The sequence below is a fragment of the Electrophorus electricus genome, chromosome 21, assembly GCF_041902795.1.
Source record: "Electrophorus electricus isolate QZ-2024a chromosome 21, ASM4190279v1, whole genome shotgun sequence".
Taxonomy (NCBI): domain Eukaryota; kingdom Metazoa; phylum Chordata; class Actinopteri; order Gymnotiformes; family Gymnotidae; genus Electrophorus; species Electrophorus electricus.
In genome coordinates this window covers 16754088-16890363 of record NC_137517.1, presented here as the reverse complement: position 1 = coordinate 16890363, position 136276 = coordinate 16754088, and the positions used below count along the sequence as shown (strand labels likewise).

Sequence of the window (136276 nt, the reverse complement as noted above, 5' to 3'; positions counted from 1 at the left end):
TTACTTGCTATGTCTCAGCCACTCATATTGGCTTTAGTGAATTACCTCGTCAAATTTGGGCTTATTATTTTTAATGATTGTATAAAAATCTTAATGTACATCCCCAACTCCTGCTTAAATGTGTCGTTAGTTCTGGATTCCCGGCAGAAAGCAGCAGGCTGAAACTGGACAGACGCATGAATCCCACCCGGTGAAAACGTGTTTTATTGAACCCGCTGCTGTTTTAAACTGACGCGCGCGCACACACCGGTGTAAAGCCCAGGGTCTCTCAGGCCCGTCCTGCAGGGTTTAGTGTCTGCCCTGCTTCAGACAGACGGCAGGCTGAACCAGGCAGCCACTGCAGGAGAAACACTAAACAGTGTGTTTCAGGACCCACAGCTCTAAAACACTGATAACGTTTGTGTTATCCATCCATTCATCCATCCACCCACGCACGTGTTATCCATCCATCCATCCATCCATCCATCCAACACACACACACACACACACACACACACACACACACACACACAAAATCCCAAGTTCCAAAGTATCCCAACTCAGGTCCAGGAGTGCAGGGCTTCCGTATGCTGGATGGGAATGCCGATATTCTGTGTGGTCTGGCCCAAGGCTGTGATCAGTACATTAGGTGGTGCAGAGTTCTGTTATACCAGCAGCACTGCGTTAATACAGCCATCGTTCTCCGGGTTGTTTGTCACCTGGGCGTATTTCCCTGGAACAGGCACAAAGGTACACCAGCATGTTACCAGCACACACTCTGTATGTCTTTCTGAATACTTTTTCATTGTTTTTTTTAAAAACATATTTGCTGTACTATTTAGGTTGTTACTTGTTTTATGTCAGTCCAAACATGAAGCCCCGCTGACATCCGGCACTGACACCCAGACGACTGAAATCCAGCTGACTGATGCCCATGGTTAGCCAGATTTACTTTTTTGAGCCAAACTAGTTTTTTAATATTTTAATTCCAGTGGTATTCAAACGCGGACCTCAAATCCAAATTCAGTCCTGGATTCTGTAATCCCTTGTAATTGATCAACGTATGTGTTTGGGCACTTTGTTGAAACACTGACTCCTAGGGAGGGTGGAAACCCTATAGGTCCTGGACCTTGAGGACGGGGAGCTATTGAACACCTCTGATCTACACCATCAGTAACTCTCAATGCAACATCACAGGACACTGCCCCTGGACTGACATCATCTCAGTGAAAAAAAGTTCAATGAAAAGCTCAGGTGATCCTCAACACTCCAGCCAATCAGACGAAACATACTTTGCATATGAGACTTTTGACACAATTACTACTTTACTTTGTAGTTTTTGCTACACCCTTCTACTTCTGGGTAGCACTCAACAACATTACTAGCCCTTCCCTTGGGGTTCATCCAGATCAACATGGTCTTCTGACAGGACTAAACATTTAGCTCAGATCAGGGCTGGAACTAAACTCTGCAGAGACTGCATTACTGCTCCTTCGCTCAGAGACCTTCAGAAGTCAAGCCTGGTCCCTGAATCCGAATCCACTCAGCAGTTGACTCCTCTGACTGTCCATTTTGTCATCACACCTGACCAAGTCAGCATGGAAAACCAGGAACATTTGAGCCCGTGTGTGTGTTCGTGTGTGTGCGTAACAAGTCACTCACTCACCCCAGATGACTTTGCCGCCCTGGGTGACCAGGCCAAGCTCGCTGACGTTGACCTCGATGACCGTTCCCTTGGTGATGACCCCGAGGGTGGTGTAGAGAGGGGAGGAGGGGTTCTTTTTCACGCCCAGAATGGGCAGGCAGAATGTGGCCTTCAGCTCAGGGTGAGTGACGTGTGCCTTCTTGAACCTCAAACCCTAAAGGCCGAGAGAGGAGGCGAGCAGCAGCACATTAAATCCCTACTACTCCCTTACAGATGCTGAACAGGTTAACCCTAAACCCTAAACGCAAATCCCTAACCCCTAAAACCTAACCCCTGACCCCTTAGTTCAGCACACGCAATTTTAAGTGGAGAAGAGTGCCGATGAGAAAAAGCATGTGCGCTAGAGCAGAAAACCCTCCTCAGCGGGAACCACTCTGGTTTAAGTGAAGCTGTGTTAGACATTTTAAGTCGAATAGATTCCCCCCCCCCCATCCCGTGAGCATGCTCTGCCTCACCATGGGTCTGATGAAGCGCTCGTATTTGGGCGGTTTGCGCGTGAAGCCATCTCCGACGAAGCAGACTTTGGTGACCATCCTCTTCCAGGCCTTCTTCTGCCTCTTCCCCGTGCGAACCACCTTCAGCACCTCCGTCTCGCCCTGAGCACGCACCTTTGGTACGGGCACCTCCCACTTCCCCTAATACCCAATCAAAAGCAAGCACTCTAATTGTTAGATGAAGAGGAAGGAATAGCTTTCAAATCAGGTGAAGGGGCACAACGAGCCTTCTCTTTTAAAAGTGGATTCATGAAGGACTGTGCGTGCCTAACTCCTTCTTTTTAAGGAGGATCCAGGTGCAGTAAGTAATTGCAGGTAGTGTGAAACAGTTAAAAATACATTAGTTATTTTTAATGACCTTGAGAAATGAATGGTCATGCAGAGATGATGACCAGATTGTCTTTTTGTTGCTGCTGTTAAACATTTCATCGGTGTTAGCAGAATTTGTGTCTAAATAGAAAATACAACACAATGCCATATAGTGTCAAATATACATGCCAACTTGGGATGACCTTTTTAATTTTTTTAGAAATCTTTTTATAATTTTATGAACCAGGGCTCTGAGTCATCACCTCAACAGATACGTTGTCATGTGATTCCAACCAATGATCATTAAATGAAGATCAACCATGGACCAAATGATGGAGACTCACCTACATCACTTTTTGTTTTCTGGTAGCACTGCAAAAGAATCTAGTAAAAGTTGCCTGCATGGCGTTTTCCCATGCAGAGACGATGCTCAAATCACTGCAGAGTTTGTAATGATCGTTTTTTGTTGTATGAAAGTGATATATAACTGTCAAAAACAGGTTTTATGAAAATGCTTTTGATTCATTTAGGGTGGACTGGTGAAATCTACTCACACTAAACACTGATATTTATGGGCAACTCCAAGCATTTAAATCAGATCTCCATTTAATCCCCAAAACATTTATGGACTTCCTGTAGATGTAACTGCCAACCTTTTTAAAGGAGTGGTTCACAAAAAATCCAATGTAAACAATTTTCTTTTTGTGTTTATGGATTAGTGAGGCCACGTTTACTATCCAATGTTTCCTTTGTTTGGGACTGGATTTATGAAGTTAATCTAAGCAATTCTCCCAAATCTGATGTGTCCTGTTAAGTAATGTCACACAGACTTAACATTGTGATTTAGGACACAGTCTGACTTTGTATGATTTTCTGTAAAAATACACAACTACACAGAAGAGGTGAAAGCTATAATCATATCAGTAATGGACATCTAGAATCAATTTTATTAAGTTCCTGGTATCTTACAAAATTATTTTAAAATGAAATCACAGTTTTATAATATCAATGGAAATAAATATAGGGAGTTTTGATTAAAATGATTTACACCACTTGCTAGCTACACTAGCCTAGTAGCCCCAGCCTCAAGCTAAGGAAGGAAACATCGGACACCAAACAAGTGCATTTGGTGTACAGTTGATAAAGCCCAAATTAAACTAGCAAGTAAAAAATTATTAAATTGTGTGAGCAGCACTGTGGGTTGGACTGACGAGGTCAACTGAAGTATGAAGAGACCAAGAATCGCAGCTGTAGAATAAAAGATTTAATTTATGCGCAGTTTGCTGGCTCATGCTTTGAAAATCATAGACTGAAAATTAATGTTTCTTGGGGTACATGAATAGAGAAACTACAGAAAACTATCATAATACACTAACATTAGAAATGGTTGCTTGACAACAGCTTCAGGCGAAACATTACATTTTTCTGATAACGGAACCAAAAAAGCAGGTAGTCCTTTTGGTGTCATCACATACTCATGGAAATTCTGCTGAGAAGCTCATCAAAAAGGGGTCGTAACAGGAGATGTAAATGTGCTGGTAGATGTACCACAAAGGACAGATGGGGGTGTTGGACTTTCCATTGAATACTGTGGCTGCCCTTGTGGATTTTCTGAGGAATATGATTTCTCTGATTTGGTCAGGTTGTTTAGCCACACTAGTTTCAGTAGAGCACTTTTTACGAGTGTTGGTGTGTGTCACTAGTTTCACTATAACACGTCCTACTTGTGTTACTGTGGGTCACTAGTTTGTTGTAAAAACAAGTTAATTGCAAAAAGTCTTTCAGAGGGATGCAGCACTCTTAAAATTGCTATGATATTGTGGTATGATCACAAAACCATCAAGTGCTTTGTTGCAAATAGTCAACAGGGTCACAAGAAACATGTTGAGAAAAAAAGATGCAAATTAACTGTCAAAGATTTGAGAAGAATCAAACGTGAAGTGACCATGAACCCATTAAGCTCCAGTGCTATCATATTCCAGAACTGCAACCTACTTGGAGTGCCCAAAAATACAAGTTGTTCAGTACTCAGAGACATGGCCATGGTAAGGAAGGCTAAACCTGACCACCAGTGAACAAGACGAATAAGGTGAAATGTCAAAACTGGGCCAAGAAATATCTAAAGACAGATTTTTCAAAGGTTTTATGGACCAATAAGACAAGAGTGACTCTTGATGGATCAGCTGCATGGGCACAGAGCTCCACTTCGACTCAGACACCAGCAAGGTGGAGGTGGAGTATTGCTATGGACTGGTATTATTAAAGATGAACTAGGTGGACCTTTTCGGGTTGAAGATGGACTCAAAATCAACTCCCAAACCTATTGCCAGTTTTAGAGGGCTTTTTTTAAAAAGCAGTGGTACAGGGAAAAGTCTGCATCTTTCAAAAAGACCATGATTTTATGCAGGACAATGTTCCAATGCATGCATCAAAGAAAAACAACTTTGTAGCCCGATCACTGTAGTCTAGCCTACGTATTGAAAGCCTGTCGGCCTTTATCCTTTTAGATTTCGCTAACCACTGCGTATTTTAACGTTACATGTTTACCCAAACGTTGGAACATTTTACTTGCGGTTAGATCAGCTAAGCGCTGCTGGCGTTGAAGAATGTTTAGGGCTAAAGTGATCGGGGTTAGATGGCATGATTTGGGTATTTATGGTCTAATGAAGGTTCTGGATTTAGAGATGTTGTGGCTTGAATTTATTGGGCATTCCGGGCACACGAACTGGACATTTAAACAATTCATATAACTGTTGTTCAACTCTGAAACATTGATCCCACCCCGGTTCTTGTTTCTGCGCGTCGCAGGAAACTCGCGTCACTCTCTAGCGAGATCTTCAGGAAGTGCCGGTAGTTGAAGCCACTCACTGTTGTTTATATGGTTTCATTAAATGTAAACATACACCTGTGACTTAAGTTTAAAATGAAAGAAACGTTCTCAGCGTTGTTCCATTTTATACTGATATCGAGTGTTGTCGTGCATGCTTTTGAACCAATTTCTACAACCATTGTTGCCGGACTTGGCACATCCGCCTTAGGAAAGAAATTGTACAATTATTTATTTGAAACGTGTGATGACAACTGGATCGGTTTTAACGCAACCGGTGAGCGAATCCTCCAAGTCGGGGATTATGAATGCGAACACGTTGGTGTCGATTAGTGAGCTTTACGTCTGGGAGCCAGTGGCTGCACTTGCCTGAACTACTCAGTTTACTTTCGTTTCAGGTTCCTCTGGATTTCAGCTAGCTAACGCTCCCGATGCTGCACAGCCATTAAACTAAACAGCATTGTAGAGGTTTCGGTTCATCACTGCTTTATTTGTAGCTGCTGCTTCGCCTTTTAAGGATACATTTTGTGAAAGCGAAGGTATTAGGTGGATTTGCCTGTTATTAAGGCCTCTTGTTATGTGTATGTGAATATGCATTATTACACCGTTCATAACAAAATGCGAACAATTTAGCGCCTCGCATGACAATCTCAAGATTTCCAGCGAATCATTGGTGCCCTAAAATCAGTTTTCTGTCTTATCCATTTATTGTCTTCAGCGCGACTTGTTTGTGCAGAAATTCTATGTGCTTGTCCCACGCGACCTGTTTGTGCAGTAATTCTCTGCTTCTCTTGCAGGTCTCCAGGAGGACCTGGAGGAAAAGCTGTTCGGCCAGCACGTGGCTTCGCGGGTCATCCTCAAAGCAGTGACTGGGTTTATGAACAGCGAGAACCCCAAGAAACCGCTAGTTCTATCCCTGCACGGCTGGACTGGCACGGGGAAAAACTTTGTGAGTCAACTGATTGCGGAGAATATTTACCAGAAAGGAATGGCCAGTGGGTTCGTGCATCTCTTCACAGCTACGGCACACTCTCCCCATAAGGTGCATTTAGAAACATACAAGGTAGGCGGTGCCATCAAAGTTAATCCTCAAACTGCTTTGTCAAAAAGAATTCATTGCCACACATAAAACTCATAACTGTTCTGCTTTCTGTGAGTGCAGATGCTAATGCCCCTGTCTACGTGCGCTGTCTTTCTCAGGCACAATTGCAGCAATGGATAAAAGGCAATGTGACAAATTGCCCACGTTCCATGTTCATATTTGATGAGATGGATAAGATGCACCCCGGCCTGATTGATGGCATAAAACCATATCTGGACTTCTATGAGAGACTGGACGGAGTGTCCTACAGACAGGCCATCTTCATCTTCCTCAGGTGTGTAGTGTCACTGGGAAATACATTAATGCAGGGTAGGTTAAATTAGGAAACATTCCAGACCTGTGTTGACATTGAGATTAGTGGTATGCTGTACTGTCATTTGCATGTTGTTTGTTTTTCAGAAAAATCTTGAATATTTTATATTGGCATTTAGAAGGATAAGAGGGTTTCACATGTGCAGTTGTATGATCAGGTGTTTCCTAACCTGTTCCTCATGCTAATCTGTACAGCATATCTGTTTATAACTGAGTGGTCCCTCATGTTCAGCATTCCCATTTAAAGTCCCACCCCTTTATACACACACACACACACACACACACACACACACACACACACTCTCAAAGGTATCGATCTACACTCTTGGAACTGTAGAATCCCATGGAATGAATGTTTAGGGGGGCAGTGATAGCTCAGTGGTTACGGTACTTGACTAGCGATCAGAAGGTTGCCGGTCCAAGCCCAACCAAGTTGTCACCATTGGGCCCCAGAGCAAGGTCCTTAACCCTCAGTTGCTCAAACTGTGTTCATTTGGGAAAAAATGTTGGCTAAATGCTGTAAATTTAGCATATATTTGGGTATCACCTTTCTACTGAACTAGGGATGAGGTCATCAGCCTTACAAATCACCAACACACTGGTAGTGTGTCTCAGTCTCTTACTCTGTGTGTTCGTGCGTGTTTCACCATAGTAATGCCGGAGCTGAGGAGATTGTGCATGTGGCTCTGGATTTCTGGACGTCGGGAAGAGAACGAGAGGAGATCGAGCTGAAGGATCTGGAGATGGCTCTGTCCCTGTCTGTCTTCAACAACAAGAACAGTGAGTATCAGGCACATGTAATGGTCAGTAAGGACAGTGAGTAGCAGGCGTGTGTAACGGTCATCAGCCCCTTCTCCATCTCCAAAGGAACTTGTCTTATGAGAGAAATTCCTGTGATGTTGACTGTGGAAATTCTCTGGGTGTACTTTGTGTATAATGTGAAAGAGTTCAAAGTTAAAACTGTATCACAATAGAAGTGTACGATGCATGTGAATCTATAAGCGTCTTACACTCTTTCCTTTCCCCTTCTATTAAGCCATTTTTCTCCATTTATTGCTCATCTATCTATCTATCTATCTATCTATCTATCTATCTATCTATCTATCTATCTATCTATCTATCTATCTATCTATCTATCTATCTATCTATCTATCTATCTATCTATCTATCTATCTATGTGGTCTCTGGCACTCCAATTTAATAGATAAGAACTTGGTGGACTTCTTTGTGCCTTTCCTGCCGCTGGACTTCAAGCACGTGGTTCAGTGTGGCATGGCAGAGATGGCTGCCAAAGGCCTCACCCCCGACGCTGCCGTGGTGGACCACATGGCGCGGGACATGAACTACTTCCCCAAGGACGAGCGTGTCTTCTCCCTGCACGGCTGCAAGGTGATCTCCATCCGGCTGGACTTCTACATCGACTGAGATGCGCCACTTTCCCCTAAAATGCAGCCCCCAAATATACTTCTAACACTACTGCTGTCCTCGAGGGGTTGTGGACTATTTTGACGGAGTCACTTGTGTTTATATGGAGTGGCAGGAATAGCTTTCAAATCAGGTGAAAGGGCACAACGAGCCTTCTCTTTTAAAAGTGGATTCACTGGGCGTGCCTAACTCCTTGTTTTTAAGGAGGATCTTTACTTTTTATAAATCTTTATATAATTTTATGAACCAGGGTTCTGAGTCATCACCTCAGCAGATACATTGTTATGTGATTTCAACCAATGATCATTAAATGAAGATCAACCATGGACCAAATGATGGAAACTCACTGACATTTGTTTTCTGGTAGCACTGCAAAAGAATCTAGTAAAAGTTGCCTGCATGGCATTTTCCCATGCAGAGGTGATGCTCAAATCACTGCAGTTTGTAATGATCATTTTTCTTTTATGAAAGTTGTCAAAAACTGGTTTTATGAAAATGATTTTAAATTATTTAGGGTGGACTCACACTACTCGTACTAAACACTGATTTATATGGGCAACTCCAAGCATTTAAGTCAAGTGTCCATTTAATCCCAAAAACATTTATGGTCTTCCTGTAAATTTAAGTGCCAACCTTTTTAAAGGAATGGTTCGCAAAAAAAAAAAAAAAAAAAAAAAAATCCAATTTGCACAATTTTCTTTTTGTGGATTAGTGAAGCCACGTTTACTGTCCAATTTGTTTGGGACTGGATTTATGAGGTTAATCTAAGCAATTCTCCCAAATCTGATGTGTCCTGTTAAGTAATGTTACACAGACTTAACATTGTGGTTTAGGACACAATCTGACTTTGTATGATTTTCTGTAAAAATGCACAACTACACAGAAGAGGTGAAAGCTATAATCTTAGCTGTAATGGACATGTAACAGGACTCACGCTCGTTCCATGCTGACAAACAGCACAGTGATAATGCAGCCAGTACATGTAGTTGTCTTACATTTTTCAGGGTGGCCATCTATAGAGGGAATTGCTAAATTAATGAATATGTGTGTATATATGTTTATTGTAATAAGGTAAAGGGAGTTTGAGTCCAAAGAGTACAACTACCTGTTTTATCCAGCTGTCGTAAGGGTGATGAGGGGATTTTCCAAGTAAAAAGGGGAGGACAAAATCCTCTGTGTTTGGATATGTTTTTTTATTTTAATAAGGACATTTTGGATAATGGGAAACTGTTTTAAATAAGCTTTTATTTTGAACAATAGGGAGGAAATGTTATGAACTTCATAATTTAAGTACCAGAAATGGTCTGGTCCATGGGACGAACAGTATATATAAGAAGTGGGCTTAGGCAGAGGTGTGGAGGTAGCCAGTAGATACGTGCTGATATACTGGTGCAATTGGAATGCACATGGAGTTGCATTTATTTGTTTTGTTGTTGTTGTTGTTGACTGATTTTATTTCCTTCCTTTGGTAGTTTTCTTTGAAATGCTATTTATTCTTTGTCTGCTTATGGTATCATGTGCCTGTCACTGGACTTTTGGGAAAATAAATCACCATCATTTGCAAATCTACTACCTGTATTGCTCTGTTTGATCTCCCCGCACTGTCCTGTTACAGGAATCACTTTCTTTGAGTTCCTGGTATCTTACAAAATTATTAAAAAATTTAATTACAGTTTTATATCAATGGAAGGAAGTATATGGAGTTTTGATTGTAATGATTTACACTACTTGTTAGCTACACTAGCCTAGTAGCCCTAACACCAAGCTAATAAAGGAAATGTTGGACACCAAACAGATGGATTTGGTGTACGGTTGATAAAGCCCAAATTAGCAGCACTGTGGGTTGGACTGACGAGGTCAACTGAAGCATGAAGAGACCAAGAGAAGAGACCAAGAATCGCAGCTGTAGAATAACAGTTTGTTGGCTCGTGCTTTGAAAATCAGTGATCGATGAGGATCACTAGTTTCACTATAACACATCCTACTAGTGTTGGTGTGGGTCACTAGTTTCACTATAACACATCCTACTAGTGTTGGTGTGGGTCACCAGTTTCACTATAACACATCCTACTTGTGTTGGTGTGGGTCACTAGTTTCACTTATGTAACTCATGATGTCATTTAATCCCAAATGTGTGTTCATTTTCTTACCTCCACTAAATATGTGAAGGTTACAGTCCAGCCACCTAAATCCTCTGCCCAGCTCCACTTATACTACATAACATGTATTGGCCTTAAATGGAGATTTATTGAAGATTCCATGCGGTCAGAACTTTACAGAGCACGGTTGCCAGCTCTCGCTAACCATGCATAATTGTTTTCTCTCTACTTCTCAGCCTTTTATTTTTATTTTCACCATTTGCTGGGTGATATTTATACTTTTTCATTCTTTCGTTTTACATCTTTGCTGGATTATTTGGGTTGTTACACAAATTAAAGGGAGTGAAAACATCAAAGGCCCAAAAATGGGCAGCGATGAAAGAAGCCCCACCGATGCCCAGACGACTGACGGGCAGCACTGACGTCCAGACGACTGACGGGCAGCACTGATGCATACGACTGACAGGCAGCACAGACGTCCAGACGACTGACAGGCAGCACTGACGTCCAGCACTGACACATACGACTGACAGGCAGCACTGACGTCCAGCACCAACATCCTTTAATATCTTTGCCAGTGGAAAATAATCAACTTGGTGTTTATTTTATGTATTTAAGATTTATGAACGAAGATTCAACCTAAAGATCTAAAGGCTTTTATATTTATTATATTGCTGTTTTCATATTACATTGTTTCATAAGTGATCATTAATGAAACCTTGAAAACATTAAACGAATATTATAATATTAAATTATAACATCGTAAATTCTCTACATCGTAATTACTTGCTATGTCTCAGCCACTCATATTGGCTTTAGTGAATTACCTCGTCAAATTTGGGCTTATTATTTTTAATGATTGTATAAAAATCTTAATGTACATCCCCAACTTCTGCTTAAATGTGTCGTTAGTTCTGGATTCCCGGCAGAAAGCAGCAGGCTGAAACTGGACAGACGCATGAATCCCACCCGGTGAAAACGTGTTTTATTGAACCCGCTGCTGTTTTAAACTGACGCGCGCGCACACACCGGTGTAAAGCCCAGGGTCTCTCAGGCCCGTCCTGCAGGGTTTAGTGTCTGCCCTGCTTCAGACAGACGGCAGGCTGAACCAGGCAGCCACTGCAGGAGAAACACTAAACAGTGTGTTTCAGGACCCACAGCTCTAAAACACTGATAACGTTTGTGTTATCCATCCATTCATCCATCCACCCACGCACGTGTTATCCATCCATCCATCCATCCATCCATCCATCCAACACACACACACACACACACACACACACACACACACACACACACAAAATCCCAAGTTCCAAAGTATCCCAACTCAGGTCCAGGAGTGCAGGGCTTCCGTATGCTGGATGGGAATGCCGATATTCTGTGTGGTCTGGCCCAAGGCTGTGATCAGTACATTAGGTGGTGCAGAGTTCTGTTATACCAGCAGCACTGTGTTAATACAGCCATCGTTCTCCGGGTTGTTTGTCACCTGGGCGTATTTCCCTGGAACAGGCACAAAGGTACACCAGCATGTTACCAGCACACACTCTGTATGTCTTTCTGAATACTTTTTCATTGTTTTTTTTAAAAACATATTTGCTGTACTATTTAGGTTGTTACTTGTTTTATGTCAGTCCAAACATGAAGCCCCGCTGACATCCGGCACTGACACCCAGACGACTGAAATCCAGCTGACTGATGCCCATGGTTAGCCAGATTTACTTTTTTGAGCCAAACTAGTTTTTTAATATTTTAATTCCAGTGGTATTCAAACGCGGACCTCAAATCCAAATTCAGTCCTGGATTCTGTAATCCCTTGTAATTGATCAACGTATGTGTTTGGGCACTTTGTTGAAACACTGACTCCTAGGGAGGGTGGAAACCCTATAGGTCCTGGACCTTGAGGACGGGGAGCTATTGAACACCTCTGATCTACACCATCAGTAACTCTCAATGCAACATCACAGGACACTGCCCCTGGACTGACATCATCTCAGTGAAAAAAAGTTCAATGAAAAGCTCAGGTGATCCTCAACACTCCAGCCAATCAGACGAAACATACTTTGCATATGAGACTTTTGACACAATTACTACTTTACTTTGTAGTTTTTGCTACACCCTTCTACTTCTGGGTAGCACTCAACAACATTACTAGCCCTTCCTTTGGGGTTCATCCAGATCAACATGGTCTTCTGACAGGACTAAACGTTTAGCTCAGATCAGGGCTGGAACTAAACTCTGCAGAGACTGCATTACTGCTCCTTTGCTCAGAGACCTTCAGAAGTCAAGCCTGGTCCCTGAATCCGAATCCACTCAGCAGTTGACTCCTCTGACTGTCCATTTTGTCATCACACCTGACCAAGTCAGCATGGAAAACCAGGAACATTTGAGCCCGTGTGTGTGTTCGTGTGTGTGCGTAACAAGTCACTCACTCACCCCAGATGACTTTGCCGCCCTGGGTGACCAGGCCAAGCTCGCTGACGTTGACCTCGATGACCGTTCCCTTGGTGATGACCCCGAGGGTGGTGTAGAGAGGGGAGGAGGGGTTCTTTTTCACGCCCAGAATGGGCAGGCAGAATGTGGCCTTCAGCTCAGGGTGAGTGACGTGTGCCTTCTTGAACCTCAAACCCTAAAGGCCGAGAGAGGAGGCGAGCAGCAGCACATTAAATCCCTACTACTCCCTTACAGATGCTGAACAGGTTAACCCTAAACCCTAAACGCAAATCCCTAACCCCTAAAACCTAACCCCTGACCCCTTAGTTCAGCACACGCAATTTTAAGTGGAGAAGAGTGCGGATGAGAAAAAGCATGTGCGCTAGAGCAGAAAACCCTCCTCAGCGGGAACCACTCTGGTTTAAGTGAAGCTGTGTTAGACATTTTAAGTCGAATAGATTCCCCCCCCCCCATCCCGTGAGCATGCTCTGCCTCACCATGGGTCTGATGAAGCGCTCGTATTTGGGCGGTTTGCGCGTGAAGCCATCTCCGACGAAGCAGACTTTGGTGACCATCCTCTTCCAGGCCTTCTTCTGCCTCTTCCCCGTGCGAACCACCTTCAGCACCTCCGTCTCGCCCTGAGCACGCACCTTTGGTACGGGCACCTCCCACTTCCCCTAATACCCAATCAAAAGCAAGCACTCTAATTGTTAGATGGAGAGGAAGGAATAGCTTTCAAATCAGGTGAAGGGGCACAACGAGCCTTCTCTTTTAAAAGTGGATTCATGAAGGACTGTGCGTGCCTAACTCCTTCTTTTTAAGGAGGATCCAGGTGCAGTAAGTAATTGCAGGTAGTGTGAAACAGTTAAAAATACATTAGTTATTTTTAATGACCTTGAGAAATGAATGGTCATGCAGAGATGATGACCAGATTGTCTTTTTGTTGCTGCTGTTAAACATTTCATCGGTGTTAGCAGAATTTGTGTCTAAATAGAAAATACAACACAATGCCATATAGTGTCAAATATACATGCCAACTTGGGATGACCTTTTTAATTTTTTTAGAAATCTTTTTATAATTTTATGAACCAGGGCTCTGAGTCATCACCTCAACAGATACGTTGTCATGTGATTCCAACCAATGATCATTAAATGAAGATCAACCATGGACCAAATGATGGAGACTCACCTACATCACTTTTTGTTTTCTGGTAGCACTGCAAAAGAATCTAGTAAAAGTTGCCTGCATGGCGTTTTCCCATGCAGAGACGATGCTCAAATCACTGCAGAGTTTGTAATGATCGTTTTTTGTTGTATGAAAGTGATATATAACTGTCAAAAACAGGTTTTATGAAAATGCTTTTGATTCATTTAGGGTGGACTGGTGAAATCTACTCACACTAAACACTGATATTTATGGGCAACTCCAAGCATTTAAATCAGATCTCCATTTAATCCCCAAAACATTTATGGACTTCCTGTAGATGTAACTGCCAACCTTTTTAAAGGAGTGGTTCACAAAAAATCCAATGTAAACAATTTTCTTTTTGTGTTTATGGATTAGTGAGGCCACGTTTACTATCCAATGTTTCCTTTGTTTGGGACTGGATTTATGAAGTTAATCTAAGCAATTCTCCCAAATCTGATGTGTCCTGTTAAGTAATGTCACACAGACTTAACATTGTGATTTAGGACACAGTCTGACTTTGTATGATTTTCTGTAAAAATACACAACTACACAGAAGAGGTGAAAGCTATAATCATATCAGTAATGGACATCTAGAATCAATTTTATTAAGTTCCTGGTATCTTACAAAATTATTTTAAAATGAAATCACAGTTTTATAATATCAATGGAAATAAATATAGGGAGTTTTGATTAAAATGATTTACACCACTTGCTAGCTACACTAGCCTAGTAGCCCCAGCCTCAAGCTAAGGAAGGAAACATCGGACACCAAACAAGTGCATTTGGTGTACAGTTGATAAAGCCCAAATTAAACTAGCAAGTAAAAAATTATTAAATTGTGTGAGCAGCACTGTGGGTTGGACTGACGAGGTCAACTGAAGTATGAAGAGACCAAGAATCGCAGCTGTAGAATAAAAGATTTAATTTATGCGCAGTTTGCTGGCTCATGCTTTGAAAATCATAGACTGAAAATTAATGTTTCTTGGGGTACATGAATAGAGAAACTACAGAAAACTATCATAATACACTAACATTAGAAATGGTTGCTTGACAACAGCTTCAGGCGAAACATTACATTTTTCTGATAACGGAACCAAAAAAGCAGGTAGTCCTTTTGGTGTCATCACATACTCATGGAAATTCTGCTGAGAAGCTCATCAAAAAGGGGTCGTAACAGGAGATGTAAATGTGCTGGTAGATGTACCACAAAGGACAGATGGGGGTGTTGGACTTTCCATTGAATACTGTGGCTGCCCTTGTGGATTTTCTGAGGAATATGATTTCTCTGATTTGGTCAGGTTGTTTAGCCACACTAGTTTCAGTAGAGCACTTTTTACGAGTGTTGGTGTGTGTCACTAGTTTCACTATAACACGTCCTACTTGTGTTACTGTGGGTCACTAGTTTGTTGTAAAAACAAGTTAATTGCAAAAAGTCTTTCAGAGGGATGCAGCACTCTTAAAATTGCTATGATATTGTGGTATGATCACAAAACCATCAAGTGCTTTGTTGCAAATAGTCAACAGGGTCACAAGAAACATGTTGAGAAAAAAAGATGCAAATTAACTGTCAAAGATTTGAGAAGAATCAAACGTGAAGTGACCATGAACCCATTAAGCTCCAGTGCTATCATATTCCAGAACTGCAACCTACTTGGAGTGCCCAAAAATACAAGTTGTTCAGTACTCAGAGACATGGCCATGGTAAGGAAGGCTAAACCTGACCACCAGTGAACAAGACAAATAAGGTGAAATGTCAAAACTGGGCCAAGAAATATCTAAAGACAGATTTTTCAAAGGTTTTATGGACCAATAAGACAAGAGTGACTCTTGATGGATCAGCTGCATGGGCACAGAGCTCCACTTCGACTCAGACACCAGCAAGGTGGAGGTGGAGTATTGCTATGGACTGGTATTATTAAAGATGAACTAGGTGGACCTTTTCGGGTTGAAGATGGACTCAAAATCAACTCCCAAACCTATTGCCAGTTTTAGAGGGCTTTTTTTTAAAAGCAGTGGTACAGGGAAAAGTCTGCATCTTTCAAAAAGACCATGATTTTATGCAGGACAATGTTCCAATGCATGCATCAAAGAAAAACAACTTTGTAGCCCGATCACTGTAGACTAGCCTACGTATTGAAAGCCTGTCGGCCTTTATCCTTTTAGATTTCGCTAACCACTGCGTATTTTAACGTTACATGTTTACCCAAACGTTGGAACATTTTACTTGCGGTTAGATCAGCTAAGCGCTGCTGGCGTTGAAGAATGTTTAGGGCTAAAGTGATCGGGGTTAGATGGCATGATTTGGGTATTTATGGTCTAATGAAGGTTCTGGATTTAGAGATGTTGTGGCTTGAATTTATTGGGCATTCCGGGCACACGAACTGGACATTTAAACAATTCATATAACTGTTGTTCAACTCTGAAACATTGATCCCACCCCGGTTCTTGTTTCTGCGCGTCGCAGGAAACTCGCGTCACTCTCTAGCGAGATCTTCAGGAAGTGCCGGTAGTTGAAGCCACTCACTGTTGTTTATATGGTTTCATTAAATGTAAACATACACCTGTGACTTAAGTTTAAAATGAAAGAAACGTTCTCAGCGTTGTTCCATTTTATACTGATATCGAGTGTTGTCGTGCATGCTTTTGAACCAATTTCTACAACCATTGTTGCCGGACTTGGCACATCCGCCTTAGGAAAGAAATTGTACAATTATTTATTTGAAACGTGTGATGACAACTGGATCGGTTTTAACGCAACCGGTGAGCGAATCCTCCAAGTCGGGGATTATGAATGCGAACACGTTGGTGTCGATTAGTGAGCTTTACGTCTGGGAGCCAGTGGCTGCACTTGCCTGAACTACTCAGTTTACTTTCGTTTCAGGTTCCTCTGGATTTCAGCTAGCTAACGCTCCCGATGCTGCACAGCCATTAAACTAAACAGCATTGTAGAGGTTTCGGTTCATCACTGCTTTATTTGTAGCTGCTGCTTCGCCTTTTAAGGATACATTTTGTGAAAGCGAAGGTATTAGGTGGATTTGCCTGTTATTAAGGCCTCTTGTTATGTGTATGTGAATATGCATTATTACACCGTTCATAACAAAATGCGAACAATTTAGCGCCTCGCATGACAATCTCAAGATTTCCAGCGAATCATTGGTGCCCTAAAATCAGTTTTCTGTCTTATCCATTTATTGTCTTCAGCGCGACTTGTTTGTGCAGAAATTTTATGTGCTTGTCCCACGCGACCTGTTTGTGCAGTAATTCTCTGCTTCTCTTGCAGGTCTCCAGGAGGACCTGGAGGAAAAGCTGTTCGGCCAGCACGTGGCTTCGCGGGTCATCCTCAAAGCAGTGACTGGGTTTATGAACAGCGAGAACCCCAAGAAACCGCTAGTTCTATCCCTGCACGGCTGGACTGGCACGGGGAAAAACTTTGTGAGTCAACTGATTGCGGAGAATATTTACCAGAAAGGAATGGCCAGTGGGTTCGTGCATCTCTTCACAGCTACGGCACACTCTCCCCATAAGGTGCATTTAGAAACATACAAGGTAGGCGGTGCCATCAAAGTTAATCCTCAAACTGCTTTGTCAAAAAGAATTCATTGCCACACATAAAACTCATAACTGTTCTGCTTTCTGTGAGTGCAGATGCTAATGCCCCTGTCTACGTGCGCTGTCTTTCTCAGGCACAATTGCAGCAATGGATAAAAGGCAATGTGACAAATTGCCCACGTTCCATGTTCATATTTGATGAGATGGATAAGATGCACCCCGGCCTGATTGATGGCATAAAACCATATCTGGACTTCTATGAGAGACTGGACGGAGTGTCCTACAGACAGGCCATCTTCATCTTCCTCAGGTGTGTAGTGTCACTGGGAAATACATTAATGCAGGGTAGGTTAAATTAGGAAACATTCCAGACCTGTGTTGACATTGAGATTAGTGGTATGCTATACTGTCATTTGCATGTTGTTTGTTTTTCAGAAAAATCTTGAATATTTTATATTGGCATTTAGAAGGATAAGAGGGTTTCACATGTGCAGTTGTATGATCAGGTGTTTCCTAACCTGTTCCTCATGCTAATCTGTACAGCATATCTGTTTATAACTGAGTGGTCCCTCATGTTCAGCATTCCCATTTAAAGTCCCACCCCTTTATACACACACACACACACACACACACACACACTCTCAAAGGTATCGATCTACACTCTTGGAACTGTAGAACCCCATGGAATGAATGTTTAGGGGGGCAGTGATAGCTCAGTGGTTACGGTACTTGACTAGCGATCAGAAGGTTGCCGGTCCAAGCCCAACCAAGTTGTCACCATTGGGCCCCAGAGCAAGGTCCTTAACCCTCAGTTGCTCAAACTGTGTTCATTTGGGAAAAAATGTTGGCTAAATGCTGTAAATTTAGCATATATTTGGGTATCACCTTTCTACTGAACTAGGGATGAGGTCATCAGCCTTACAAATCACCAACACACTGGTAGTGTGTCTCAGTCTCTTACTCTGTGTGTTCATGCGTGTTTCACCATAGTAATGCCGGAGCTGAGGAGATTGTGCATGTGGCTCTGGATTTCTGGACGTCGGGAAGAGAACGAGAGGAGATCGAGCTGAAGGATCTGGAGATGGCTCTGTCCCTGTCTGTCTTCAACAACAAGAACAGTGAGTATCAGGCACATGTAATGGTCAGTAAGGACAGTGAGTAGCAGGCGTGTGTAACGGTCATCAGCCCCTTCTCCATCTCCAATGGAACTTGTCTTATGAGAGAAATTCCTGTGATGTTGACTGTGGAAATTCTCTGGGTGTACTTTGTGTATAATGTGAAAGAGTTCAAAGTTAAAACTGTATCACAATAGAAGTGTACGATGCATGTGAATCTATAAGCGTCTTACACTCTTTCCTTTCCCCTTCTATTAAGCCATTTTTCTCCATTTATTGCTCATCTATCTATCTATCTATCTATCTATCTATCTATCTATCTATCTATCTATGTGGTCTCTGGCACTCCAATTTAATAGATAAGAACTTGGTGGACTTCTTTGTGCCTTTCCTGCCGCTGGAGTTCAAGCACGTGGTTCAGTGTGGCATGGCAGAGATGGCTGCCAAAGGCCTCACCCCCGACGCTGCCGTGGTGGACCACATGGCGCGGGACATGAACTACTTCCCCAAGGACGAGCGTGTCTTCTCCCTGCACGGCTGCAAGGTGATCTCCATCCGGCTGGACTTCTACATCGACTGAGATGCGCCACTTTCCCCTAAAATGCAGCCCCCAAATATACTTCTAACACTACTGCTGTCCTCGAGGGGTTGTGGACTATTTTGACGGAGTCACTTGTGTTTATATGGAGTGGCAGGAATAGCTTTCAAATCAGGTGAAAGGGCACAACGAGCCTTCTCTTTTAAAAGTGGATTCACTGGGCGTGCCTAACTCCTTGTTTTTAAGGAGGATCTTTACTTTTTATAAATCTTTATATAATTTTATGAACCAGGGTTCTGAGTCATCACCTCAGCAGATACATTGTTATGTGATTCCAACCAATGATCATTAAATGAAGATCAACCATGGACCAAATGATGGAAACTCACTGACATTTGTTTTCTGGTAGCACTGCAAAAGAATCTAGTAAAAGTTGCCTGCATGGCATTTTCCCATGCAGAGGTGATGCTCAAATCACTGCAGTTTGTAATGATCATTTTTCTTTTATGAAAGTTGTCAAAAACTGGTTTTATGAAAATGATTTTAAATTATTTAGGGTGGACTCACACTACTCGTACTAAACACTGATTTATATGGGCAACTCCAAGCATTTAAGTCAAGTGTCCATTTAATCCCAAAAACATTTATGGTCTTCCTGTAAATTTAAGTGCCAACCTTTTTAAAGGAATGGTTCGCAAAAAAAAAAAAATAAAATAAAAAAAAAATCCAATTTGCACAATTTTCTTTTTGTGGATTAGTGAAGCCACGTTTACTGTCCAATTTGTTTGGGACTGGATTTATGAGGTTAATCTAAGCAATTCTCCCAAATCTGATGTGTCCTGTTAAGTAATGTTACACAGACTTAACATTGTGGTTTAGGACACAATCTGACTTTGTATGATTTTCTGTAAAAATGCACAACTACACAGAAGAGGTGAAAGCTATAATCTTAGCTGTAATGGACATGTAACAGGACTCACGCTCGTTCCATGCTGACAAACAGCACAGTGATAATGCAGCCAGTACATGTAGTTGTCTTACATTTTTCAGGGTGGCCATCTATAGAGGGAATTGCTAAATTAATGAATATGTGTGTATATATGTTTATTGTAATAAGGTAAAGGGAGTTTGAGTCCAAAGAGTACAACTACCTGTTTTATCCAGCTGTCGTAAGGGTGATGAGGGGATTTTCCAAGTAAAAAGGGGAGGACAAAATCCTCTGTGTTTGGATATGTTTTTTTATTTTAATAAGGACATTTTGGATAATGGGAAACTGTTTTAAATAAGCTTTTATTTTGAACAATAGGGAGGAAATGTTATGAACTTCATAATTTAAGTACCAGAAATGGTCTGGTCCATGGGACGAACAGTATATATAAGAAGTGGGTTTAGGCAGAGGTGTGGAGGTAGCCAGTAGATACGTGCTGATATACTGGTGCAATTGGAATGCACATGGAGTTACATTTATTTGTTTTGTTGTTGTTGTTGACTGATTTTATTTCCTTCCTTTGGTAGTTTTCTTTGAAATGCTATTTATTCTTTGTCTGCTTATGGTATCATGTGCCTGTCACTGGACTTTTGGGAAAATAAATCACCATCATTTGCAAATCTACTACCTGTATTGCTCTGTTTGATCTCCCCGCACTGTCCTGTTACAGGAATCACTTTCTTTGAGTTCCTGGTATCTTACAAAATTATTAAAAAATTTAATTACAGTTTTATATCAATGGAAGGAAGTATATGGAGTTTTGATTGTAATGATTTACACTACTTGTTAGCTACACTAGCCTAGTAGCCCTAGCACCAAGCTAATAAAGGAAATGTTGGACACCAAACAGATGGATTTGGTGTACGGTTGATAAAGCCCAAATTAGCAGCACTGTGGGTTGGACTGACGAGGTCAACTGAAGCATGAAGAGACCAAGAGAAGAGACCAAGAATCGCAGCTGTAGAATAACAGTTTGTTGGCTCGTGCTTTGAAAATCAGTGATCGATGAGGATCACTAGTTTCACTATAACACATCCTACTAGTGTTGGTGTGGGTCACTAGTTTCACTATAACACATCCTACTAGTGTTGGTGTGGGTCACCAGTTTCACTATAACACATCCTACTTGTGTTGGTGTGGGTCACTAGTTTCACTTATGTAACTCATGATGTGTCATTTAATCCCAAATGTGTGTTCATTTTCTTACCTCCACTAAATATGTGAAGGTTACAGTCCAGCCACCTAAATCCTCTGCCCAGCTCCACTTATACTACATAACATGTATTGGCCTTAAATGGAGATTTATTGAAGATTCCATGCGGTCAGAACTTTACAGAGCACGGTTGCCAGCTGTCGCTAACCATGCATAATTGTTTTCTCTCTACTTCTCAGCCTTTTATTTTTATTTTCACCATTTGCTGGGTGATATTTATACTTTTTCATTCTTTCGTTTTACATCTTTGCTGGATTATTTGGGTTGTTACACAAATTAAAGGGAGTGAAAACATCAAAGGCCCAAAAATGGGCAGCGATGAAAGAAGCCCCACCGATGCCCAGACGACTGACGGGCAGCACTGACGTCCAGACGACTGACGGGCAGCACTGATGCATACGACTGACAGGCAGCACAGACGACTGACAGGCAGCACTGACGTCCAGCACTGACACATACGACTGACAGGCAGCACTGACGTCCAGCACCAACATCCTTTAATATCTTTGCCAGTGGAAAATAATCAACTTGGTGTTTATTTTATGTATTTAAGATTTATGAACGAAGATTCAACCTAAAGATCTAAAGGCTTTTATATTTATTATATTGCTGTTTTCATATTACATTGTTTCATAAGTGATCATTAATGAAACCTTGAAAACATTAAACGAATATTATAATATTAAATTATAACATCGTAAATTCTCTACATCGTAATTACTTGCTATGTCTCAGCCACTCATATTGGCTTTAGTGAATTACCTCGTCAAATTTGGGCTTATTATTTTTAATGATTGTATAAAAATCTTAATGTACATCCCCAACTCCTGCTTAAATGTGTCGTTAGTTCTGGATTCCCGGCAGAAAGCAGCAGGCTGAAACTGGACAGACGCATGAATCCCACCCGGTGAAAACGTGTTTTATTGAACCCGCTGCTGTTTTAAACTGACGCGCGCGCACACACCGGTGTAAAGCCCAGGGTCTCTCAGGCCCGTCCTGCAGGGTTTAGTGTCTGCCCTGCTTCAGACAGACGGCAGGCTGAACCAGGCAGCCACTGCAGGAGAAACACTAAACAGTGTGTTTCAGGACCCACAGCTCTAAAACACTGATAACGTTTGTGTTATCCATCCATTCATCCATCCACCCACGGACGTGTTATCCATCCATCCATCCATCCATCCATCCATCCATCCAACACACACACACACACACACACACACACACACACACACACACACAAAATCCCAAGTTCCAAAGTATCCCAACTCAGGTCCAGGAGTGCAGGGCTTCCGTATGCTGGATGGGAATGCCGATATTCTGTGTGGTCTGGCCCAAGGCTGTGATCAGTACATTAGGTGGTGCAGAGTTCTGTTATACCAGCAGCACTGCGTTAATACAGCCATCGTTCTCCGGGTTGTTTGTCACCTGGGCGTATTTCCCTGGAACAGGCACAAAGGTACACCAGCATGTTACCAGCACACACTCTGTATGTCTTTCTGAATACTTTTTCATTGTTTTTTTTAAAAACATATTTGCTGTACTATTTAGGTTGTTACTTGTTTTATGTCAGTCCAAACATGAAGCCCCGCTGACATCCGGCACTGACACCCAGACGACTGAAATCCAGCTGACTGATGCCCATGGTTAGCCAGATTTACTTTTTTGAGCCAAACTAGTTTTTTAATATTTTAATTCCAGTGGTATTCAAACGCGGACCTCAAATCCAAATTCAGTCCTGGATTCTGTAATCCCTTGTAATTGATCAACGTATGTGTTTGGGCACTTTGTTGAAACACTGACTCCTAGGGAGGGTGGAAACCCTATAGGTCCTGGACCTTGAGGACGGGGAGCTATTGAACACCTCTGATCTACACCATCAGTAACTCTCAATGCAACATCACAGGACACTGCCCCTGGACTGACATCATCTCAGTGAAAAAAAGTTCAATGAAAAGCTCAGGTGATCCTCAACACTCCAGCCAATCAGACGAAACATACTTTGCATATGAGACTTTTGACACAATTACTACTTTACTTTGTAGTTTTTGCTACACCCTTCTACTTCTGGGTAGCACTCAACAACATTACTAGCCCTTCCCTTGGGGTTCATCCAGATCAACATGGTCTTCTGACAGGACTAAACGTTTAGCTCAGATCAGGGCTGGAACTAAACTCTGCAGAGACTGCATTACTGCTCCTTCGCTCAGAGACCTTCAGAAGTCAAGCCTGGTCCCTGAATCCGAATCCACTCAGCAGTTGACTCCTCTGACTGTCCATTTTGTCATCACACCTGACCAAGTCAGCATGGAAAACCAGGAACATTTGAGCCCGTGTGTGTGTTCGTGTGTGTGCGTAACAAGTCACTCACTCACCCCAGATGACTTTGCCGCCCTGGGTGACCAGGCCAAGCTCGCTGACGTTGACCTCGATGACCGTTCCCTTGGTGATGACCCCGAGGGTGGTGTAGAGAGGGGAGGAGGGGTTCTTTTTCACGCCCAGAATGGGCAGGCAGAATGTGGCCTTCAGCTCAGGGTGAGTGACGTGTGCCTTCTTGAACCTCAAACCCTAAAGGCCGAGAGAGGAGGAGAGCAGCAGCACATTAAATCCCTACTACTCCCTTACAGATGCTGAACAGGTTAACCCTAAACCCTAAACGCAAATCCCTAACCCCTAAAACCTAACCCCTGACCCCTTAGTTCAGCACACGCAATTTTAAGTGGAGAAGAGTGCCGATGAGAAAAAGCATGTGCGCTAGAGCAGAAAACCCTCCTCAGCGGGAACCACTCTGGTTTAAGTGAAGCTGTGTTAGACATTTTAAGTCGAATAGATTCCCCCCCCCCCCCCCATCCCGTGAGCATGCTCTGCCTCACCATGGGTCTGATGAAGCGCTCGTATTTGGGCGGTTTGCGCGTGAAGCCATCTCCGACGAAGCAGACTTTGGTGACCATCCTCTTCCAGGCCTTCTTCTGCCTCTTCCCCGTGCGAACCACCTTCAGCACCTCCGTCTCGCCCTGAGCACGCACCTTTGGTACGGGCACCTCCCACTTCCCCTAATACCCAATCAAAAGCAAGCACTCTAATTGTTAGATGGAGAGGAAGGAATAGCTTTCAAATCAGGTGAAGGGGCACAACGAGCCTTCTCTTTTAAAAGTGGATTCATGAAGGACTGTGCGTGCCTAACTCCTTCTTTTTAAGGAGGATCCAGGTGCAGTAAGTAATTGCAGGTAGTGTGAAACAGTTAAAAATACATTAGTTATTTTTAATGACCTTGAGAAATGAATGGTCATGCAGAGATGATGACCAGATTGTCTTTTTGTTGCTGCTGTTAAACATTTCATCGGTGTTAGCAGAATTTGTGTCTAAATAGAAAATACAACACAATGCCATATAGTGTCAAATATACATGCCAACTTGGGATGACCTTTTTAATTTTTTTAGAAATCTTTTTATAATTTTATGAACCAGGGCTCTGAGTCATCACCTCAACAGATACGTTGTCATGTGATTCCAACCAATGATCATTAAATGAAGATCAACCATGGACCAAATGATGGAGACTCACCTACATCACTTTTTGTTTTCTGGTAGCACTGCAAAAGAATCTAGTAAAAGTTGCCTGCATGGCGTTTTCCCATGCAGAGACGATGCTCAAATCACTGCAGAGTTTGTAATGATCGTTTTTTGTTGTATGAAAGTGATATATAACTGTCAAAAACAGGTTTTATGAAAATGCTTTTGATTCATTTAGGGTGGACTGGTGAAATCTACTCACACTAAACACTGATATATATGGGCAACTCCAAGCATTTAAATCAGATCTCCATTTAATCCCCAAAACATTTATGGACTTCCTGTAGATGTAACTGCCAACCTTTTTAAAGGAGTGGTTCACAAAAAATCCAATGTAAACAATTTTCTTTTTGTGTTTATGGATTAGTGAGGCCACGTTTACTATCCAATGTTTCCTTTGTTTGGGACTGGATTTATGAAGTTAATCTAAGCAATTCTCCCAAATCTGATGTGTCCTGTTAAGTAATGTCACACAGACTTAACATTGTGATTTAGGACACAGTCTGACTTTGTATGATTTTCTGTAAAAATACACAACTACACAGAAGAGGTGAAAGCTATAATCATATCAGTAATGGACATCTAGAATCAATTTTATTAAGTTCCTGGTATCTTACAAAATTATTTTAAAATGAAATCACAGTTTTATAATATCAATGGAAATAAATATAGGGAGTTTTGATTAAAATGATTTACACCACTTGCTAGCTACACTAGCCTAGTAGCCCCAGCCTCAAGCTAAGGAAGGAAACATCGGACACCAAACAAGTGCATTTGGTGTACAGTTGATAAAGCCCAAATTAAACTAGCAAGTAAAAAATTATTAAATTGTGTGAGCAGCACTGTGGGTTGGACTGACGAGGTCAACTGAAGTATGAAGAGACCAAGAATCGCAGCTGTAGAATAAAAGATTTAATTTATGCGCAGTTTGCTGGCTCATGCTTTGAAAATCATAGACTGAAAATTAATGTTTCTTGGGGTACATGAATAGAGAAACTACAGAAAACTATCATAATACACTAACATTAGAAATGGTTGCTTGACAACAGCTTCAGGCGAAACATTACATTTTTCTGATAACGGAACCAAAAAAGCAGGTAGTCCTTTTGGTGTCATCACATACTCATGGAAATTCTGCTGAGAAGCTCATCAAAAAGGGGTCGTAACAGGAGATGTAAATGTGCTGGTAGATGTACCACAAAGGACAGATGGGGGTGTTGGACTTTCCATTGAATACTGTGGCTGCCCTTGTGGATTTTCTGAGGAATATGATTTCTCTGATTTGGTCAGGTTGTTTAGCCACACTAGTTTCAGTAGAGCACTTTTTACGAGTGTTGGTGTGTGTCACTAGTTTCACTATAACACGTCCTACTTGTGTTACTGTGGGTCACTAGTTTGTTGTAAAAACAAGTTAATTGCAAAAAGTCTTTCAGAGGGATGCAGCACTCTTAAAATTGCTATGATATTGTGGTATGATCACAAAACCATCAAGTGCTTTGTTGCAAATAGTCAACAGGGTCACAAGAAACATGTTGAGAAAAAAAGATGCAAATTAACTGTCAAAGATTTGAGAAGAATCAAACGTGAAGTGACCATGAACCCATTAAGCTCCAGTGCTATCATATTCCAGAACTGCAACCTACTTGGAGTGCCCAAAAATACAAGTTGTTCAGTACTCAGAGACATGGCCATGGTAAGGAAGGCTAAACCTGACCACCAGTGAACAAGACAAATAAGGTGAAATGTCAAAACTGGGCCAAGAAATATCTAAAGACAGATTTTTCAAAGGTTTTATGGACCAATAAGACAAGAGTGACTCTTGATGGATCAGCTGCATGGGCACAGAGCTCCACTTCGACTCAGACACCAGCAAGGTGGAGGTGGAGTATTGCTATGGACTGGTATTATTAAAGATGAACTAGGTGGACCTTTTCGGGTTGAAGATGGACTCAAAATCAACTCCCAAACCTATTGCCAGTTTTAGAGGGCTTTTTTTTAAAAGCAGTGGTACAGGGAAAAGTCTGCATCTTTCAAAAAGACCATGATTTTATGCAGGACAATGTTCCAATGCATGCATCAAAGAAAAACAACTTTGTAGCCCGATCACTGTAGACTAGCCTACGTATTGAAAGCCTGTCGGCCTTTATCCTTTTAGATTTCGCTAACCACTGCGTATTTTAACGTTACATGTTTACCCAAACGTTGGAACATTTTACTTGCGGTTAGATCAGCTAAGCGCTGCTGGCGTTGAAGAATGTTTAGGGCTAAAGTGATCGGGGTTAGATGGCATGATTTGGGTATTTATGGTCTAATGAAGGTTCTGGATTTAGAGATGTTGTGGCTTGAATTTATTGGGCATTCCGGGCACACGAACTGGACATTTAAACAATTCATATAACTGTTGTTCAACTCTGAAACATTGATCCCACCCCGGTTCTTGTTTCTGCGCGTCGCAGGAAACTCGCGTCACTCTCTAGCGAGATCTTCAGGAAGTGCCGGTAGTTGAAGCCACTCACTGTTGTTTATATGGTTTCATTAAATGTAAACATACACCTGTGACTTAAGTTTAAAATGAAAGAAACGTTCTCAGCGTTGTTCCATTTTATACTGATATCGAGTGTTGTCGTGCATGCTTTTGAACCAATTTCTACAACCATTGTTGCCGGACTTGGCACATCCGCCTTAGGAAAGAAATTGTACAATTATTTATTTGAAACGTGTGATGACAACTGGATCGGTTTTAACGCAACCGGTGAGCGAATCCTCCAAGTCGGGGATTATGAATGCGAACACGTTGGTGTCGATTAGTGAGCTTTACGTCTGGGAGCCAGTGGCTGCACTTGCCTGAACTACTCAGTTTACTTTCGTTTCAGGTTCCTCTGGATTTCAGCTAGCTAACGCTCCCGATGCTGCACAGCCATTAAACTAAACAGCATTGTAGAGGTTTCGGTTCATCACTGCTTTATTTGTAGCTGCTGCTTCGCCTTTTAAGGATACATTTTGTGAAAGCGAAGGTATTAGGTGGATTTGCCTGTTATTAAGGCCTCTTGTTATGTGTATGTGAATATGCATTATTACACCGTTCATAACAAAATGCGAACAATTTAGCGCCTCGCATGACAATCTCAAGATTTCCAGCGAATCATTGGTGCCCTAAAATCAGTTTTCTGTCTTATCCATTTATTGTCTTCAGCGCGACTTGTTTGTGCAGAAATTCTATGTGCTTGTCCCACGCGACCTGTTTGTGCAGTAATTCTCTGCTTCTCTTGCAGGTCTCCAGGAGGACCTGGAGGAAAAGCTGTTCGGCCAGCACGTGGCTTCGCGGGTCATCCTCAAAGCAGTGACTGGGTTTATGAACAGCGAGAACCCCAAGAAACCGCTAGTTCTATCCCTGCACGGCTGGACTGGCACGGGGAAAAACTTTGTGAGTCAACTGATTGCGGAGAATATTTACCAGAAAGGAATGGCCAGTGGGTTCGTGCATCTCTTCACAGCTACGGCACACTTTCCCCATGAGGTGCATTTAGAAACATACAAGGTAGGCGGTGCCATCAAAGTTAATCCTCAAACTGCTTTGTCAAAAATAATTCATTGCCACACATAAAACTCATAACTGTTCTGCTTTCTGTGAGTGCAGATGCTAATGCCCCTGTCTACGTGCGCTGTCTTTCTCAGGCACAATTGCAGCAATGGATAAAAGGCAATGTGACAAATTGCCCACGTTCCATGTTCATATTTGATGGGATGGATAAGATGCGCCCCGGCCTGATTGATGGCATAAAACCATATCTGGACTTCTATGAGAGACTGGACGGAGTGTCCTACAGACAGGCCATCTTCATCTTCCTCAGGTGTGTAGTGTCACTGGGAAATACATTAATGCAGGGTAGGTTAAATTAGGAAACATTCCAGACCTGTGTTGACATTGAGATTAGTGGTATGCTGTACTGTCATTTGCATGTTGTTTGTTTTTCAGAAAAATCTTGAATATTTTATATTGGCATTTAGAAGGATAAGAGGGTTTCACATGTGCAGTTGTATGATCAGGTGTTTCCTAACCTGTTCCTCATGCTAATCTGTACAGCATATCTGTTTATAACTGAGTGGTCCCTCATGTTCAGCATTTCCATTTAAAGTCCCACCCCTTTATACACACACACACACACACACACACACACACACACACACACACACACACACACTCTCAAAGGTATCGATCTACACTCTTGGAACTGTAGAACCCCATGGAATGAATGTTTAGGGGGGCAGTGATAGCTCAGTGGTTACGGTACTTGACTAGCGATCAGAAGGTTGCCGGTCCAAGCCCAACCAAGTTGTCACCATTGGGCCCCAGAGCAAGGTCCTTAACCCTCAGTTGCTCAAACTGTGTTCATTTGGGAAAAAATGTTGGCTAAATGCTGTAAATTTAGCATATATTTGGGTATCACCTTTCTACTGAACTAGGGATGAGGTCATCAGCCTTACAAATCACCAACACACTGGTAGTGTGTCTCAGTCTCTTACTCTGTGTGTTCGTGCGTGTTTCACCATAGTAATGCCGGAGCTGAGGAGATTGTGCATGTGGCTCTGGATTTCTGGACGTCGGGAAGAGAACGAGAGGAGATCGAGCTGAAGGATCTGGAGATGGCTCTGTCCCTGTCTGTCTTCAACAACAAGAACAGTGAGTATCAGGCACATGTAATGGTCAGTAAGGACAGTGAGTAGCAGGCGTGTGTAACGGTCATCAGCCCCTTCTCCATCTCCAAAGGAACTTGTCTTATGAGAGAAATTCCTGTGATGTTGACTGTGGAAATTCTCTGGGTGTACTTTGTGTATAATGTGAAAGAGTTCAAAGTTAAAACTGTATCACAATAGAAGTGTACGATGCATGTGAATCTATAAGCGTCTTACACTCTTTCCTTTCCCCTTCTATTAAGCCATTTTTCTCCATTTATTGCTCATCTATCTATCTATCTATCTATCTATCTATCTATCTATCTATCTATCTATCTATCTATCTATCTATCTATCTATCTATCTATCTATCTATCTATCTATCTATGTGGTCTCTGGCACTCCAATTTAATAGATAAGAACTTGGTGGACTTCTTTGTGCCTTTCCTGCCGCTGGACTTCAAGCACGTGGTTCAGTGTGGCATGGCAGAGATGGCTGCCAAAGGCCTCACCCCCGACGCTGCCGTGGTGGACCACATGGCGCGGGACATGAACTACTTCCCCAAGGACGAGCGTGTCTTCTCCCTGCACGGCTGCAAGGTGATCTCCATCCGGCTGGACTTCTACATCGACTGAGATGCGCCACTTTCCCCTAAAATGCAGCCCCCAAATATACTTCTAACACTACTGCTGTCCTCGAGGGGTTGTGGACTATTTTGACGGAGTCACTTGTGTTTATATGGAGTGGCAGGAATAGCTTTCAAATCAGGTGAAAGGGCACAACGAGCCTTCTCTTTTAAAAGTGGATTCACTGGGCGTGCCTAACTCCTTGTTTTTAAGGAGGATCTTTACTTTTTATAAATCTTTATATAATTTTATGAACCAGGGTTCTGAGTCATCACCTCAGCAGATACATTGTTATGTGATTTCAACCAATGATCATTAAATGAAGATCAACCATGGACCAAATGATGGAAACTCACTGACATTTGTTTTCTGGTAGCACTGCAAAAGAATCTAGTAAAAGTTGCCTGCATGGCATTTTCCCATGCAGAGGTGATGCTCAAATCACTGCAGTTTGTAATGATCATTTTTCTTTTATGAAAGTTGTCAAAAACTGGTTTTATGAAAATGATTTTAAATTATTTAGGGTGGACTCACACTACTCGTACTAAACACTGATTTATATGGGCAACTCCAAGCATTTAAGTCAAGTGTCCATTTAATCCCAAAAACATTTATGGTCTTCCTGTAAATTTAAGTGCCAACCTTTTTAAAGGAATGGTTCGCAAAAAAAAAAAAAAAAAAAAAAAAAAAATCCAATTTGCACAATTTTCTTTTTGTGGATTAGTGAAGCCACGTTTACTGTCCAATTTGTTTGGGACTGGATTTATGAGGTTAATCTAAGCAATTCTCCCAAATCTGATGTGTCCTGTTAAGTAATGTTACACAGACTTAACATTGTGGTTTAGGACACAATCTGACTTTGTATGATTTTCTGTAAAAATGCACAACTACACAGAAGAGGTGAAAGCTATAATCTTAGCTGTAATGGACATGTAACAGGACTCACGCTCGTTCCATGCTGACAAACAGCACAGTGATAATGCAGCCAGTACATGTAGTTGTCTTACATTTTTCAGGGTGGCCATCTATAGAGGGAATTGCTAAATTAATGAATATGTGTGTATATATGTTTATTGTAATAAGGTAAAGGGAGTTTGAGTCCAAAGAGTACAACTACCTGTTTTATCCAGCTGTCGTAAGGGTGATGAGGGGATTTTCCAAGTAAAAAGGGGAGGACAAAATCCTCTGTGTTTGGATATGTTTTTTTATTTTAATAAGGACATTTTGGATAATGGGAAACTGTTTTAAATAAGCTTTTATTTTGAACAATAGGGAGGAAATGTTATGAACTTCATAATTTAAGTACCAGAAATGGTCTGGTCCATGGGACGAACAGTATATATAAGAAGTGGGTTTAGGCAGAGGTGTGGAGGTAGCCAGTAGATACGTGCTGATATACTGGTGCAATTGGAATGCACATGGAGTTACATTTATTTGTTTTGTTGTTGTTGTTGACTGATTTTATTTCCTTCCTTTGGTAGTTTTCTTTGAAATGCTATTTATTCTTTGTCTGCTTATGGTATCATGTGCCTGTCACTGGACTTTTGGGAAAATAAATCACCATCATTTGCAAATCTACTACCTGTATTGCTCTGTTTGATCTCCCCGCACTGTCCTGTTACAGGAATCACTTTCTTTGAGTTCCTGGTATCTTACAAAATTATTAAAAAATTTAATTACAGTTTTATATCAATGGAAGGAAGTATATGGAGTTTTGATTGTAATGATTTACACTACTTGTTAGCTACACTAGCCTAGTAGCCCTAGCACCAAGCTAATAAAGGAAATGTTGGACACCAAACAGATGGATTTGGTGTACGGTTGATAAAGCCCAAATTAGCAGCACTGTGGGTTGGACTGACGAGGTCAACTGAAGCATGAAGAGACCAAGAGAAGAGACCAAGAATCGCAGCTGTAGAATAACAGTTTGTTGGCTCGTGCTTTGAAAATCAGTGATCGATGAGGATCACTAGTTTCACTATAACACATCCTACTAGTGTTGGTGTGGGTCACTAGTTTCACTATAACACATCCTACTAGTGTTGGTGTGGGTCACCAGTTTCACTATAACACATCCTACTTGTGTTGGTGTGGGTCACTAGTTTCACTTATGTAACTCATGATGTGTCATTTAATCCCAAATGTGTGTTCATTTTCTTACCTCCACTAAATATGTGAAGGTTACAGTCCAGCCACCTAAATCCTCTGCCCAGCTCCACTTATACTACATAACATGTATTGGCCTTAAATGGAGATTTATTGAAGATTCCATGCGGTCAGAACTTTACAGAGCACGGTTGCCAGCTGTCGCTAACCATGCATAATTGTTTTCTCTCTACTTCTCAGCCTTTTATTTTTATTTTCACCATTTGCTGGGTGATATTTATACTTTTTCATTCTTTCGTTTTACATCTTTGCTGGATTATTTGGGTTGTTACACAAATTAAAGGGAGTGAAAACATCAAAGGCCCAAAAATGGGCAGCGATGAAAGAAGCCCCACCGATGCCCAGACGACTGACGGGCAGCACTGACGTCCAGACGACTGACGGGCAGCACTGATGCATACGACTGACAGGCAGCACAGACGACTGACAGGCAGCACTGACGTCCAGCACTGACACATACGACTGACAGGCAGCACTGACGTCCAGCACCAACATCCTTTAATATCTTTGCCAGTGGAAAATAATCAACTTGGTGTTTATTTTATGTATTTAAGATTTATGAACGAAGATTCAACCTAAAGATCTAAAGGCTTTTATATTTATTATATTGCTGTTTTCATATTACATTGTTTCATAAGTGATCATTAATGAAACCTTGAAAACATTAAACGAATATTATAATATTAAATTATAACATCGTAAATTCTCTACATCGTAATTACTTGCTATGTCTCAGCCACTCATATTGGCTTTAGTGAATTACCTCGTCAAATTTGGGCTTATTATTTTTAATGATTGTATAAAAATCTTAATGTACATCCCCAACTCCTGCTTAAATGTGTCGTTAGTTCTGGATTCCCGGCAGAAAGCAGCAGGCTGAAACTGGACAGACGCATGAATCCCACCCGGTGAAAACGTGTTTTATTGAACCCGCTGCTGTTTTAAACTGACGCGCGCGCACACACCGGTGTAAAGCCCAGGGTCTCTCAGGCCCGTCCTGCAGGGTTTAGTGTCTGCCCTGCTTCAGACAGACGGCAGGCTGAACCAGGCAGCCACTGCAGGAGAAACACTAAACAGTGTGTTTCAGGACCCACAGCTCTAAAACACTGATAACGTTTGTGTTATCCATCCATTCATCCATCCACCCACGGACGTGTTATCCATCCATCCATCCATCCATCCATCCATCCAACACACACACACACACACACACACACACACACACACACACACACACACACACACACAAAATCCAAAGTTCCAAAGTATCCCAACTCAGGTCCAGGAGTGCAGGGCTTCCGTATGCTGGATGGGAATGCCGATATTCTGTGTGGTCTGGCCCAAGGCTGTGATCAGTACATTAGGTGGTGCAGAGTTCTGTTATACCAGCAGCACTGCGTTAATACAGCCATCGTTCTCCGGGTTGTTTGTCACCTGGGCGTATTTCCCTGGAACAGGCACAAAGGTACACCAGCATGTTACCAGCACACACTCTGTATGTCTTTCTGAATACTTTTTCATTGTTTTTTTTAAAAACATATTTGCTGTACTATTTAGGTTGTTACTTGTTTTATGTCAGTCCAAACATGAAGCCCCGCTGACATCCGGCACTGACACCCAGACGACTGAAATCCAGCTGACTGATGCCCATGGTTAGCCAGATTTACTTTTTTGAGCCAAACTAGTTTTTTAATATTTTAATTCCAGTGGTATTCAAACGCGGACCTCAAATCCAAATTCAGTCCTGGATTCTGTAATCCCTTGTAATTGATCAACGTATGTGTTTGGGCACTTTGTTGAAACACTGACTCCTAGGGAGGGTGGAAACCCTATAGGTCCTGGACCTTGAGGACGGGGAGCTATTGAACACCTCTGATCTACACCATCAGTAACTCTCAATGCAACATCACAGGACACTGCCCCTGGACTGACATCATCTCAGTGAAAAAAAGTTCAATGAAAAGCTCAGGTGATCCTCAACACTCCAGCCAATCAGACGAAACATACTTTGCATATGAGACTTTTGACACAATTACTACTTTACTTTGTAGTTTTTGCTACACCCTTCTACTTCTGGGTAGCACTCAACAACATTACTAGCCCTTCCCTTGGGGTTCATCCAGATCAACATGGTCTTCTGACAGGACTAAACGTTTAGCTCAGATCAGGGCTGGAACTAAACTCTGCAGAGACTGCATTACTGCTCCTTCGCTCAGAGACCTTCAGAAGTCAAGCCTGGTCCCTGAATCCGAATCCACTCAGCAGTTGACTCCTCTGACTGTCCATTTTGTCATCACACCTGACCAAGTCAGCATGGAAAACCAGGAACATTTGAGCCCGTGTGTGTGTTCGTGTGTGTGCGTAACAAGTCACTCACTCACCCCAGATGACTTTGCCGCCCTGGGTGACCAGGCCAAGCTCGCTGACGTTGACCTCGATGACCGTTCCCTTGGTGATGACCCCGAGGGTGGTGTAGAGAGGGGAGGAGGGGTTCTTTTTCACGCCCAGAATGGGCAGGCAGAATGTGGCCTTCAGCTCAGGGTGAGTGACGTGTGCCTTCTTGAACCTCAAACCCTAAAGGCCGAGAGAGGAGGCGAGCAGCAGCACATTAAATCCCTACTACTCCCTTACAGATGCTGAACAGGTTAACCCTAAACCCTAAACGCAAATCCCTAACCCCTAAAACCTAACCCCTGACCCCTTAGTTCAGCACACGCAATTTTAAGTGGAGAAGAGTGCCGATGAGAAAAAGCATGTGCGCTAGAGCAGAAAACCCTCCTCAGCGGGAACCACTCTGGTTTAAGTGAAGCTGTGTTAGACATTTTAAGTCGAATAGATTCCCCCCCCCCCATCCCGTGAGCATGCTCTGCCTCACCATGGGTCTGATGAAGCGCTCGTATTTGGGCGGTTTGCGCGTGAAGCCATCTCCGACGAAGCAGACTTTGGTGACCATCCTCTTCCAGGCCTTCTTCTGCCTCTTCCCCGTGCGAACCACCTTCAGCACCTCCGTCTCGCCCTGAGCACGCACCTTTGGTACGGGCACCTCCCACTTCCCCTAATACCCAATCAAAAGCAAGCACTCTAATTGTTAGATGGAGAGGAAGGAATAGCTTTCAAATCAGGTGAAGGGGCACAACGAGCCTTCTCTTTTAAAAGTGGATTCATGAAGGACTGTGCGTGCCTAACTCCTTCTTTTTAAGGAGGATCCAGGTGCAGTAAGTAATTGCAGGTAGTGTGAAACAGTTAAAAATACATTAGTTATTTTTAATGACCTTGAGAAATGAATGGTCATGCAGAGATGATGACCAGATTGTCTTTTTGTTGCTGCTGTTAAACATTTCATCGGTGTTAGCAGAATTTGTGTCTAAATAGAAAATACAACACAATGCCATATAGTGTCAAATATACATGCCAACTTGGGATGACCTTTTTAATTTTTTTAGAAATCTTTTTATAATTTTATGAACCAGGGCTCTGAGTCATCACCTCAACAGATACGTTGTCATGTGATTCCAACCAATGATCATTAAATGAAGATCAACCATGGACCAAATGATGGAGACTCACCTACATCACTTTTTGTTTTCTGGTAGCACTGCAAAAGAATCTAGTAAAAGTTGCCTGCATGGCGTTTTCCCATGCAGAGACGATGCTCAAATCACTGCAGAGTTTGTAATGATCGTTTTTTGTTGTATGAAAGTGATATATAACTGTCAAAAACAGGTTTTATGAAAATGCTTTTGATTCATTTAGGGTGGACTGGTGAAATCTACTCACACTAAACACTGATATATATGGGCAACTCCAAGCATTTAAATCAGATCTCCATTTAATCCCCAAAACATTTATGGACTTCCTGTAGATGTAACTGCCAACCTTTTTAAAGGAGTGGTTCACAAAAAATCCAATGTAAACAATTTTCTTTTTGTGTTTATGGATTAGTGAGGCCACGTTTACTATCCAATGTTTCCTTTGTTTGGGACTGGATTTATGAAGTTAATCTAAGCAATTCTCCCAAATCTGATGTGTCCTGTTAAGTAATGTCACACAGACTTAACATTGTGATTTAGGACACAGTCTGACTTTGTATAATTTTCTGTAAAAATACACAACTACACAGAAGAGGTGAAAGCTATAATCATATCAGTAATGGACATCTAGAATCAATTTTATTAAGTTCCTGGTATCTTACAAAATTATTTTAAAATGAAATCACAGTTTTATAATATCAATGGAAATAAATATAGGGAGTTTTGATTAAAATGATTTACACCACTTGCTAGCTACACTAGCCTAGTAGCCCCAGCCTCAAGCTAAGGAAGGAAACATCGGACACCAAACAAGTGCATTTGGTGTACAGTTGATAAAGCCCAAATTAAACTAGCAAGTAAAAAATTATTAAATTGTGTGAGCAGCACTGTGGGTTGGACTGACGAGGTCAACTGAAGTATGAAGAGACCAAGAATCGCAGCTGTAGAATAAAAGATTTAATTTATGCGCAGTTTGCTGGCTCATGCTTTGAAAATCATAGACTGAAAATTAATGTTTCTTGGGGTACATGAATAGAGAAACTACAGAAAACTATCATAATACACTAACATTAGAAATGGTTGCTTGACAACAGCTTCAGGCGAAACATTACATTTTTCTGATAACGGAACCAAAAAAGCAGGTAGTCCTTTTGGTGTCATCACATACTCATGGAAATTCTGCTGAGAAGCTCATCAAAAAGGGGTCGTAACAGGAGATGTAAATGTGCTGGTAGATGTACCACAAAGGACAGATGGGGGTGTTGGACTTTCCATTGAATACTGTGGCTGCCCTTGTGGATTTTCTGAGGAATATGATTTCTCTGATTTGGTCAGGTTGTTTAGCCACACTAGTTTCAGTAGAGCACTTTTTACGAGTGTTGGTGTGTGTCACTAGTTTCACTATAACACGTCCTACTTGTGTTACTGTGGGTCACTAGTTTGTTGTAAAAACAAGTTAATTGCAAAAAGTCTTTCAGAGGGATGCAGCACTCTTAAAATTGCTATGATATTGTGGTATGATCACAAAACCATCAAGTGCTTTGTTGCAAATAGTCAACAGGGTCACAAGAAACATGTTGAGAAAAAAAGATGCAAATTAACTGTCAAAGATTTGAGAAGAATCAAACGTGAAGTGACCATGAACCCATTAAGCTCCAGTGCTATCATATTCCAGAACTGCAACCTACTTGGAGTGCCCAAAAATACAAGTTGTTCAGTACTCAGAGACATGGCCATGGTAAGGAAGGCTAAACCTGACCACCAGTGAACAAGACGAATAAGGTGAAATGTCAAAACTGGGCCAAGAAATATCTAAAGACAGATTTTTCAAAGGTTTTATGGACCAATAAGACAAGAGTGACTCTTGATGGATCAGCTGCATGGGCACAGAGCTCCACTTCGACTCAGACACCAGCAAGGTGGAGGTGGAGTATTGCTATGGACTGGTATTATTAAAGATGAACTAGGTGGACCTTTTCGGGTTGAAGATGGACTCAAAATCAACTCCCAAACCTATTGCCAGTTTTAGAGGGCTTTTTTTTTTTAAAAGCAGTGGTACAGGGAAAAGTCTGCATCTTTCAAAAAGACCATGATTTTATGCAGGACAATGTTCCAATGCATGCATCAAAGAAAAACAACTTTGTAGCCCGATCACTGTAGACTAGCCTACGTATTGAAAGCCTGTCGGCCTTTATCCTTTTAGATTTCGCTAACCACTGCGTATTTTAACGTTACATGTTTACCCAAACGTTGGAACATTTTACTTGCGGTTAGATCAGCTAAGCGCTGCTGGCGTTGAAGAATGTTTAGGGCTAAAGTGATCGGGGTTAGATGGCATGATTTGGGTATTTATGGTCTAATGAAGGTTCTGGATTTAGAGATGTTGTGGCTTGAATTTATTGGGCATTCCGGGCACACGAACTGGACATTTAAACAATTCATATAACTGTTGTTCAACTCTGAAACATTGATCCCACCCCGGTTCTTGTTTCTGCGCGTCGCAGGAAACTCGCGTCACTCTCTAGCGAGATCTTCAGGAAGTGCCGGTAGTTGAAGGCACTCACTGTTGTTTATATGGTTTCATTAAATGTAAACATACACCTGTGACTTAAGTTTAAAATGAAAGAAACGTTCTCAGCGTTGTTCCATTTTATACTGATATCGAGTGTTGTCGTGCATGCTTTTGAACCAATTTCTACAACCATTGTTGCCGGACTTGGCGCAGCCGCCTTAGGAAAGAAATTGTACAATTATTTATTTGAAACGTGTGATGACAACTGGATCGGTTTTAACGCAACCGGTGAGCGAATCCTCCAAGTCGGGGATTATGAATGCGAACACGTTGGTGTCGATTAGTGAGCTTTACGTCTGGGAGCCAGTGGCTGCACTTGCCTGAACTACTCAGTTTACTTTCGTTTCAGGTTCCTCTGGATTTCAGCTAGCTAACGCTCCCGATGCTGCACAGCCATTAAACTAAACAGCATTGTAGAGGTTTCGGTTCATCACTGCTTTATTTGTAGCTGCTGCTTCGCCTTTTAAGGATACATTTTGTGAAAGCGAAGGTATTAGGTGGATTTGCCTGTTATTAAGGCCTCTTGTTATGTGTATGTGAATATGCATTATTACACCGTTCATAACAAAATGCGAACAATTTAGCGCCTCGCATGACAATCTCAAGATTTCCAGCGAATCATTGGTGCCCTAAAATCAGTTTTCTGTCTTATCCATTTATTGTCTTCAGCGCGACTTGTTTGTGCAGAAATTCTATGTGCTTGTCCCACGCGACCTGTTTGTGCAGTAATTCTCTGCTTCTCTTGCAGGTCTCCAGGAGGACCTGGAGGAAAAGCTGTTCGGCCAGCACTTGGCTTCGCGGGTCATCCTCAAAGCAGTGACTGGGTTTATGAACAGCGAGAACCCCAAGAAACCGCTAGTTCTATCCCTGCACGGCTGGAGTGGCACGGGGAAAAACTTTGTGAGTCAACTGATTGCGGAGAATATTTACCAGAAAGGAATGGCCAGTGGGTTCGTGCATCTCTTCACAGCTACGGAACACTTTCCCCATGAGGTGCATTTAGAAACATACAAGGTAGGCGGTGCCATCAAAGTTAATCCTCAAACTGCTTTGTCAAAAAGAATTCATTGCCACACATAAAACTCATAACTGTTCTGCTTTCTGTGAGTGCAGATGCTAATGCCCCTGTCTACGTGCGCTGTCTTTCTCAGGCACAATTGCAGCAATGGATAAAAGGCAATGTGACAAATTGCCCACGTTCCATGTTCATATTTGATGAGATGGATAAGATGCACCCCGGCCTGATTGATGGCATAAAACCATATCTGGACTTCTATGAGAGACTGGACGGAGTGTCCTACAGACAGGCCATCTTCATCTTCCTCAGGTGTGTAGTATCACTGGGAAATACATTAATGCAGGGTAGGTTAAATTAGGAAACATTCCAGACCTGTGTTGACATTGAGATTAGTGGTATGCTGTACTGTCATTTGCATGTTGTTTGTTTTTCAGAAAAATCTTGAATATTTTATATTGGCATTTAGAAGGATAAGAGGGTTTCACATGTGCAGTTGTATGATCAGGTGTTTCCTAACCTGTTCCTCATGCTAATCTGTACAGCATATCTGTTTATAACTGAGTGGTCCCTCATGTTCAGCATTTCCATTTAAAGTCCCACCCCTTTATACACACACACACACACACACACACACACACACACACACACACACACACACACTCTCAAAGGTATCGATCTACACTCTTGGAACTGTAGAACCCCATGGAATGAATGTTTAGGGGGGCAGTGATAGCTCAGTGGTTACGGTACTTGACTAGCGATCAGAAGGTTGCCGGTCCAAGCCCAACCAAGTTGTCACCATTGGGCCCCAGAGCAAGGTCCTTAACCCTCTGTTGCTCAAACTGTGTTCATTTGGGAAAAAATGTTGGCTAAATGCTGTAAATTTAGCATATATTTGGGTATCACCTTTCTACTGAACTAGGGATGAGGTCATCAGCCTTACAAATCACCAACACACTGGTAGTGTGTCTCAGTCTCTTACTCTGTGTGTTCGTGCGTGTTTCACCATAGTAATGCCGGAGGTGAGGAGATTGTGCATGTGGCTCTGGATTTCTGGACGTCGGGAAGAGAACGAGAGGAGATCAAGCTGAAGGATCTGGAGATGGCTCTGTCCCTTTCTGTCTTCAACAACAAGAACAGTGAGTATCAGGCACATGTAATGGTCAGTAAGGACAGTGAGTAGCAGGCGTGTGTAACGGTCATCAGCCCCTTCTCCATCTCCAAAGGAACTTGTCTTATGAGAGAAATTCCTGTGATGTTGACTGTGGAAATTCTCTGGGTGTACTTTGTGTATAATGTGAAAGAGTTCAAAGTTAAAACTGTATCACAATAGAAGTGTACGATGCATGTGAATCTATAAGCGTCTTACACTCTTTCCTTTCCCCTTCTATTAAGCCATTTTTCTCCATTTATTGCTCATCTATCTATCTATCTATCTATCTATCTATCTATCTATCTATCTATCTATCTATCTATCTATCTATCTATCTATCTATCTATCTATCTATCTATCTATCTATCTATCTATCTATCTATCTATCTATCTATCTAGGTGGTCTCTGGCACTCCAATTTAATAGATAAGAACTTGGTGGACTTCTTTGTGCCTTTCCTGCCGCTGGAGTTCAAGCACGTGGTTCAGTGTGGCCTGGCAGAGATGGCTGCCAAAGGCCTCACCCCCGACGCTGCCGTGGTGGACCACATGGCGCGGGACATGAACTACTTCCCCAAGGACGAGCGTGTCTTCTCCGTGCAGGGCTGCAAGGTGATCTCCAGCCGGCTGAACTTCTACATCGACTGAGATGCGCCACTTTCCCCTAAAATGCAGCCCCCAAATATACTTCTAACACTACTGCTGTCCTCGAGGGGTTGTGGACTATTTTGACGGAGTCACTTGTGTTTAGATGGAGTGGCAGGAATAGCTTTCAAATCAGGTGAAAGGGCACAACGAGCCTTCTCTTTTAAAAGTGGATTCACTGGGCGTGCCTAACTCCGTTTTTAAGGAGGATCTTTACTTTTTATAAATCTTTATATAATTTTATGAACCAGGGTTCTGAGTCATCACCTCAGCAGATACATTGTTATGTGATTTCAACCAATGATCATTAAATGAAGATCAACCATGGACCAAATGATGGAAACTCACTGACATTTGTTTTCTGGTAGCACTGCAAAAGAATCTAGTAAAAGTTGCCTGCATGGCATTTTCCCATGCAGAGGTGATGCTCAAATCACTGCAGTTTGTAATGATCATTTTTCTTTTATGAAAGTTGTCAAAAACTGGTTTTATGAAAATGATTTTAAATTATTTAGGGTGGACTCACACTACTCGTACTAAACACTGATTTATATGGGCAACTCCAAGCATTTAAGTCAAGTGTCCATTTAATCCCAAAAACATTTATGGTCTTCCTGTAAATTTAAGTGCCAACCTTTTTAAAGGAATGGTTTGCAAAAAAAAAAAAAAAAAAAAAATCCAATTTGCACAATTTTCTTTTTGTGGATTAGTGAAGCCATGTTTACTGTCCAATTTGTTTGGGACTGGATTTATGAGGTTAATCTAAGCAATTCTCCCAAATCTGATGTGTCCTGTTAAGTAATGTTACACAGACTTAACATTGTGGTTTAGGACACAATCTGACTTTGTATGATTTTCTGTAAAAATGCACAACTACACAGAAGAGGTGAAAGCTATAATCTTAGCTGTAATGGACATGTAACAGGACTCACGCTCGTTCCATGCTGACAAACAGCACAGTGATAATGCAGCCAGTACATGTAGTTGTCTTACATTTTTCAGGGTGGCCATCTATAGAGGGAATTGCTAAATTAATGAATATGTGTGTATATATGTTTATTGTAATAAGGTAAAGGGAGTTTGAGTCCAAAGAGTACAACTACCTGTTTTATCCAGCTGTCGTAAGGGTGATGAGGGGATTTTCCAAGTAAAAAGGGGAGGACAAAATCCTCTGTGTTTGGATATGTTTTTTTATTTTAATAAGGACATTTTGGATAATGGGAAACTGTTTTAAATAAGCTTTTATTTTGAACAATAGGGAGGAAATGTTATGAACTTCATAATTTAAGTACCAGAAATGGTCTGGTCCATGGGACGAACAGTATATATAAGAAGTGGGTTTAGGCAGAGGTGTGGAGGTAGCCAGTAGATACGTGCTGATATACTGGTGCAATTGGAATGCACATGGAGTTACATTTATTTGTTTTGTTGTTGTTGTTGTTGACTGATTTTATTTCCTTCCTTTGGTAGTTTTCTTTGAAATGCTATTTATTCTTTGTCTGCTTATGGTATCATGTGCCTGTCACTGGACTTTTGGGAAAATAAATCACCATAAAATAAATCACCATCATTTGCAAATCTACTACCTGTATTGCTCTGTTTGATCTCCCCGCACTGTCCTGTTACAGGAATCACTTTCTTTGAGTTCCTGGTATCTTACAAAATTATTAAAAAATTTAATTACAGTTTTATATCAATGGAAGGAAGTATATGGAGTTTTGATTGTAATGATTTACACTACTTGTTAGCTACACTAGCCTAGTAGCCCTAGCACCAAGCTAATAAAGGAAATGTTGGACACCAAACAGATGGATTTGGTGTACGGTTGATAAAGCCCAAATTAGCAGCACTGTGGGTTGGACTGACGAGGTCAACTGAAGCATGAAGAGACCAAGAGAAGAGACCAAGAATCGCAGCTGTAGAATAACAGTTTGTTGGCTCGTGCTTTGAAAATCAGTGATCGATGAGGATCACTAGTTTCACTATAACACATCCTACTAGTGTTGGTGTGGGTCACTAGTTTCACTATAACACATCCTACTAGTGTTGGTGTGGGTCACCAGTTTCACTATAACACATCCTACTTGTGTTGGTGTGGGTCACTAGTTTCACTTATGTAACTCATGATGTGTCATTTAATCCCAAATGTGTGTTCATTTTCTTACCTCCACTAAATATGTGAAGGTTACAGTCCAGCCACCTAAATCCTCTGCCCAGCTCCACTTATACTACATAACATGTATTGGCCTTAAATGGAGATTTATTGAAGATTCCATGCGGTCAGAACTTTACAGAGCACGGTTGCCAGCTCTCGCTAACCATGCATAATTGTTTTCTCTCTACTTCTCAGCCTTTTATTTTTATTTTCACCATTTGCTGGGTGATATTTATACTTTTTCATTCTTTCGTTTTACATCTTTGCTGGATTATTTGGGTTGTTACACAAATTAAAGGGAGTGAAAACATCAAAGGCCCAAAAATGGGCAGCGATGAAAGAAGCCCCACCGATGCCCAGACGACTGACGGGCAGCACTGACGTCCAGACGACTGACGGGCAGCACTGATGCATACGACTGACAGGCAGCACAGACGACTGACAGGCAGCACTGACGTCCAGCACTGACACATACGACTGACAGGCAGCACTGACGTCCAGCACCAACATCCTTTAATATCTTTGCCAGTGGAAAATAATCAACTTGGTGTTTATTTTATGTATTTAAGATTTATGAACGAAGATTCAACCTAAAGATCTAAAGGCTTTTATATTTATTATATTGCTGTTTTCATATTACATTGTTTCATAAGTGATCATTAATGAAACCTTGAAAACATTAAACGAATATTATAATATTAAATTATAACATCGTAAATTCTCTACATCGTAATTACTTGCTATGTCTCAGCCACTCATATTGGCTTTAGTGAATTACCTCGTCAAATTTGGGCTTATTATTTTTAATGATTGTATAAAAATCTTAATGTACATCCCCAACTCCTGCTTAAATGTGTCGTTAGTTCTGGATTCCCGGCAGAAAGCAGCAGGCTGAAACTGGACAGACGCATGAATCCCACCCGGTGAAAACGTGTTTTATTGAACCCGCTGCTGTTTTAAACTGACGCGCGCGCACACACCGGTGTAAAGCCCAGGGTCTCTCAGGCCCGTCCTGCAGGGTTTAGTGTCTGCCCTGCTTCAGACAGACGGCAGGCTGAACCAGGCAGCCACTGCAGGAGAAACACTAAACAGTGTGTTTCAGGACCCACAGCTCTAAAACACTGATAACGTTTGTGTTATCCATCCATTCATCCATCCACCCACGGACGTGTTATCCATCCATCCATCCATCCATCCATCCATCCAACACACACACACACACACACACACACACACACACACAAAATCCCAAGTTCCAAAGTATCCCAACTCAGGTCCAGGAGTGCAGGGCTTCCGTATGCTGGATGGGAATGCCGATATTCTGTGTGGTCTGGCCCAAGGCTGTGATCAGTACATTAGGTGGTGCAGAGTTCTGTTATACCAGCAGCACTGCGTTAATACAGCCATCGTTCTCCGGGTTGTTTGTCACCTGGGCGTATTTCCCTGGAACAGGCACAAAGGTACACCAGCATGTTACCAGCACACACTCTGTATGTCTTTCTGAATACTTTTTCATTGTTTTTTTTAAAAACATATTTGCTGTACTATTTAGGTTGTTACTTGTTTTATGTCAGTCCAAACATGAAGCCCCGCTGACATCCGGCACTGACACCCAGACGACTGAAATCCAGCTGACTGATGCCCATGGTTAGCCAGATTTACTTTTTTGAGCCAAACTAGTTTTTTAATATTTTAATTCCAGTGGTATTCAAACGCGGACCTCAAATCCAAATTCAGTCCTGGATTCTGTAATCCCTTGTAATTGATCAACGTATGTGTTTGGGCACTTTGTTGAAACACTGACTCCTAGGGAGGGTGGAAACCCTATAGGTCCTGGACCTTGAGGACGGGGAGCTATTGAACACCTCTGATCTACACCATCAGTAACTCTCAATGCAACATCACAGGACACTGCCCCTGGACTGACATCATCTCAGTGAAAAAAAGTTCAATGAAAAGCTCAGGTGATCCTCAACACTCCAGCCAATCAGACGAAACATACTTTGCATATGAGACTTTTGACACAATTACTACTTTACTTTGTAGTTTTTGCTACACCCTTCTACTTCTGGGTAGCACTCAACAACATTACTAGCCCTTCCCTTGGGGTTCATCCAGATCAACATGGTCTTCTGACAGGACTAAACGTTTAGCTCAGATCAGGGCTGGAACTAAACTCTGCAGAGACTGCATTACTGCTCCTTTGCTCAGAGACCTTCAGAAGTCAAGCCTGGTCCCTGAATCCGAATCCACTCAGCAGTTGACTCCTCTGACTGTCCATTTTGTCATCACACCTGACCAAGTCAGCATGGAAAACCAGGAACATTTGAGCCCGTGTGTGTGTTCGTGTGTGTGCGTAACAAGTCACTCACTCACCCCAGATGACTTTGCCGCCCTGGGTGACCAGGCCAAGCTCGCTGACGTTGACCTCGATGACCGTTCCCTTGGTGATGACCCCGAGGGTGGTGTAGAGAGGGGAGGAGGGGTTCTTTTTCACGCCCAGAATGGGCAGGCAGAATGTGGCCTTCAGCTCAGGGTGAGTGACGTGTGCCTTCTTGAACCTCAAACCCTAAAGGCCGAGAGAGGAGGCGAGCAGCAGCACATTAAATCCCTACTACTCCCTTACAGATGCTGAACAGGTTAACCCTAAACCCTAAACGCAAATCCCTAACCCCTAAAACCTAACCCCTGACCCCTTAGTTCAGCACACGCAATTTTAAGTGGAGAAGAGTGCCGATGAGAAAAAGCATGTGCGCTAGAGCAGAAAACCCTCCTCAGCGGGAACCACTCTGGTTTAAGTGAAGCTGTGTTAGACATTTTAAGTCGAATAGATCCCCCCCCCCCCCCCCATCCCGTGAGCATGCTCTGCCTCACCATGGGTCTGATGAAGCGCTCGTATTTGGGCGGTTTGCGCGTGAAGCCATCTCCGACGAAGCAGACTTTGGTGACCATCCTCTTCCAGGCCTTCTTCTGCCTCTTCCCCGTGCAAACCACCTTCAGCACCTCCGTCTCGCCCTGAGCACGCACCTTTGGTACGGGCACCTCCCACTTCCCCTAATACCCAATCAAAAGCAAGCACTCTAATTGTTAGGGCTAGATAATCAGATATGAACGAGGCTAGGCACAGATCTGAAAAACCACAGCAATAGTAAATAGTTTGGATTCTATTTGAATGCAAGACCCTGATTGGGCAAAAGGTTTCTTGGTAATCATGCGATTGGACAGGACTTACAGCCTTTTCCTTCCTCTTCTGTTTGATCATGTTGGAGAGAACCTTGGCACGTGATTGGCCCTCTCTGTCCAGCAGGTATGCTGGCACAGCTCCATCTGGGGTCTTGTCGTCGTCTTTCTGTTTGGTTCTTCTCTGTTCGTGCATCTTAATGCTACAAACACACAGAAAACCTGCATCAGCATTACACACACACACTATTGCTGCCCTTACTGTCATGTGAAGGGAGAAGTGTTCTACACAGTGTAGTGTACAGATGACCAGACATTCCCCACCATTATGCAGGGAACACAGACCCAACATTCCCAAACACATGCATTCTAATGTAACTCTGTTCATCTGATTATATGTATACTAAAAAAAGACCCGTCCTGTCCCAAACAGTCTAGCAATGTTCTAAACCTTCCTAACCAATCACATCCCAGCACTTCAGGTTCACTGTTAGATGCTGAAACAAGGTCCCCAGGCTTTTTATGCTTTGCCTGCTCCATTTCTCATGTTTCTATGGCACCTGTGCCAGAAACCGCTACAGCTGCGGCAGCACGCACTTACGTTTTCTTCATCTGGATCTTCTCGGCGTGCCTCTGTTTGTGGTAGAGCTTGGCTTTCAGGCCAATCAGCTTCTTGGCTTTGTGTGAGCGCTCATGCGCCTCACGACTCTCCTTCTTCCTCTTCCTCTCATGGTGGTCGAGCCGGTAACCATGGCGCTTACGGTGTAGCTCAATGTGCTCGTTCTGTGGCTGTGGAAAACATCCAAAAACACAGTGAAGACTACCGAACACGCGTTACTATACTGACCATATACACAGTGAAGACTACCGAACACGCGTCACTATACCGATTATATACACAGTGAAGACTACGGAACACGCGTCACTATACCAACCATATACACAGTGAAGACTACCGAACACGCTTCACTATACCGACCATATACACAGTGAAGACTACCAAACACGCTTCACTCTACTGACCATATACACAGTGAAGACTACCGAACGCGCACAAAGTCCAACATATGACAAAACAACATTAGAGCTGTTCGCAGCGTTAAGATCTTTAGATCTTTATATGAATACAGGTACTCAAAAGTATAAACTAAAATCCCCAAGATCATACCGCCTTTACTGAGTCTGTGGCCTCACTAATCAGCTTCTCAATTATTCATAAATGTGGAAAATGCAACCCATTCACTTGTTCATCATGAACATATTAACCATCTTTGTTAAACCGTCATCAACTGATCTAAATATTCACAAACGAATACCTCCATTAAAACTGCAAGACCAAGGGAGCTTCCAGTACTCAGTAGCCAGTATAAGACCGTATACGCCTTTCAGGACCGTTAGCCAAGCTGGGAGCATCCAGTACTCAGTAGCCAGTATAAGACCGTATACGCCTTTCAGGACCGTTAGCCAAGCTGGGAGCATCCAGTACTCAGTAGCCAGTATAAGACCGTATACGCCTTTCAGGACCGTTAGCCAAGCTGGGAGCATCCAGTACTCAGTAGCCAGTATAAGACCGTATACGCCTTTCAGGACCGTTAGCCAAGCTGGGAGCATCCAGTACTCAGTAGCCAGTACAAGACCGTATACGCCTTTCAGGACCGTTAGCCAAGCTGGGAGCATCCAGTACTCAGTAGCCAGTATAAGACCGTATACGCCTTTCAGGACCGTTAGCCAAGCTGGGAGCATCCAGTACTCAGTAGCCAGTATAAGACCGTATACGCCTTTCAGGACCGTTAGCCAAGCTGGGAGCATCCAGTACTCAGTAGCCAGTACAAGACCGTATACGCCTTTCAGGACCGTTAGCCAAGCTGGGAGCATCCAGTACTCAGTAGCCAGTATAAGACCGTATACGCCTTTCAGGACCGTTAGCCAAGCTGGGAGCATCCAGTACTCAGTAGCCAGTATAAGACCGTATACGCCTTTCAGGACCGTTAGCCAAGCTGGGAGCATCCAGTACTCAGTAGCCAGTGTCCGCCATGCCGTGACGCTACCGCATGTGCTACCTGTTAGCATACAACAACAAGGTTCTGTCGCTGTTCGTAAAACGAAGACACTCGTTGGCTCCTTACCATTTTGGGAGACGGTGTTCACGTGTTTAAAATGTAGAAATGCTCAATGAATGGATTCCTGTTGTTATAAAAAGGGGGTTTCAGGGCTTATTTTCTGTGAGGCGTGGGGGTTTCGATGTTATGTTCCCACAGCCCGGGGCTGAAAGGAAGTTCGCAGTCCAAAGTCGTCCGTGTGCATGCGTCTGCAGAACAGGACAGGAAGATTTTTTAAAATCATATACACAGGATCCGTTCTCATAAAATAAGTAATTTCAATATTTTTATTATTCACAGTTTTTTTTCTTAGTTTGTATTGTTTTAAACAAATATGTCTAAAGCTGTTTACTCACTGGAACAAAATATCACACACTCACGTTGCCTAAGGAACCATTTGGATGAGACACGTAACGTGAACATGTCGGGAAGTCCAGCGGCTAAGAAGAGTAAACTCTCTTTGAGAGAGGTGTGTTTGTGTGTATGAGTGAGAGTGTGAGATGATACTGTGTGTGTGTTTGTTTGTTTTCTTTGCTGTTTTATAATTTCGTAGCAGTCGTGGGTCTCGAGCTCTTTACTAGCTCGTGGTGATGCTCGCGTGAGCAGAGCCAGCGCGCTGAAGCCTCTCGCGGTGTTTTTGTGTGAGTAACTCAGTTTGAACACAACTTTCATTTCAGACCGAGGGGAAAATCGACTGGAGGAGACGGAAGGCACAGAGTAAGTGAAAGCAGGGGTTTATTGTGGGTGATTTGGGGCCGTTAGCTAACGAATGAAGATGGTTGCTGTGGTCAACACGCTCACGGCGCGCGGGGTCGCGCGCTAGACTAGGAATCGCATGCATGACATCCGTTTCTTAAATGACGAGAAAACACTTTATGCTCATGCAAACTGTCAAGTTATATTAGTTGATTGTTTGATAAGAAAATGAATGCGCACGTGCCTTTTATCTGTAGATGACAATAGCGTAAGTGTGAATAATGAAGGGGTAAGTTGGCCATGCCAGCAGTTACTCAGGGAGGAAGCCAGTATGCTGTCGGTCACTGCTGCTAGGGAGTCTGATCTGAGGCGTGTTGGTATGACAGTACTGCAGACTGCCAGAGAGGAGTGGTGAAGATGTGATTTAACGACACTCCGCAGAGGTCAGACAGTGACCACTATATGTGCCGGTGTGTGTACGTAACTGAGAACGTGTGTGCGTCCGGTCACGTAGAAAAGGAGCAGAAGAAGAGATGGAAGGAAGACAAGCTGATACGGCAGCTGGAGAAACGAAGCAGAGTGGTGGAGGTGGAGGAGGGGAGAGCGAAGGTGGAGCAGCAGATGGAGGCCAAAGGTATCGGCATGCCCCCACACCGGCCCCGGGGCAGCTTACAGCAGCACCAGCTGGAGCCCAGCTACATAGTTCTGGAAATGCGCAGAGTTAGACTGAGGAGATCTGAACCTGGTTTATGTGTGCACCGTAAATTGCGATGTAGTGTGTAAGCCAACTGAATATGAATTGGTTGTTGGGTATAAATGTGGTATAGGAACATTAAATGTAACATTGGAGCATGGGTGGAGTACGGGTGGAGTACAGGTGGAGCATGCTGGCCAGGGGAGCGGGATGAGAGTCGTGTCGTCCGCCGGCAGGTCGCCAGTACACGTTGAGCATCGCCCTTCCCGGCTCGGTGCTGGACAACGCGCAGTCGCCCGAGCTCCGCACGTACCTGGCCGGACAAGTGGCGCGTGCCTGCGCCGTGTTCTGCGTCGACGAGGTCGTCGTCTTCGACGAATCCGGTGAAGACGCCAGGTGAGCAGGGGGCGGGGCTGGGGAGAATGGGCGGGGCAGATCAGGAGGCAGGGGGAACAGGTGAATGAGGTGTGTGTGTCTTTGTGTCTACTTCTCTAACTTTGGCTCGGTGCTGCGGGACTGTGGCAGGACTGTAGAGGGGGAGTTCAAAGGCATCGGGAAAAAAGGTCAGGCCTGCGTCCAGCTGGCCAGGATCCTGCAGTACCTGGAGTGTCCACAGTGAGTGCCGCTTCATTATATGTATTGACGCTAGACTGTGGTTTAATGGCTTGGTGAGGGATGCTGATTTTACCACACACGAGGCCACCAATTAGCATGATGGTATTTGCATAATGACAACTAGTGGCTGATCCATTAACACTGAACCACTGAGACACCCTGTTGTTCGACAGCTACCGCCCTCTGATTCTGACATGCAGGACTGAGCTGGCCGAAGCCTCCAGGGGCGTGAGCCGGGCGTGCTGGGAGCAGGTTTAGGAGATGTGACGTGTGTGTCTCTCTCTCTCTCTCTCTCTCTCTCTCTCTCTCTCTGTAGGTACCTGCGGAAGGCGTTCTTTCCCAAGCACCATGACCTTCAGTTTGCTGGTGGGCCTCTGTGTGTTTATTTTTTAAGACTCTCAGAAAATCGCTTTCTCTCGCTCTCTGAGTTGTGTGTGTGTGTGTGTGTGTGTGTGTGTGTGTGTGTGTGTGTGTGTGTGTTCCAGGTTTATTGAACCCTCTGGACAGCCCCCATCACATGCGTATGGATGAGGAGGTGGAGTTTAGGGAGGGAGTTGTGGTTGACCGACCGTGCAAAGCGGGAAACGGTTCTTTCGTCAACTGTGGGATGAGGAAGGTGCGTCCTCACATGTGCGTGCCCTTGGGATCGTGCGTAGGGGATTATCACCGACTGTAATCTGCACGGTCAGACTGTCTCTGCCCGTCACGTCTGCATATCAGTGACACTGAAGGTCCGTTGCTGAGATCTTCAGGCTCAAAGAGAGCAGCAGTTTACTGCTTTTCTCCAAAGTATTTGAAGAAATAAAGTGGCGGGCTAATGAGTGACGGTGGCGAGAGAGACCTGACAGCTGATCTTGTGCTCAGGGGAAAGCCACAGGAAGTAGCATCACTGCAATATTAGGAGCAGATCATGCGGAAAGCAGGATATGACCACGTTGTTTTCGTTGTGCAGGAAGTTCAAGTTGATAAGCAGCTTCAGCCTGGTCTGAGAGTGACTGTACGAATAAAGAGCCAGAACACTGGTGAATTGAACACACACACGCGTGTGCACACACACTTTGTAACTTAATTTCATTCCGTATTCAATAAAATGTGTTCATATATGTATGTGTGTTTGTATGCATACATGTGTACACGTGTGTGTGTGTGTGTGTGTGTGTGTTTGTGTGTGTGTGTGCAGAGAGCCGGGTGCATAAAGGAGTGGTGGTGGCCCCCCATGTGCCCAGGACAGAAGGGGGCCTTTACTGGGGCTACAGTGTTCGCCTGGCGTCCTGCCTCAGTGAGTCTACCTCTCCCACCCCCCGACCAGCCACCCTCTGCCTTTAACTATATCCAGGTTTCCAGAGAAACGGGAGGTTTTGGACACAGCTGATGAAGGACCTCCAGGACCTCTGTCCGATCGTCCTGTTTCTCCGGCAACCTTGTGTACTTCACCATAATTTTGACTCACTCTGCTTCCCTCTCTCTCTCTCTCCCTTGTATGTGTGAATGTGTGTGCGGGAGCCTGCGCATTTCCCAGGTGCTGTGATAACAGAGTGTCCGTTCAAAGACGGCTATGATCTGACCATAGGGACGTCTGAAAAGGGCAATAATGCTGACCATGCTCATCTGCCCCCTTTCAGGTGAGCGATGGTGCATGTGTGCGTGTTCGAATGCTGGGTCTCTGTCCGTTTGCCCCTTGGTGTCTGTGCAGATGTTCTTTTCTGAATTTTGCACCTCATGTAGTGGAGAACTGATATCTCTTCCTGCCCACTCTCCCATCAGGCACACGCTGGTGGTGTTTGGAGGTCTGCAGGGTCTCGAGGCGAGCGTCGACGCCGATGTAAACCTGGACGTGACTGACCCCGGCGCGCTCTTTGACCTCTACCTGAACACGTGCCCCACCCAGGGCAGCCGCACCATCCGCACAGAGGTGTGGGGGGGTGGAGCAAAAGGCAGCGGAGGGCAAATTGGCATGGGCGGAGCTTTCTGCTGTGCACTGCCTAGGGAGCAGAAGCCATTAATAAGCCTTTATTTCTCACCTTGTGTAGTGCACTTGTATGTGGAGTAGGGAGCCATTGGGGACTCAGCCTAGTTCTGTAGCACATTAGGAGTTTCCAAACTGACGTCTTTGGCCAGTTTGTTAGGTGCAGATGAAGTGCCTGTTCACGCGGTGTTCCACGAACCACAGGTCTCGGTTTGGCTTTTACTGACTGCGGCATATGAGCGCGACTCCTCGATTGTTAAAGTGGTTGTAAAAGTTGAATGTCGTTGCATCATAAAGGGAAGTCGGCCTTGGGTGATTTTCCAGACAGTGCAGCGCGGTCGTGTTCTGAACCAAGGGGTGGGAATGAGAGTGCAGTGGACCAAAAAGAGCTAGTCAGGTGTGTGAGTGAGCAAAGGGTAGCCTCATTATACCTCCCAGGTTCCAAACTCGCCAACTCGTTCTTTCTCTCCACAGGAGGCTATTTTGATCTCCCTGTCATCGTTACGGCAGAAAATCGCAGCAGTTTTCTCCGAGCAGACTCAGTGACGACTGCAGCCAGTGACATTTCCACTGTCTCAGAATGCTACAAGAACCAAGTTTCCTATGTACGACAGGGCCAAAGCCTACACACCCGTGTCTTTTACTGAATGTTTTGTAACATGTATATAGCAGTGTAATGTTTGGTGTCATCGTATCTATAAAATCTCTGCAACGATGCCTCCGACCCTGGGGGGGGGATGAAAAAAGAAAGAGGTGTGTGGGTTTTTTTTCTCAACATGTATATATTTGAAGACACACAATGCAGAGGACATTCGAGATCGTCAAACACAACACACAGGTGTTGTCATAAAGGTTCCGTCAGAATATGCAAGACCGTCTTGGATCGTGTCTCATTCCTCCTCCCAGGCCTGGTCCCTCTGGCCTCCTTGCATAGCCCCTACCACAGAGCACCCTGCTCTTATAAGAGTGCTGGAGTCAGTTGACTGTTCTCCAATCCCCACTCAGCAACTAACCCCCAGCAGGGAGGTAAAGGGCCCCTACACCAAGGGAGCAGGGAGACATTGCGGACAGGGCCCCTTTCTATGCTGTGCAATGCACTGGAATCCGCTTTAATTAATAAATCCCTGATCTTCAGCCAACAGGCTGACCGAAGATCAGAGTCTTAGTGTTTTACTGAATTGAAGTGGGTCATGTGAGCAGTATTTCCGCACATTTAAATGGGACGAATGGCCTGCTCCACAGCGGTTGTTCATTTCAGAGCGACATCGCAGAGATTCTTTGTCACTCTAACGCGAGTCATTCAGTTCATCGGTCAGCGTAGATGACCTCCTTGCGCCGCCCTGCGTGAGAAACGCTACAGCGTGATGTCCGTCCACCCAGACTGCTTTAAGGTGCATCAGCTCCGCAACCATGCCCGGAGTATTTACACTTGAGCCAGTTCAGGGTTGAAACGTCAGAAGCTCATATAGGTCAAGGCATTATAAGCAGACAAAGGCAATGCTCACAGTGGGAGGGGTAATGAACCCCCTTTAAGCGCAGTCTCAGAAATATCACTGGCCAAACAGAGCGTTTGTGGTACTACAAGCCACCTCAAAGTGAAACAGCATACTGACATTTAAAGATATATATACACTCACTCCCTACACACATATATATATATATCAGTGCTGTACACTCAGACTCATTTGCACACCACTGATATATACATCATATATCATATATGCCATAACAAATAAGCGCATGAACAAAATTAACATAATTCATAAAGTCAAATAAAAACTACAACAAAAAATCCGCCTATTTATATAGGCTACTTTACATATTCGTGGTTACTACGAGACACATTTCTGTCCAATAGTGGTACTAAACCAAACTGCTCATTAGTAAGGCTGCTGGAACTCATTGCACATGCATGATATGCAATTTATGCACTACATGTCACTGATGGGGAAACTCTCTCTCTCTTATATATATATATATATATATATATATATATATCTGTGTGTGTGTGTGTGTGTGTGTGTGTGTGTGTGTGTGTTTATATAGAAGGCTACTGCAGAAAAGCCCTGCTTTAAACTGCAGGCTCAGTACTAAACGTGCTGTTAGTTTCTGCCTTTGGAAATCAGATCACAGGAGAAAACACACACCCTCCAGATCCATGACCAGCCGCCCGGGCTGTGCTCAAGCCGTCGGCCTTGCTACAGTTTGTCCCTGCCGTGCGAACCGGCCAGGCGCAGAGAGTGACTCTCGAGTCCCAGAATCCTGAAGTGCTTGGTCAGGGAGCTGCTCTGGTTCTGCTGTCCTCTCTAGACAGTCCATGAGCGCGGGCAGTGATGTCCATGAGCGTGGGCAGTGATTGTGTTTTTGGCACAGACAATGGACTCTGAGTCATTACCCCCTGCTTCTAACCAATAGATTCGGAGCACCGACAGCCCGCTCAAGCTGGAGCAATTTTCCCAAATGTCAGCGTGCGGTCGTTGGCACTGAAACTGCCCCACTTTACTATCAACTCCTCTCCTCCCCCTTCGCAGGCTATAGAAGTGATCTCATGGTGAGACTGTAACGAGACTACCACTTTCTAATAACGCCCCCAGGAGACGGTATCGATCCTGTTTTGGAAAAAACAGCCCTGATCTGTTCTAGAGGACACCACCACAAGCACTTCAGAAAATGCTCAAAATCGAGTTGATGTTTGGTGGAAAGTTTTTGGACTTGCAGATATAAATACTGCATGATGTTTTCTATAATGTGGTTTAAAAAGTTATTTGTACTTACAGATAAATATTATGTGTAGTTTTCTATGGTTTTCTGTTTTTAAATTTGTACATTATTCTTTTGTGCCTTTGACACTTTCTTTTTAGGGCATTTCCAAAATAGTATAAATGTGTAAAAATACTGTTTTCCAAAAAAAACAAATGAACAAATAGAAAGTGCTCAGCACTGTTTGTAGATTATGGCAAAATTCTAATATCTCATAAAATTCTAATATCTCATAAAATGTTTACCTATATCACACGAAACACATTTGAAATAAGATGTAATGTGTTGAAATATTTGCCAGATTTTAGAATGGCTGAACTGCAAATATAACAAACACATTAACACCTCGATAATGAAATGCAGCTCAGACCTGTTTGTGTCGGTGTGGTTGGTCACTGGTGTCTGGAACACAGGCTTATCTAAGTTAGCGCAATTCTTCAGCTTGGCCGTTTCTGGAGATTCTGTTTGTTTTCGACAAAATTTTAAAATTCACTGTTAGACTGACAAAAATGTGTATGACAAAAATCCAAAAACAGTGTTTTTTTTAAAAAAAATTAAATAGTGTTTCCTTTCTACCTCACAGAAAGGTGTACTGTCCACCCTCCTATTACTACACCTTTGGGCTCCTTGGTGATTTAGCTGTTTACTTTACTGGCTATGTGAAACCAGTGGCCATTTTGGATCAATGTCTGAGCTGATGATGTATGTGTAACCAGCAGACATTTTGGATCAGTGCCTCAGCTGAGGAAACCGTAACTATTTTGGATGAATCTCTCTTTAGACTCAGGGCATTAAAGAAAACTCATCGGCCTGGACAGGCAAGACGGTCGGATGTTTGGTTGGGCTTAAACTTAAATTGAGCGTCACAGTTTCCCACTATGCTGTGAGGGAAGCTGGTGGCCATTTCGGCTTGATTTCTCACGAGAACTCGAGAGCAGGGCTGGCAGCCACGCTGGCTCAGTTTCTCACCAGGTGGGGTGTGCGAAAGTGATGTTGTAGAGTTTGGCCCAGCGAGCGAACACTTGTTTCTCCGTGATGAAGCGGTGGTGGTTTCCACGGCGACCCTTCTCGTTCTGCAGATAGGTGACACACTCGTCCGGCCCTCTGGGCTTGTAGTAGTGGTACGGCATGCGCTTGGGCTGGGGACGCCTCCTGTAGCCAGCGGAACACAACTGTCACGTGACATTCTAGAACACATTCAATTCTATGACACTGTAGAACACATTATATTCTGTGACATTCTAGAACAGGTGCTTAGATTCTACTATAACCCCCTGACATTCAAACTCAGTTTTTAATTCTCAGGAAGGTAAACAGCATGTATAATGGACAGGAGAAACAACACATGGAACACAATCTCTGCAGTGCATTCTCGCGCTATTCAGAAAGCAAGAAAACGTCTTACCCACAGTAGTTGGGAGGCACCATCCCATAAACCTTGATATTGTCACATATCTCTATGGCGATCACCATGGTGAACCAACCGGTACTCAACCACGACTGAGACTTCTGTCTAAGAATACGGGAAACAGGCTTGACATAAATCTTGCAAATTTTACTGGTGAACAAATAGAGGGGATTTTTTATTCCAGTATACATATACCATATAGTCTTAATGTATAGCAGTGGTTCCCGAAGGCAAATGAGGTACAGTATGGAAAAGCAGTACTAAGGAAATTGGAGCCCCTCCATCCTGCCAGACTACTGCTAGACACTGAAGAGGCCTGAGACCAAATAAAGGCACAAATCATGCACCTATACATTTTAGACTATGTTTGTACATATTTGAAGTGTAATAACGAATATAGAATAAATGTACATTTAATTGCCCTTACAAAAACAGTGAGAAAAATTCTAAAAACAGATTTGAATTCACTGTAAAAACACAAGGAAATCCACCTTAGGAGATCCACCGTGAAACAAAATTAAGTTACAATCCTGTTGCTCGGTGAACTTGGTGTTTAACTTGTTCTAATTTCCATGTGGTATTCTGTTTATATTTAATTTACTTTCCAGGAGGTTTTTTGTTAGCTTCTCATACCAGTGCAATGCTACAGCTTCTCATACCAGTGCAGTGGGTCTGAGCATTAGACTGTGTGCTGTTGCAAAATGGAAACAACTAAACCAGTTCTGATCTTAGCTATCTTGTCTATGAGATACTTCACCACCACCGCTCACGGAATGAGCTGAATCAGACACTAGCGGAACAGAATCTCAGAGACACGCGTCACGGCTGGAAGAGGATGCTACCTGTCTCTGCCAGTCTCCTTCTGGAAGAGGGCGTCGAACTTGCGCATCTTGCCCGGGGAGATGGTGAAGGAGGAGACATTGCTGTAGGTGGCGCTGACACGCTGGATCAGCCGGAACAGCGGCCCCTTGGCGTCCCGCCCCATCTTGGTGGGCGGGCCCCAGAAGATGACGGACAGGCTCTCGGAGCGGTTAAGGAACTCCTGCGGCTTGCGGACGACACGGAACACGCTGGAGTGGGCCACCACGCGCAGGCTGGTCCGCGTGCCCACGTCCGGCTGGAAGCCCGAGGTGGGCGCGTCGTTCATGCGGATGACGCACTCGGAGCGGTCGATCTCCTCCCCCGCCCCGCTGCCCAGGATGTGGCTGGAGCTGGTCACCAGCGCACAGCGATGACAGTGCAGGGTCATGCTCTGACGCGCACATGCAAACAACACACGCAAACAACACAGTCGGAATTTCAGTAGTGATTTCTTACTGTTGTCTTATATTATGTTCTGAACCTCCAATACAGTTCCCAGTGTGGGAATCTACTGGGAAAACGAACATAATGGAAATGATTAAACGTTAACATGCACACGGTTAAAGCATGTTAAAGGATGGTGGTTACACTTTAGGACCGGAACTTCAAGGGTTTTGATGAACTGTTTGTGTGATCAGAAAATCCAGGTGAAAAATTCTACAGTGATATAACAGGTGTATTCCATAGTAGTAACACGCAGTGACATTTACCTTATGTTTCTTTCAGTTTTCTATTTTCTCGCTGTGTTTCAAGTTTGGTTTATTTGTCACATACATAATCATACACAGTATAACTCGCAGTGAAATGGTTTACAGATGTTATAGTGTAAACTTTCTCCAGTATATAATGTACCACAACAAACTTCTGTTCTTGAGACTTGCTGGATTCTGTGAACACTGACTGCTGGGTAAAAAGAATCTCCATTCAGTGGCTCACATTTTGGTGGATCTCTTCTCATCCAGGAGTTGTGCGAAGTCAGCGCTCAGTCAGAGTGGAGGGAGAATCAGATTGGATGGAAGCAGCAGTAGAACTGGCCAGAGAATTTAGGATTAAAAGGTATTCCAAACGATAATTATGAAAGCCGCTAAGGGAGTAACCTGGATTCACACAGACAATGCAAATATTCCCAGAACTGCAGCTGGGTGTCATGGGACCCTACACTCCTACACTCCTACACTCCAAGACCCCGCTGACATCACACGTTCGGGCCATCACTATCGCTCACTAGTTCGCTCTATTGATTCCACCTCAGTTCTACTCAGACCTGCTTGTTCTTTCATTACGGTGGGAGGTATTGCCACATTTATCAACATTACTGCCACATTGTGCTTACCGAGTGTTCCTTCTATTTTGACTGGCCTGCTCTTCTCGACCCTTTTCATGGTATATTGTTTCGGGATTCCTGGCCATTTGGATCTGCTTGTGTATTTGTCTTTTTGGATCGGACCCCCAGCCTGTAATCCTTTTACCAGTTTTGAACGCTCCTTCGTCATTTAAATCAGCAGGACAAGTGCAGACATGTGAACCAAACCGTGAAGAGGTCTTATCGAAGTGAGAGCAGCAGGAGAAGGGATTAGCACAACTATTAAAGAGCCGTTCAGAAGCTGGACTGCTAGCGGAAACAAGGAGTCACCCCTCCGAAGCGTGAATGCTGTCCTAACGCTGCTGTTCTACAAATGGTACTCAGACTCAGCCAACTGCTTATTTTAGTACACAGCTTGATAAAGTGGAGCAAGGAATGTCCCCATGGTACCTAGGTGCAACAGCAGACATTGTTTACACTTATGAGGAAGCAGGCGCAATTACGATGGGGTGCAAAGTTGAATGACACCGGTCATGTACTGCACGTGCTACCGGCTGGGTGATCCTGCAAGAACAAGCCTGCAGTTATGACAACGCTGCGTTGGAGGCAGAGGGCCTGATGCTGGAGAAGTCGCACGAGTCTGCTGATTACACCAGGCTCTCTACTGGCCACTGGTTCAGGGGCGTGGGAGGTAGGGAAGGGGGTCAGTGCCTGCTGGTGCCGCCTGCTGGTTTGGCCATATGGACGCTGGCGGAAGACCGCCGGGACTGGCAGGTTATTTTCCGACGGTTACGAACGGTCCTTTGGTAGGGTGAAAAAAAAGACTTCTCCATTTATCTCCCCAGAGTATTCCCTACTGTGCAGAGTATGGAGTCTGGATCCGTTGTGTAGGGACCAAGATTTGCCTTTCCAGCAATCCCCTGAGCAGTTATCCGAGAACGTTTCCTCCGAGCAGTTATCCAAGAACGTTTTCTTGGACTCCCAGATAGCAACTTGACCTCCATCTTTCCCGTTAACTGCCATTTCTTTTTTGATAAACATATATTTATTGGTTTTCAGAAATTAATCTATAGTAAAATTTGTGGTATCTATGGTGGCTTTCCAGTGGGAAGTCATTAGCAATCTGTGTTAACCAAATATTAGGAGATGGAATATCTGAAGAAACATATTCACATGTACATTGTGTGTATATACACACATTATACATATACTGTACATACATGGTTATATATTTTTTGTGTTATATAATAATATATATATTATTTTTTCCTAATGCACCCCTAACTCTTTCCTCAGTTTGGACAGAGCACTCACAAAACCATTTCACTGCGAGTTATACCATGTATGACTATGTACATGACAAATAAACCAAACTGAAACTAGTAGATTGTCAGAACATTTTCAGAACTGTGCATTTAGCAGATTTCCATTAGGGCATAATGGTGATACTGGGAATACTTGCTTATATTTGCTTGCACACAACATTTTATTTAAAGTGGAATGTTGTAGTTTTACTAATGTAATGCTGCACTAAGAGGAATTTCTACAAGCTATTCATAAGACATCTTTTACACTTTGCTTGCACAGCTGATGATGGGCCTCTGAAACCCAGTTTACTTGACTACAATTTTGAATATTATATATATATATATATATATACAGAGAGAGAGAGAGAGAGAGAGAGAGAGAGAGGGGTTCAAAATTGTAGTCTGTCAGCAGCTGTGCAAGCAAAGTGTAAAACATGTCTTTATGAATAGTTTGTATAAATTCCTCTTAGCGCCGCACTGCAGTAGTAAAACTAGTCCATCCAGTGCGCTGTGAGTCTAGATAATGACATCAGGAAAACGCCAGAACTCCAAATATCTGTGGTAAAGCCAGTCACATCTGATAAATGACCTTGTAGGTGGTTGTAAACCTTGCTGTAAAGGTTCGGTAGGGCCAAACTGGAAATGTAGTGTCGAGAGGGTAGGGCGTACCGTGAACCTAACAGCACCTAAAAATGATGAAAACCTGTATTTTCAACCACAGCGATAGGTTGGTCATCCAAAGTGAGGTCAGAGGTCATCCTCTCTTTTTGGCCGTGTGACTGTCTGAAGAAAACGTCTCTCTTTTCAATGTTTCTAGCATGTGTTGCCTTTGCCTGGGTAACCTGAGTAAACTCCCTGTATTCTGCTGCGTGTTTCTTTTTTAAGTATCAAATTGGTAGTATCGAACGCAGCTCTGTTACTATCACCTCGCGATTACAAACAAAGCACGTGGCTGTCCTCTTTATACACTGCAGACATTTGATCTGCATCGCGCCATGAACTACGACCTCCTCTTACGACGCCTGTGTGACCGCTGACCTCAAACAAACGGTCGGTCTTAAGTTCGTGCTCAGTAAAGCCGATACCAGTAGTTTAAAAGAAATGCCTTGATCGCCCCCGGTACCAATCTCTGACATTGGCTCGGGACGTCATTTATTTAACACCACACGGGTTTACTACAGTTTCTGTGTTCGCTCCAAGGACCCAGCAGAAGAAACTGGCCCATGCTAGTATTTCAAAGCAGGTCAACCACACAGAATGCTAATGCATACATGTTCAGGCTAGCCACTTAGAACCATTTACCCTACCAGCAACATATATTAGCCCAAAAAAGAACCATGCACAATTCTGCCCCGACTAGCAATCAAAGTTGCTGGGCTGTGCACGTTTAATTCAGTGTGTGGCCCAGTACCACAGGTAGGCTACTGCTGAAACCTCTCCGGTCGCCCCGCCAACCTCCTCCTGCTGCGCGGCCTTCGGTTATCTTAATGTTCTATCTTTGCTCTGAGTCCATCTCCACGGGTGGTCGGGAGAGGGTTTGAGGAGTCAGATGTTTCTAAAGCTTTGACATTTGCATCACCTTTCATCCTCATCCTATCGATGACTGGGAACAAGCCGCAGCTATGACGAGCTCATCGAGTGCCTGAGACCTCAGTAAAGTTTATCCGAGAGCTCAAATCACAAAAACATTGCTCTAATCTTGCTTAAGGATTAAGGACATTTCATCTTTAACTTTATGCATTTTGTAGAGAAGTTCATCTCCTACTCCTTTAACTATTCACAGTAAAAGATGTTTCATTCACACATATATGAAAATTGAAGAAGATGGGAGACCATGAAAGAGACCATATTTGTTACACACACAGCAAAATCGCATCCTCAAACTCCAGGGCCGCTGGTAGAAAACATACTTCAATAGCACAATGGATGAAACACCTCTGTCTGAAACCTCTTGTTTCTATGGAAACTTGTGTACTTCACTCAAATGTTTAGTACTTATATAAAAAATAAAATGTCCTGTCTCAGCCTTCCTGTGGGTGGTGATGTCTCTTTCCTCGCACTCAGTTCTTCTAACGCTGCCCTGGGAGTTTGGGGTGTGGTGAAGTATGTATACACACACACATATATATATGAATACGTATTCATATATATTCATATATATATATTCATATATATATATATATTCATATATATATATATATATATATATATATATATATATAGTGTGTATACATTGCCATGGGAGTTTGGGGTGTGGTGTAGTATTTTTTCTGTTCCTGGATTGCCTCTTTCTGGACTGAGATTGATGATGTCATTCCTGGGGCGTGTTGGAGCCACTCCTCCAGTTGAGGGGTCACAACCCCAAGTGCCTCCATCACCACTGGGTCAACCTTGTTAACCCTCCACGTTCTCTCCATTTTTCCCATTCGTCATATTCCTTTCTTTGGCCGTTTCCATCAGGTGGGACTGCCACATGTGTTATCTTTCATCTGTCATCTTGTCCAGTGTCTGGTTGGTTGGTTGCTTATGTGTCTGGATCTGGAGGTCCCACAGGATCTCAGCCCTGTTCATCTCTACCACCCTAACATGTCTTGCATATGTTCCTGTATCTGACTCCTGACCCCTGGTTGTCTTTCTGTGTATGATTTCTCTGCCTTGCTCAATCAACAGTACAATGAAAGAGTTTAATAAAGAAAATTCCTTATTTTTTAGAAATATGAACCCTTGCTGTTTCCATAACCTCTCCTTCCACTCTTGCTTGCTGCCTCCGTGACCCTTCACCCCGGCCCCTAGGCCTTACCTTGTTTCCGTAGACAGGGATGTATCCCTCTTTGCCGGCCCATTTCTTCAGGTTGGTGTTTCTGATGGTCTCGCTGAACGTCCCCACCCTCAAAGAGCCATACAGCTCATTCCCGCTGTTGGAGCTGTAGAGGATGAGGAGGGTGGTGATGATGAACACTGCGCCGAAGATCGCCATGCGCTGGCTGTGATGCCCCTGTAACAGAGGGGAAGGCGCACCGGAAAGGTCTGAGTGAAGTTTGCTCAACGCACTGGAGCACCCTTCTGTACTCTAGTGTTTATTACTTACTTATGACACTCGGAACTAATTATATTGCATATCTTTGTCCTATTGGCTGTTAAGTATAATGATCTATATTTTAAAATGGCATCTTGTGAGAACACTGCAATATCACTGCCTGAAAAGATGACAACTTTAAGATTATACAGTAAACTCAGAAAGTCGTCCGTTCTGTCATTTTATGAACTGTTTAGAAATGGACAATAAAATACATTTAAATTTCCAGTCTCTATTTTAATATTCAGTGTGGGTCTTATTAATAATAATTGTCGTTTAAAGAAGTGTGACTGTTTCTAAAAGCAAGGTGCTGCCAACATCCTTTTGACTGGTGCGATTTTAGCGGAGCGAATGTCCAAAGCGTCGGCGGAGCTGTGTAAATACGCCCTCACCTTTTCCGCAAATCGCAGCGCCATTCTTCGGCCTCCCGACCTTCAGTCACATGGCTTCATACCTACAGCAAGATAGAAGGTACGTCCCAACACGTCAGCCCCGAGGTCTCCGTACTCTGATCCACATGTACATTTTCACGTCTGTGTTGGCTGCCGTCGTTAGTATAAAAGGAAGGTGGTAAAACCACAGCCTGTCACCAAGAATGTGATTCGGGAGTCGCTCCAACCCAGTAATCCGCTGGGTTGGATTTATATGTGAACTGCTATGAAATATGCCTTGCAATACAGCACAGATCTCAAAATAGACTACTCATTGATATGATATTGATAACACTGATATGCTATCACGAATATCCCCACTCACAAATATATTATTGGCACTACTATTGTTAGGCAAATAATAGCCTAAATGGCTAACAACTAATCAATAGCTACTGTTCGTCTTACTTTATTGTTGTTGTTGTTGTTGTTGTTATTGTATTTTTCGCCACATATCACTCCTGCGATTGCCCAAAATAAGATTTTTTGCAACGGCCTCTACATCCATGCAAGAATCGCACGCGTCCCGGGAGACCGCTGACCGACTGACAAACGGTACTGACTCCGCTCTCAGCAAATAAATAAATCAGCGTTTCTCCCCTATCTGGTCAACATTAGCAGATACTGAGATGTCCATTCCAAAAAGCGTTTCGAACAACCTGCTCTCAAGCGTGTTACGCTGGCGCAAAGATAGACGCGTTCCCGTAAACGCACGTCCAGGAAAGCGACCTCGAATGCTGCGCACGACCGGACAAAGGCGCTGGGAATGCGGTCGTGCGGTGGCGACCGAGCACGCCCACATCTGAGCAATGGCGCACTCCTCCCGGGGACACGTACCGACTCGACGCTGCGCTGGAGTGTGTTTGGCGCATCCTAAGCCCCTAAGAGCTCCGTGCGTCTTCGCCTCCAAAGCAGTGGTCGCGTCTGCGTCATCGAGGGGCTGCAGCCAGACGGAGCCCACCTACCGGGACAAAAAATAAAAACTGCTTAAGGGGAAAGAAAACAACATGCAATGTAATGAAAAGCAAGTTGGAAACCGACAAGCAAGCAAACACACACTGCGAAAGCAAGAGATGACAGTTACAGTAGGCCACGCACCAGTCCAACTTTTTTTTTTTTTTTTTTTTTTTTTTTCCAAGATTTTGCAGAGCGTAAATAAAGCGGCCAACGAAAAAGCCCCGGTAGTGGAAACGACGACGGCTCGTAATAAAAGAGGTCGCGCAGTTTCATTTCCCGAAAATGTAGGCACAAACCCAAATGCAACACAGTGGCAGTAGATGGTTCACAGTGACGCTGGGATTTCAAACATTAAAATCCCAAGAGGTAAAGCACTGCGCATTTATTTTACATTACGATTTTCAAAGCACTCACTGCCATGTTAAATAAAATATGTAATGATATTCACTGTTGTACATAATCAATGCTGGGTTATACATTAAAAGTGGATAAATATGTTAAAATTGCACTTCGTGATTTAAAAGAAAATACATTGGGTTTCCAAAATGCAAGCATTCCTTCGGCTAACAGGTAAAAAGAAGTCCTGAAAAATATAAATAAAACAATTCCTTTGAGGCAGTTAAGTATGATGGAAATTCTGATTTACAAATTAAAACACTAAAATAACTACAAGAATGTATGAAGCACACACACACACACACACACACACACACACACAGACACACACAGACACACACACACACACACAATAGGAATGCGTTGTTTGATATTCTTAATCTCTGCATTTAGACTCCTGACATTTGAAACAGTTCTCCAAAAGCATATTAATTAGAAATTGACAACCCAATTTGAAAACTCAATATATTTTCTTTTAAATTACAAAGTGCTATTATAACATATTTATCCAGTATTTTTTTGTTTGTATAACCCAACATACAGTATGTATAACAGTAAATATATCAATCAATACTCCATTTAACATGACAATGAATGCTTTGAAAGTCCAGTGTTTTAATCTAAAATAAAATCCATAAATCCAGTTAATATATAACAGTGATGTAGTATGTTTGGATAGATTGTATAATGCCTTTATAATGAAACAGGTTTGTACACTTTACTTGATCTACAAGTCTAACTCATTAGTTCCATACCTGTAGTGCTCAAAGACACATCATTTGTAGATCACAGAAGCTGCTCTGTGCATGCTGTGTTGCAGCTGTTGAGACATGACGAATGTCTTTCATTTATTAGAGCCTGAGGCAAGAGAGCAAGAAAACATGACTTGCCGGGGGGAGTAGCAGCATGGAAGCGTGACTTTCAGCGCAGAACAGCAGTGGTGACTTCACGTGAACATGAAGATTATCAGCAATCATCTTATCCTGCATTTAAAACTAAAAAACAAACACACTGAACGCAACATTGTGTAGCCTGATGTATCCTCGCAATACAGCTATCAACCCCACGTAACTCGAAATATTATTACAATCCTACATGCTGCCTCACAAGCTCACGCAACGTGCCGTAATACTACGCAACTTTGCGCAACGTCAAGTAACCTCATCGCAGAACGTTACAGAGCTTTGCATAACCTTGCGGGTTCCTCACAAAACATGATCTAACTGCTCTTAGCTTCAGATAACACCCTTCACACAACTTCTTACTACCTCACATGACCTTGAGTAACTTCACTTCATGAAGTGTAATGTCACATATGATGGGCTTAAGTCCCCTCAGCCGGCTATAACCCTAACCCTTCGTAACATGTAACTGCACACTACCGTGCGGACCCTCACATAACGCTACGTAGCCTTATGCTGTCTCACACGACTTCTGACCACCTCATGCCTCCTCTCAGGCAGGGTCACTGACAGGTGCACGACCCAACCTCTACCCTTCTGACCCTACGCATCACAGGTTGCTCTTCAGAAAAAAGGCAGGTTTGACTTGGTGCTTCCACAGAAAATAGTACCCTACAAACAAGAAGAGTGTCATAAGCCTTCTTAAAAGCAGTTTCCATGGACACCAGGGATGCCATTGAGAAAGAAGAAACGGTGAAATGGTTGCCGCAGCAACCGAACCAAAATCTGTGATGATTTACATTTTAAGCAGGTTACTGGTCGAGAGGTTGTCTGAGCAGTGGGCGAAGTCTAGTTCTCATCAGCTTGAATCAGGATTAATGGTTGGCCAATTAATCAGTCAGCCAAATAACTGCCACTTGGAGATAATCGGTGTCAGACGATTTTTTTCGCACAGCCTTGGCTGATTTTTAAAATTTTTTTTACATTTAAATATACGAAATGTAGAATTTTTAACTACTTGTGGACATTTAGTTCATACATTTTTATTTAAAATAAGTGCACTGCAGAGATTGCAGATCTACTTAACAAACAAGAGAAAATTGAGATATTGCAGGTTTAAATAAATGTTCATTTAAAACAGAGGCAATGCAAATAATGTTGAATGTTCATTTAAGTTAGCAGTTTTGTGTATTATATGTTATTAATAAATTGTTGTATTTTGTAAGATGCAAACAAACAAACAAACAAACATGATATAATTGCTATACATCAGCCATTGACCTCTCAACTCTTTAATAACAATCTCTACCTGAATGGCCATGAAGGGCTTAATCTCCCAACTTCTTCAGTCACAAAGCTGTTCAGAGGGAACTGAACACCCACTTGCTTTTTACGTCTCTTTTTCAGGCTGAACCAATGTTACGAGGGCTGGTCCATTTCTGGTGGCCTCATAGCAGTCTGCCCGGACCAGACACGGGGGTGAGACCAGCGGTCCCAGAGCGCCACAAGGTCTCCGGCCAATCCGAAGAACTGCCATACTGAGCGGGCAGGGTCAGGATTGCTGCTGACGCACCCAGGTGGGGTATGGGAAATGTAGTTTTCCCTGCAGGGCCCAGCGTCGGTAGATGTGCTTCTCAGTGATGAAGCGATGGCCCCCTCTCTGGGCAAGCTCGTGAAGCCTGTACATGGCACACTCGTCCAGGTGGTACATCTCGTAGTAGTGATATGGCACTGATGAATGGTTGGCAAGGCTGCGCGCACACACAGACACATACAAACACACACATCAGGGAAGTTAAAGTCAAAAAGGGGATTTTACTGGATTACTTAAACATCAAATTTGGGTGATTTCCCAGCTCAAAACACACCTGACTCAACTATACCAGTTCATTAGCAGGTTTAGTAAGAGTGTTAGAGCAGGAAAATCACCAGACTGTGTGGATCTGTGGCCTTGCAGAAGCAGAGATGGGAACTCTTGGTATAACCTGTACACTGGAGACGTTCCACGACCAGTTTCCATGTGTGTTATGAGGACTGATACACACAAAGGCATGATCAGCTTGCCCTCATTATCAGGGCTGTTATCAGGATGTTCCTTTACTCACCTGCAGTAAGAACCATCCATCATCCCATAAACATCAACACTGTCGCACACTTCCAGGGCCAGAATCAAAGTGAAGAACCCAGTGCTGAGAAAAGCACCCGACTTCATCCTGAGAAAGAGAGAGAGATCCATTTGATAATAAAATATCTTTAGTATTAGTATCTGTTTTTGCCAGTAAAAAGCCATCCATTCTGAAATCCTTTGATTAATGATTAACAGCTGATCCATAAAGCTGCCAAATACCATCTGTGGTTGTGAAACAGTTGATGTTTTATTTATTTCTCTTTTTCAATAATTAATAATAACAAAAAACAACAGGCAAGCTAAATCTTTGGACACTGCTGATGTGCGCATTTCAATTGTATATTGATGTTTTAGCACTCTTTATATTCATAATTTATGCACATTCATGTTTTATATGACTATGCATCAGCACCTTCATATAAATGCATATTCATGTTTTTTGTGAGCATGCACGGGTGTCACATCACCTGTCCTTGCCTGTCTCCTCCTGGAACACGCGGTCACAGTACAGCACCTTTTCTCTGCTCACAGCGTACAGGTGCGCAGGTGGGTGTCTCCGGGCCAGGGCGGCGAGCGCGTTGAACACTTGGCCCTTACCGTCCTGCCTCATGTTCCGCTCGGGACCCCACACCACGTAGCGCGTATCGGCGTCGTGGCCGAAAAAGAGCGGCTCCCCGCGCAGCAGGTGGGGCACGCTGGTGTGCGAGACCATGCGCACGCTGGTGCGGTTGCCCACGTCGGCCTCGAAGCCCTGCGTCGGAGCCGCGTTCATGCGGATCACGCACTCATGGGCATTGATCTTCGAGCCACAGCCGCTGCCGCGCATGTGGCCAGAGCTGGAGACCACGGCGCAGGTTCCGCAGCGCAGCGTCAGGGACTGAGGAGACACCACGCACGCACACACCCCACGGCAACACGTGAACAGGCAAGACTAGTTCTAATAAAATGAAAGAACACATATCCCTTTATAACCCGCCTACTCCTGCAGCCACATAGATATGACTTTTCGATTATTGTTTGTGCAGCTATTGAATAGGACTAATAATTAAATAATAACCCTGGAATGTATGAGGTTAAAATGACACACCTGGGAACCGGATGTGCCGGTCGGCTGAATTCTTAGGTAGCCGCGGAGGCCCAGGTTGCCAGTGCCACCTCCTGATCTGAGCAAACGGATGCACCACAGCACCACACCGAAAATGACGAAAGCTAAGAGCCAGCGCAGCTTCTGAACGTGGGAACAAGACGTACAAGACACCTTTTACTCAACTAGCACTAGACACCGGAGGCGTGACACAATGTCGCCAAAAGCAGCTCAAGGACAGTGAAATCAGCTAAAACAGACAACACGTGCCAATATCGACATTTGATTTTGCTGCTCCGCGTTTCATGACATGTTCAGGTTATCCACATCCCCGAACCCCTGGCGCACAGGCCGTAACTGGGTCGGACGCAGCGAGACCACCATACCAGAGACTTCATGTCTTCGGCCCAGACACACCAGCACAGGCTCACACGCCGTGAGGTAGCACAGCTGGGTTATCCGCCTAGATAAACCAGACACTGGACATGTGTCACCTATGATGATAACGGCCATACAAGGTAGATAACTTAGGTTCGCTAGCTGGGAGCGTAACGGATGCGTTTGGATTAAGGTTTTACGTCAAACCGAGAGGGGATCTAAACTAACATCACAGGAAATATATAACACATGATGTATCATGATGATACATATTTAAAAACGTTAACCGTTATAAATCAATACACGTTTAATGACAAGGTAAGATAACGTTCTAGTAGCTGCTCGGTACGCTGATATTTATATTCCGTAGTAAAGCGTGGCCGAGATACTTAGTTCCGTGGTCAATATACGTTCATCTGTCTCAGTAACATCAGAGCTACCCATGTTGAATATTAACAATAAAAAAGAACTAAACTAAAATATGTTTTAAAAAATAATTTTGTAAACAGTTAATTGTGAGTTTTCGCGTCTGGTTTCCCAAAAGTGGTGATTGGACAGTCGAATCAATGCCCACGTCCATGTTTCTACGCGACTGGGCAACCTTTATCAAGTCCACGCAGCGGTTGGTTTGTGCAGCTGTCAGTTAACTCCATATCACTCCCGATTGGTTTACGTAGCTGTCAGTCAAATCCACCCCGCCCCAAACAAATCCACGGGTTAGTGTGTGAAATGCGGCGTCGGGAATGTCCTTCTGCACCGTTACCCGAGCGGGAGTGCGAGTACGTGATTGAGCTGGTTTTCTTTTGGTCTCACGTTTTCAACAACCGCCATCTGATTTTTGCTGTAAATACTACAGCACTTCCTTAGTTTCATGCATTTCCGTGGGCGGCAGCTATCGTAGCTCGGACGCTATCAGTCTCGCTGGGGTGGCCAGGCTCGTTGACTTTGCTAGCGGGTGAAGATGTGGACAGGACGCGGGGCGAGATGACCGCTCACTGCCTACACGGGACACAAACGCAGCTTGTGAGTTAGCTGACGGCCAAACCAGCCAGACAGCTTCATAAGGCCCCAGAAGCGAGAGCTCTCCTGCGAGCCTGCACACATCCTCCTCTGGGGTCTCCGTTCCTTCACAGGGCTTCGCTCGCTGGTCGGAGTTGTTGGCACAGTTGCTCGTATGTGGGACTGCGTTGAGCAGCGTGCTGTACAAGTGCTTGGCATAGAAATTCGGGTTGGTTTAAACATTGCTATCTTAGCTGAGTTAGTTTCGGAAGTAGATGTGCCCGGGTTTAGTGCTGTGACCGTATAGGTTGGATGCACAGTCACTATAATGAATAAAGTCTAAGCAACTTTTGTTTTTTTGTCCTACGCAAAGGGCGTGGGAAGTGTTGGAGAAACGCAGCGACGTTTGCTTTGTAAGCGTGTCTTGCCAAGCCAGTTTTTTTTTCTGTCTTAAAATGTGTGTCATAAGACTGGAGTAGGTTTTAGGCTTGTTTATTTAAGCACATGTATTAATGGGGACCGTCAGCTGGATAAGAACTTTGCTCTTGTCTCCTAGGTAACGAACATGATGCACCAGGGAAGCCTGACTCCGGATCAGTTCTAACCCGCCGTTATTAGTCCTGCAGCACTGAACTGATCAAACTGATCTTTGGTCAGTTTGAAAGCTGGGCCCACGAGCAGAGCCGTTGCCCTGGCTGCCTGCACCTGATCCTGGATCAGAGGGTGGGAATCTGGATGCAAAAGCCTGCGCTGTGTAGCACGGAGGGGTAGAGCTAAGATGTCCGTTAGCAGAGCAGAGAGTATGTCCATCGTGCAGGCTTTGGCCATGACCGTGGCCGAGATACCCGTGTTCCTGTATTCCACGTTTGGCCAGGTACCCATATGCGTCTGCCATTCTCACCTTACCACACACACAAAAGGACACCTTTACAAACATCCCTATTTGACAGCAACACACACACACACACACACACACGAATACTTTTACAAACATCCCTATTTGACTGCAACGCACACACACCCTTACACCATCCTTATATGATTGCAACACCCCCCACACACGCGCGTACATGCGCATATGACCTGAGTTTATCCAAGGTACTTGTGCCACTGTGTGCCAATTGCAGTGTTCAAACAGATGAAAAGATTAACAATTGTAATAGTATAATTAAATATTAACAATTGTAATAGTTTAACAAATGATCAAATGTAATTGTTAAGTTGTTGTCTGTTTGTTAAATGACAATTTTACATGAACTATTTTGAGATCGGGAAGATGGCTGTCCTCTAAATGGCTGGATGGCTTGCTGATATTAGTTTCTTTGCACACACTTCTGATCTCATGTTACTAAGTACAATAATGAACCCAGAGGTGTCTTGCCAGCCAGCGAATGTTATGGCCCTTGTCACGTAGGTTCTGTTTGTTTTGCAATGCTGGACTGGCACTGGACTCTGCCATTGTTTGAAACATTAAAGGAAAATTAATCATAAAGTTTTAATAAATCATAGTAAGCCATGTAGAGAATGACATCTGAGGAACCTGCCCTTTTTTAACTTCTTTAAACAATATTTAAAACAACTTTTTGATGTTTTATTGTAAGCGGGTGATTACAAAAATGGCAGAGATGCCAAAATGAATTGCACAACCTATCAGAGCGGGGTTGCTAGACAAAGTCCAGTGTTTTTAGGAAAAGAAAGTGAAAGGTCAAAGTTTTAAGTTTTTAAATTGATTTGCATCTCACAGCTGTAAGATTCGCGCCGTCTTCCGTGTTGACAGTTATGTTGGGCTCTGTGTCATGCTGCTGGTCAAGTGGACCTTGTGCAGATCAGTGGTGTCACGGTTTCTCCACAGTGCCAGGACTTTTTGGCAAAACCCTGCATGTCGTTGACGGGTGACCGGAGACTTGGCGTGTGACCCGCGTCGAGGTCATATTAGGCATGTGCACCTGGTAGTTGAACACGTTTCATGTGTGCGATGTCGGTCCATAACAGCTCGTCCTTTTAATTCTCTTTTTGTAATTCTTCATATTTATACCAGGGTCTCCACTAATTACAGGGTCCTCTGTGTGATTGCACACCAAAAGAACAATATTTGTTTGATTGTGTGACTTCAGACATACGTCAGTTTCGTCTGATCACGGATCAGTTCATTTGACCGTTATATGGCTCTCCAAAAGGAAATCTGTGATTTCTGTGATTTCCCATTTCATTCCTCCTCTCTTCCTTTCTCTCTCTCTCAGTCCATTTTCTCTCAGCTGCGGTTGAGTCCGAGCTTGAAGAAGGTGCTGTTTGCCACGGCGCTGGGTAGCGTGGCCCTGGCGCTCACCGCCCACCACCTGAAGCGGCGCGGCAGGAAGCGGAAGCAGGTGGCAGACAAGTCTGAGCCGAAGCCCGGCGGTGTTCCCGAACAGCTGCTGCTGCGTGCGGGAAGACCGGCGTCATTAAAGAAAGGTGGGAACAGGCTCATAAAGGAATACTGCAGCGTTAAATCCTTTTTTATGCAGCCTGACGTGTAGGCTGAGTACAAAAAAAAAAAAAAAAAAATGTCAGGAACAATGTTCCACTGAGCTTCTGCAGGGTGGCTTTGCCTAACTGTGATTTTGTGTGTTTGCAGGTCCGTATCTAGGACGACAGGTGGTGGGTCCGGGTACTGCCAGCAGTGACGTGATGAGTGGAATCTCCCTGGCTGCCAGCAAACACTCTTCCCACAGCATCACTTCAGTAAGACTGATGACACACACACACGCATGCACACAGTCCAGCTCCTCTGTTACCGTTCCGTGCACCAGGTTGCACCGTCATTGGCTGGAACTGTCTGTTGCAGGCACGACTCCCGCCCTCTCCCAACCAGTCAGCTAGTGGGGGCGGTCCTTGGGAGGCGGAGCCTGTGTCCGGGGAGGCTGGCGTAATAGAAGACACGGATGCGGAGAACCTTTACCTCATGGGTAACTCCAGCAAGTTCACGTCGCCTCATGACTTCATGTTTGTTAGGCTCTGTCGCCCCCTGTGGGTGTGGAGTTGTAAGGTCATGTATAGGTGTTGACGGATTGATAGTTTTCAACCTGGACCCAGCCCCCGGCTCAACTGATTAGGTGTTCCTGGTTGCTGGTTGAGTGTAGGGAGGTGAGACAGACCGTAAATGTGGACGGTTTATTGGGTCTTGAGATCTGGTTTAAATAATGTTACCCTATGGAAGATTGAGATGAGATTATACTGCCCCCGTGTGGCAACAGAGAAGTACTGATAGTTTTACAGTGATGTTATGATTTAAATTCTTTGTCCAATTAAAGAGAAAAGTGCCCTGTAGATGGAGCTCTGAACTGGTCTTTAGATGCTGTGGTGCTCATTACTACCCCCTATAGGTATGGAGCTGTTTGAAGAGGCGCTACAGAAGTGGGAGCAAGCTCTGAACATCCGACACCAAGCACGGTCCGGCGCTTCTGCCAGTAACAGCCTCGCCCAGCAGGGGGTGTCACACATGGTAAAGGCCATCCCATCAACACACAGTGGCTGTGTGAGAGATGCTTCCAAGTGTAATTTAATTCACTCTTAATAGTATTAGTTTTGCCACCTACTGGTGGATTATGAAATGACACCTTAAACCTCGTTCCTGGGGAGAGGGCCATAACACCCTCACCCTGTGATCCCGGCAGCCGGAAGGTCGCAATCGGAAGCTTGCCGAAAAGCTTGAATGTCTTCTGCACCGGGCGTATCACCTGCAGGAAGACTTTGGGACCAGTATCCCTCCTGAAAGCCTGCTCACAGAGCTGGGTGAGTTTATGCTAAGGCTCGAATAAAGTTCATGGACCTGAGTTCACACTTGCAGTATTTTTCCTAATGGCTGTGTGTGTGTGCGTGCGTGCATGTGTGTGTGTGTGTGTGCAATGTAGAGAGTGAAGGGACGCTGATCTTGCCCACTGTGGGGAGCTCTCGCAGGCCACAGGACGACGATGCAACAACCATCACCTCTGACAACTCCTTCTTTTCCGCAGCGGAGGTGAGGATGGGCACGCGTGCACACACACGCTGAAGTAATAAAACGTTTGCAGGTAGCAAGGTTTAAACACCGAGTTAGAAATGATTCCTTGTGAAGTGTGTTTGGAGTAAAGCCCTCTAAACACATCTGTGTGAGTCGCATCATCAGAGTGGACCAGAGAAAGCGTTTTAGCAGCGCACACTCGATGGTACGGGATGAAGCCATGTTTATGGTTAAAAGGGGAAGTCTTTTGTTTTTGTTACCAGACTGCTCTAGAAATCACATTTACTGGCCCTGTACCGCGGGGAACATTTAGACCCACACGGCGGGGCGTCGTGCAAATTGAGATCCAATAATGTGGAAGTTACCCATCACTGTAAAAGCTGAAGCGCGACACCATTGTGTCTCACTGGGAGATTTTCCTTTGGCTAAACAAAGATGATCTGCAAACGTCATCTTGCAGATGTTTCATGTCAGCTTCACCCTGCCCTTGTGGCAAGATAACGAAGCACAGGACTCTCAATGAGGCTTTCCAAGTCTTTTAAAAACAATCTTCCCCAGTACTTATGACATTATCTCTCACGGGAACAGTCCAGTGAGCTACCTTAGACTCCCACGGAGGCCTCTGATCTGCACTTACAGACCCTGACCTTAAGATACCCCAGTAACATTATTCATCTTTATGCTTTCATGGTCTTGCACCACTCTGCACCTGTGACAGAGCTTCAAAATCTTTATAATGAGATCGCATATTACCTTGTGAAAATACAGAATACCGTTTGGCTTTTCCTTCACCCCACAACAGTTTATTACCTCAACATATATACACACACACACACACACACACACACACACACACATATATGTGCTCTCTCTCTCTCTGCTGTAGCTGTTTGACGTGTTCCCTGAGGACGAGGTGTATCAGCCGATAAAGTCAGCAGCTCTGTATGAAGAGGCGTCGAGTTTAGTGAGGGATGGAAAAATAGCCTGCAGAACTCTCAGGTAATACACGCGAGTGCCCCGCACACCAGCGCCCTGAATCGATCCCCAAGGACACAGTAAACATTAAACACATTACACATGGTCACCCTGCACGCTGCATGTTTTTAATGCAGATTTAGAGAGGTGGGAGTGTCTACTGATCACTCCTGTAGTACACTCTAGCACCCCATACCTAGTAGTACACGTGGTGTGACGACCAAACCCTGAACAACAGGGTCGCGTTAACCCTCTGTGGTCTGCAGAAGCTTCCTGTGACGTAGACTGACTCATTGTGGTTAGGACGCTGCAGAGAACAAGCTGTTTATCAGATGGTTTCTCTTCCTTGTTGTTTGAGCGGAAGAGCTGATGTCAGAAATGAATGTAGCTTGACTTTACACCCCTGAAGAGTGTTTCCTGAGGACAGCCTTACCAGAACTGAGCTGCATTTTTTTTTTGGTGGAGTAACTTGTAGTTAGTTTGTGTGTGTGTGTGTGTGTGTGTGTGTGTGTGTGTGTGTGTGTGTGTGTGTGTGTGCGTGTGCGTGCCTGCGCTTGCTCTACAGGACGGATCTACTGGAGTGTTACAGTGATCAAGACTTTCTGGCTAAGCTGCACTGCGTTCGACAGGCGTTCTATGTCAGTGCACACACACACACACACACACACACACACACACAGAAATAACTCCACACGCAAAAGTAACCTTGTGCTCGCTCTCTGCCTCTTGCTGTCTTTCTTTTGCTCTTGCGCGCTGTCTCTCTCTTTTTTTTTTTGTTCTACCTCTCTCTCTGCTCACCCACCCACTCACACATTCTTCTGACTTGATTGCTGTCTTGCTCACTGCCTGTATTCTTACTGTGGTACTCACTAGGGTGTGTGGGTGTGGGTGTGTGTAGGTACTGCTGTTAGATGAGACGCACAGAGCCTTCTTTATGGAGACTGGCAAACAGATGATCACTGGGCTCATGATCAAAGCCGGCAAGGTACCAAATCCCTAAACAGCCCCTGACCCAGCGTCTGCTGCCCTCGTTGGAATAAATGTGATGTTTATTCTCCCTATGGATACCCTGCTTGGCTTTTGTGTTTTTTAAATTGGTTTTCTTTTTCCTCTGTTTGTACACGTGCGTGCGTGTGTGTAGAGTCCGAAGGCGTTTTTGGAGAGCTATCGGGACATGTTGCTGTACACTCAGCGAGAGGAGACCTGGCCCATCACCAAGATGGAGCTTGAAGGACGAGGGGCATGTCTCTCTATGTGTCTCTCTACGTGTCTGGCTGCCTGTCTGTCTCTCTGCATGTGTCTCTCTACCTATCTCTCTGTGTCTCGCTGCCTGTCTCTCTATCTCTCTGCGTGTATCGCTGTCTCGCCACCTGTCTCTCTACATCTTTCGCCACCTGTCTCGCTGCATGTCGGTCTACGTGTCTCACTACATGTCTGTGTCTCTACTTGTCTGCCTGTCTCTCTCTCTTTCTGTAGATCTGTGTGTCTTTCTCCAATTTCCTCTTTTTTTCACTTTTGTTTATTAAACCTATTTAATCTCTTCATATTTATTTCTACTTTTCAGATAAACATGTTTGAATTAAAATGCTTTCCTACCATGAACCTCCTGTCTGCCTTTGACCTCGATCTGACTAATCTTACACATGAATCAGGTAAAATGATAGGTGCTATCGCTGACCTTTACCCTTTGACCTCTGTGTAGGTGGTATGTATGAACTTCTTCGACATCGTGCTAGACTTCATTCTCATGGACGCGTTTGAGGACCTGGAGTACCCTCCCACCTCCGTCGTAGCCGTCTTGCGGAACCGATGGCTGTCGGATAGTTTCAAAGAGACGGTGCGTAAAAATCCGAAACCGTTTCCCCGTGCGGCTTTCCTGCCGTGGCTCCCAGGCTCGGTCGGAGCCGTCCCCCTCCTCCGGGCGTGTTGGAGAAGACGCCACCGTTCGTGTATTCTGCCGTCTTTGTGTCTTCTAGTCAGATTCTCTCTCGTTCTCTTTCTTTCCATGTTTGTTTGTCCTGCCCCTCTTTCCCCCCACAGGCATTAGCTACGGCTTGTTGGTCAGTGTTGAAAGCAAAGAGAAGGTTACTGATGGTACGTTTCTGTAAATCTTCTTACATACATTGTGTCGTCACATCTGTCATCAAAACACACACACTCGCTGGTTTTCCCTCAAGGCACAGTGGTGGACCAAAACCTGTTCATTCTGAAATTGCACATTGCTCAAAAATAGCAGGCAGGAAAAAACGAGCTTGTTACTGCAGCTCCGTGGTGGTCTCCTGTTCTCCACGCTGTAGCTCAGTATTAGTTTTTGTTATTCATATAACCGATCATTTTTATAACAGCACGTGTGTGTGTGTGTGTGTGTGTGTGTGTGTGTATGTATGCACGCGCACATATCCCCGTATTATTGTACTGAGGAGGCAGATGGTTAGCCACGTTTCTCACTCTTGTGCGTCTCTCAGGTTCCAGACGGGTTCATATCCCATTTCTACACCATCTCGGAGCACGTCAGTCCCGTGCTGGCGTTCGGCTTCCTGGGGCCCCGGCTGCACCTGACTGAGGTGTGCACCACCTTCAAGGTAAGAACCATAGCTAGGCTGCTGTCAGACGCATCGTCTGACGCCACGGCCGTAAGCACTGGGGCATGCTGGTCATGTCCTTCGGCCTACAGACAGTGTCCACCTTTTAAAAGTGACGCACTTGAATATCGGCCTTTTTAATGTGAGGTGGGTGGTTGAGTAGGTGGGGTGGGGTTATATAGACGTGCTTAACGGTTTAGCTTCAGGTTTCTTCTGGAGCCGGTGCTCCAGACCACGCATCACGGTGTCAGCATCCTGCATTCTGATCGTTCAGACAGGGAGTTTCGAGTGGGTCTGTTTGGAGTCCCACGTTTCCATGTCCTGCCGGACGGCAGGAACCTGGAATCAAAACGAGGCATTGGAGCTCCCGCAAAATGATGACGCTCCATCTTTTGCGTCTTATGAAAGTATGGGTGGCTTCTGAATGAGTCGTGCCTGCTGTCCTGCAGATTGGAACTCAGGCACGCTCTTAAACCACATCCACCTTTCATGTGAAGTCGTCACCTCCCACCGCCGTCTGATCGCTCTGCTTCTGCTTCGAAAACTGTTTGGCAGTAAACGTGCCCTAGAGTTGTTCATTCCTTTTTTTTAAAACTACGTGCCAAATTCTTATGATGACTGTGCGTTTCTTGAAAGAGTGTTAAAAGCACATTTGGACTGGATGTGTGAGTAAATGTTGTTGTTCTTTTTGTTTTCCTTATAGACCTTCACTTGGGGAATATAACCTAACTGGCGTGTGTGTGTGTGTGTGTGTGTGTGTGTGTGTGTGTGTAGCTACAAATAGTGCAGTACCTGAAGGACATGTTTGACCAGGACAAGGTGCGCTTCACCTCAGCCCAGTCCCTGGCCGAGGACATCCTCAGCTTGTCGCACAGGCGTGCGGACATTCTCCTCGGCTACTTGGGCGCCAACAGCCTTCCGGAGACCAACGGCGTGGCGCTCTCTAGCCCGTGCCAGGCGGACGATGCCCCCCGGCTGCCCACGGGACAGGAGGACTGAGCCGCCGCTGTGGTGGAGCTCCGGAACGTTCTAGAACGGCTCAGGCAAAAGGAGATTACAACTGAGCTGTTTGAAGTTCCCCGGTTTCGTGCCGACTTTTATGGAGAAAAAAAAATCTAGAATCAATTCAGATGGAATTCTACAGGTGGAATTCTTTTAATTACTGAGATTGAAAGGCCTATTCTCAATCAGTGGGAACGCTTTCAACAGTTACAATTAGCAGACAGGAAACTACATCACCAGAGATTATAATTCACTTAAAATAAATGAGGAAAATGACTGTACTGGAACACATGGCAGTGGTTGATCAGCCGCATCCGATCCTGGTTTGCCATAACCATGGAGACTAGCGGGTACCCAGCCGTGTTGTCTGTGTGTGTGGGTGTGGGTTGGGCACACTTTGGAAGCGTGTACTGAATGGGATTTTGTTGAGATTATCCCACTATCCGGCCGGGTCTCCTGAGGGAGGCTGTGGAATCTTTGCTGCTTTCTGTGGAACCTGATTGACCCCGGGAGAACACCAGGAGGAATCGTAACAACTCAAATCCCAAAAATAACACTGAACCCAGTTTGTTTTTGCTGCTCTCACTGTTTATATATAAACTGTTACACATGGTCCCAACCTGGCGCACGCTTACACAAACTTGTACACACCTTAAGTTATGTTGAATCTCTTTTTTTTTTTTTTTTGGCAGTCTTTGGGTATTTGCATACCAGTTGTGTGCATTACTGCTTGATTTATGAAAGATGAGAGAGAGAGAGAGAGAGAGAGAATGAATGAATTAATTAATTAATGAATGAATGAGTTTGGTCTCTTCGTGTTGCTTTCATGGTTGGACTATAAACCTCAGTGCCAGTCGTGAATAAGCACTGGAAACTTGGGTCTGGATTTAGACTTAATCCAAGTCTGGGAAATCGACCTTTTGGGTTTAATCTAGTGCATAGTTGAGTTGAGATCAACCGGCTTTTAAATTCAGATCAACAATGATTTGAAATGGAACCTTTTAGTGGCCAACCTGCGTGTCGTTTTTTCCTAATCCGGGTTATGTTAGCACTGTGGTTCCTAACCCAAGTCATCTATAAACGCTTAAAATGGCTAACGCGAATGAAAAACGGTGGAGGTAAATTAGCGTCTCATAAACTGGTTTATGATAACCGGTTGGTGCTGCTACCAGTTTCCATCACTATTAATGCCGTTGGTTAGGAGAACCTACAGGAACCACACAGACAGGCTAACCTCTAGTATAGGACTCCCGTAATCCCCGTGGCACATATAAACCATCGTTTAAGTCTTAAACTAGAATGTAGGTGTATAGTGTTTTTCTCTGGCCAGGAACTTCCAGGGTCGCTGTACTGACGGGTCATGAAATATGGGATTTGTAACAGAGATTTGTGAATTTATGCCTTGCGCTCCACGTTTTGCCCCCAGTCCCACAAAACCTGTAATCTGGTGGATCTGCCTTCGTTTGCTGCTTTGCACTTTACTATGAAATGAGAGAGATTTGTTTATTGGGAGGTGGAGGTCTACCTTTTAATCTTTTTATGGCAGTTCAGAATAGTCAGGTATGCTGCGTCTAAATCCTTGCCTGTGTTTTTATTGATGGGTTTGCACTAGTGAACTTGCCATCGTTTAAGAGCAGCAGAATGAGTGTATGCACAGAAGGACTTCATAAGGCATGTGTTCACGGTTCCCCTGTGAACCAAGACATTTGTCGTGTATGAGATTGCTGAAATGTACCTTAATCAGAACCAGAGGGAGGAGGTCCAGGGACTGCACTGCACACTACAGTATTGTGTATCTGTTTGCATGTGCGTTTGTAGGCTACGATTAGGACATTTTCGAGCTGAATCACGGGTAAGATAAGTCTTGTCCTCCTGTGGGTATATTAGTAAAATAGCTTTATAGTGCAAGTTAACTGTAGATCGGTGATGTCCATTTTTGAACTAAACATAACAGAAAAATCTCATGAGTTCAACAAAGAGAATTCTTTTTTTTCCTCAAATGTACTAATTGGCGCCATCTCCTTCCGTTTGGCTCAGCAGCTAGTCCTAAAATGAACTGTGAACTCCATTTTTGTTTATTTTATTGGGATCTTTTTCTCCCTTGCCATTGCACCAGCATTCACAGAGCGCGCGGGGTGAAGCGTCGTCACGCTGAGATGAAGGAATGCTTTGATGTTGGGCGCGCCTGTGCGTGTTGTCCTAAGATCAGGGCGGCGTCTTGACTGATGGCTGTAGCAAAGCAAGCCGTATTATCTTAGCGATTATGGTTTTAATGCTACAAAAGGGAATTTTTAAAAACTAAACTGCGGGTGGGGGTGGTGGTGTCGATCGGTGAGAATCTGCTTGAAATGATATCGGTGTCTCCCGTACTGTGTGTTAATGCGTTATGAAACATCCGTGACAACCAGAACAGCTCAAATTATAACCTGTTCCTGGAATGTCCGGTGGTAGCTGTTGAATTCCAAAAGTCTGTAGTGGAGATGGGAGAAATCTTATTGGGATATCATTCCGACCTTAACGGTCATCCATTAATGTGCCATCAGAGGCAGACAGGTTCTCCAAACCATGAAAGCACGTGTGTCCCCCATCTGGTCATCTGGTTGTACTTCTGTAACACAAAGAAATTGGTTACAGTTGAGGAAGGGTTGTGAAATCTGGTCATGGTTTGATTCTTTGCTTGTGCACGGCCTTGTTGTGAATGTGTCTGTGTATGTTAAACCTCACTGCTCTAGGAGAACGGCCAGCCTGTCACAGTGCTTTTCAGAAGCTTTTACTGTTATTTTTCATTGTGCAAATGCCTTTCGAAAGTCATTACTGTTTTTAAAAGTTTAAAAATGTCACGAGAGTGCCCATCAGAGCAGCTAGTGGATCAGAATTCGGTGTAGGCCAGCGTTTGCTGGGCATTTTCACTGTATATATTTTAAGGACTATGGCAATGTTTAAATATTTTCTTATGTCATAACAGAGTTATAGCTTTATCGTGTAGGCCCTATTAATGCTAACCAAGTGCTCTAAATTGTGAAACAAACAAAAAAAAGTATTATTCTTGTTGTTGTTGTTGTTGTCTTGTATACAAAAGTCTCCCACAGCCTTCGTATGGTTAGAGTGTAGGTCATGTACCAGCTGCAGGTTACCCACTGTGTTGTAACTGCATCAATTGCACTGGGCGTTTCTTTACAAAATGACTGCTTTCTGATTCATGAATGAGTTTTGGACTTTGGCATGAGATTGTCTAAACTGTAAAAGTTTGAATCATTTGTATACGTGTGGCCAAACTGAAGGAACTAGAGCTGATGTTGAGGTTGGACAAGAGGTCTTTTGTTCCTTACTTAGGATTTTCCTCTGCCTGTATTTTTTAAGAGTAAAAGTAAACACAAATAGTAATAGTACTTATTTCCCAGCCAAACATAAACAATCTTCATTTTTCTTGCTTGTCTTCTCTGGTCATTTCCATTTGTCTGACTCCATACTGCAGTTTTTCATTAGAATTAACATGCTCTACTTCATTTGTAATTCAGATCTGTTTCTTTACATGTAATGACTAACAGCTGTTCATATATTAGTTACAGTGTTCAAGAAGTGTGTGAGAGTCTGCTCTGGTGCCGCAGTTTCGTGTTCACGTTTTCCGAAAATTGGGCATTTGTAAGCAGAAGGTTGCTGGTTCAAGTCCCACCACTGCCAAGTTGCTGCGGTTGGGCCTCTGAGCAAGACCCTTAACCCTCAATTGCTACAGTTGTACTCAGTCATAATTGTAAGTTGCTTTAGATAAAAGTGTCAGCTAAATGTGGTAAATGTAAATTCCTAGTGTAGTCAACCCTCAAAACGAAGAAATGACAGCACTGTTTTGAAACAGACCCTTGTTGAAAAGGGTGATCCTGTAGACTCATTTAGTTTAATTTAACAAAAAGTTCAAACAAAAAAAGATATTTCATTCATCCCGAAGTAAATTGCAGAAAATTATAAAATGAATTTCTATTATTAACATGACAAAGGTACTCTGATGTCATGTTTAATTTGAAATGTTATTTAATAGTGGCGCATTGTTTAATTAGAAATGCCAGAAACGTTCATAAAGGGTATTTAATAAACGTACAGCCACCGCCTCTTTTGCGATCGTCAGCGGCACTGCGCCATCACCCCGCATTTGTCCTGCAGCGCACAATATTACATTCAGCTGGAGAAAACGAGTCTGATGTGACATTACTGTACACAGCACATGGCAGAGCAGCACACAACTACGCATAGAACAAGGGGGGGGGGGCGTAAACATATTCATATTTCTTTTGCTAACAGCACGCCTAACCTTAAGACATGTTTCAGACACTCGAGGAAGTCTTGCATTTATTGAAAACACCGTGTCAGCATGGCCGTGCACCAGCGCGTGTCCCCATTCACTTATTCTTTCCTTTCATTTGAATAAACCCAATTTTCACATGTCCGGTCGAGCGCCCTCTGATTGGACGACAGCCGTCAGGCGCACGACTCCGATTGGACGACGTCCGTCAGGCGCACGACTCCGATTGGACGTTTGTTCCCGTGCAGATTTTTTCCTTTGAGGGTCCGGCTCGTGAATGGCCGATTACCGCAGACGTGCCCGTTGAACGTGATAGGCAAAAGACGATGGGTACTTCCACCCTGATTGGCTAAAGACGCTCAGTACGTCCATCCTGATTGGCTGAAGACTCTCGGTGGCTCCAACGTGATTGGGCAATGCTCGACGCCCGGTGTCCGGGTAAGATGGCGTCGGGAGAGCAGTGCTCGGCACCACCTCGATGGCAGTCGATATCTTTAACACACGTAGAGTATCCGACTGGTGAGTGTTTTTGAATTTCTTGGTTTTATCTAAAATAACTCGCGTCGTGGCACAGCGTTTTGGTCCTCCCGTGACTGCTGCGGGCTGTTTACAACTGAATGGACGCGACTAGCTGTTGTTGCCACATAGTGATACCATTGGAAACCGTGCATGCTTCGCTCCGCAGGGAACTTAACGCGCCCTGCCAAATAGTGTGCGTGATGCGCATGCGCATGTGCCCTGCACCCTCCCCACGCTGACTGGGACCAGTGGACGTGTCGGCGGGTTACCTGCAACGCTGACGTGTAACTGGGACCGGTGGACGTGCAGGCGCGTTACCTGTAACTCTGACTTGTGACTGGGACCGGTGGACGTGCAGGCGCGTTACCTGTAACTCTGACGTGTGACTGGGACCGGTGGACGTGCAGGCGCGTTACCTGTAACTCTGACGTGTGACTGGGACCGGTGGACGTGCAGGCGCGTTACCTGTAACTCTGACGTGTGACTGGGACCGGTGGACGTGCAGGCGCGTTACCTGTAACTCTGACGTGTGACTGGGACCGGTGGACGTGCAGGCGCGTTACCTGTAACTCTGACGTGTGACTGGGACCGGTGGACGTGCAGGCGCGTTACCTGTAACTCTGACGTGTGACTGGGACCGGTGGACGTGCAGGCGCGTTACCTGTAACTCTGACGTGTGACTGGGACCGGTGGACGTGCAGGCGCGTTACCTGTAACTCTGACGTGTGACTGGGACCGGTGGACGTGCAGGCGCGTTACCTGTAACTCTGACGTGTGACTGGGACCGGTGGACGTGCAGGCGCGTTACCTGTAACTCTGACGTGTGACTGGGACCGGTGGACGTGCAGGCGCGTTACCTGTAACTCTGACGTGTGACTGGGACCGGTGGACGTGCAGGCGCGTTACCTGTAACTCTGACGTGTGACTGGGACCGGTGGACGTGCAGGCGCGTTACCTGTAACTCTGACGTGTGACTGGGACCGGTGGACGTGCAGGCGCGTTACCTGTAACTCTGACGTGTGACTGGGACCGGTGGACGTGCAGGCGCGTTACCTGTAACTCTGACGTGTGACTGGGACCGGTGGACGTGCAGGCGCGTTACCTGTAACTCTGACGTGTGACTGGGACCGGTGGACGTGCAGGCGCGTTACCTGTAACTCTGACGTGTGACTGGGACCGGTGGACGTGCAGGCGCGTTACCTGTAACTCTGACGTGTGACTGGGACCGGTGGACGTGCCGGCGCGTTACCTGTAACTCTGACGTGTGACTGGGACCGGTGGACGTGCCGGCGCGTTACCTGTAACTCTGACGTGTGACTGGGACCGGTGGACGTGCCGGCGCGTTACCTGTAACTCTGACGTGTGACTGGGACCGGTGGACGTGCCGGCGCGTTACCTGTAACTCTGACGTGTGACTGGGACCGGTGGACGTGCAGGCGCGTTACCTGTAACTCTGACGTGTGACTGGGACCGGTGGACGTGCAGGCGCGTTACCTGTAACTCTGACGTGTGACTGGGACCGGTGGACGTGCAGGCGCGTTACCTGTAACTCTGACGTGTGACTGGGACCGGTGGACGTGCAGGCGCGTTACCTGTAACTCTGACGTGTGACTGGGACCGGTGGACGTGCAGGCGCGTTACCTGTAACTCTGACGTGTGACTGGGACCGGTGGACGTGCCGGCGCGTTACCTGTAACTCTGACGTGTGACTGGGACCGGTGGACGTGCCGGCGCGTTACCTGTAACTCTGACGTGTGACTGGGACCGGTGGACGTGCCGGCGCGTTACCTGTAACTCTGACGTGTGACTGGGACCGGTGGACGTGCCGGCGCGTTACCTGTAACTCTGACGTGTGACTGGGACCGGTGGACGTGCCGGCGCGTTACCTGTAACTCTGACGTGTGACTGGGACCGGTGGACGTGCCGGCGCGTTACCTGTAACTCTGACGTGTGACTGGGACCGGTGGACGTGCCGGCCCGTTACCTGTAACTCTGACGTGGCCGAAAGCGAACGTCACAGCTCGGTGCCTCGCGGGAGTGCTCGCGCTCGCTCGGTTTTTGGTTTGTGGAGTTCTTTGCGTTTCGGAGCGCTTAAAGCCTCCACGTTTAAGGAGCAGCCAAACGGCGCCCTTGCTAAGCTAAGCTAAGCTAAGCTAAAGCTAGCATTGCTGTCAGTAGCCCAGCGTCAGTGAAGGCTGCACGAGCCTTTTTGGTGATGCACGTGCGACGCGCGCGCGCGGACGGTCGAGGCGAGCGGTCGGCGCTCCGCTGCCCCGCGCTGCCCTGCCCTCGGTGACCCCGCCTGACGCTCGTGTCTGGGCGTGTGTCGGTCTCCGCATTGAAATGGCTCGTTGTGGCTGTGTCGGATCAAGTCGAGCTGGGCCGCAAAGCAAATGTTTCGGGTGCACGTTGTTTGCATTTAAGCTTGGGTTGAGAGAGCGACGCATTCGCGCGTCTCTTTTCAGCGATCGCGTCCGCAGGTTTTTATTTTCAGATTCTTCCTGAGGCAGGTGTGGTCGGCGTGCGCGTGCAGTACGGGGGGGGTTGCCTCGTGGACGTTTTCTTTAGTGTAGTCTACTCCACCGCTGCGTTGGAATAAAGCAACCCGCTGGCCAGTCCTACTTATGTTCAAGGTTATATTAAGGTTATTTTAAGCCACTGATCTCCCTCGCTGAAATAAAAAAAGAAAGTTCTCCCAGGCTCTGTAAAAAGCGAATGTCGTGGGACGCAAAACCAGGACACAGAGCAAAGGGATCAGTATTCTGTGGTCTCTGTCTCGCATTGCTAGACAATGCAGAACTCTACCTCTTTCAGGAAATTTGATGGGCCAGTTTTTAGGCATGTGGCCTGTACACTGGATCTGTGTGGTATTTTGTGATGCCTTTGGTTACAGTAGTCCTTTCAGATTTTTATTTATTTATTTTTGTTTTATAGATTTTTTTTTTAAAGTATGCTAAGTGCTGTGCAAGGACAAACTTGCAAGCACAGTCAGAAAACGGTGCTTAAGTGATTCTTGAGTGTGGAAAACTGCACAGATGCACCATGTGACTCAGGTCTGAACCTTAGCTGTGCCTTATGCTGTCTGGAATTCAGACAAGGTCACAGTGTTTGTTTTCCTCCAAGCCGATGCCTCTCCTTCCATTCTGAACCACTTCCAGGACCTGAGTTGCAAGTGTCTGATAGCTAAAAACAAAACCAATAAAAAACTTTATTTTTGTAATGTAACTGCATAGCTGTACAGAAGCCTCATGCTTCCGTGTGCAGTGTTTTTTGTAGTGTTTGATGGATTCACCTAATTTTGCACAGTCATGTAATGTGAGGTTAATAATGCTCCTGAATGTATGGTGTTGCTAAAATGAATGTATGGTGTTGCTAAACTTGGTCCTGTACATCTAAAGAGCCTATGTAGTACAATGCACACATTTTGTGTGTGTGTGTGTGTGTGTGTGTGTGTGTGTGTGTGTGTGTGTGTGTGTGTGTGTGTGTGTGTGTGTGTGTGCGTGCGCACAGGTGATCTGACAGGACAGATACTGGCCTACAGCAGTCTGTTGCCTATGGCGATCCTTGTTGGCTTTGTCACGCTCATCGTCTTCAAGAGGGAATTACACACGGTGAGTCACCTGACCTTGACCTCTGACCTTGGCTAAGTTCCCCAGGGATCTGCTACCCTGTGGCATTTAACCGCGGTTCGCATCTGACACCTGGTCCAGCGCGTCAGGCCGTGCTGGCGTACTTAGTCAGCGCCTGCGGGAGCGCTGGTGTTTTAGAGTCTGGTGATGGACAGGCCTGGCCCTTGCAGGCTGCTCCATGCTCCCTGTTTCTGTGAGGGAGCTTTGCCACATGCATGTGTGATCTGTACTCCAGAAGGTCTTGGGACTAGCTGTAAAGTTCTCTCTCGCAGCATTGCAGGGCCTAGTGGCTGGCAAGCTGCATGCTAAACATCTGGCAGCATCAGGTCTAAGGTTTTCGGATGCACTCAGAAGAGCAACATGGAGTGGGTGAACAAGGGTGTGTGCACAGCGACTGCTGAGTGCTGAATTCCAGCACTGGTTCTGTCGTCCTCTCTTCCAGATCTCCTTCTTTGGTGGTTTGGTGATAAACGAAGGGCTGAACTGGGTACTGAAGCACATAGTCCAGGAGCCCCGCCCATGCGGAGGTAGGCTCCTCCCACCTGCGATGCCACCCACTCTCTTGAACTAATCTGCTCGTTTCATTCTTAGCCTTGATTGGCTGGCTTCCCACTGAGACACGCCGACGTGTTGTCCCATTGACCACAAGCATATTAACACACTTGCCATGACATTCAGTTAGAATCAGACAGTGTTTTGGTTTTTATTTTGGGTTTTGGTGTCACTGTTGTTTTGTTTTTAATACTCAGGAACTCCCACCGGTCCGCATTTTCCCTATCCCAACTCCCAGTGCACCTGAACTACATCGCTAACAGTGAATACCTTGTGCAGGTGTATTAGGAGCTGGGTTGGAGCAAAAACATGCACTGGCTGGCCAGTCTTGGGATTGGGATGAGTTTTGGCGATTGTACAGTAATCTGCGTGACGGTACACACAAAAAAAAAATCATCCTCCCTGTTGTGGCGGGGCAGGGCTGCCCTTCACGACACGCATGTGTCTAGCCAGTGAGCTGTGTTTGAGCAAGAGAAAATCTCATAAGACTGGCCGGGCTGTTTGCTGAGCTAGAGAAAGAAGCTTTAGGGGTTTTGTGTGATTCTGTCCAATTCGGCAGGAGAGCACAGCGCTGTGACGACAGAGTATGGAATGCCTTCCAGCCACTCCCAATTCATCTGGTTCTTCATCGTTTACTTCCTCCTCTTCCTCTATTTGAGGTGGGTGTGGCTTCCTGCTGGCTCCACTGAGCATGACCATTTGAGACGTGAAAGGGAAGCTTTTTTTTTCCCTTCTTTCTTTCTTCCCCGGCTCACAGAATGCATCAGACAAACAACGCCAGGTGTGTGGAGTTGTTATGGAGACATGTGCTGTCAGTCATCCTACTGGGCGTGGCTTTGTCCGTGTCGTATAGCAGGTGAGGCGTGCGTGTCTGTGCGTGCGTGTCTGTGGGTGCGTGTCTGTGGTGCGTGTGCGCTAAGTGCAGCTTGTGCTTGTTTTTGCAGAGTTTACCTGCTCTACCACACCTGGAGGCAGGTGGTCTATGGGGGTGTGGCTGGAATGGTGGTGGGAGTGGTCTGGTTTTTCATCACACAGGAAGTGCTGACGCCGATCTTCCCCAAGATTGCAGCCTGGTACACGCACGCACAGTCTTCCTATCCTTTTCAAACCATAGCAGTCATTTCATGGTAGAGCCCCCGTTCACTTTGTGTGTTCTCTCTTTCGCACTCTCTCAGGCCCATATCAGAGTTTTTCCTCATAAGGGATACAAGTCTCATTCCAAATATTCTCTGGTTTGAGTACACGGTCACCAGATCAGAAGCCAGGTAACAGTAATGCGCACAGTGCAGTGTGTGCGTGTGTGCGCGCGCACAGTGTGGGTCAGCTGTGTTTAAGGCTTGTTCTCCTCTTCTGCAGAAACAGACAACGAAAACTGGGAACCAAACTTCAGTGATCTGCGGTCTGCTAGTTCACACTGACGAAAAGGACCCCAGACACACACAAACACACGCATGCACACACACTCACTCTCCCTCTCTCTCTCTCTCTCCTCTCTCTCTCTCTCGCTTTCGTTCATGTGCACACAAACATGCACTCACACACATGCGTGCGCACACATACCCCTACCAACAAACCTACATTCTTTAACACACTGGAGATTTTAGCACCTGGACTGTTACGATCGAGTTTTGAGGGCAGGACCTTTTTCAGGTGGACCAAAGGAGAGAGGTCAGCCCTGACCATCATCAGAATTCTGCCCCCCCTCACCACGGCCCAAACTGGATCTGTGTTCCTAATGCATGCCGACCATGCAAGAAGCAAAGCTATGTCGTGAGAAATGTAATATATATTTTAACCATTAACGCACGTGGGCAAAAACAAACACTAAAACAAACGTATGTTGAGTGAAGGGGGAGGGGCCGGAAGGGGTGATTGAAGAGCTGGTGACTAGCAATGCCGCAGCATGACATTAGTGAACTGCGCTTGTTTTTGTATTTCATAACTGTTGTTGGAGTGGGAAGGCTTTCTTGCAGCACGGTGGGGATAGCTGGCCTACTAGAATGGGTGGGTAGTAGTAGTGACCCTTTTTTGTATGTTTTTGTTTTCTAAAACCTGTCCTTGTGTTTTCATACTTGTGTAATATGTAATATCAAGCAAGATGATTTGCACTTTGTGAATTTGAACGAAATGCTAAACTTTTTGTTATGTTTATTAACACTAGTTACGTCGAATGCGCTCTCTCTCTGTCGGGGCTTTATTTAGTAGGCTGTACTCTGCTGTTTGTGGCGGGCACAGCTGCCCCTTTGGAGCCCTTGTTCCTTGCGAGTGGAGCTCCATGCGGCCGTCCCCAGGGACCGGGCTCTGTGGCCAAGCTTGGTGCCCTGCTCTGGTTCAGGCCGGGGTCCCCAGACCCAACGCCCGTCTTCCTGTGGACCCCTGGCGCTTCAGAAGTAGGGTTATTGGAGGTGCTGCGGATGGATTCTCCTAGACTGGCTCAGGCCCCTGCTTCAGTTGGTATGACCTGTCCTGACCCGACCTGACCTAACCTGACCCGATCTGATAGGCACTACCCCTTGAAAGGTAAGCCGCGTAGCCCAGGCAGGGAAACGCCTGATCCGTGTAAAAGGATGAGGAGGACCTCACACTGACTGCCTCTCTCTCTCTCTCTCTCTCTCTCTCTCCTCCCAGCTCCCCTCACACTGACACTCTCTCTCTCTCTCTTCTCTCTCTCTCTCCCAGCTGCTGTCTCTAGCTCTTTGCATTGCACAGTGGGGACCAAGGAAGTACAGGCATGTTTCAGCGTCTGTATGCTTTCCCCTTTCAGAATGCATTCGACCCCCCTCTAACATGGGGAGGTGGTTTTAAACAGGACCCGCCATGCATAATCCCAGTAGAGGTCCCTCCCTGCATAATCCCAGCATTCCGAGATGTGCTGGATAAGGTCCCCGACACCAGCATGCTGCAGGGATTCTCCGTGGAACACCATTGCACTCCGTCATCACATAAACCTTTTAAACAGTGGGGCGGAAGTAGGCCAGCGTGTTGGAATTCAGAGAGGAAATGCCATCTGGCTTTTTTTTTTCTTTTCTTTTTTTTTTATACAGCCCCCCCCCCCCCGTTTTATTTTTATTTTCCCCATTCCTTTTGTCCGTCGTGTCGCTGCACGTCCGTTCAAACCTTCTGCTCGCGGAGGTTCAGCTTCCAGAGGCTGAACGAGGGGCTGGGGGTGAGGGATGCGGGGGGGGGGCGGAGCCTCCGCAACCCAAAGCTCAGGGGAAACCTTCATCACGCGGCAATGGTGATGCCGAAGAGGATGGTGGAGTTGTCCTGTCGCCCTGCCTGTGGAGAGAGTCGTCGGGACGGGACACTCGTACAGGGAAGGCACAATACTGCATAGCTCTTTTAGATTATTATTTTTTTTTTTATTTTGTTATATTTTATTGTGTAATTCATATCAGGCTGAATAAAAAAAGAAGAATATCTTTTGTCTCTCAGTTTGGGATCCTTACGCAGAAGTTGCCAAATGTACTGTTTTCAACTGCTGGCAACACAACGAAAGGTATCGACAGTTAATTAAACATTTATCAAACGTAATAAACAATTTAGAGAACATGTGCCTATAAACCCTTTGATTACATGAATCCCCCCCCGTTTGATGTCCTCGTCCACTTTCCGGCAACCCTGCCGCTCGTCTGATGAGAGACGCAAGACATAGTGGCACGTGGTAATAACACTAACAGATTTTGTCCCATGCAAAAAATACCTGTTTGTGTGTGTTTGCACGCGGAATCCAAATTTGGTTTAAGAATTTGTGTGTCGGCTCTTTAGCTCTACTTGTGCATGTGTATTTTTTGCGTAATATGGAAGAGGTACTATGCAAAGTGCCCTCTGTGGAGAGGGGTGCTCCCGAGGCCAAATGTAGATGAAATCATACATCTGTATGTTAGAAAACTACATTTCTATATATGCTAAGTGTTATAACATCCTAGTTTATCAATAAAATTCTATATACTTATTGTAAATTGTAATTACTCTGTCACTTAAAAAATCCAGCTTCTAAAAATAATTGTTTTAGGATAATTATAGAAAACTGATCTGAGTTCAGTTTAACACGTACAATAAGGTCCACGTTTTAGTTTGGGGGACCAAAAAACGTTAGCGCTTTCCCGTCCAGCAGGATGGGCAAAAAAAACTAAATGGTTTTTGATAATTTCATGTACGGAATGCTCTGGTTAACAGTTGTAAAGGTCACCTCTCAGGACTGAACGGCGGGTCTACAGGCAGAGGTCAGAGTTCCTGCTGATGTACACCCAAATTGAAGCATGCAAAAAAAAAAAAAATCAAAATATCAGACTGGTTTGCAGGCTGAAGCAGAAATCTGAAGAGGTCCTGTGTTCCTTATGAAGTGATCTGCGTGCGGAGTGGAGGTCCGTACAGCAGATCCCGTGCAGGGGACCACCAAGACGCTGAGCACGTGAAAGGCGGATCGTTCCGGTAGTGGGCGTAAAGGATACGACGATATCAGCACTGGAGGGTCCGAGGTAAGACCATCTTTGTTAAAGAACTGAAAGCTCTCTTGGGACTCTCTGTGGATCTTTGTTCATTATCTCCCCAACCGAGGACAGAGTAATACGAAGAAAAAGGCTTTATTGTACAGGTCCCGCGTGCTGTGATGGCGTCAGACTTCAGCTTGCATAATACTGGGCTGCAATTTGCATATACATAATGTATGTTTGGATATAGTGGTGGAGATTTCAGACACTAGTATGTAAAGAAAGTGGGCAATTGTGTAATCACCCCTGAAAAACGATCAAAATGTGAGTTTGTGTGCTAGTCTGACATTCCCTGGAGGGAACCTCAATAATGCTTAACGTTAACCTGCAATAAAGAAGGATACCTGCTATTCTCTTCCACTAATTCTTAAGTCTGCATCTTTGTTAGTACCATAGTATGCAAATATAGGATATGTTATAAAATGTGAGGACCTCGAACTATATGAACTTAATATAACTACATATAATCGCCTATGAAACCATGTGTAATCATAAGTTGAGATTGCACGTGTGTATTAATGAGATACAATTATCTACGTGCATCAACGTTAAAAAGAGGGAATACAGGAGAGAATGTTACACATATTAGTTGGATATGGAGCTCACAGGCAATTCCATGGGACTGACTACAGGTGTGATGTTCCCAATAAGTATAACTACAGTAAATCTTATCAAAGTGTAATCATAATATAACCAGATAAACAGAACAAGGAGGCAGAAAGAAGGAAGAAATTAGAAACACTGGTCATATAAAACCTAAAAAGGGTCAAACACTGAATTAGAAATACTGATCATATAAAACTGAAGTGGTAAACATGTAGAACTAAAGAGATTCTGCATTCCTTCAGAAGTACAGAGTAAAGGCCTCTGAACAAGAAAGCACTTAGCATTACACATACTCAGTGGTGTGAGAAGATCATTTAAAAATGTTTTTTAAAAAGGCAAGTCCTTCACTGGGATGTAATGGTAACAAACTGACTTTGATGATAATGGATTTCAATTAGCGTAATATTGAATAATTAATGGTTTGGATATAGTGGTGAGATTTGACAGGCGTTCTACACAGGGTGTCTCGGTAAAGTGTGCCTACTGTAATCTGCGATAAAGAATGAGACCAGCTATTCTCATCCATTAATTCTGGAGTGAAATGTTTTTAGGCAGAAGAGGGTTGAAATATTGAGTGAGATATTACGCAGTATTTTCATAAATTGAGCTGTGTATGAAACAGAGACCTCAGTGTAATGACCCTTGAAGGCCACTGTAGGCTTGCCAGAGTAAGAGTAATAACTTTCATAAGTAATGATGTTGGGTAATGTCTTTTTTTTTTATAGAGAAGCTTTACTCATGGTAAATAAGTAAATGATAGCAAAATCAATATCGCATTTTACATTTGTAGGTGAGTTAATTGGATATAATGGTGGGAACCTCAATGCATGGAAGGCAAAAAGAAGGAAAAGTGTACAAAAATGCCATTTTTTGTGTCCTTCAGTGCACAGAGGCAACACAGCGACACAGAGGTCTCTGTAGGGGCCTTTTCAGACTTCTACAAAGGATTCTGGGTAAGCCTATGCAGACTTCTGTGTAAGGCACATCATCCCTCCAACAAGTACAGGATGGTACAGAACCCCCCTATGTAAAAAAGGCGGGACAATTATATAATCACTCTTAAAGTGTATAAAAATTCAGCTCCTGTCTACGCCTCAGACATTCTCCGGAGGATGCCTCAAATGCGGATGATCTTGGTGCCAGACCTCGAGACACGGAGGACCAGCGCGGGGCTGTACCTGAAAAATATGTGGAGACAAACCAAGAGGAGACCTAGTGTCCCAACACACCATAGCCAGCCCAGGCTGGTCTCTGATGTGCTCTATGGCAGGGTCAGTGCATACTGCAAAATCATAACTGCTTTTCCTACGCTTTCGGGAACTGCCCATCATCTTAGACACGCCCCCTTTTCCTTAGTAGGAGATTCTGTGGGGCGTTTTTTGTCACAGTAACCTTTTCTGTGGTAATGGCTTGAAATGTCAGAGATGCGGAGTTAGCCTGAGACAGGGTGGCGATTCAAGACTGCTGAATCTCTGGGCAGGGATCGTTTAAACTGGCCTGTTTCCTGCTGGATCACGTGGGCAGTGTCAACATGGTGTGACACTGGGCTAACGGCAGAGGAGCCTCAGGCCAAAGTTCACATCATGACAAGGGAGGTTATAAGATAATCAGAACTGTCTGTGCCATTAGGGTTTCCACTCCATCGTGCAAAGTGGTAGTCTGCAACAGTTTATTGCTGAGGGGACACATCATTCTCTGCTGCTAGGTGCAATTTGCCATTAACTAGTCCTACGCCTTGGACTGATTTTATTCAAATGATTATTTACATTTCTCATATATTGCCCTGTTTCAGCTAGCTTATCTTATTTGTATATGTTGATCTACCACTTGTAGCATACATCTTACATTATTCTTGTCTTAAAGGTATAAATTATTAGTATTTCTAAGACTATTTCGTCCTGATGGACTTTTTTTTTATTATTAAATCGTAATTTCTAATATATTCATTATTAATACTAATTCACTGATTAATAGGTTAACAACTTGCACAGTAATAACGGTCTGCTATATTGCTAATGTGTGGCCGCGTTCTCATCCTTGTAAGGTGTAGCTTGCCTACACCCGTGAGGTGAGTAGCAACATGTCAGAGTTACAGTATGAGCGGGTCCTGCTTCTGCACACCACGTGAAATCATGTCTGAACATACACTAAAACTGAATACGATTTTTAAAATGTGTTGATCGGAAATAAAGGTATGCGAAAGGTATCGCTTAAGAGGATATTAGTAAACAGTGGTGTTTTTCCTTGAAGAGATACATAAGAGAGAGAGCCTTGAGTGGACGGATGGCACTTGTCTGGGAGAGAAGAATAAAGACAAAAGAAGACCCCAGAATGAAAGGTGTTAGGTGCTCTGGGGGCAAAGCAGTGATCGTATACCTTATTGGTGTCAGTCAAGATCATCATCTGATTTTGTCTAGCACCCTGGATACCGGCTGTCATCGCCTGCTGAGAACTCAGACTTTTTGCACAAGTGGAAACGATATTTTAAAGCTTATTGCTAATATATGCCAGGGTGCGTGCGTGCGTGTGTGTGTGTCTCATTAACGTTAACTCATGTCGCGCTGATTAGTTGCGGTCGCGGCGCCTACAAATTGAACTGGTCCCAGTCATCGCGAGAACACGCTCAGAGTAACGTCACTGCGGCGACGTCACTTCCTCGCGACCGCAAGGGGGACGTTTGAGGACAGCACGAGCGTGAACGGGCGCGCGACGTGAGGAGTGGCGAGCGTGCTGCGCGCGTCGAGGCCTGAAGAAGGACATGAAGTGACGCGAAGTCGTCGTGAAAGTCGGTAAGCGAGGCGACGTTTTCTGCAGCGGCAGCTGTGGTCTTTGTTTTTGTTTAAACCGCGCAGCCCGTGTGCTGTTTATTAGCTTAGCTGTCAGCTAGGAGTCGTGTTTATAGAGACTAGAGCTGCGCGTGTCGTGTTTATAGAGACTAGAGCTGCGCGTGTCGTGTTTATAGAGACTAGAGCGGCGCGTGTCGTGTTTATAGAGACTAGAGCTGCGCGTGTCGTGTTTCTAGAGCCTAGAGCTGCGCGTGTCGTGTTTATAGAGACTAGAGCGGCGCGTGTCGTGTTTATAGAGACTAGAGCGGCGCGTGTCGTGTTTATAGAGACTAGAGCTGCGCGTGTCGTGTTTATAGAGACTAGAGCTGCGCGTGTCGTGTTTATAGAGACTAGAGCTGCGCGTGTCGTGTTTATAGAGACTAGAGCGGCGCGTGTCGTGTTTATAGAGACTAGAGCTGCGCGTGTCGTGTTTTATAGAGACTAGAGCTGCGCGTGTCGTGTTTATAGAGACTAGAGCGGCGCGTGTCGTGTTTATAGAGACTAGAGCGGCGCGTGTCGTGTTTATAGAGACTAGAGCGGCGCGTGTCGTGTTTATAGAGACTAGAGCGGCGCGTTTATCCCCAGCTTATCCAGGAAAGCTAGCTAGTGGACTACAAAGTTAAGGCTACCAGAGAGCCAGCAGGCAGACTAAATTAATGGTCTGTTGTTACTAATGCTTCTCCATATTAACAACAGAGCACGATAACAGTATTTTGTCTCCTGCGTGGAGCAGACCTCTGAGTATTTGGAGAATGCTCAGTTGTCGATGCTTCATGTGCCATTCAGAGCGAGACCCCATTCTTCATGGAGCCTACACCTTATGAAATGAAGTACATTTGTATCAGTGGAACTCTAAAACAAACACAACCCCGGACGTTGCAGACCATTTGCATCAGCATCAGGTGGAAATTTTGGTTCTACATTTTTAAACTGCACTGCTCACTCATTCAGAGCATAGTTATGTAAATGCTAGCAGCAGCTTTTCATAGATTTGAAAACAGCAGAACATATGATTTGCTAGGAAGCTTGAATTTAAAGAGACCATTTTAACTTGCTAAAGTGTCTGAAGACCTCTGACCCAAAACGTGAAAAATCAGAGCATGTGGGAGGTAGTGAGTGAACATTCAGGAAGGTGGAGAAATGCAGTTTTATTGGCACCAACACGTTTTGGGTCTTATCCTTATTGTCACTCCTCCAGTCATGACCCTGTCTTATCGTCTCTCATCTTACTGTTTTAAAAATTAGGCCACAGGCTTTGAACTTCTAATTTATAATCTTGGGCTTCTTTGTTCTGTTTTAATGTCTGTTCAGACATGGTCTCGCCTGGGCTATGAAAAGGGTGTTGGCAAGCTGTACTGGACAGAGATGAATAAATGTGTCCACGTAATTTGAAAAGGTTCTATGAAAAAAATGCCACAGAACAAAAGGTGTCTTTTTTGAAATTCATACGTCATTTCCTATGAGACAACAAAAACAGAATCAGTTCGGGAAGAAGTAATCAGATTGCTGTTCGTGCAATTTTTTGTTGTGGCTTTTTAAAACTAAGTTCTGAGGCGTGAGTACATTTGTGTGCTTTTCAGACAGTGATGGAGACGTGTCTGTGGTGTAGCGCGGAGAGTGATGAGGTTGTCACGGTGACGCTTCAACGCTACTGCACCGACAGGATGTCGCCCCAGGAAATGCAGAGCGCGAATGACGACCTCATCCACTGTGGCGAGTGCGTGGTGAAATACCACGGTGTACGAGATGGAGTTCCTCATCTGCACAAGGTAAACCCACGTACACGCGCAGAGTCGCGCCAGTATTTTTGTGCCTACACACATGCATACACATACCCATTATTGTAGTTATTGTACTGCACAAGCCAAACCCTCAGGTACGTGCCCCCACAAAGCCCAGATTCCCCACCCTGGAGTGCTGGCAAGTGCACACTCGCGCAGTAATTAGCTGGGCGAGGACAGGGACTCGTGCGTGTTTACGTTACGAGTTTGGAAACTGAAACTGTCGTAGATTTGTCTTTGTTTGTCATCTACAAAACGTCCAATGTTTATCACGCACGAATATACGGTCGATGAGTAGTTCGGCGCGTTTTATACGGGAAGCCCTGATCATCTAGTCCTAACGGTCATAAAGGGAAGCGGAGAAGAGGATTTTGAGACCTGTTGATTTTCCTAGAGTTAAACCTGGTGGAGGTGCGACAGTGGCTCGGACTCTGAGAGAGCACTGGGTACACACAGGCGTGGCCGGAGGCGGAGGGGACGCGTTTTGTACGTGCGAGCTGACTTTACTTGACTATCAAGTAATCGGGATGGAACTGCTTTGTTTTGAAAATTACTTTCATCATTGACTGCTATTGGAGAACAGTCTGACAAGACTGAGTCTGTGTGGGAGTATTTGTGATGCATTCTGCAGTGATGGGTAACTTCCGCATTATTGGATCTCAGTTTGCATATACTGAATATTGTATGTTTGGGTATAATGGTGGAGACTTCAAATACTAGTATGTTAAGAAGGTGGGGTGATTATGTAAATCACTTCTGATAACTGTATAAAATCTGGGTTCTTTGTGTGATTTGAGACCTTCTCTGGAGGTGCCTCAGTAATGCTTGTTAACATTGACCTGCAATAAAGACCAAAACCTACCATTCGCTTCTACTAATTCTAGAGTCTTTGAAACCCTCTAACTGGGGGTTTAGGCGTGACATTGGTAGGCTCTTGGTCTCGTAAGATGATGGCTCTGAGTTTTTCCTGAGGGAGGGGGACAGACGGGCAAAGCCCCAGGGAGCGTTTTCTCCGAACCTCACTCCCCCCCCCAAACCCTCCAGCCCCAGACCCTGACTTCAGTCTCATCTTCACCAAGACCAGGGTTTACCACCACTGACCAATCACAACTAACCATCTACTGGTGTAAACCCCTCCCCCTGCACAATAGCCATAGGAACCGACTCCTGGTACAACACAGTGCTGAATAACGACTGACCATTGGTGCTGGGGTAGTACCAATGTGAACCATAGTGATGAGACCACAGACATGCACAGCAGTGGGGGTAGTTGAAAAACAAGCCTTATAGACCAGTGTTTAGCCTACAATTCTCTAATGTAATGCAGTGTGATAATTTGGTTAGTGTTTTGGGTTGCAAAGGGTGTGATCTGTTAGGACTTTGGGTTTTGGTGTTTGCGATTTGGGTTGGTTTAGTTCGGCACTGCTGTGTGATTGACGCAGTTTGACGCAGCTGTATGCTCACCCCTCTAATGGGAGCCCCCTGCTAAAATAGTAGCTGGCTTGCCACATGGGGCGCTCTGAGCCGTTCAGTCTGGACATGCGCACATTTCACCCTTCCCCCGCTTTCTACCCCAGCGTCTGTGGGAGCTCGAGACGAGTCGGCTGCTGAAGGTGTACCAGAAGCTGCTGGACGTGAAGCTGGAGGAAGCCGACGTCTACGTGGTGGATGATGGTCACGAGCGCCCTGTTCTGGAGTTCTCCCCGGAGGAGTTCATCGTCCGCTTACGCTTCCCCATCATGGAGGTGCTGAAGTACCCGTACCTGCTGTGCAACAGGGATCTGTGTAAGTACAGCGTTTCCAGCGTCGAATCCAGTACATCTTTTACTGTGCTTGACTCTTCACTTACCGGATTACTTGTCCTCGGTGAAGCTTCACTATGGTCTCTGAGGGACTGGATCAAAACGAAGGTTTGTGTGTGCCCTCCAGCAAGTCATTGAAATCTTGTTGAGATGTTTTAAAAACAATGGGACCTGTAAACATACTAGCGGTCTGCGTGACGAGTACTTTCAGAACACGGCGGTTCAAATCCGATGGGGACACGACGGTCCCAGTCCCCACACGTACCGTACCTGAAGGTGCATGAACCAAAGTCAATGGAAGCAGGAAGAACGTTGATTAGAGGAAAAGCGCCCTGGGCTTGGGTTTGAGATCAAAGTGGTCTCGAGTGCTGTACCTGAGGTGGGTCCTTCTCTGCTTGTCCCATTTCAGGTAATGTGCTCGTCAAGGTGATCTGCAAAATGCAGGAGATGGAGAACCCAGTGCCCGTGACGGGTAAATATCAGGGCATCTACCTTCTGATGGTCCACCCCAACGAGATGGTATGTTCATTGTTTTGTGCCTGGGGTTCTTCTGTATTGTAACACTTGTTTGTCTGAGATTCCTAGAATGTTATTTGGAGTGTTTATGAAGGTGTTATTATGCTGAGGTGGCACAACAGAGAAGTAGCCACTCAATCCTAAGGAGACAGAGTTCCTTCCTTGCTGATTGGCTAGGAGGAAGCAAGCTGTCATGTGACCAGGAATAATTACCTGATGGGTGGGAATTATCTATGACTAAACTACAGAGGAACCCCCCCCCCCCCAAAAAAAAAAAAAACAGTACAAGTGAAAAATTTTAGCTTTAATAACATGGACAATACACTTTTTTTTTTTTTTACTTTTTAAATATTTAATTACATTAAGTGATGCCAAACCAAGTGTGAATTTACAACATGAAACTGGAATGAAGCAAATCCGGGGAGCAATTTCTTAGAGGACGGATAAGTTTTGCCTGAGGTGTACAACAGATGGGCAAACCCGAACATTCCTGAAAAGGAAACATCCTAGTGTGGACTGAATATTCTGCACCGTCACGGTAATTAAATTCCACCCCTGTGCTGGGCTCCGTGACAATGTGTGGTTCAGCAGTGCAGTCCGAATTGATACTGGTTTGGCAGAACAAGCAAATCTACATGCTAACCTTACCATTTCCAAAAGACTGAAGCACTAGTACCGATGACCATTAGAATATGCTAAGCCAAATCAGTTTGTTCTAGACATATTTAGCAGACTACATCCAAAAAATAAACAAACAAAAAGCAGTGTTAAATGACGGGCTGTAGCAAATAATTTACAAACCACAAACTAAGTTTAAGCTGTTTGATTCATTTCTCAATGAATCAAATAAGGTTGCGGGTTGTTTTTTTAGCTCTAACTCTAAGTGTTAATATTACCCTGGTGATTTACAATTAAAATAACAATGCAGGATTCTTTTTTAGTTAATTATGAAGTAATAAGTTTGTTTTTTGTTTGCAGGAGGAAAGGGTTAGAAATTAGAAACACTAATCATATAAAACCTAAGAAAGGGTCAAACACTGAATTAGGAATACCGATCATATAAAACTGAAGTGGTAAACATGTAGAACTGAAGAGATTCTGCATTCCTTCTGAAGTACAGAGTAAAGGCCTCTGAACAAGATGCACCATCCCTGTAAGAGGCACAGAATGGTACAGAAAAACGCGTCTAGCGTTACAGGTACTCGGTGATGCGAGAAGATCATTTAAAAATGTTTTTTAAAAAGGTAAGTCCTTCACTGGAATCTAATGGTACCAAACTGACTTTTACGATATTGGATTTCAATTAGCATAATATTGAATAAGGAATGGTTTGGACATAGTGGAGGGATTTGACAGGTTGGGATGTAAAAGAAGGTTTGATTACCTGATCGTTCCTGGAACACCATATAAATACTGAGCTCTTTTGTGTTCTTCAGAAGTTCTCCGCAGGGTGTGTCTGTAACATGTGAATACTGTAACCTGCAGTTTCTCTAAGGCTATAGTATTAGTTTACCAGCAAACTGAAGAATTTATCCACCACAGCAACGTCCTGTAACGCGAGGCAAACCCGTGACGTGTTGCTGCTGTCTCAGGTTCGGCGCTGGGCGATAGCCACAGCCAGGTCGCTGGGCAGAGTGGACAGGGACATGTATTACGAGCTGGAAGAGATCTTCTCCTGCATGTTCTACATCGTCGAGCTGGGAATCTCGCTGGACTTTCCTGAACTAGATGACTACTGCTCCGGCAAAATCCAGATGCTGCCCTCGCATCTCTACGACTCCAAGAACAAAAAGAACTACTGGCTAGGTGTGGTTTCCTCGTTCCGTCTCCCAGTTCAGATTTGGTGGGGAAGAATTATGTATTTGTCTTGTGTATTATGGGTTTCTAGTTTAAGTTCATACTTCAATACCAAAGCTAAATGACTGACTCTGACGGGGCGAAAACCCCAAAATTCACCAAACCTTTATTAACAAAACAAAGGCCCTTTGTATACTTTTTGTTCCAAAAAGCTAATGGTTCTGTAGAGCCGATGGGGCTGCGGCGCACTCTACAGACAGAGTGGCGGTGGTGGTGGTGGTACCTCGAGCCGCCGGCAGGCAGACGGCCCGTACCTTCAGCTGTGCTCCTGTGTTGCAGGTGTCTGCATGCTGCTGATGCAGCTGGATTCCCAGGCTATGGACTCCTTGTTCATGGGCCCTGAAAAGTGCACCAACATCCTGCAGTGCATCCTGAACACCATGACCGACCGCCAGGAAGGTAAATTGCACGCGGACGCTCTGGTGCTACGCAGCTGTAAAAACTCGCACCCCAGTGGCACTTGCTTGAAACTTTTAATCGTAGCCGCTTCAACACGTGTTGTTTGTTCCAAAGCACCCATGATGTCTGAAGTGACTTCAGCACCCATGATGTCTGAGGTGATGTCTGGTGGTTCAGTGGTTAAGGTACTTGACTTGTAATCGGAAGGTTGCTGGTTCAAGTCCCACCACTGCCTAGGTGACTAGGCCCTTAAACCTCAATTGCTCAAGTTGTACTCAGTCAGAATTGTATATGTAGGTACAGTGTAATTCCTTTCTGCATGTATAAAAAATGGTAAATTGCTGTTTTGTAGAAATGAATAGGAATATGAAATGCTGTCTCTGGCACCATGCGCTGCTATGAACATGCCTTACAATGGTGGCGTCTAGTTGTCCTTGTATGTTGGTGTCATGTTAATTATTTTGTCTTCGGGGAAAAATGGAAATTTAAATGCAAGTCAGTCCTTCATATTTGCAAGTTAATGAAAATGGTATGCTTTTGGATCAAATGTTTTCTGTGTAGTTCAGTGTAAAGTTGTAATAATGGCACAAAAATAGAATAAATTTTAAAAGAATTAACTTCTGACACATTTACCTGTGGCTGGCTAATGTTCCAGCTGTACTAGTTTCATTTGGCAAGCGTTCTTCACTAAAGCTGCTCGATTGACTTCACGCTGTCCCAGCGCTGTTTTAGTTTTTTTTTTAATTTTGGTCTTGGTGTTGTCAGAACTTTTGAATTTTCTGCTTTTCAGAAGAAGATGGAGCCTCTGACCCATTCTGGCCAGCCCTGCAGTGTTTCATGGTCATCTTGGACCGGCTGGGATCCCAGGTTTGGAGTCGGATAGAGCCCACGGATGCTTTTCAGGCCGTCACTCTCGCTCCCAGCTACGTAGATGAAATTCAGAATATCCGCCAGAAAACCACAGGGTACGAGGCAGTTGTCTGAGGCGCTCTCATGAACTGTCACCACACTGTAATCCTCCTCTATGTATAGTGGATGCAGTTGTTGTTGTTGTTACTAATGAATGATAATTAATTAATCAGTTCCCTTTGCCTGGTTTGCCCTTCTGTTGATGATCAGGACAAGAGTAAAGTTGGAGCATAAGGACGATGAAGACATGGTGTCATGCAGTCAGATGGTGTATGACTGTTATTCTGCAGAACAAGGAAATGGGGTAAGGAAATGCTGTGATTGGGGGAGGGGTGTCATTACGCTTGTTTTAGAGGGGCTATAGCTCCCTTTTAAATGTTCTTTAGCCCCCAACTAAGCATGCATTATTGGTTGATATCATTGATGGTTCTAATTCATTCTATCTTATTCAAATGTGTCAATGTGTCTCCCAATTCACAATGTACTGAGATAAAGGAGCCCTCGGACCTTGGAGAGGTTCTACTGCCATACAACAGCCCTGAATCCTGAACCACAATTTGAGTCTGAAAGATTTGTTTGGGCGAACTGTGACACCGTTACCGATCGCTCTGTACTGCTCTGCTAAATTTCAGTTTGTCACGCTTTGTGTCCTGAGACCATTGTTGAAGACTGTGTAACTTCAAGATAAAAGTAAAGAAAATACAGAATTTGGATGTCCCAGTTGTCTGAAATGGTCACGTTGACCTGCTATTGAGAATGCCGTTAAGATAACAGGAAACTGATTAATAACATGACTGATTAATAACAATGCTAATGTAAGTTCCTTAAAAAGCAAACTAAAACGACTTCTGTTTAATATCTCCCCCTCGTTCCATGTGTATTTCAGTGGTCAGACTGGCCTTCTGACAGAACTGGGAGCAGCACTGCTGTTATTTTTGAAGAGATGAGCTGTCTAGTCAACATCTTGCAGTCAGAGATCGGGCAAGACATGCGTGTGTATGGAAGCACGTTTCTCTGGTTCATTCCCTTCGTCCGCTCCGTCATGGAGCTTCCGGAACTTGGCATCGTCTTCCTCGTTATCCACTACCTGTGCGATAAAATAAACATGGATGTACTGTCTGGACATGCGCACACCTGTGATAAGGTCACAGAGTTTTTTGTCCGCGTTCTTGTTGATGTCATAGAACTGCATCTGAGTAAAGACTGCATGAGCGTGCTTGAGCCCTGCACTCGCGAGTGGGTGATGGTGATAGTTCTATCTGCCATGCTCTCGGGTGAAGCCTGTGTCAATGTGACTTCAGATAGGAAAGGTAGATCACACAGAGTCACCTCCACTTCCTCCCACGCATCGGTAACCGGAGTTGGTGCAATGAGCCAGGCTTGTATGAAGTTGATTCTTGCCCTCTTGAAGAAGGGGAGACGGATGGGCACAGATCCAGACGCCACCCGGTTTCTGAACCTCCTCAACGTTCACCTGCGCGAGGTCCCGTCCAGAGGGTGGAACCTTACGAAATCGGAGTGCGACGATCTGCAGAACTGCTTGGGCAAGCTTGCGAAGGCGATCGGCAGTAGGTCAGCTGCCTCGGCGGTTCCATCTGTTCTGCCAACACCACCAGCAGGTCCACCAGGAAGTTTAATTTCTCTGAATTCCACATCCCCTCATTCTCCACAGCAGCCCCAGTGCAAAGATGCAGAAACGTGTACCCGAGCCGCATTCAGTGTCGTTAAAGAGGAACCACAGTGGGAATGTGCGGAAACACAAGATTTTTGCAGTGGCCTTGAGACTATTGGCGTGAAAAAGGAACCTCGAAGCCCCGTATTGATCTCAGAGATTAAGGCTGAGTTGAAGCCAGATTTTGGGAAAATGGAGGAAATCCGGTCCAAACTCAATGATGGTCAGAACTTGGTGAAGATCCAAGCCATTGCAATGAGGAGGTCTGATTCTGGACGGGGACTAAATGAATGCCACAACTTGGAAGATGCAGGATGTGTATCAGGAAACACTTATCCTGCACCCTCAGGCTCTGCCAAGCAGACTGAGCACTCTAAAAATAATTGGAATGAGGATTCTGATGAGGACGCATCACTCGTCCGAAGGCGTTGTCGGAAAATGTCACTTGGAGGGTTGTCCAGTGATTCCGAACATGATGCATGTGATTCTCGGAACATGTCCACACAGCCCTTTAGAAGTGCAATGGAGGATGCGCACTCTAACATAATCGTCATTTCAGATGACGAGGTTGATGCGAGTGATGAGAAGTTGGTGGGAGAAGGTCCTTGCAGTGAGGCAAGCAAAACAAAAAGTGTCTTGGACAAGAGTCCAGGACGTGATTATGACGATCAGAGTGAATCGCAGGTGTTTGAGTTTGAAACCCAAGAAAATATACCATCTGCCTGGGATAACTTGTCTCTTGATGGTCCGGCCATGACCAAGAAGCACAAACGTCACACGACATCTGAAGCTTGTACCAGTTGTGATGCTGCAGAACCTTTGTCAAGTTGGGCTAGCAAGACTCAACCTGTTACCGATGAAGACATCGAGAAAGCCTGTCAGCAGGTGGAGGAGCAGATCAGTAAACAGCAGCAGCTATGGGAACCATTTGCCTCAAGCACATTGGCACCAGCCAAGCCAAGTGATTCCCCTGAAATGCAGGATCATTTTATCCAACCCAAACCTAGGGCCCCCAAAACTCCCACTAAGAAGTCTGCCATGGCTGACGCGAAAGGGAAACCGTGTCGGAACAAAAAAGCCGTTCTTATTCAACCACTGAGTAAAAAGCTGAATCGCGGGTCACACTCTGCCTCAGCTCAGGAGTCAGAGAAACCTCCCCCTTCCATGACTCCATCTTCTGAGCCTCCCGTCTCCGTTTACCCTTTGACGAGCTCCTCTGTCACATGCCAGATGTCCTCCCCTGCCATAGTCCCACCAAAGAAGGTTCGCAAACATGTTGAGTCGGAATCTGCAGCGGAGCGTCTGGGGTTAAAGAAGAAGCAGAGGAAGGCGTTTGAACTTTCACAGCGGTCCTTGGACTGTGTGGGTGAGCTTCGGTCCTACGGCCAGAACGTGCATGTGGAGCCGCAGCAGAAATCAAAAAGAATTCGTGGAAAGGGGAAGCCCCAGCCGAAGCTGATGGGGAAAGGCAGGAAGAAGTTGCTTGCATTCCAAGAAGTACAGTGTTGCATGCAGAGCCGAAGGAAGTGCCAGAGGTTGAAGCCAACCTCTGCTGCACCGCAGAAACCAGCAGAGAGTCCTGTAACCGAGACCCTATCCAAGCCAACATGCACACCTGGAAGCACTGGGGCACCAGAAAGGGGGGAGGAGGAGGAGGAGGAAGACGACTACAGTTTCCTTCCATGCTCTCAGCCTGATCCTGACCAAAAGACAGACTCTAAGAAGGCAGCCAAACGAGTCAAACTTGCCATGCCAGAGGAATTCGATAAATGGAGAAGTGAACAGATTTCGCATGCGTTGTTGTCAGATTCCCGTTCTCTTGAGAGCAGTAAGGGCACCGATGGAAGTGCTAGCTCAACGACTGAATGTACAGAAAGGGTAAATGAGGGTGGTCTTGACAACGAAGACGAATGGAGGTCCCTTACACAGAACGAAGCCACGGACATGGAGTTATGCTCTCAGGTGGATGAAATGGAGCAGTACGGTTTCTGGACCCAGCGAGACCCTGTCCATATGGATATCGACACAGCTGAACCTGATACAACTTTGGGAGGTGCAGGTGCAGCTCCTAATTGTTTATCTACCTCTGTGTCTGAGAGAGCCACGCCTGCTGTTCCTGCTCAGAGCTCTATAAATGACGGTCTGTTCCTAAAGCCTGGATTGCCCCCTGTAACTCATAAAGCAAAGCCTTCCACAGCCAAAATCTATGCCTCCATTTCGCGCAGTGCCTCTTTGGCCAAAGAAATGGAAAAAGCATCTAAGCATGTGCCCACTGCCTGCGTGGCTAAGGCTAAGGCTGCACATTCCTCACCCCTTGTCCTGCCTCTACCCAATCCTGCGAGGGTTCCACCTGCACCACAACCTCCTCCGAAGCCGTTCATTCCTCCCCAACCCCCCATGGGTTCTCTAAACCAGGCTGCCAAGGCTGTGCCATCCAAACTTGCCCAGCCCCCTGCAAACCAAGCTAACAAGGCTGTACCTCACAGATCCATCCTGCATCCTTCAAACCCCTTCCCCAAGTCCACAGATCCTCTTCCTAATATATCTCAGGCTTCCCAACTACGTTCCTATAATACCCGCCCAAGACCAGCAGCACCGGTCTCTGTGCCAGCAGCAACGATGGACCTGCCGCAGACCTTGGACCAGTCCTATTTGACACAGGCGGTTCTGAAGTGGGAGCACCGCATGTTTGACAACTACAAAACCTTTGGGCCGCCAGATGACTTGCATCCCCTGCCCCTGAAGAAGGTGCCAACTATGTTCTCCAGCTACCCGGATTACTTCAGCGTCTTGTTCCCCCTGCTGCTTCTGAATGCATTTGAGGAGGTGGGCTTGCTAGATCATGGTTTCTCCCCCCCCCCCCCCCCCATTTGCCATAAATCCCTTCCAGTTCATGTATCACTGTACTAAGGGATTTTAGGTTGACATTGAATTTGTACTTTTCTTTTTACTGAAGCTGGCTACTGAGTGGCATAGTGGTAGCAAGATTGAACTTGACCTCAAAGTCCAAGGAATTGAATACTGCAATCGTACTGCCAGTGCCAGTTTCACAGGTATGTCTGTCCAATACTGAAGATGTTCACAAAGCATTGTGGGGGGGGGGGGGGGGAGAAATTGTCAGCGCGCATTGCCTTAACAAAAGTGTTTTTCTTCTTGCCCCATTTTCTGTGCAGCGAGCCTGAACTCTCAGCAGGATATGAAGCAGTTGTACCCTAAAGAAGAAGACCTTGTGTTTCTGTGGCTCCCGGAAAACACTGGAGCATACACCAGTGACGAACCGGAGATTCATGACTCGCTTCCCTGTGTGGGCTTTGTGTCCCGCTCAGTGGTGTACAGCAAGGGAGGAGGTGTGTGTGTGTGCGCGCGCGCGCGCGCATTTGTTTGTTTGGAAAAAGAATCAGGGAGCCTAGTTAGTGTAGCAACTTGGAATAGCACTAACTTTTTTTTTTTTTTTTTTTTTCTTTTTTTTCCCCCCTTTTCATTTTAATGTTGGAAGTATCAGACGCATAATGGGCAGGCACAATAAGGTGTGTGTGTGTGTGTGTGTGTGTGTGTGTGTGTGTGTGTGTGTGTGTGTGTGTGTGTGTGTGTGTGTGTGTGTGTGTGTGTGTGTGTGTGTGTGCGTGCGTCCGTGGTCCGCCGCCTTCATATGTAGGTCAGCCCTCAACGTTGAACCTGACGATTCAGACACGCGGGAACGTGTCGTCTGTCAGTAACAAGCCCGTGCGCTGCAAGGTGATTGGCTCGTTGGTCACCACGCTGCGGGAGTTCCGCGCGCTGTGTGAGCTGAAGCTGGGCATGATGAAGAAGGCCATCCTCTCGCGGCACGTCGCATACCTCACACCCTGCCAAGAAGACCAGCGTCAGCGGGGCACGCCGGTGAGTAGCGCAGCTTTACAACTCCAGACCCAGCTCCGTCTACGAGTGAGATCCACTCAAACACAGCACGTGTAGTGTGGTACATGTGGATACCAACACACGTTCTGATGGACACTTGTCCAGGGCCCTTAATGCAGGTTTGTAAAATCGTGTGTGACTCTTCTGACTTTTGCCTCTAGGTTGTTCACTAATATTTGACCCTTGCATGACCAGAATTCATGACTTTGATGTTTTTCTCAAAGCATGTTTGTGGTCCCCCCCCCCCCCCGCCCCCGCCCCCAGACCTTTTATCTGCAGGAGAGCGTTGGGGATGTGTATAACGAAGACCAGGAGAAGGCGATTGGCTATGGTGTTGCAATGGTGAAAAGGTCCCAGAAGATGCCAAAGATCCTGTTGATACATGGCCCTCCAGGAACTGGCAAGAGCAAGACCATAGTTGGTCTGCTTTATAAACTTCTTATAGATGTAAGTGTGTGTGTGTGTGTTTGTGTGTGTGTGTGTGTGTAAGGTCAAACTGAAATCAAAATGTACTTCTAATAAACAATGCCCTTTGTCATATTTATAGCTCACAAAATTTAATTGACTAAAGATTTTAGATAAACAAATTTTGTCTAAGTGCAGTGACTTCTACTGACCTCTGGCATTTTGCTACATTACTGTGTGCTGAACGTGGGTGAAAATGTGAACCAGTGTCACAAAGGCACGCCACGGTCATGGGTCCTGGAGAACACCAGATTACGGTCGAGGACTTTGAGCTGCGATTCTTTTAAGGAAGCGAATCCTTCTGTATACAAGATGCCCTTTGGCCGTGCTTGGGCCCCCTGCATCACTCTTACTAAACTAATGCTCTCCACCACACTGCGTACCGTTTAACTTTGTAATGTTCATTATCCTCCATGAGTGTGTGTGTGCAGGCTGGTGTTCAGGCTTGACTCTTCTGAACAATCAGTCGCTCACGTCCCACCCATCCATGTCGGCTTCGCTCAGAGGGGAAGCAGAATGTTTTGATTTCTCAGGTCGACTAATATTTAGTTGGTTAGACTCCTAAACGGGGTGGGTGTGTGTTTGTGTGTGTGTGTGGCTCTTCAGGACCGTGCGAGTACATCGGTAAGTCACCAGGGCAAGTGTAGCCGGATGAGGATTCTGGTGTGTGCACCTTCCAATGCTGCCATCGACAACCTGATGAAGAAAATGATCCCCACCTTCAAAGAGAAGAGTAACTGCCCCCAAGGTGCTGCTCCATCACAGGCCCACGCCTGGTTGTCTGTCTGTTGTTGTTTGTTTTTTTTATGTTTGTGTGCTGTTTTTAGGGTTTTTAGTAGACTACCTCTCCTCGACAGGGTCGTCCTTTGAGTCGCGTGCAGCCAATCGCTGTGTCTGTGTTTTTTTTTGTTTTGTTTTTTTCTCTTTCCCTCAAGGCACATGTAACCAATTGCCATGTCTTTTCGAGCTGCTGCTCATGCAGTGTCAGCGAGCCGAGTAACGCCGTCCACCCCTTTCTGACATGAGAGCTCGCAGACGTCTGTGATTGAGAGGGGAGAGAGTGTGTGCCACAGCCGACGCTCGCTCTCGGCTCCCGCCCACAGGCTGTGGTACCATCAGGGTGCGCCCCTCGCAGTGAGGCAAACGTTTCCTCACAAGGCAGCGGCTGTAAGTTGTGCTGACGCTTTTCCCACAGGGAACTGTGGGGACATTAATCTGGTGCGGCTGGGAAGTGAGAAGACCATCTCGGCAGTGCTGCACCCCTTCAGCCTGGACCGCCAGACCAAGGCCCGAACACGTGAGTAGAACACCTGAGTCAGCAGGAGGGAGGGGCTGGCAACCCCAGCGACACGCACACGGTCATAATGAATATGCAGGTTGCTCTGTAGAAGAGTGCCTGCCAAATACCATGAATGTCCATATAGAACCTGTATGTGTGCATTCAGACTGTCGTTGACAGCTGTGTGTGTGTGTGTGTGTGTGTGTGTGTGTGTGTGGCGCCAGTGAAAGCCCAGCAGGCGTCTGATTCTGATATACAGAGGCAGAAGGAGGAGCTAGAACAGCGTATTGAGAATATCTCTCAGCAGTGTGCCAGGACTCTCAAAAAATCAGACGAGGTAATGCCTTTGTCACCCACTAGAGGGTGATGTTTGAGCCGTGCTTATGTGGTGCAATGCCCAGTCTCCGCTCTTGATGCGCACGTTCCCCAGGGTTGAAGGGCTGTCTAAACCAGCAGTCCGTCCAGACCATAATGTGGGTAACGCGCACGTTTTGCGAGCATACACCTGCGTGGGGGTGCAGACTTGCACAGGCCTTGTTTGTGGAATTACCCAAACACGCATGACAACACTAATGAAAAGGTTTATCATAGATTTTCATTTAAATTCATTTGGCATATGTTACATAAAGGATTATGGGTGTGTTATAAAATCAACACTTAAAATTTTACTTATGATCTTTGAGCTGATGGCTTAAGTAAACATCACAGAGCTCGGGTCCAGCATCTGTGAAACCAGTCTCCACACACACACACACGCATGCACGCTGGAGCTTTACACTGGGCAAAAATCACATCTCTCGCATGCTCTGTCTGTGTGTTCTCTCCTGACATTGGCCGATTTGCAGTTTGTGCAGCTGATGGCCCAGAAGTCTCATTATCTAAAGGAGCGTGAGAAGCTGGGCAGACAGCTGAAAGAGGTAGGACCACCCCCCCCCCCCGTGTCCTGTAACTACCCTGCTGAGGGAGGTAGGAACCCCCCCCCCCCCCCCCGTGTCCTGTAACTACCCTGCTGAGGGAGGTAGGAACCCCCCCCCCCCCCCCGTGTCCTGTAACTACCCTGCTGAGGGAGGTAGGAACCCCCCCATGTCCTGTAACTACCCTGATGAGGGAGGTAGGAAACCCCCCCCCCCCCGTGTCCTGTAACTACGCTGCAGGGCATGGCGATGGTGTAATTGTGTGGTGTTTGGGGGCGGTGTGAGATTTGAAAGCTCCACCCTTGTCAGCAGCATCAGGGGTCCTGTTTTAACCCTTCCACCGCTGTTAGTTTTCACCTCCCTCATTTCACTTCCTTTCTTTTGTCTTCTCTACACTTCTCTGCCCCCCCAGAACCGCCGTAAGCGTCAGGAGGTGCAGGCGCGCCTGCTGCAGGAAGCTAACGTGATCTGCTCCACCCTGAGCACAAGCGGGAGCGTCGTCCTGGAATCTGCCTTCCGCCGCCTTGGCCGGGAACCCTTCAGCTGCGTCATCGTGGATGAGGTCTGCCCACACACTGCCGCGCCTTGCCGGCATTCACCATGTGCTTCAACAAGGGATATGAGTGTTAAGCAAGAGTTTGTTTGCGTGTTCGCCTGTGTGTGTAGGCGGGGCAGGCTAAAGAAACTGAGACCTTGATTCCATTCCTGTATCGATGCCCCTCCCTTATCTTGGTGGGTGATCCTGAGCAGCTCCCACCTACTGTCGTCTCCCAGGTAACGCATGCTAACGTATGACTGCTGTCGACTCTCGGGTAACGCGTGCTAGCGTACGACCGTTGTCTGCCTCTCTCTATTGATTGAGTAAATCCAAAGAGATTTCAGTTTAGACAACTCCAGCTTTAATAAAGCCAGAATTATCCATACAGGGTTAACAGATGTAGCTGGTCACTCACGGCAGGACCAGTTACAAGTTCTCATGTAAAAGCTTGTATAGAACATAGTCGTGTGTGTGTGTGTGTGTGACCAGAACGCGAAGAAACTGGGCTATGACCAGTCCCTGATGGCGCGCTTAATGGTGAGCCTTCATCCCCTGCAGTCTGCCAGCGTCTTCCTCAGCATGCAGTACCGCATGCACCCCGACATCTGCGAGTTTCCCTCCAAGTACATCTACAGCAAGAAACTGAAGACCCACTGGTACTCCTCTCCACCCTCCACGTCTGTTCTGCGGCAGTACACACAGATCCCCGAAGTCATTCCTTCTCCTTTAGTGTGTAGTGACCCCCGTGTGAGGTCGAGATGCTTTCGCCTCCGGGCGGTTTCGGCCATCGGTTTGGTGGTGTTCTCCAGTGGGATAGAGATGAGACCTGACTGGAGTGTGTGTGTGTGTGTGTGTGTGTGTGTGTGTGTGTGCTTGTGTGCTTTTCCTTCTCCAGCAGGACTGCGGAGAAGAGGTGTTCCCTGAACTGGCCCTTTGAACCCTACCGAGTATTCGACGTGACGGATGGAAGGGAGAGCAGAGTGAGAGAGTAAGGGTCTCGCTCGGCTCCACCGGCGTGGTTCATGTTGGAATCCCGCAAGGCCGTCTTCACGCCTGTCCTGAACGCTGTTGTCCTCAGCCGACCCGGGATCGTTTGAGGGAGGGGGCCCGCTGGGGCGTGTGCTTGCTGCATGTCGGCCACTAGGCTTGTCTGTTCGCTGCTCTCTTTGGACATAAACACTCGGGTGTTAAACTAAGGGGCGGGACATGATCTCAGGCAGGTTAGCAGAGACGTGCAGACATGAGCTAATAAGCAGACGCTTATTAGATGAGTCGAAGCAGTCATGTTACAAAATGAACCAGTCATGCAACATCCAGACCGCCAGGGGCAGCGAGCTCCCAAACCTGCTGCAGACCGCACCGCTAGAAGTGCCAAAAAATGGCTCTCGTGCTTGACCATACGTACCAAACTCACAGAGCAAACGAACCTGGCTCCGGGTGGGTGGGGGGTGGGGGGTGGAGAGAGATTCTAGTGTGGAAATGCCCCGAGGTGTCGGTTTGAGGCGTCTCCTGCGCTGTTAACCTGATGAGCATCCTGCTTCCTCCCTGTCCGGTCAGGTCCTTCTACAACCTGAAGGAGGTGCAGCTGGTGCTGCTCCTGCTCAGCCTGGTTCGGGAGGAGCAGGTGGTTCGCGTGGGTGTCATCACGCCCTACAACGCCCAGAAGCAGCACATCCTGGAGGCACTGAAGGACAGCAGAAGCCCCTCGTAAGTGTCTGCCTGCCCCCCCCCCCCCCCCCCCGAGACCCCCGTTAGAACTTTGAGCACACACCACGCTAAACCTAATTGTATTAGTTTTTCATTAAAGGACTGTTGATTTTAAAACTAGTTATGGAGGGGTGTGTGTGTGTGTGTGTGTCAGGGTGGAAGTGAACACTGTGGATGGGTTCCAAGGCAGAGACATGGACTGCATTATTGTGTCCTGTGTAAGAGCCGGTAGTAAAATGGGATCTATCGGGTAAGTGTGTGTGTGGGTGATGTTTACGGTGGGAGGGCATGTGTGTTACGTTTTTACGTTGTTTTTACTTTCCTTTCCTTGCAGGTTTGTTGGAAATCGACAAAGAATGAATGTGACCATAACCAGAGCCAAATTCAGCCTGTTCATATTGGGACACCTTTGCACATTGAGGGTAAAGAGGAAGAACACGCGCACGCACACCTGTGTAGAACATCCTGTCTCTCTGGACACCATGTTTCACTACTGTCCACACGTTTCTTCTCTCTCTGCATCTGCAGGAGCAGAGTGACTGGGGCGCATTGATCGAAGATGCCGCCAGACGAGGAACCATCATCAAAACTCAAGAGCGAGACTTTCACGAGGCCACGAGGAAGGTCCTGAAGCGGGACCTGCTGTCCCGCAATCCCTCTTACCCACATACAGGCGGGCTCGTCCCCGCCCGCCGTCCCTCCGAGCCGTCCCACAGCCGCTCGCCTACAGTTTCCTCGTCGACCGGCGGCTGGTCACGGCGAGCGTCCCTACCCCCAACCCATGCTGACCGTCCCAGAGATCCTCGACTGTCCTCCAGACCTTCAGACGCTCGACTGGTCGAGGCCCAGCCAATCAGAGAGCTGGACAGAAGCAGGCAGAGCCTGCTGCATCCGAAGCAACCGGTCAGAGAGCCGGACAGAGACTGGCGGCGCTCGTGTCCGAGGCAACCGGTCAGAGACGGGCAGAGCCTGCTGGATACGAGACAACGGGCACACGGGGAGGCCCACCATCATGACGAGGATCCCCATGTACGCACAGACCCCGCCCACTCGTCTCCGTGGTTGTCACATCGGAAGCGCAGGAGATGAGTCCCTGTTTTAGTTTTGTTCGATTTTATTAAACCCTGGGTCTAAGATGCAAGACTAAGACTGATCCTTTCACCTCCCAAAATGGGAGCAGCTTTACTTACATTGGAAAGAAAATCTGGAGAACAGAATCTGGAAAACTCCCAAATCCAGCAATTCCTTGTTCGAAGGCTCGATTCAGCCTAATAGTGCCAATTTTAGCCTCATGTGCCTGTCAAAATCATTTTCTCAAAACCAAAAAAACACAAAAAAACTGCTCTGCACTTCCACCTTGGTTTCTTTATATAAAAAAAAAAAAAGTCTAAAGTATTGTTTGTAAATGATTACATTTTTTATGGGAAATACTTTTATTCTGTAAACATTGACCTATGGTGTGAACTGACAGGCCCGTGTCCCTGTGCTTGTGTTGGCCTTGTGTTGTTTGAAGTGGTTGTGGAGCCAGATTGGTGGCTTAGCTCGAGCTGCTGCCTCTGAGGCTACCGTGCCGTGGGCTCGTCTGACCGGTTTACCAGGCCTTTGATTTACATGGCCGTACCTCCAGAAGACCGCTGAGGCAGACGTACAGCTCGCACGGGCTAACTATAGCTAAGGTAGCTTTAGGCCTAGTCCACGCTACCACAGGTAAATTGGGCAACACGTATGAAATCGGATATTTTGCCTTTTCATACCAATAGCGTTGACTCCTCTAAACGGATATTTTTCAAATTCAGTCTCCCAATTGTGCAATTCTGTTCTGTGGACAAGGGTAAATGCAGCTTTTAGAAAACGCTTACCTAAGTGTGATGTCCTCCCTAATTCCAAAATGGCAGAAGCGACAGTTTGGCGTGGGTAGGCGTTTTTATGTAATGTTTAGATGCTTGACTATCAGGCCAGAGAACGGCGCTGTCTCCTTACCATTTTCTGTACATGTCGGCGGCTGCTTCAGCATGGAAACAAAGCTGTGTGGCGGACGTGACATGGGGGCAGAAGTCAGACGCTCCAGCGTGCTCACCTTTTCCATAGTGTGGGGCTGGGAACACAAAAGTGTTTTGTAGTTCAGCTGTGTTGGTGTGGACTAGGCCTTAGTCACCTCAGCTACTCACTAGTGTTACGGCAGCCTACGGACCAACCTGAAACAGGTTTCAGCTGAGCTGCTGTCTGTGGATGGCACTCAAGGTTGACATCGCTTGCCAAACACTCGTATGTCTATCCGCTACAGAGGTGAAGGACTGAACAAAGCATACAAGAGTAGACAAGAACCCCTTGTTGAATGACTGACTGTAGAATTATGGTACAGATGCTGAGATTTCCTCACTCCTAGAATTTCTGGTCCAGTCCCAGAGAGAGGGCAGGGCCATGACCCATATTTGAAGTTGAAGGGGGGGGGGGGGGGGAAACAAAAAACCCTAAGGAAATATTTGTGCCCCCAGTCTTAGAAAAGTTCCCTCCTGCTCTGCTGGTGCGCCAAGAAGCTTTTCAGTTTGTGGAATGAACTTAACAAATGTAGAGATGTCTGCAGTTGTATTTGAGCAACTGCATGCACAGACTCCACCGGTTAATTGGAATGCACGAATATGCAACGAAATATTCAAATGCACGCAAGTTCAAGAATTATGCCAAAATACGTACTTTTTATACGTTTAACAATGACGCTTATAAATTAATGATTGTGAATATGCAAAACCGTTTTCCACAAATTATTTCTATTGTGCAAGTATTGAAGTATAAGTTTTTTCCCCAAGTGTGCCAGTATAAACCTACGCACATATTACTAGCAGGTTGCAGTACGAGCGGGGAAGCCCACAGCGTCACACCAAGTCCCGCCTTCAATAAAAAGAACCAATCGCCTTGCTGGTGAAGGAGAGTGACTGTGAAACTGGGCCTATGATAAGCTTGGTGTGCAGACGCGTAGGCGCCGCAATAACTCGAGGTGGTTGCGTGTTGTTAAAGCAAAAGGACGCCGTTTTAAATGCCATTATTTCCAGCTTGTACCAGTGATTTGAAATATGTCTTTAAAACTATACTCTAAACCGGTAGCTGAAATGTAGGCCTCTCCCCATTCAAAAATATTGCCAACGTAGTGTAACTACCCCCGCCTCGGGGACGACCGCGTCCAAAAGCTTTGAGTGACATCCGCCGCTCAGTGTCGTGATTGGATAAGTCAAACGGCCTCTGATCGGACCAAGAATAGTTGGCAAACCAAGCGGAGATGTGTAGGGTGTATTTATACTGTCACAGTTGACAACAGACACATTCACAGTAAGTAATTTCAACAAATAATTTATTCAAGCAGTTTTTGCATATTTGTGAAATTCAATTTATTTCTATTTTTTTTTTCAGATGTGCACATTTCAGTGCATGTGGGAGTTTTGTTTACATGTATATAAATGCTCAAATCCAGCTGCATGTTTCGTTACATTTGAGAACATGGTTCCACAAACTTAACATCTTTTTTGACCTTTTTTTGACTCCATAAGTTAGTAAGTGCTCGGTGCAGTGAAGTAACTGTGTTAATGCACAGCAAGGACTCAGAAAGTGGTTACATTACACACACGGACATCTGGAACATTCTTAGACAAATCGGCTTTCTGTCTGACCCGTTAAGACTGATGAAAAGATAGATACGTGGTTTAATCCTTTTTGAGAAGTTGGACTACCATGTCAGCGGACATGGTCGAACTGAAATATTGTTTCTTTTTTGGGGGTTTATTTGGTTTTCTACTGTGTTCCTGTTTCTGCATTGTTCTGTGTGCGAGTCTTTTTAAAGACTATGCTTGAATCAAAACTTATCTGAAGCAGAAGCGATACTCCTTTGTCTTCCATGCCAACCCTACAATACGTTGATTAGCCGCTAGAGGGCGCTCGGACCCCATTCTGAGACGCCAGTGCTTTCCTGATGAGAAAAGACTTGATGCTTATTTATTGAAGCATGTGTGTGTAGAAGTCAGATACGCAGTCCGTTAAACTGCCTAAAATTGCCGTAAAACCTCTAAAGTGACGCTTTGTCTTTTGTGAAGGCTGAATAAGAGCTTTTGAAAGTCGTAGTTTGCTTTGGCATTAGCAGGTCAGGGCCACGTTGCACTAGTTATGTCACGTACTGGCGTGGCAGATCGTCACCGCGGTCGCGCCATCCACACTGATGCTTTAAGTGCGCGCCTACGTTTAGTATTACGGTAGCCAGTTCGTGAACCGATGTAGGGGGAAAGTTTATCGCACTTTTAGTGCAGACATTGAAAATCTAAAAGAAATGTCTTCTTCTTATTAATTAAACATCTCACCGAGGTCTAATGCATCGAAAGAAAATGTGTTCAAATATATGTAGAAAAGTCTAATTTAAAAAAAGGTTAGCAGTTCACTCCTCTATATTCTTGAAGAACACTTTCCAGAATATTCAGAATATGATGAAGTGTTTTACTGTAGGACTTTGGAGTCATGGGAAGGCAAAATCCTCTTAAATGTCTGTTCGGTTCACTGTATATCACTACTGGAAGGTCTATAAAATGCATAAATCAAATTGTTATTAGAGGCCTCCACTATATTATTGAAGTACACTTACTCCTGTACCCATGGCATGGGTATCCCTGCCCCGGGACAGATGTTGTGTTTACCAGTCTCCTGGCGCCCACACTAAGAGATGTTACCAGCCATGGTTGCCTTAGCAACCTGATCTATATGACCTGACCTGAAGAAGACCTTGGTGGAGCAAAATGAAAATGTTAAAACTACAGACAGCAAGCTTCTAGTTTCCACAAAAAATCCCCCACACAACAAATGCAACAAAAAATGTCTGATGGCTTGCAGTTAGCGCTCTTCCAGGTGATATCTAGTATAAAAAGTGAATAAACATAAATTTGCCATCACATTATTCCAAACGTCTACAGTAAAAGTAACTGAGCCATAGATGAGCTGTAGAATACAGATGAGCGATCTGATAAGTTTGTTATTTTATTTTATAGAGCTTCAAATGTTGCATATATGGAACCAAATGGCCATTTAATAGGAATTTCTACCCCATGACTCCAAATTCCTACAGTAAAAATGACTGAAAGTCATACCATGGGTACGTGATTAAGTGTTTTTAAAGAATTAAGTGAAGTGATCTGATGATGATTTGATTTGTCTAGTTTATTGAGCTTCAAATATTGCATATATGGAGCATTTAAGAGGATTTTGCTATCCTATTACTACAAATTCATACAGTAACAACATTAGAAAATCATACCATGAGTATGAGCCAAAGTGTATTTAAAGAATTGAATGAAGTGAACTGATAATTTGATTACTTTATTTTATAGCTTCAAATATTGACTAGAAGGAACCAAATAAGGATTTGTTTTAGTATTATACCATGGGTATAGGAGTAAGTGTCCTTCAAGAATATAGTGGATGGATCTGATCATTTGATTTGTGTATTTTATAGAACTTCAGGTAGTGATATATAGTGAAACAAATAGACATTTAATAGGAGTTTGCTATCCTGTGACTCCAAATTCCCACAGTAAAACACTTGAAACTTGTACAATGGGTACATGAGAGTACATTTAAACAATATAATGGGGTGATCGGATAAAAATGTGATTTATTTTATAGAACTTAAAATATTGCACACATGAAACAGAACAGACATCTAATAGGATTTTGCTACCAAATTCCTACAGTAAAAATGACTAAATCATGCCATGGGTACAAGAGTATGTTTACTTCAAGCATCTTAGATACACAATTTGATTTGTGTATTTTATAGAGCTTCAAGTAGTGATATATAGTAAACCAAAGAGACATTTAATAGGATTTTGTAATCCCATGACTCCAAAGTTCTACAGTAAAACACTTCAACATCATATTCAGAATATTCTGGAAAGTGTTCTCCAAGAATATAGAGGAGTGAATTGCTAATTTGATTTGTGTATTCTATGCTATTTTAAAATATACTCTGGTGAAATGATTATACATTTGCATTTGCTATATTTCTCAACCTTCTCACAGTAAAAACATAAGGAAATCTTATCATGAGTAGCTAAGAAGGTGATCTTTAGAAATATAGTGGATTTAACTGAAAAGAAAGATTTTAACTGGGAAGATTGACTTTTCCACATATATTTGAACACATTTTCTTTCGATGCATTAGACCTCGGTGAGATATGTTTAATTAATAAGAAGAAGACATTTCTTTTAGATTTTCAATGTCTGCACTAAAAGTGCGATAAACTTTCCCCCTACATCGGTTCACGAACTGGCTACCGTAATACTAAACGTAGGCGCGCACTTAAAGCATCAGTGTGGATGGCGCGACCGCGGTGACGATCTGCGGGTGTTGCGTCCACTTAAAATAACGGCGCAGGTGCTACAAAGCGAGCTCACAGAGGCCCTTTTAAAACAGCCCCGCTCAAACGAGCTAGTTCACAAAAAGTCTAAAGAATCCAAAGAAGCAGCCGCTTGTCTTTTCTATTGCCGAGACGCAAGCGCTCACACGGCTATATGAAGAACACCTGCAGGGGTAACAGAACGAGCGGGGCAGCAACCAAATGCACGAACGCGTTAGTGCGTTTACGCGCAGTGCTCGATCGGTCTCCTCTCGTGATCCGGTGCGTGTCGGCGCGTAACGGGCGGCTGCGGGACGCCGGCTGAACACCCACCCGCTCGCTTCACGGAGAACGTCGCTTTCTCTTCTCTACCGACTTTCTGCCGTTACTGTCGGACGCCACGAAAGCGCTTTTGGTGCATTTGTGAGTCAACAGGCTCCTGCTTTTTCACGCGTGCACTTTTCCTTTTTTTTTTTTTTAACATGAAAATTAAAAGTCATGCTTCACTCATCTTACTGTGTGTGTTTTCACATACAAAATTCTAGTGATGATGGAACTCTGCTTTGAAGGAGCAGAATGTTTTTTTTTTTATTCAACAAATAAAACAGTTTCTGCCGTGGTCCCCATTTACGCGGTCTAAGTTTCCAGTATGAACATGCCCTCCTCCTTATGCCCTGATCCCCCCCCCAAAGCCCTAATGCTCCTCACCCCCCTCCTCCCTAACGTTCTGCCCCCACCCCCTCCTCCCTAACGTTCTGCCCTCACTCCCTCCTCCCTAACGTTCTGCCCTCACCCCCTCCTCCCTAACGTTCTGCCCTCACCCCCTCCTCCCTAACGTTCTGCCCTCACTCCCTCCTCCCTAACGTTCTACCCTCACCCCCTCCTCCCTAACGTTCTACCCTCACTCCCTCCTCCCTAACGTTCTGCCCTCACTCCCTCCTCCCTAACGTTCTGCCCTCACTCCCTCCTCCCTAACGTTCTGCCCTCACTCCCTCCTCCCTAACGTTCTGCCCTCACCCCCTCCTCCCTAACGTTCTACCCTCACCCCCTCCTCCCTAACGTTCTACCCTCACCCCCTCCTCCCTAACGTTCTACCCTCACCCCCTCCTCCCTAACGTTCTACCCTCACCCCCTCCTCCCTAACGTTCTACCCTCACCCCCTCCTCCCTAACGTTCTGCCCTCACCCCCCTCCTCCCTAACGTTCTGCCCTCACCCCCTCCTCCCTAACGTTCTGCCCTCACTCCCTCCTCCCTAACGTTCTGCCCTCACCCCCTCCTCCCTAACGTTCTGCCCTCACTCCCTCCTCCCTAACGTTCTGCCCTCACCCCCTCCTCCCTAACGTTCTGCCCCCACCCCCCTCCTCCCTAACGTTCTGCCCCCACCCCCCTCCTCCCTAACGTTCTGCCCTCACCCCCTCCTCCCTAACGTTCTACCCCCACCCCCTCCTCCCTAACGTTCTGCCCCCACCCCCTCCTCCCTAACGTTCTGCCCCCACTCCCTCCTCCCTAACGTTCTGCCCCCACCCCCCTCCTCCCTAACGTTCTGCCCCCACCCCCCTCCTCCCTAACGTTCTGCCCTCACTCCCTCCTCCCTAACGTTCTGCCCTCACACCCTCCTCCCTAACGTTCTGCCCTCACTCCCTCCTCCCTAACGTTCTGCCCTCACCCCCTCCTCCCTAACGTTCTGCCCTCACCCCCTCCTCCCTAACGTTCTGCCCTCACTCCCTCCTCCCTAACGTTCTACCCTCACCCCCTCCTCCCTAACGTTCTGCCCTCACCCCCTCCTCCCTAACGTTCTGCCCTCACCCCCTCCTCCCTAACGTTCTGCCCTCACTCCCTACTCCCTAAGGCCTACACATGACAAGCTTCTGCATTTCAGAGTCCAGTGTCCAAGTGTTTGTTGTTCAGGAGCAGTTCTGCTAAGGGGCCATGGCCGAATACTAGTTGCTAATTGTTTTAATGATTTATAAATGAGCTCATTTGTTCTTCCTCATCTAGGGGCTCAGGTAAGAATCAGACCCATCCTTGTTCTCTTTCTCCGTGTCTGCTAAATGCACCAATGTTGAAGGTGAACGGAAAATCATTAATATTCCCCCGCACGACAGAGGCAGGGAGGGCCTCTGACTGTGAGGGAATGTAAAAAGATCGATGTCGGAGCGTTAAATAGTTGAAATCTGATATTCTATATCCTATATTCTCCCCTTTAAGGTGGAATAAACAGTCGGCTAGACAGTTGTGCTTGCCGGCGCTTTCACAAGCCAGCAGCAGGCCTGCTCATGTGCGCGGGGACTGGACAACCGCCGCTGCTTGGAATTCATGCTTGCGTTGCTCTTCAGTCCCGAGTAATCCATCCCAGCTCCCCGAGGTGATTTGCTCCGATTCCTCCAGGTGTATTCACTCGCCTGCCCGGGCCTGGCTGTGCTGGTGTCATCGTGTCACGGAAGTTTTATGAGCCTTCCTCTCATTAGGGCTCTTCTATTCTTAAACGCGCTGACACGGCAGACACCAGAGTTCTTCCGTTTTATGGACTTTGTTTTGGTGGTGTTCGGGTCTTCCTTCTATCATAATTTGCTTTTGCGTCATGCCATTGTTCGTACTGTCATTAAAGAAAAGGTTTAAGGAACTCCGTGTGTCTACGGTGCAAGAAAGTAAATAATACATTGTCTTTCATTATAGCTGTTGTCCTTATTCTGCCATTCTGCCTACACGCATGCACGCGACTGAACGGTCCATCTATTCTGCTGTAACGCTACCGCTAAAGTGAACTGGAACTTAATTCTGCCTTAGTTTTTTTAAACACTTAAAAATGGGTTAATAGCGAAGTTATTGATCAGCGGTGTGATGGTGTTTTGTGCGTGTAGTGCATGTTTACAGTGTCGCGGTGCAGCGTGTGCGGCGTGGGTGATGGGAGAACGGAGCTGACGAGGCCGAGGAGCAGAGACCACGGCCGCCTGCAGGAGAAGCAGGAACAGTCGTGTTTACTGTCAATTTTACAGCGTCGTAAAGTCACATCTTTCCTAACACGTGCCACACGCGCAGTCCCTCCGAAACAGATGCTGCACGTCTGGGAAGGTTTACAGTAGTCATTTCCGTGAACCTGGTGGTGGTCTCTCCCTTCCCAGCGAGGACTCTCTTCTGTTTTCCCGTTTTATTGAACAAGGTTACACCTAATCTGCGACCATAAAACCTCTTTTCAGTTTTATAGAATGATCTGTAATATCTCACGTACATAGTGCAACATCTTCGGTCCTAGAACACTTACAGTCGCGCTACTATGACAGATGTCCGCGTTACAGTGAAGTAAAACCTTCCCGGTACGTATAGCTCTAAATCCAAACTGAAAATAAACTCTACCAGAAAAAAAAACAGAGGTGAAAGACATCGGTATGTAACTGTTAGATCTGACGTCGATGTCTTCAGTAGTGTCTTTCTAACTGTGTTCGAAAACATTCCTAAAACATCCAGCAGAATAGTGCCTAAGAGTTAATACTTCTCATCTTACAAATATTACGGTACAGAGACTTTTAGTCTCTGCGACTACCAGAGCTCATAATATATGTGGTAATATCAAAACAGCAGCAGGAAATGAGGTGTGGGCGGAGCTTATTACCATTCCTATTACAGATGGGTGTTTAGCGTGAAGACACACCCCTTCTGGCTCAGCTCAGACAGTCGGAGAGTTTGAAAGAGTCTCTAGTTGAGCTCACAGCTGCGGTGCAGGAAGTGAGTGCCCTCTAACACTGCCTCTTCCTGTCAAACAGTCTCCTCATTGGTGGGGTGAGTGAATGTTTATTTGTTATTGTGTTTATGATTTTTTTTTTTGTATATGTGGGAAAATATATATACATTTTTGGTATGATCTTCTTTCAGCTTTTGATGGGACAGAAGTCTCTCGGAAGTCTTTCTGCTTCTTTGATTTTCTTCACTGTTCTTTTGTGGTTTGCCCCCTCCGCCCGGGGGTGTAACGTAGCAGTGGGGTAGGGGCAGAAGGAGCGGTGGGTGGTGGGTCAGGGGGCGCAGCCCAGCAGCAGGGCGCCCGACAGGCCGAGGAGCAGGGCCAAGCTGAGGGCAGCAGCTGCAGAAGCGGAGGCGTGGTCACACATGGACCCACCCTCACAGCGGGCGTGCTGGCACAGCACGCCCTGGAAGTGGGCGGGGCAAAGGCAACGCTGGTTCTGCTCGCACGTGCCGCCATTCTGACAAACCAGCAGCTCCTCATCACACACGTTCACTACAGAGAGAGAGAGAGAGAGAGAGAGAGGGAGGGAAGGAGGGAGAGAGGGAGGGAAGGAGGGAGAGAGGGAGGGAGGGAGAGTGGGAGAGAGTTTACTGCTGAACTTCGTCCTCCAGATTTTTTCCTCGCTGCTCCTCTGCCCCAAGACATAATTTTAAACAACAACTTTGATAACAAATCTCACAATATCCCGAATCCTTTCAGTTTTCAGCCCAGGCACTGGAAGCTGTGGAGTCAGTGTTGGGCCACTGGCTATAGTTGGACACTAGCTACGCTGGCTGTGGTGGGCAGCGCCCCCTACAGGTGTTGGGCCACTGGCTATAGTTGGACACTAGCTACGCTGGTTGTGGTGGGCAGCACCCCTACAGGTGTTGGGCCACTGGCTATAGTTGGACACTAGCTACACTGGCTGTGGTGGGCAGCGCCCCTACAGGTGTTGGGCCACTGGCTATAGTTGGACACTAGCTACGCTGGTTGTGGTGGGCAGCACCCCTACAGGTGTTGGGCCACTGGCTATAGTTGGACACTAGCTACACTGGCTGTGGTGGGCAGCGCCCCTACAGGTGTTGGGCCACTGGCTATAGTTGGACACTAGCTACGCTGGTTGTGGTGGGCAGCACCCCTACAGGTGTTGGGCCACTGGCTATAGTTGGACACTAGCTACGCTGGCTGTGGTGGGCAGCACCCCTACAGGTGTTGGGCCAGTGGCTATAGTTGGACACTAGCTACACTGGCTGTGGTGGGCAGCGCCCCTACAGGTGTTGGGCCACTGGCTATAGTTGGACACTAGCTACGCTGGCTGTGGTGGGCAGCACCCCTACAGGTGTTGGGCCACTGGCTATAGTTGGACACTAGCTACGCTGGCTGTGGTGGGCAGCACCCCTACAGGTGTTGGGCCAGTGGCTATAGTTGGACACTAGCTACGCTGGCTGTGGTGGGCAGCGCCCCTACAGGTGTTGGGCCACTGGCTATAGTTGGACACTAGCTACGCTGGTTGTGGTGGGCAGCGCCCCTACAGGTGTTGGGCCACTGGCTATAGTTGGACACTAGCTACGCTGGCTGTGGTGGGCAGCGCCCCTACAGGTGTTGGGCCACTGGCTATAGTTGGACACTAGCTACGCTGGCTGTGGTGGGCAGCGCCCCTACAGGTGTTGGGCCACTGGCTATAGTTGGACACTAGCTACGCTGGCTGTGGTGGGCAGCGCCCCTACAGGTGTTGGGCCACTGGCTATAGTTGGACACTAGCTACGCTGGCTGTGGTGGGCAGCGCCCCCTACAGGTGTGGGGCCACTGGCTATAGTTGGACACTAGCTACGCTGGCTGTGGTGGGCAGCGCCCCCTACAGGTGTGGGGCCACTGGCTATAGTTGGACACTAGCTACGCTGGCTGTGGTGGGCAGTGCCCCTACAGGTGTTGGGCCACTGGCTATAGTTGGACACTAGCTACGCTGGCTGTGGTGGGCAGCGCCCCCTACAGGTGTTGGGCCACTGGCTATAGTTGGACACTAGCTACGCTGGCTGTGGTGGGCAGTGCCCCTACAGGTGTTGGGCCACTGGCTATAGTTGGACACTAGCTACGCTGGCTGTGGTGGGCAGCGCCCCCTACAGGTCTCGGCACCTCTCTGAGGAACTTCTCCTACTGCCAGGAAGTGCAATCCTGTCATGTACAGCTGCATTTCATGAAATGTCTCAGCCTGCGTATATGGTGGAGAGGAGGTGGGGGCTACATTGGCTTCACGAGGGCGGGTGTTGGGAGGTCCTCTCTGTGCATGCTGTCAAACTGGTGGAGGCAGGCAGACAAGGGCTGGAGACGCAGGTCTCGGATGTGTGTGAGTGTGGGTGGTGTGTGTAACCAGAAGTGGTGTGGGTGGTGTGTGTAACCAATATTTAACAGTACACAGCACGCTCAACGATATAAGGTGAAGAGCGTCATGTCTGCGTCTATTTCGGACAGCCTGAAGATCAAAGACACTAACGAAGAAGCATTCTTGCAGCTCCACCAACGTTCCGTGAAACACTACCGCTGTCGATCGCACTCATGGTCCACTTTGACAGCGGATCATATTAATCTGTGTTTGGATCAGGGATTTAATTAGCATGGAACAGCTTCACTTTTTGGAATTGATCTATGGATATTTGACACAGACAACATATTGGTCTCCCACCACTGGAAAACACTTCACTATCTAATGAGAAATGTATTTGCATGAGCGCGCAGTACACATGTTAAATATCTGCCTTCGTGTTACAATGAAATAAAATGACATACACGCGCCTACATGCGTACAAGCGTAGTGCAAGCGTCCGTATATGCAAGTGTAACTTACTGAACGTAAATGTAGCGCATATGTAGAGTATAGCTTTCGTGTATCATGAAAGCATGAAAGTGCTGCTTCTGATGCGAAGACACCAACAAGAAGCTCTGAGGGTTTCCTTTAGGCTTTGCCAATATGGACTGGACTCGGCGCAAGGGGTCAGGGGTCAAGGTGAAGTGTCAAGGGTCAGGGTAAGGGATGTAAGTGCATGTGGAGGATTCTGTACAATGGGTGTAAATGAGGAGACCAGAGAGAAAGGAACATTCAGAGACTGTGTGTGTGTGTGTGTGTGTGTGTGTGTGTGTGTGTGTGTGTGTGTGTGTGCGTGCGTGCGTGTGTGTGTGTGCGTGCGTGCGTGCGTGTGTGTGCATCCCCGGGCGCATGTCTTGACACCAGCAGAGCGGAGCTGGTACCGCTATGAAATCCAGTTAATCCCATGCGATTTGAACCTCTGAAGAGAACATGGAACAACTGGACTGAGAACAACTCCCAGGACACCACACCTCCACTATTCACCAACACACACAGCGGGGAGGACGAGTCCGCGCGTGGGCGTGCACCTGTCTGCTTCATCTTAAAGATGAATTACAGGGGGAACCCAGCGCGCGAGGCTCCCCCGAACTGCCGGGGAATCGGAAGCTTCTGTACTCGCACATGCAAATTGGAAAAAAACCCAACAAAAAACGCTTTGGAAGGATAAACGCGAGCACTCGTCCTCCGTTGTTCAGCCTTCGGGGGCTCGGAAGGAATTACGGGGCCCGAGACACAAACGCCAGCAGGCCAAGCAGACCAATGAGGTGTCTAATGACTTCTGAGTGCTGGGAAGTTGGTGCACTGTGCATTAATCAAGAAGATGCACTCGCAGAAATAACAAAGCTGCATTACACTTAACAGAACTTTTCCCCCCTTGTTTTTTCAGGCTTTATTGGTCTAGGGATCAACGGGATACAACAGTATCTCTTAACAACGGAGCAGACCTTGGTGTGTGTGTGTGTGTGTGTGTGTGTGTGTGTGTGTGTGTCCCACTTACGCTGGCAGCCCTGTCTCCAGTGGTAACCGGGCAGACACTCGTCACACTTGGCACCTGCAGCGCCCTTTTTACACTGGCAGAATCCGGTACTGTTGCAGCGGTCATGCAGAGAGCCCATCTGGTGACAGCCGCACTCTGGGGGGGAGGAGTGAGAGAAAACCACATGGCACAGGTCAAAACGCCTTCAGGGCGGGGGAGGAACGTCTCCGAATTCCGTGGCTGTGACCTTCGGCCGTAGGAACCGGTGATTTTGGGGAGCAATTAGAAGTGAACGCAAGAGCGCCACCATCCACCGATAGCAAAGCCTGACCCCCCCCTGTGCAAAGAGGTGGGAATTCTGTGCCGGCGTAAAGGCGTGGCATTCCCTCTGGGCCCTTTGGCTCTCCGTAGGGAGCACGGAGTCTGCGCCAGATGCAGGGCTGCCCGAGGCCGGCCGGCGTGCGATCGAAGACGCTTCCCTTTCCTGGTCGTCAGGGCGTCTGTTACCGCCGCGCCCGTTACCACGGCCGCAGGTCGAGAGTGCTTTATTTTTGCTGTAGCCACGCTCCCACTGCCTTGGGGATGTTCCATGCTGGAGGCGCTTCTCTGACACACCATGCTCACTCTTACCTTTCACTCACCTTCACAAAGTTCAGCAACTCACTTCTGCATGCTCTCCCAAGCTCTCTCTCTCTCTCTCTCCCTCTTCCTCCTTTTCTCTCTCCCTCCCCCCGGCTTCTTAAAGAAATTTCAGCAAAACGCAACATTGAAGGCCAAATCCCCGTCTGATAAATAAATAACACCGGAGTCCAGAATAGCTGAATGTCCCTGGTTGCAGCTCGTTAAAGTTCAGCGAGTGACCCCGTCGTCTCGCGGGTGCGAAGGTAGTTGGTCAGGCCGCGTCTCTTTTCTCAGGCCAGAAGCCTGCACAAACAAGCGTGGAGGACTGTGGGTCCTTACTGCTGAGGCCGTGGTTTGAATCCCAGTCAGACGCAGAGCTGCTCCTGGACCCCGCCGTCCCGCAAGTTTTGCTTCCACCCACCCATAAGCGCTGGACAGTCCAACTGAACCTACTTGGGATGAACCGGAACGCTGCTTTTGGAGTAATGCCAACGTCTACCTGCTCAGCTTCAACTGCAGGACGCTTCAGGACCCCCGAGGTGTCACTGCAGGACGCTTGTTCGCTTGGTTTCTCTCATTACCGAGCGCACACGCACAAACACACACACCCATCCTCACCTACACACACGCTCTCGTCGTCCAGCTCCACAGAGACGTTGCGGTAGAAGCCCCAACGACAGTGCTGGCAGTTCTGGCCTCTCGTGTTGTGCTTGCAGCTCACACACGTGATGATGTTCAGGTAGTCGATGTAGCTACAGCGGTTCGAGTGGCCATAGCACTCACAGTCTGAGGGGGAGCGAGAGAGAGAAGGAGATGTTTAGGTAGTTATAGGTAGTTTAGGTAGATATAGCTAGAGCCATTCGAGTGCCCATAACACTCTTAGTCTGAGAGAGAGAGAGAGAGATACACAGTAAGACACACAGGTGTTAAGTAATGGAGAGGAAGTGCAGCTCTGTTTGCTGTGACCTCACTGTGACCGCATGGCTAATCTGATGGAGCAGCCGGTGGAGCGAGAGGAACCCAACGATGAGGGAGGAGGAGAGGAGGAGTGAAGAGATGAAGGGAGGAGTGGAGGAGGAGTGAAGAGATGAAGGGAGGAGAGGAGGAGAAAAGAGATGAAGGGAGGAGAGGAGAGAAGAGATGAAGGGAGGAGAGGAGAGAAGAGATGAAGGGAGGAGGAGGAGGAGTGAAGAGATGGAGGAGTGGAGGAGGAGTGAAGAGATGAAGGGAGGAGAGGAGGAGAAAAGAGATGAAGGGAGGAGGAGTGAAGAGATGAAGGGAGGAGAGGAGAGAAGAGATGAAGGGAGGAGGAGTGAAGAGATGAAGGGAGGAGGAGAGGAGGAGTGAAGGGAGGAGGAGAGGAGGAGTGAAGAGATGAAGGGAGGAGGAGAGAAGATATGAAGGGAGGAGGAGAGAAGATATGAAGGGAGGAAGGGAGGAGGAGAGAAGATATGAAGGGAGGAGGAGAGAAGATATGAGGGGAGGAGGAGAGAAGATATGAAGGGAGGAGGAGAGAAGATATGAGGGGAGGAGGAGAGGAGGAGTGAAGAGTCAGAGAGACAAAAGACCAGATGTGCGCACCTAACAGGGCAGAGAAGGCCATGGACCACTCAGGATAGCATGGGAGAGTGTGTGTGTGTGTGTGTGTGTGTGTGTGTGTGTGTGTGTGTGTGTGTGTTGGGATTCTGAATCGATAGACTGTACGCCCCTTTCATCTCAATCTCCTTGCCCTTAGCGGGTGCCTATGCGTTTGTTTCTGTGTGTGTGTGTGTGTGTGTGCTGACAGAGCAATTCTGTTCACGCTGTAGACATATTCACCCTTTCTGGTAGCGTGTGCGTGTGTTTCAACTTTTGATGAAAGCAGTTCTTACACTCTGCCAAATCCAGTTTCCTGCCCCTCCAGTGATCTGTTCTCAATCACCAAGTGAACCAACCACGGATTTGAATCGCTGGAGTGAATCTCTAATCGCGGCTGAACCTCGGGGAACGTCACACTCGTGCGCCTCTGCTGGAGTGAGACTATTGATCTCCAAACAAGTGTGTGTGCGCGTGTGTGCGTGCGTGCGTGTGTGTGTGTGTGCGTGCGTGTGTGTGTGTGTGTGTGAGTACTGTGCAGCACACACTGAGCTTGGGATAGCCAAGCCTGCTTCCGACACACACTAACCAAGCCCACAGGGAGGTGGAGGGTGAGAAACTGCCTGTGGTGGAGCAGATGAGCATTTGGGGCAGGAGGGCAGCTGACCGGCAGTGGGCCGTGTGTGTGTGTGTGTGTGTGTGTGAAAGGGAAGTTGGCGAAGGTAAAGCCAGCACCAAAAATTCTTCAGAAGTGCTAACTGGCTTGTGTATGTGTATATACGCGCGCGTGTGTGTGTATATATACGCGCGTGTGTGTGTATATACGCGCGTGTGCGTGTGTGTATATACGCGCGTGTGCGTGTGTGTGTATATACGCGCGCATGTGTGTATGTGTATATACGCGTGTGTGTGTGTGTGTGTGTGTGTGTGTGTATATATACGCGCGCGTGTGCGTGTGTGTTTTGTGTGAAATATTTATTTGCTGTTCTAGAAAGAGGATTTAAAGAGGGGGTCTCTTAGCATACGCCAACAGGCGTGGTAATGAAATATAAATGACCAGTGCCCCCCCTCCCCCAATAGTCCTGTCCACCCCCTCTCCAAACAGACACGCTGTCACCCTGAAGCATCCACCCACACAGTCACCTAGAAACGTGCTCACACACTCATTTGCACCTGCAAGAACACATGGACTGTCCAACGTCCAGGGCACAGAGCACTTACACATCACACAGTGGGAGGGACCCAAGACAAATGTGGAAGAAAACACACAAACAAAGAGCAACATGAGTACAAGCCCACCCTCCTTCATGGTTTCATATCCCTACTGGGTCGTTTCTTTGGCTGCTGCTCTAGTGGGTCTAGTCAGCACACAGTGTGTCAAACCAGTAGCGACCAGTGAGGAAATGTGAAACAGGACTGTGGGAAGATAACACACTCAGACCAGGTGACCGACGATGAAACACCTGGGTGTCCATCCGTCCATCCATCCATCCATCCATCCATCCATCCATCCATCCATCCATCCATCCATCCATGTCTCACCTTTAAAGTCCTGGTACATGAAGCCCTTTGGTCTGGTGGCTTGAGCTCCTCCAGAGAGCAGAAGCTTCAGCAGAGCTTAAGAGATGAAGGTTATTTCAAACACTTGCCTCAGTGCACACACTCAACCCTAATCTGCACCCAGATGAAAGCGCCTCAGTGCACACACTCAACCCTAATCTGCACCCAGATGAAAGTGCCTCAGTGCACACACTCAACCCTAATCTGCACCCAGATGAAAGCGCCTCTGTGCACACACTGAGCCCTAATCTGCACCCAGATGAAAATGCCTCACCCAATCATATCAGACATCCTAAAATTAAGGGATGGCTGGCAGAAGTCAGCAGGAATAATCGTTTTAATTTTTAACACCACAGATCCAAAGTACAAGCACACCCTCACACACACACACACACACACACACATACACTTACACACACACTCACACACACCCACTCACACACACCGACGCAGAGCAGTGGGCAAGTCTCACTATTTCAAGGTAAAGCACCATAAAGAAGTATTTAGCCCCCTTTAAAGTCATCTGATGATCCTGGATTGATGTCCTGCTGAGAGATGAAGGTAATATCTATACTGCTGCTGATGGCACTGGAGGTGGGACATTACGATTCACTTCACTTCACTTCAGATCAGTTCAGTTCAGTTGACTTCATTTCAGATCAGTTCAGTTCACTTCACTTCATTTCAGATCAGTTCAGTTCAGTTCACTTCACTTCAGTTCACTTCAGATCAGTTCAGTTCAGATCAGTTCAGTTCAGTTCCCTTCAGTTCAGTTCACTTCAGATCAGTTCAGATCACTTCAGCTTATTTCTATTCAGATCACTTCAGTTCATTTCAGTTCAGTTCAGATCACTTCAGTTCAGTTCCCTTCAGATCAGTTCAGTTCAGTTCACTTCAGATCAGTTCAGTTCAGTTCAATTCAGATAAGTTCATTTCAATTCAGTTCAGATCGCTTCAGTTAATTTCTATTCAGATCAGTTCAGTTCAGTGTGGCACAATGCGATTACCAACTGTTCCTCAAGGTCTGTTTTTGATTTGTATACATGATTTTTTCCCCCTACCTCTTTAAGCACTTGCTGTGTTAAAAGCTCAATATTATCATCAGGAGGAATGCGGGTGTCCCGGAACGCTCTCCTCCCCACTGCTCGAGTGGTACGGCCTGCTGCATGCTCGTTTGTAACCGCACCCATGTGGAGCACGCGCCTGCACCTGGTCTAGTCTCGTGTCTGTCTGTATTGAATCCGCTGTAGGTGTGTGCTTAGTTGTCTGTCCTTGCCCGTATTCCTGTTCATTTTTGATGTTGCGCGCGAGTGCCGATTGTCTTTATTGTTTGTTTAATAAACGTGTGTCTGTGGGGAGAATCTGGGTGGCTGTGTGCTTGATTTTACACACCTGTGGAAATGGGACTGAATGAAACACCTGAACCCAGTGATTAGAGGTGGATCCCAATACGTTAGTCCATATACGTATGATACGTATGTATTGGTGTGGGAAATCTCATTGTCTTGTTTTCAAATGTGGATTGAAGACACCCCTCTTGAAAATGTTCTCTGCTAACTAGCAAACTAAGATGTCATTTTAGTAAAAAATCAACCCTTGTTTGAACAACTCTAGCAACTGCTCTCATTCTGCCAACATTTAGTTTCGCAACCCAGTTAAACTAAACGGGCTTGTAAATGAAAGAGTTGGTTAGAACAGCTAGATCTGTGTTAGCGTAGGCCGCAACAATACAAAAGAAAACAGCTTAGCAGCAGTCTGGATCAGGCACTTAGCTAAGCAACAGCGTGCTGGATAAGACAAACGTGACGTGATAAATCCTTAAGAACCTTGTTCTTTCAAACACTTTAAAGGTGAAAGGCTGCAGTCTTGTGTTGTTAGCATGTCCTGATTCCTATCAAACCTAAAACCGCAGTGCAAGGTAGACATATTTGTCAACTATGCCAGTTAACCCCCCACCACACACACACACGAGCCAGTTAACCCGCACCCCACCCCACACACACACGAGCCAGTTAAAGCCCCCTCTACCACACACACACACAAGCCAGTTAACCCGCACCCCACCCCACACACACACAGGAGCCAGTTAACCCCCCCCACACACACAGGAGTCGGTTAACCCCCCCCCCCCCCCACACGCACAGGAGTCGGTTAACCCGCACCCCCACACACACACACACACGAGCCAGTTAACCCGCACCCCACCCCACACACACAGGACCCAGTTAACCCCCCACCCCACACATACACGAGCCAGTTAAAGCCCCCCCCCACACACACACAGGAGCCAGTTAAACATTGGTGTGAGTGAATCAATGCTGTACCAGCCATGTTCTTTCAAGTTCATGAGGTGCTTTGTGTCAACAATTTTATTCCCAAGCTTGTGCGAAATGCTGATTATGCGAGTTTGTGCACTGATGCAGAATAATGATCTAATAATTTTTTCATACCCCTAATTTCTATGAGTGTGGTGACGTGTGTTTGAGTAGAATCTAGAAACAACATCTACTGTTTAGCATACGCATTAATATACTAGACAAACCACAATACACTCTGAAGCCCTAGAGAGACCGTCAACTGTTTAGCATACACATTAATATACTACACTACCCACAATACACTCTGAAGACCTAGAGACAGCGTCGACTGTTTAGCATACGCATTAATATACTACGCTACCCACAATACACTCTGAAGCCATACTCAAGCTGGATTCGTTTTACCGGAGGGCATGCTGTATTATATGTGATTCCTGAGAGATTCATGAATTTACTCTGGTATGAGTCTGCACTGTCAGTCATTATCACAAGTCTGAAAAGCAATAACTGAAAAGTGAACTCCCCTCTGTATTTTGCTGAAGCTGGAGCTCTCTGAGGAAAAGCAGTGCTCTTTAAATTGACTTAACGCTAATGTAATAGCTGAGAAGCAGCAAGAAGACATTTTGGATACTACTAAAAAAGGAGGACACGATTTGAAAGAGGTTCTTTATACTCAACACAGGCCTACTGTAAGCTGTGAGGCCTAAATAAGAGTAGGAGCACATTAGTGAAAGCACTATTCATGAGATGACACGGTTTCTGCCTTATTGGCTAGCATGCGGAGCTGTGGGCTACCCCACTTCACGAGCCTCGTGCACTAACGGACGTGCATGACTCAGAAGGTAGCCGAGCATGACCTTTCAGTCCGCGAGGGGTAATCTTGGTAATCAAATCAGTCAGATTCCTTACAAAATTTCCATTAGGGCAAACTTTCCCTGGCAAAACCAATCCAGCTCCGGTTGGTGTTCCCGAGTGCCTTGCGGACTGTTACCTTTCTTATTCTCCGGGTTGTTCTCCTCTGTTTTGCCTGCTTGCTTTGCCTCCATTTCTGCCGGGTTTCCAGGGACCTCTTTTCCAGAGAACCGATCATTCTCTTGTTTTTCAGAGGGTCCATCTCTCTCTTCCGCTCTTTCGGTAGGTCGTCTTTTCCCTTCCTGTTTTTCAGAGGACCTTTGCTTCTCCCGCTCTTTTTCCGGGGTTCTCTCAATCTTTTTGTCTCCGTTGGAAGCTGGTCTTCGGCCGTTCTCTCTTGAGGAGGGCAGTTCTTCCTCTGCTTCTTTTACGGATGGAATCTTTCGCTCTCCTTCGCTTGTAGGTTGGCTCCTGTGTTCTTCTCCCTCTTCCTCTTTTGCAGAAGCCATTTCTGTCTCTCGCTCTTTTTTGGAGGGTCCTTTGCTCTCTTCTCTCTCAGAAGGCCGCCCTCCCCACCTCACTCTTTCTTTTTCCTCTTCTTCTTTCTCCTGCCGCTCCTCTGTGCTTTCTGAAGGTCACAACAGCAAACTGAGAAGTTTAGAAGTAGTGAGATCTTGGGAAGGAGGCTTCACAAACATCAGTCCTGGTGGTTTACTGCCGTCAGGGTCGACCCATGATGGGCAAAGAGCATTTTCATCATCTCTTAATAGAGGGTTGGTGAAAACATTTTTAAAATAATCCATTTAGAGAATGTGCACATTTCTAGATATTTCTACGCAAACAAAGATATACAATTTTACACAATTGTCCATATATTCTACATTCTAAACACGGCAGGTATGTATCAGTACCTAGTGAGCTGAATTACTTCCTGTGCTGAAGGCTGAGGACAGCAAGCGCACATACCCAAGTCTTGTGGGTAGCAAGCATGTGCTCTGAATGCCGGAGCCCGTTCACCTTGAGAGGGTGACGGTCTTCATCACGCTGCCTTCGCCTTCAGGGAGCATAGCCCTGTGCTTCACACACTCTACGCTCCCACCCTTCGACCTGGCTCACGCCCATGCCCCTCACCGGGGCTTCACACAGGGCATTCCCCCAGGCTGGGGCTGCCACACCCGCTCTCAGTAAACATGTGCTCTGACCAACAGACCAATCAGCTCTCTGATCCAGCAGCATACATGGGCAGCTGGTCTGGTATGAACCTTTTTTTTTTTTAATAACCAAAATGGAACCTTATCAACCAGATTATCCAGACACTAGTTAGAGAGCTATTACACTGCCAGTAGCAGTAGATTTTGGCCTACTATGAAGGCTTGGTTCATTTGTGAAGACCGTCTGAATAGCCAGACAGCTCACTAGAGACAAGTACATTAAAGGACCCAAGATTTTAATTATCCAAAAAACAACGCAATAAGTGATTAGCTAAAGTTACGCTCAAGAAGAGGACTGTAATACCCTAGCTATCTTAGATAACAAGTAGACAGAATACTTATATACTGTCCTAAAACTTTGCCAAGACAAGATATCTTAATAGGGAGCATATTTCAGTT

General features: G+C 45.6%; 15 protein-coding genes across 45 annotated transcripts in view; 8 read left to right on the top strand and 7 right to left on the bottom strand.

Moving 5' to 3' along the window:
* Positions 1–181: 181 nt before the first annotated feature.
* LOC118240645 (ribosome biogenesis protein NSA2 homolog) lies at positions 182–2891 on the bottom strand. Its single transcript, XM_035521717.2, has 4 exons — positions 2886–2891; positions 2140–2319; positions 1646–1838; positions 182–712 (listed from the first exon to the last, which is right to left on the bottom strand). The coding sequence occupies exons 1-4, from the start codon at positions 2889–2891 to the stop codon at positions 645–647; spliced, it is 447 nt and encodes a 148-aa protein (XP_035377610.1). The 3' UTR covers positions 182–644.
* A 2097-nt stretch (positions 2892–4988) lies between these two features.
* On the top strand, positions 4989–9722 carry LOC118240646 (torsin-1A-like). 3 transcript variants are annotated; one of them, XM_081704663.1, is made up of 5 exons: positions 4989–5591; positions 6112–6377; positions 6515–6690; positions 7381–7508; positions 7933–9722. In XM_081704663.1, the coding sequence occupies exons 1-5, from the start codon at positions 5411–5413 to the stop codon at positions 8151–8153; spliced, it is 972 nt and encodes a 323-aa protein (XP_081560789.1). In that variant the 5' UTR covers positions 4989–5410; the 3' UTR covers positions 8154–9722. The 3 variants fall into 3 exon arrangements, with proteins under 3 accessions (XP_081560789.1, XP_081560791.1, XP_081560790.1); XM_081704665.1 differs by having other exon boundaries at positions 4991–5337; XM_081704664.1 differs by lacking the exon at positions 4989–5591 and adding an exon at positions 5606–5853.
* A 1493-nt stretch (positions 9723–11215) lies between these two features.
* On the bottom strand, positions 11216–13376 carry LOC118240648 (ribosome biogenesis protein NSA2 homolog). Its single transcript, XM_081704676.1, has 3 exons — positions 13180–13376; positions 12686–12878; positions 11216–11752 (listed from the first exon to the last, which is right to left on the bottom strand). The coding sequence occupies exons 1-3, from the start codon at positions 13255–13257 to the stop codon at positions 11685–11687; spliced, it is 339 nt and encodes a 112-aa protein (XP_081560802.1). The 5' UTR covers positions 13258–13376; the 3' UTR covers positions 11216–11684.
* A 2533-nt stretch (positions 13377–15909) lies between these two features.
* Positions 15910–20549, top strand: LOC145652883 (torsin-1A-like). Of its 3 annotated transcripts, none has more exons than XM_081704660.1 (5): positions 15910–16631; positions 17152–17417; positions 17555–17730; positions 18411–18538; positions 18895–20549. In XM_081704660.1, the coding sequence occupies exons 1-5, from the start codon at positions 16451–16453 to the stop codon at positions 19113–19115; spliced, it is 972 nt and encodes a 323-aa protein (XP_081560786.1). In that variant the 5' UTR covers positions 15910–16450; the 3' UTR covers positions 19116–20549. The 3 variants fall into 3 exon arrangements, with proteins under 3 accessions (XP_081560786.1, XP_081560788.1, XP_081560787.1); XM_081704662.1 differs by having other exon boundaries at positions 15913–16377; XM_081704661.1 differs by lacking the exon at positions 15910–16631 and adding an exon at positions 16646–16893.
* Positions 20550–22172: 1623 nt separating this feature from the next.
* LOC145652885 (ribosome biogenesis protein NSA2 homolog) lies at positions 22173–24339 on the bottom strand. The gene is made up of 3 exons (XM_081704675.1): positions 24145–24339; positions 23647–23839; positions 22173–22713 (listed from the first exon to the last, which is right to left on the bottom strand). Exons 1-3 carry the CDS (start codon positions 24220–24222, stop codon positions 22646–22648), a joined length of 339 nt encoding a protein of 112 aa, XP_081560801.1. The 5' UTR covers positions 24223–24339; the 3' UTR covers positions 22173–22645.
* A 2523-nt stretch (positions 24340–26862) lies between these two features.
* LOC145652884 (torsin-1A-like) lies at positions 26863–31587 on the top strand. Of its 3 annotated transcripts, none has more exons than XM_081704668.1 (5): positions 26863–27342; positions 28117–28382; positions 28520–28695; positions 29398–29525; positions 29934–31587. In XM_081704668.1, the coding sequence occupies exons 2-5, from the start codon at positions 28197–28199 to the stop codon at positions 30152–30154; spliced, it is 711 nt and encodes a 236-aa protein (XP_081560794.1). In that variant the 5' UTR covers positions 26863–27342; positions 28117–28196; the 3' UTR covers positions 30155–31587. The 3 variants fall into 3 exon arrangements, with proteins under 3 accessions (XP_081560794.1, XP_081560792.1, XP_081560793.1); XM_081704666.1 differs by having other exon boundaries at positions 26864–27596; XM_081704667.1 differs by lacking the exon at positions 26863–27342 and adding an exon at positions 27607–27858.
* A 1623-nt stretch (positions 31588–33210) lies between these two features.
* On the bottom strand, positions 33211–48848 carry nsa2 (NSA2 ribosome biogenesis homolog (S. cerevisiae)). 2 transcript variants are annotated; one of them, XM_081704673.1, is made up of 6 exons: positions 48690–48848; positions 47165–47352; positions 46616–46766; positions 35187–35366; positions 34693–34885; positions 33211–33759 (listed from the first exon to the last, which is right to left on the bottom strand). In XM_081704673.1, the coding sequence occupies exons 1-6, from the start codon at positions 48690–48692 to the stop codon at positions 33692–33694; spliced, it is 783 nt and encodes a 260-aa protein (XP_081560799.1). In that variant the 5' UTR covers positions 48693–48848; the 3' UTR covers positions 33211–33691. The 2 variants fall into 2 exon arrangements, with proteins under 2 accessions (XP_081560799.1, XP_081560798.1); XM_081704672.1 differs by lacking the exons at positions 33211–33759; positions 34693–34885; positions 35187–35366 and adding exons at positions 44298–44826; positions 45760–45952; positions 46258–46437.
* LOC118240079 (torsin-1B-like) lies at positions 38343–42949 on the top strand. The gene is made up of 5 exons (XM_081704674.1): positions 38343–38387; positions 39162–39427; positions 39565–39740; positions 40443–40570; positions 40984–42949. The coding sequence occupies exons 2-5, from the start codon at positions 39242–39244 to the stop codon at positions 41229–41231; spliced, it is 738 nt and encodes a 245-aa protein (XP_081560800.1). The 5' UTR covers positions 38343–38387; positions 39162–39241; the 3' UTR covers positions 41232–42949.
* A 181-nt stretch (positions 48849–49029) lies between the features above and the next one.
* Positions 49030–53269, top strand: spout1 (SPOUT domain containing methyltransferase 1). 2 transcript variants are annotated; one of them, XM_027029986.3, is made up of 12 exons: positions 49030–49131; positions 49340–49379; positions 49873–49992; positions 50289–50448; positions 50578–50667; positions 50984–51033; positions 51153–51283; positions 51620–51689; positions 51848–51946; positions 52187–52289; positions 52432–52579; positions 53108–53269. In XM_027029986.3, the coding sequence occupies exons 1-12, from the start codon at positions 49084–49086 to the stop codon at positions 53177–53179; spliced, it is 1131 nt and encodes a 376-aa protein (XP_026885787.1). In that variant the 5' UTR covers positions 49030–49083; the 3' UTR covers positions 53180–53269. The 2 variants fall into 2 exon arrangements, with proteins under 2 accessions (XP_026885787.1, XP_081560785.1); XM_081704659.1 differs by having other exon boundaries at positions 52432–53269.
* st6galnac6 (ST6 (alpha-N-acetyl-neuraminyl-2,3-beta-galactosyl-1,3)-N-acetylgalactosaminide alpha-2,6-sialyltransferase 6) lies at positions 53228–64943 on the bottom strand. Of its 6 annotated transcripts, XM_081704669.1 has the most exons (8): positions 64878–64943; positions 64617–64740; positions 63741–63802; positions 63073–63267; positions 57644–58053; positions 56799–56906; positions 56363–56545; positions 53233–53359 (listed from the first exon to the last, which is right to left on the bottom strand). In XM_081704669.1, exons 3-8 carry the CDS (start codon positions 63762–63764, stop codon positions 53329–53331), a joined length of 951 nt encoding a protein of 316 aa, XP_081560795.1. In that variant the 5' UTR covers positions 63765–63802; positions 64617–64740; positions 64878–64943; the 3' UTR covers positions 53233–53328. The 6 variants fall into 6 exon arrangements, with proteins under 6 accessions (XP_081560797.1, XP_026885790.2, XP_081560795.1 ...); XM_027029989.3 differs by lacking the exons at positions 64617–64740; positions 64878–64943 and adding an exon at positions 64188–64610 and having other exon boundaries at positions 53232–53359; XM_027029988.3 differs by lacking the exon at positions 64878–64943 and having other exon boundaries at positions 64617–64850.
* Positions 64944–67061: 2118 nt separating this feature from the next.
* st6galnac4 (ST6 (alpha-N-acetyl-neuraminyl-2,3-beta-galactosyl-1,3)-N-acetylgalactosaminide alpha-2,6-sialyltransferase 4) lies at positions 67062–70157 on the bottom strand. Of its 2 annotated transcripts, none has more exons than XM_027029992.3 (5): positions 69517–70157; positions 69250–69390; positions 68630–69039; positions 68140–68247; positions 67062–67785 (listed from the first exon to the last, which is right to left on the bottom strand). In XM_027029992.3, the coding sequence occupies exons 1-5, from the start codon at positions 69526–69528 to the stop codon at positions 67587–67589; spliced, it is 870 nt and encodes a 289-aa protein (XP_026885793.2). In that variant the 5' UTR covers positions 69529–70157; the 3' UTR covers positions 67062–67586. The 2 variants fall into 2 exon arrangements, with proteins under 2 accessions (XP_026885793.2, XP_026885792.3); XM_027029991.3 differs by having other exon boundaries at positions 69633–70157.
* A 164-nt stretch (positions 70158–70321) lies between these two features.
* Positions 70322–82587, top strand: miga2 (mitoguardin 2). 4 transcript variants are annotated; one of them, XM_081704657.1, is made up of 16 exons: positions 70322–70403; positions 71180–71497; positions 72864–73074; positions 73238–73344; positions 73448–73568; positions 73986–74104; positions 74277–74394; positions 74514–74620; positions 75489–75601; positions 76143–76215; positions 76476–76562; positions 76719–76817; positions 77280–77414; positions 77618–77671; positions 78043–78159; positions 78934–82587. In XM_081704657.1, exons 2-16 carry the CDS (start codon positions 71402–71404, stop codon positions 79156–79158), a joined length of 1782 nt encoding a protein of 593 aa, XP_081560783.1. In that variant the 5' UTR covers positions 70322–70403; positions 71180–71401; the 3' UTR covers positions 79159–82587. The 4 variants fall into 4 exon arrangements, with proteins under 4 accessions (XP_081560783.1, XP_081560784.1, XP_081560782.1 ...); XM_081704656.1 differs by having other exon boundaries at positions 70335–70647; XM_027030001.3 differs by having other exon boundaries at positions 70335–70852.
* Positions 82588–83739: 1152 nt separating this feature from the next.
* Positions 83740–91575, top strand: dolpp1 (dolichyldiphosphatase 1). Of its 2 annotated transcripts, XR_004775495.2 has the most exons (9): positions 83740–83974; positions 87485–87585; positions 88046–88130; positions 88715–88814; positions 88913–89011; positions 89100–89228; positions 89331–89420; positions 89512–90675; positions 90784–91575. XR_004775495.2 is itself a non-coding variant. In XM_027029983.3 (8 exons), exons 1-8 carry the CDS (start codon positions 83872–83874, stop codon positions 89546–89548), a joined length of 744 nt encoding a protein of 247 aa, XP_026885784.2. In that variant the 5' UTR covers positions 83740–83871; the 3' UTR covers positions 89549–91575. The 2 variants fall into 2 exon arrangements, 1 of the variants encoding a protein (XP_026885784.2); XM_027029983.3 differs by having other exon boundaries at positions 89512–91575.
* A 4332-nt stretch (positions 91576–95907) lies between these two features.
* On the top strand, positions 95908–115283 carry setx (senataxin). 6 transcript variants are annotated; one of them, XM_081704097.1, is made up of 27 exons: positions 95918–96043; positions 96813–96981; positions 97391–97506; positions 97660–97848; positions 99438–99645; positions 100072–100181; positions 101771–101984; positions 102315–102434; positions 103225–103399; positions 103554–103647; positions 104230–107841; positions 107972–108068; positions 108189–108362; positions 108671–108894; positions 109177–109359; positions 109984–110125; positions 110573–110674; positions 110881–110993; positions 111502–111573; positions 111983–112132; positions 112237–112344; positions 112598–112764; positions 113004–113096; positions 113666–113815; positions 113970–114065; positions 114150–114237; positions 114344–115283. In XM_081704097.1, exons 3-27 carry the CDS (start codon positions 97453–97455, stop codon positions 114902–114904), a joined length of 7296 nt encoding a protein of 2431 aa, XP_081560223.1. In that variant the 5' UTR covers positions 95918–96043; positions 96813–96981; positions 97391–97452; the 3' UTR covers positions 114905–115283. The 6 variants fall into 6 exon arrangements, with proteins under 6 accessions (XP_035377280.1, XP_081560223.1, XP_081560224.1 ...); XM_081704098.1 differs by lacking the exon at positions 95918–96043 and having other exon boundaries at positions 96054–96981; positions 103228–103399; XM_081704099.1 differs by lacking the exon at positions 95918–96043 and having other exon boundaries at positions 96054–96981; positions 113007–113096.
* Positions 115284–121972: 6689 nt separating this feature from the next.
* The window catches only part of ntng2b (netrin g2b), a 71420-nt gene continuing 57116 nt past the window's right edge, over positions 121973–136276 (bottom strand). For 2 of the 8 annotated variants that reach the window (XM_081703996.1, XM_081703997.1), the window contains 5 exons: positions 134806–135294; positions 131479–131553; positions 128980–129147; positions 127762–127896; positions 121973–124414 (listed from right to left, as the gene is read on the bottom strand). In XM_081703996.1, coding sequence (XP_081560122.1) covers positions 124191–124414; positions 127762–127896; positions 128980–129147; positions 131479–131553; positions 134806–135294 — 1091 coding nt within the window. In that variant the 3' untranslated portion in view covers positions 121973–124190. The remainder of the gene's footprint in view (positions 124415–127761; positions 127897–128979; positions 129148–131478; positions 131554–134805; positions 135295–136276) is intronic. The other 6 variants (XM_081703992.1, XM_081703994.1, XM_035521429.2 and 3 more) reach the window with 4 other exon arrangements.

Excerpts from the sequence above, each read along its gene's own strand:
- LOC118240645 (XM_035521717.2), bottom strand. Across the intron at positions 1,839-2,139 it reads AGCGCTTCATCAGACCCATG|GGTTTGAGGTTCAAGAAGGC; the intron begins GTGAGGCAGAGC and ends CTCGGCCTTTAG. Across the intron at positions 713-1,645 it reads GGGCGGCAAAGTCATCTGGG|GGAAATACGCCCAGGTGACA; the intron begins GTGAGTGAGTGA and ends TGCCTGTTCCAG.
- LOC118240646 (XM_081704663.1), top strand. The coding sequence starts at position 5,411 with ATGAAAGAAACGTTCTCAGCGTTGTTCCATTTTATACTGATATCGAGT. Across the intron at positions 6,691-7,380 it reads GCCATCTTCATCTTCCTCAG|TAATGCCGGAGCTGAGGAGA; the intron begins GTGTGTAGTGTC and ends GTTTCACCATAG. Across the intron at positions 7,509-7,932 it reads TGTCTTCAACAACAAGAACA|ATAAGAACTTGGTGGACTTC; the intron begins GTGAGTATCAGG and ends CCAATTTAATAG.
- LOC118240648 (XM_081704676.1), bottom strand. The coding sequence starts at position 13,257 with ATGGTCACCAAAGTCTGCTTCGTCGGAGATGGCTTCACGCGCAAACCG. Across the intron at positions 12,879-13,179 it reads AGCGCTTCATCAGACCCATG|GGTTTGAGGTTCAAGAAGGC; the intron begins GTGAGGCAGAGC and ends CTCGGCCTTTAG. Across the intron at positions 11,753-12,685 it reads GGGCGGCAAAGTCATCTGGG|GGAAATACGCCCAGGTGACA; the intron begins GTGAGTGAGTGA and ends TGCCTGTTCCAG.
- LOC145652883 (XM_081704660.1), top strand. The coding sequence starts at position 16,451 with ATGAAAGAAACGTTCTCAGCGTTGTTCCATTTTATACTGATATCGAGT. Across the intron at positions 16,632-17,151 it reads GATCGGTTTTAACGCAACCG|GTCTCCAGGAGGACCTGGAG; the intron begins GTGAGCGAATCC and ends CTTCTCTTGCAG. Across the intron at positions 17,731-18,410 it reads GCCATCTTCATCTTCCTCAG|TAATGCCGGAGCTGAGGAGA; the intron begins GTGTGTAGTGTC and ends GTTTCACCATAG.
- LOC145652885 (XM_081704675.1), bottom strand. The coding sequence starts at position 24,222 with ATGGTCACCAAAGTCTGCTTCGTCGGAGATGGCTTCACGCGCAAACCG. Across the intron at positions 23,840-24,144 it reads AGCGCTTCATCAGACCCATG|GGTTTGAGGTTCAAGAAGGC; the intron begins GTGAGGCAGAGC and ends CTCGGCCTTTAG. Across the intron at positions 22,714-23,646 it reads GGGCGGCAAAGTCATCTGGG|GGAAATACGCCCAGGTGACA; the intron begins GTGAGTGAGTGA and ends TGCCTGTTCCAG.
- LOC145652884 (XM_081704666.1), top strand. The coding sequence starts at position 27,416 with ATGAAAGAAACGTTCTCAGCGTTGTTCCATTTTATACTGATATCGAGT. Across the intron at positions 27,597-28,116 it reads GATCGGTTTTAACGCAACCG|GTCTCCAGGAGGACCTGGAG; the intron begins GTGAGCGAATCC and ends CTTCTCTTGCAG. Across the intron at positions 28,696-29,397 it reads GCCATCTTCATCTTCCTCAG|TAATGCCGGAGCTGAGGAGA; the intron begins GTGTGTAGTGTC and ends GTTTCACCATAG.
- LOC118240079 (XM_081704674.1), top strand. The coding sequence starts at position 39,242 with ATGAACAGCGAGAACCCCAAGAAACCGCTAGTTCTATCCCTGCACGGC. Across the intron at positions 39,428-39,564 it reads TGCATTTAGAAACATACAAG|GCACAATTGCAGCAATGGAT; the intron begins GTAGGCGGTGCC and ends TGTCTTTCTCAG. Across the intron at positions 39,741-40,442 it reads GCCATCTTCATCTTCCTCAG|TAATGCCGGAGGTGAGGAGA; the intron begins GTGTGTAGTATC and ends GTTTCACCATAG.
- nsa2 (XM_081704673.1), bottom strand. Across the intron at positions 46,767-47,164 it reads AAGATCCAGATGAAGAAAAC|CATTAAGATGCACGAACAGA; the intron begins GTAAGTGCGTGC and ends GTGTGTTTGTAG. Across the intron at positions 35,367-46,615 it reads AGAAGAGGAAGGAAAAGGCT|GGGAAGTGGGAGGTGCCCGT; the intron begins GTAAGTCCTGTC and ends ATTGGGTATTAG.
- spout1 (XM_081704659.1), top strand. The coding sequence starts at position 49,084 with ATGTCGGGAAGTCCAGCGGCTAAGAAGAGTAAACTCTCTTTGAGAGAG. Across the intron at positions 49,993-50,288 it reads GCAGCAGATGGAGGCCAAAG|GTCGCCAGTACACGTTGAGC; the intron begins GTATCGGCATGC and ends GTCCGCCGGCAG. Across the intron at positions 52,290-52,431 it reads GCTCATCTGCCCCCTTTCAG|GCACACGCTGGTGGTGTTTG; the intron begins GTGAGCGATGGT and ends CTCTCCCATCAG.
- st6galnac6 (XM_081704669.1), bottom strand. The coding sequence starts at position 63,764 with ATGGCGCTGCGATTTGCGGAAAAG. Across the intron at positions 56,907-57,643 it reads AAGGAGACTGGCAGAGACAG|ACAGAAGTCTCAGTCGTGGT; the intron begins GTAGCATCCTCT and ends CCGTATTCTTAG. Across the intron at positions 56,546-56,798 it reads GTGCCTCCCAACTACTGTGG|GAGGCGTCCCCAGCCCAAGC; the intron begins GTAAGACGTTTT and ends CGCTGGCTACAG.
- st6galnac4 (XM_027029992.3), bottom strand. Across the intron at positions 69,040-69,249 it reads CCGGCACATCCGGTTCCCAG|TCCCTGACGCTGCGCTGCGG; the intron begins GTGTGTCATTTT and ends GTGTCTCCTCAG. Across the intron at positions 67,786-68,139 it reads ATGGATGGTTCTTACTGCAG|CCTTGCCAACCATTCATCAG; the intron begins GTGAGTAAAGGA and ends GTGTGCGCGCAG.
- miga2 (XM_081704657.1), top strand. The coding sequence starts at position 71,402 with ATGTCCGTTAGCAGAGCAGAGAGTATGTCCATCGTGCAGGCTTTGGCC. Across the intron at positions 74,395-74,513 it reads AAGCCTGCTCACAGAGCTGG|AGAGTGAAGGGACGCTGATC; the intron begins GTGAGTTTATGC and ends TGTGCAATGTAG. Across the intron at positions 76,818-77,279 it reads TGGAGCTTGAAGGACGAGGG|GTGGTATGTATGAACTTCTT; the intron begins GCATGTCTCTCT and ends ACCTCTGTGTAG.
- dolpp1 (XM_027029983.3), top strand. The coding sequence starts at position 83,872 with ATGCTCGACGCCCGGTGTCCGGGTAAGATGGCGTCGGGAGAGCAGTGC. Across the intron at positions 87,586-88,045 it reads TCAAGAGGGAATTACACACG|ATCTCCTTCTTTGGTGGTTT; the intron begins GTGAGTCACCTG and ends CCTCTCTTCCAG. Across the intron at positions 89,012-89,099 it reads TTGTCCGTGTCGTATAGCAG|AGTTTACCTGCTCTACCACA; the intron begins GTGAGGCGTGCG and ends TTGTTTTTGCAG.
- setx (XM_081704097.1), top strand. The coding sequence starts at position 97,453 with ATGTGTCCACGTAATTTGAAAAGGTTCTATGAAAAAAATGCCACAGAA. Across the intron at positions 97,849-99,437 it reads GAGTTCCTCATCTGCACAAG|CGTCTGTGGGAGCTCGAGAC; the intron begins GTAAACCCACGT and ends TTTCTACCCCAG. Across the intron at positions 113,097-113,665 it reads AGGGAGAGCAGAGTGAGAGA|GTCCTTCTACAACCTGAAGG; the intron begins GTAAGGGTCTCG and ends CTGTCCGGTCAG.